The sequence below is a fragment of the Balaenoptera ricei genome, chromosome 1 (assembly GCF_028023285.1).
Source record: "Balaenoptera ricei isolate mBalRic1 chromosome 1, mBalRic1.hap2, whole genome shotgun sequence".
NCBI lineage: Eukaryota > Metazoa > Chordata > Mammalia > Artiodactyla > Balaenopteridae > Balaenoptera > Balaenoptera ricei.
Genome location: NC_082639.1, coordinates 32,279,534 through 32,403,737, shown reverse-complemented (window position 1 = coordinate 32,403,737; position 124,204 = coordinate 32,279,534). Strand labels below are relative to the sequence as shown.

Sequence of the window (124,204 nt, the reverse complement as noted above, 5' to 3'; positions counted from 1 at the left end):
CAAGACTGCACGTGGTACCCCGTGATCTGGAAAGCTGAGCTTCTCAACTTGACTTCAGTGGCTTCTCCTCCCCCAGTCTGTGGGATATCCTGGCCCCCTTGAGTTTTATTGAGACTTATCCACGTTAACTGATTTGAATCTCAAGAATAAATGTATTCTTTGGTCAAAGAAGAAATTGTCATTGAATCCACATCATCTTATTCTTTAGATTAAATGTGTAATTTTCCCAATCAGTTTATTCACCACTTCAGGAGCTAATGGGGTGGGAAGTGGCATCTTCCCACTGGAAGTGGAGGTGAATACTTATTGTGAGCCAAGGGGGACCAAGCAGTTTATATACATTAGCTTCTCATACAGCCCTGCGAAAGAGACGCTGTTTCTATACATGTTTACCAATGGGGAAACGGGCTCAGCAAAGGCACCCAGCTAGTAAGTGGCAAAGCCAGAATTGAGGCGAGGCCACAGAATTAAGTGTTCAAGCTGTTGAGCCCTGTGTTAAGGTGGCTGGTTTTAAGGAGGAACATTAGTCTCTGAAATGCTCTTCACACAAGTTGCTAAATATGTTTTAAAGCTTAAAAAAAAGTTTCAGTGGAGAAGCAGGAAAAACTAGTTTTAATAATCCTTCCTTAAAAACCTTTAATCCGTCCATCTGAAATACCTGGAGCAGTAACTTCTCGTTGAACTAACTCACTGCTATCTCTCTGGCAGTTGGAAATCAGGGATTTCTTGAAAAAGAAGAATCAAAGTGCCCAATATTTAACTAAGTTTAAGGCACTGTGGTTGTGCCTGCTACCCCTGTTCTTAGACTCAGCAGGATGGAATTCCTTTACCAGCAGCAGAGGGCCTGAGGAAGGCAGAACCCCCGCTAGGAATCTACTTGGTGCCCTGGCCTGAGGCACTGCCTTGAGGTAGATGTCCCCTCTCTGCCTGCTGCCCTCTGAATGACTTTGCTGTTGCACGCATAGGGAAGGGAGTAGCTCTGTCTAATGATTTTCCTATACGTAGAGATGAAAGGCTCCTTAGCACCTTCTTGTACCAATGGGGAAACTGAGGCCCAAAACGTGGACGTTCCACAGCCACAGAGCAAGTTGTGACAAAGCCAGCAAAAGCCTCAGGTCTCCTCTCTCACTCAACTGCCCAATCTCATACCAAATCTCATTTGAGAGCAGGAAGGGGCCAGCTTTGGGCATTTTGTTCAGCCTGGAGTGAGGATAAGGAATGCCATTTTGTACCAGATAATCCCTAGACAAGCAGAGCCTTTCAGTGCAGGTACCCAGAGTCCGTGGCAGTGCTATCTAAATGGCTTTGGCAGTTAATTCCAACACTCAGCAAGCTATTAGGTCCATCTACCTCTGTCAGTAAAAACCTTTTCCCCTCAGTTTTATTGAGAGATAATTGACAGATAAAGCAGACATCTTGACTCGACTTTAGACACTTCTTGTAGTTCGGACAATGCTGTTTTAAGTAGGTAGGAAATACTTTGACTCCGGAAAGACAGGTGGATTCTTTTTTGAATTAATTTATTAATTAATGGCTGTGTTGGGTTTTCGTTTCTGTGCAAGGGCTTTCTCCAGTTGCGGCAATCGGGGGCCACTGTTCATCGCTGTGCGGGCCTCTCACTATCGTGGCCTCTCGTTGCGGAGCACAGGCTCCAGACGCGCAGGCTCAGTAGCCGTGGCTCATGGGCCTAGTTGCTCCACGGCATGTGGGATCTTCCCAGACCAGGGCTCTAACCTGTGTCCCCTGCATTGGCAGGCAGATTCTCAACCACTGCGCCACCAGGGAAGCCCCAAGGTGGATTCTTAGTCTTTAAAATACTTTGCTTGTTTTTTAGGGCTCAGCAAAACATTTCATCTATAGGTACATGGTTTGAGCCTTTGTAATTCTCAGTAATTATTTATGTTCTTAGCCTCAGTCCCGCATTCTACAAAGAAGATTTTTCTGCTTAAAACACTCAGCACAACATTAAAACAACAACAAAAACAAACAGAAAAAAACACTAGAAAGTAAGCTTTTATGAATGCAGTAACCTGTCTCTATATCCCCAGCATCTAGAAAGTCAAATATTTGTTGAATTAGTTGCGTGAAAGCCTCACAGTTAAGTGGATTTCTACATAAATAATCTGCTTTAATTGTTAAATAGCTTTTAACTAAGATGAAGAAATCTTGGGATAGTAGCCACAGGAAGGAGTTTCATTATTTGATTATCACCTACTTGGGTGGTTAGGGCTGTTTTCTGAAAAGATGGCTAACGGGTCATTGGTAAAGCTATTTTGAATACGTACAAAGGATGCTGCCTGGTTGTGTTAGTTAGGGTGAAAGGCTAAGCTGCTGTAACAGAGAGACTCAACAATACAGTGGCTTAAAGAACAAAGAAGTTTGTTTCCTCCTCACATAACAACTCTGAGGGGAGTTAACATTTCCGAAGTGAGCGGTCCAGGTCAGTGGGGCAGCTCCACTCTAAGCGGTCATTCAGGGACACAGATTCCCTGTATCATGTTGTCTCTCCACCCTCTGGGGGGCATTGTCAACACCTGCCTGGTTAAAGTTGGCTCATCTCTGGTTCCAGCCAGTGGGAAGGAGACAAAGCGTGGAGCAGGCACGCCAGATGCCTTAAGGCCTGGACCCTGCAGTGGCACACATACTTTTGCTCACTTTCTTTTGGCAAGAACTTAGTTATGTGGCCACACCTAACCTGCAAAGGAGGCTGAGAAATGTAGTCAAGCCAAGAAAGAATGGGAGGACAGATTTTGGTGGGCAACTTGGAGTCTCCACTAAATTAGTCTCATGGAAAGAACACTGGTTTAACTAATTAGCTCTGCTAGCTCGCTAGGGGCAAATCTCTCTATTTCCCCATCTGTGAAATCAGTGAGTTGCATGAGCTGACCTGAAATATTTCAGAAAGTAAAGCTTGACAAAATCTTGGCTGCTGAGATTTTAAGATGAGAATTAAAAATCGTTACAGTGAACATGAGACTGAGTGAGCCTTGGGGCCAATGGCTAATGCTCTAAAGATGGTGGAAAGGAAAGATGGAAGGTATTTTGGTGGTATTGCAGAATACCTGAACTAAGAGCTGTAACCATCTACCTCCAGACTTCTTTTGATGTGGGAAAAAAAAAAAGAAACTGCTATTTGTACCTGTAGCTGAAGGCTTTCCTGTCTAATATGCTGTCTGTGCGGCCCTGGGAAAGTTGCTCAAGCAGCCGGAGTTTCCTCGTATATAAAATGGAGTTATTACCTCCATTCCAGGGGACATTGTAAGGATTAAATGAGGTCCTTCTGAAAGCAGCATAGTGTTTGGCACTGTAGTGCCTAGTAAGTGGTAGGTATAAATTGGATTTATTTGCTTCATTGGGGAAAAAATTGTTAATGCTACTAAAGTGTTGGTTTATAGTATGGTGTCAGTTCCCAGAAGTTATCAGGGCAAGCTCTGACTTAAAACTGACTGGTTTGGTGGTCCACTGGGCTACTGGCTAAAAATTGTGCCTCAGGCTTTATCTGTCATCCAACCAGGCTTCAGCTGTTAGTCGTTACTGTTGTTGTTTCTTAATGCATATGATTTCTTCATGAGTTAGCTCATTTGCTTGAACAGTCTCATTCACCTGAAATGCCCTTTCCCCTACTCTTCACTTAGTGAACTCCTGCATATCCTTCAAGGCCCAGATCTGATGTCCTCTCCTTAGACAAAGCTTCCTTGGCTCCTCTAGGGAGGTTTAGTTTTTCCTTCCTACGTGTTCCTATAACAGTTTATTACATAATAGTAGCATATGGTACTACGTGCCAGGCATGTTCTAAGTAGTTTACATGTAATTCATTTAGTCCTTACATCATCATTGTTGTTATTAGCTCTGTTTTTTGGTTGAAGAAACCGAGTAGAAGAGTTAAGTGATTTTCTGGAGGATCAAGCTGGGATTTGAAACCAGCTGGGTGGCTCCAAAGTTTGTGTTCTGGGCCAGCATATTCTTTTCCCTCCTCATTGCTCTGCTACAGCACATCTCACCTGTAACTATCTCATGCTCTCGTTGGCAAGTAAGTCCTGCCATGACGTGAATCCTATCTTAAGGCAAATGTGAGGCACACAGTGGGTACCCAATAGATATTAAGGCTGGTTTAGACAGGACATGACTCCATGTCTAAATGTAAACATGGCTACTCTTCACTGGGTGCTTTGCTGTGTGTCAGGCATTTTGTGTTAAGTACATGCATACCTTATAATGATTTCTTTAACAAACGGACAAGGTAATTTATTATTCCCATTTTATAAACAGGCATATATATACAGAGAGCTTAATGATGGTTGGCACAGAGTAGACATGCAAATATTTGCTGAGGACTAGAGAGAAAGTCCTGTGAGGACAGGAATTTTTGTCCACTGTTAACTGCTTTATCCCTGGCACCTACAAGGGGCCTGCTCCTTGAAAGGCACTCGGTAAACATTTCTTTCTTTCTTTTTTTCAATATTTGTTTATTTATTTATTTATGTGTTTATCTGTTTAGGCTATGCTGGGTCTCAGTTACGGCACATGGTATCTTAGTTGCGGCATGCATGCAGGATCTAGTTCCCTGACCAGGGATCGAACCCGGGCCCCCTGCATTGGGAGCACGGAGTCTTACCCACTGGACCACCAGGGAATTCCCTAAACATTTCTTGAGGCGGGATGTGAAGCCAGTTTGGGCTGCCTTAAAACCTATGCTGTAACCATTAAGCTGTACTTCTCCAAAGGCATTCCTTTAGGGGTTTTCAAATGTACAAATTATTTATATCCCATCTATGTATAAGAAGGAATCAAGACAAGAAAAAGCAAAAAAAGATTCCTGAAGAAGTAACCCTTCTACTAAGATGTTTGTGTTAGGTAAGACTTATGGTTACAAATGAAACAAGCCAGATTCAAATGACCTTAAGCAAAAAGGTGATCTTATGATAGGGTTATTGAGGTGTCTCATCAAATTCAAGCACAGGAAAGCATCAAGGCCCCAGGTACAACCAGTACCACCTACCCTGGTGCTGTGGAGTCTCCCTCTCTTGTTTCTGTCACTGCAAACAGGTTTTCTCTTTGGTGGGAGACAGGACTGCCCATAGCACCTAAGCTTTACCTCTTCCAGCTTTTACATCTGAGAGAGATTGTGCTGATGCTTTCTCTGGTTCTAAGTTCAAAAGTGCCAGGATATCTCACACCCATTAGGATGGACTCTATTTAAAAACAAAAAACAAAAAACCCAAGTGTTGATGAGGATATGGAGAGATTGGAACCCTTGTGTTGGTGGGAATGTAAAATGGTACAGCTGCTATGGATAACAGTTTGGTGGTTCCTAAAAAACTTAAAAATAGGGCTTCCCTGGTGGCGCAGTGGTTGAGAATCTGCCTGCCAATGCAGGGGACACGGGTTCGAGCCCTGGTCTGGGAAGATCCCACATGCCGCGGAGAGACTAGGCCCATGAGCCACAACCACTGAGCCTGCGCGTCTGGAGCCTGTGCTCCGCAACAAGAGAGGCCGCGACAGTGAGAGGCCCACGCACCGCGATGAAGGGTGGCCCCTGCCCGCCGCAACTAGAGAAAGCCCTCGCACAGAAACGAAGACCCAACACAGCCAAAAAATAAATATAAATAAATAAATAAATTTATAAAAAAAAAAACTTAAAAATAGAATTGCCATAGGATCCAGTAATTCCATTTCTGGATATGTACCCAAAAGAACTGAAAGCAGGGTCTTGAAGAGATTTTTGTACACCCACGTTCATAGCATTATTCACAGTAGTCCAGAAGGTTGAAATAACCCCCAAGTGTCCGTCGACAGGTGAATGGATAAACAAAATGTGGTAGATACATACAATGGGACATTATTCAGCCTTAAGAAGGAAATTGTGACACATGCTGCAAAATGGATAGACCTTGAGGATATTATGTTAGATGAAATAAACCAGTCAAAAAAAGAGCAAATACTGGGGCTTCCCTGGTGGCGCAGTGGTTAAGAATCTGCCTGCCAATGCAGGGGACACGGGTTTGAGCCCTGGTCCGGGAAGATCCCACATGCCGCGGAGCAGCTAAGCCCGCGTGCCACAACTACTGAACCTGCATTCTAGAGCCCGTGAGCCACAGCTACTGAAGCCTGCGTGCCTAGAGCCCGTGCTCCACAACAAGAGAAGCCACCGCGATGAGAAGCCCACACACCGCAACGAAGAGTTGCCCCCTCTCGCCGCAACTAGAGAAAGCCCGCGCGCAGCAACGAAGACCCAGTGCAGCCAAAGATAAATAAATGAATTGTTTTAAAAAATAAAAAAAACAACAACAAATACTGTATGTTTCCACTTATATGAAGTATCTAGTCAAATTCGTAGAGACAGAAAGTGGAATGGAGGTTGCCAGGGCCTGGAGCAAGGAAATGCGGAGTTGTTTAATGGGTATAGAGTTTCAGTTTTGCAAGATGGAAAAGCTCTGGAGATTGGTTGCACAACAATATGAAATGCTTAACACTACTGAACTGTTCACTTAAAAATGGTTAAGATCGTATATTTTATGTTATATGTATTTTACCACAATTAAAAAAAAAAAAAAAGAGTCCCAGGAAAGGGATTCATTAGCCCAGCTTGGGTCTGGCGCTTACCCTGAGGGCCATCAACCAGACTAGGATGGAGTCTTGAAAGGATAGGGCAGTTCCCATGGAAACCAAGTGGATGGAATGGAAGTGGAGTGATTTCCAGAGGTAGGGTGTGTGGGTTGCTGGGAGGGAGGGTGACTGGACAGACAAGCAGCGGGTATCCAGTGTGGAGTAACTGCCTTCTGGTCAGCAAGACACTTGTTCTTCTAGCAGCAGGGGTGATCTTATGCTACGTCCAGACCACTGGGGTAGCACTTGCATTTATCTTCACCATCTGACATCTGTCGTAGTCACTCCTTACATAGTTATAGCTCGGTATGGTTTTAACAGAGTTACATATCTCATTAGTCTTTGCCAAAAATCTTTGAAGTAATGTCTACAAATGAAGAAACAGACTCATACTATTTAAGTGACTTAATGTAGGGTTGGTGTCAGTTGTAAGGGACTAAAATCCAGTTTGAACTAATTTAGGTATAAAGAAGGATTTATTGGCTCATGGAACCTGTGGACAAGTTGAACAACCAAGCCCCTCCTGAAGGGCAGGTCAGGTGCCTCTGGGCATCAGGAACAACTGCCACCAGGGACTCGGCCACCACCAGCGCTCTCTGCCCCTCCTTTCTCTTCTCTGTATGCTGACTTCACTTTTTCCTCCACACCAACCAGCTGATCGCTGGAAGCTTCCACACCTCACATCAGAAGTGGACCCGAGTCCCAAACTTAGAAATCCCAAGGAAGGACTCTGAGTAGAGCTGAATCCTGTTGTGCACCCCCCACCCCGGGTTAATCAAGAGAACAGTCACCCGAGAACTTGGCAACTCACTCTAGAACCATAGGACTCGGATGGGGCTGGGGGAAGAAACAGTTTTCAGAAAGAAGGAGGGGATGGGATTGATGCTGAGTAGAGCAAACCATACGTGTCCACAGCGGTGACACAGAGCAAGCAAGTGGCAGATGAGGAGAGAAGCCCAAGTCTGCTGACCGCAGTCCTCAGTGGCACACACACACTGACTGCTGAGTACTTTTCATGCAAAAGGAAGGCCTTCTCTGTGCAAGGCCCCCAGGACAGTGCATCTCACCTGTGAGGCTGGGGTCAGCCTTTGAGTCACCAGATTGGGAGTGATGAGCCACCCGAAAGCGAGACTTGGACGAGAACCATTTAGGCCTGTATCTTTTCGGTCTGAGCTTCCTGGTTATTATCAAGGGGATTGAGGGATAAAGATGATTATATAGATGTTATTTGTGGATTCAAAAATGTCTCTGCATCCTACTAGATCTGCATAATGAGGTAGAGTTGCATGACCACCAGTGAGTTCTTAATGGCAGACAGAAGTGCCAGCCCACCTCTTCAGATGTTCACAGAGTCCTCACGTGCTTTTTAGACACTACCTTCTTGATAATGACACTCCTGCCTTTCATTTGTTTTAAATGTCAGCATGTAAAGAGAGCAGGGAATTCAGTGATCATATGGTTCAGTTTTCAAACTTGGTTTAGCTGTGGATCGTTTTTTTTCTTTCTCTAAGGAAAACCTCACCTGAATTCCAATATATGATATAGATAGGAGCAGAGTGGCTTGGGGTCTTGGTGGGTCACGGGCCTCTGGACCCTCTGATTCAGTGTCCTCCCCTGTGGAACACACTTTGAAAATCACTGATCTAGAGTAGCCATTTTATTTCACAGATGGAGAAATTGAAGCTCAGAGAGGCTAAGTGGTCACCCACAACAGCACAAAGAGCAGCAGAGCTGTGATTGGAACCCTGGTCTCCTGGCTTAGGAGTTGTGTTCCTTCTACTGTATGATGCTGCTTCTAGCTATTTTGAATGAGCACTCCAACAGAGTAGTTGTATTTTTCTTCAGGCTCACAGTAATTTGAACTGGACTAACACGAAGGCAAGTAGAGAACTTTGGGAGCCTAATCCAATAAACAGATAAGAGCTTTATGATTAGGAATGTCTGTTTAAATTGTTCGACAGACTTAATGCTTACTCTTCACCATTTTAGGTGCTAGAGATATATCAGTGAACAAGACAGTTTCTGTCTTCAAAGAAGTTCAAGTCTCTCAGGCTATTTCAGTGGGTGTGATAAATGCTATAATAGAGATGTCCAGGGAATACTCATGATTGTACCTGACCCAGTTCAGAGGAGTCTGGGAAGACTTTCTGAGGAAATGACATCTAAGAAAACACCAGAAAAAGTGATAGGAGTGAGTCAGGTAGGGAAGTGTTAGGAGAAAGTCTGGAGAGGTCTGTAGGAACCAGGTCATAGAGGGCCCTGTAAACCATTAACCCCAAGAGAGCAACCTCAGATGTGTTTACTGGAGAAATCACTCTAGTAGGCTGGAGACAGCCTGGAGACAATAGAGGCCGGGGGGATGGTTCTAGTATTTACCAGGTAGAATTGACAGCACTTGATGATTGTGAGGAGATAGAAGGGGTCAAGAATCGAGCAGTTGATTGATGGTGGGTCCTTTGGCCAAGATGGAGAGCACTGGAGGAAGAGAATGCCTGAGGATAGGCCTGAGGCATCAGATGAGTTCAGGTGAGGACTTGGTGAGACTGAAGTGTCTGCGGAGAATCCTAATGGGAGGTACAGTAAGGAACTGGATATTCAGGTTGAGCCCGGAGAGAATTCTGGGAGATAGGGATCTCTAAGTCATCAGCACTCATGGTATTTGAAGCTGTGCGAGATGAGGTCACTGGAGCAGGGGGTGTAGTGAGAAGAGAAAAGGTCCAGAACAGAACTTGAGGAACGTCGACAATTGCGTAAGAGGAGCTTGCATCGGAAACTGAGGAGTAGTGAGAGGGGAGAAACCAGGAGGCTGGGATCACTCAAAGAGTTTGAGAAGGGAGTGGGCAGCAGGAGAGAACGTGTAGAGAGGCCACATACGATAAGGAATGAGAAACATTTCAGTGGATTTTAGTGACAACATCAGTGATAACCTTGGCAAGGGAAGTTTCAGTGGATGATTAGAAAGTGGAAGCCATATCTCAGAAGTTTGAGGAATAAACAGGAGGAGAGAGAGTGGCCATAGTGATTGTGGTCTGATCTTTAAGTTACCAAAGGACGGAGACAGCCAGTGGGAGACTTGGGGTTGATGGTGTTTTCCTTTATTTCCGAGACACTGTCACATGTTTAAATGCTGCTTGGAAGGGCTAGTAGTTCTAAGTACTAGAAAATGGTTTCCTCCTTTTGTGAAAGATTTGGAGGAACATCGGTGCCAATGTGACAGAGCACCTCCTTGACGCCATCTACAGCTGGAGGTAGAGTGGCCAACTCGTCCTGTTTAGTCTGGGACTTTCCTGGTGTTAGCACGAAAAAGTGACATGTCCTGGGAAACCCCTCGGTCCGGGCAGACCAGGATGGTTGTTTAGCCTGGATACAGACTTCCCTCCGTAAGGCTAAGTAAGAAATATTCTACAGCTGCTAAGAGGGTGGTTTATCACTTCTCTGAAGATTCAGAGGAGCTGCCTACCTCAGAAAAAGACCTGTTGCAAGGAACAGAAGAAAATGTAGGCAGTACCTGATGGATGTTTCAATAGGCTTCAAAAAGATGTACATAAGTAATGCAGAGCTAGCAATCCAACAAATGGAATCATTTGTTGGAAGGATAAGGAAGGATTAGGGGGGAGACTAAAAATGTGGCTGTTGAATTAAAAACTGCATAGAAGCAGTGACGGCCAGGTTGAACATCGTCGGTTGATTTAGTACGGAAAACCAACTTCAGATTGTCTCCCAGAACCCAGAGGACGCCGATAAAGCTATGAAAAGAAGATAAAATTGGAGATATGGAGGGCGGAACAATGGAAGGTGAATTTTAAGAATTCAAAAATGAATGGACTAGTGATTAATAATGAATAATAAGTGAAAACATGTTGAGGCCTTACTCTGTGGCAAGCACATTGTAAACCCTTTTTTACATGTGTGAACTCATTCAGTCCTCAAACAATACCATGGGAGCGGTACTATTATCCTCCCCATTTTGCATATGGTAAGTCCAGCAGAAGTGCCGTGCCTGGTGGTCCCACACTGAAACCAAGTTACTCAGGCCTTCATTCCGTGTTATTTGGTGTCCCCTATGTACCAGACTCAGTTCTGCTGCTGGGAGAATATCTAGGTCCCTGCTCAAATAGAGCTTACATTCTAATACGGAGAGAAAGAAAATATACTAGTAAACAAACAAGGGAAGTTCAACAGGTATTAAGTCCTATGAAGAAAAAACTAAAAAACAGGTTAGAGGGTAACTAGAGTTATGTGTGTTGAGGTAGGTGTTACTAGTTTAGATGGGACAGTCGGGGAAGACCCTCTGAGGCGGTGGTGTCACCTGAGTCTGGAATGATATGGAGTCAGCTGTGCAAAAATGAGGGGGAGAGGGAACAGCAAATGCAAAGGCCCTAAGATAGGAATGAATTTGGCTTATTCGAGGACAAGCAAGGTCAGAGTGGCTGTAGCAGAGTGAAGGAGGGGGAGATTTATAAAAGATAAAGTCAGGGAGGTAATGGGGTGGAGGGGGGGGTGCTAAATTAAAATTAGAGTGATGGTAAGTAAGGATGTTATCCTAATTGCCATTGGAAGGAGTTGGAGAGGTTTTTTTTTTGGTTTGTTTCTTGTTTTGTCTGTTTGATTTTAGCAGTGGAAGAATATAGTCTGATCTGCATGTTAAAAGAAAACTCTAGCTGCTATGTGGAGAATGGACTGTAAGGATTTGGAATGTGGAAGCAGGAAAAAGATGTTCTGGCTGGAAGCAGGGCCTGGAGTTCAGAAGTTCTGGGTGGGTTAATGGTTAATGTCAGCTGTCTCTCTGCCCTGGGACATCCCCTGCCCAGTTTATCTAATCACATCCACTAATTTACATGGAGATCTTCCTGTGGAAAAAGGAATCAGAGATTTCCAACCCACTTCGAGATAAGAAATACCCCTGGGTTCTAGCTGATTAGAGCAGTGCAGGACCCGAGTCTGAGCCAATCAGACTCCTCCTCCCAAGAATTTCAAATTGCGACTCAGTCTTTGCTGGGTACACTTGAACGCAGAAATGTAATGTTTGGGCATATACGTAAAATAAATATTCGTTGTATGAATGGGTGCATGGCAAAAAGATCTACAAGAAGGAGAAACGGAGGGGATGTGCAAGGGAGACCCAGATGAGAAGGAGAAAGAGGTTCCTGCTGGCTTCCCAGTTCCTGGTTTCTGACCCTGCCCAGGCCTCGGGTGCTTCCTTGGGTTTCTGGACACCTCCGCTTCCTTATTAAAACCCCAGTTTTGCTTAAATGGATTTCTTTTATGTGCAACTTAAGGACCCCTGTTCCAGGGTATGCACGCTATTATAGCTGCTGTCCAGATGGCCACGCAGCTCTCACCTGTGGCTGGTGGTGCCCTTGTTTCCCACAGCCTCACCAACTTGGGGCTTCGTTACCTATCTTTGTTTTTTCTAGTTTTATGGGCCTATAATGTTGTCTTAAGGCAACTGGATTTGCAGTTATTTTATTCACCAGTAAGACCATCATTTTCCTGAGATCACTTTATATTCATCTTGTTTATAGTTTAAGCCCTTTCGGAGTAGAATCCAGTTTCACACTTACATGCTTAATTCAATTATTTGGAAAATAAATGTGCATTTGGTTTTTGTGTTGTTGTTTTTATTGGTACACATATTTCCCCACATACTCTTTCTTTCCTTTTTATATTCTACAGAACGTAAAATACAAATGAATCCAGTCATCGAGCATCTGTTGACTTCCCACTGGATGTCAACCCTGGGGATATAAGGTGAGGATGTCAGGGTTACCCCCCCACCGTCTTCTTTTGCCCACCCTCTAGAAGTTGGGTTCCCTGGCCCTCTTCTCCTCTTGGGCCACAAGCGATCCCTGAATGGTCTCAATGATCTCATCTGCTCTCAGGCCTCAGCTCCCACTTGTTTTGCAGGATGAGCAGGCTTTGGTTTTTGGTTTGTTTTGTTTTTTCAATGATATATGACTTTCACCCTACGCACTTTGTATTCAGAGTCTGAATGTTCAGTTTGACCCATGGGAAACTCCACTGAGATGTTTTTGTCCCTGTCAGAAACACCTTGGTGCTGTCCCCAGGTACACCTGAGGTAAACTGGCTCATGCACTACACTGCGTCTTCAAATGAACCAGTGGGATCCCGTAGAGCTCACCCAGAAGTGGCTCAACAGGGACTTCCCTGGTGGTGCAGTGGTTAAGAATCCGCCTGCCAGTGCAGGGAACACGGGTTCGAGCACTGGTCCGGGCAGATCCCACATGCCGCGGAGGAACTAAGCCCATGCACCACAACTACTGAGCCTACGCTCTAGAGCCCGTGAATCACAACTACTGAGCCTGAGTGCCACAACTACTGAAGCCTGTGCGCCTAGAGCCTGTGCTCTGCAGCAAGAGAAGCCACCCAATGAGAAGCCCAGGAACCACAACGAAGAGTAGCCCCCACTCGCCACAACTAGAGAAAAGCCTGCGCGCAGCAACAAAGACCCAAGGCAGCCAAAAATAAAAATAAATAAATAAATAACTAAATAAAAAAGTGGCTCAACAGAGCTCACCTACTTGGACCTTTGCCCTGTGGGTAAAGGTCACACCCCCTGCAAGGCCCTGGCAGGTGTGAGGCTTCCTGTGCCACCAAAGGTGATACTGGGCACCTCTTTGGAAGAGTCGAGTTTGTTTGCCATATGGACTAAGTCTGCCACCCAGTCCAAAGAGGGGTATGAGGAGGATGCTAGGACGGGGGCTTAAGTGCTCAACGGCTGCATTTAGGAGAGCCTTTTGACCCCGTATCACAGGGTATGAGCTAGAAAAGGAAACCCATGTCTCTGGCCACAGGGGTCTCCCAATGGTTTCAGACCAGAGCCTGTGCACACAGGTGGTGTTTCCAAGCTCTGTCATAGGCTCCAGACCTTCCTCCTGGATACTTCATCTGGGCACTTCAATCTTGATATGTGCAAGACTGAACATCCCACCCTCCCACCGGTCCCCAAACCGCCCCTTTCTCACTATTCTCAATCCTGATTATAATGGTCCCACTACCAGCCTCATCACCCAAGCCAAAATCCTGGCCGTCATCCTCGACCCTTTCTGTGTCCCCTCCCTTTCCTTCTTGCATAACTACGCGGTCGTTGGGTCTTAACCATGTGTATTTGTTTCCTATTGCTTATATAACAGATAACTACAAATTTAATGGCTCAAAACAACACAACTTTACTATCTGACAGTAGTGGAGGTCAGAAATGAGTATTACGGGGGTAGAATCAAGGTGTAGCGGGGCTGGTTCCCTCTGGCGGCTCCAGGGGAAAATCTGTTCTTGTCTCAGCTTCTAGAGGCTGCCTACATTCCTTGGCTTATAGCTGCATCACTTCAGTCTCTGCCTTCCTTTCCCATTGCCTTTCTCCTACTACTCTGATCTCCTGTCTTCCTCTTTTAAGGACCCTTGTGATTTACATAGGGCCCACCCACATGACCCAAGATAATCTACCCATCTGGGGGTCCTTACGTTGATCACATTTGTAAAGTCCTTTTTGTCACATAAGGTGACATCCACAGGTTCCAGTCATTAGGCTGTGGCTCTTTCACACCATTCTACCCACTTAACATTCCTGTTCTAACTGTTCTGTCTCTGTTCTTCAGGTCATGTCGTCTCTCATTTAGACTCATAAAACCATTTCCTAATTGGTCTCTGCCTCTGGTCCTGCCCCCCCCCCCCCCCCCCCGCCGATCCATTATCATTGAAATTGCATCTTGTATGCCCCTCTCTCCTTGGTTAAGTTTTTATGGACCCCTCTTTACTTTCAGGATAAAGCCTGAGCTCCTAAGATGCTGTAAAAGGTCTTCTGTGGTCTCTCCCCTCAGTCCTTCAGCCGAATCTCCCTCCCACCTTCACAAAGCCACTTTCGATGCCTCCATATACAGAATAGTGTGTGTTATAGAGCTTCTGCGGCCAAGTGTCTCAGGCTTGAATCCCAGCTCTACCACTTGCCACATATGAATTTTGGGGCCAATAACTTAACCACTTTGTGCCTTAGTTTCATCTTTTAAAAAATCTGGTTGTTGTGATGATTAAATTAATATTTTAAATGTACTTATTAAAACAGTGCTTGGCACACAGTTGTCTTTCCTTCCATCATTCCACGTTCTTTCAGACCCATTGATGCTGTCTGGAATTCTCTCCCGACACTTCTATGTCCCTGGAAATTCTTACTCATCCTTTCAATGCTCAGCTCAGTATCACCTCCTCTGCACAGGCCTCCCTGCTGTCTCCTCCCACCACGTGCCAGCGCTCTGGAAACTCTGCAGACCTGAACTAGAGACCTTATCATATTGTTTTTACAATTATTTGATGATGTGTGTAGGAGGAAAACATCTTGAAATATAAATCTTTGTGCTTTTCTTTTCCACACGTCCTTGTATGTGACCTTCCGCCTGGTCCCTCAGAGTCATTCACATTGCCTTCAAGAAGTAGTATTTTTATAGCAAGAGTACAATACAAAGAGAAAGGGGGGGAAAAAACCTATGTTTAGGTTTTCAACTTCCAAACTAGGCTTCAATGTGGACAATGTGAATAATACTGAAAGCCAAGTGGTGGGTTTATGGAAACCCAAATAGGGGGTCCTAAAGGAAGCACGGTGTGAAGTTTATACCTTTATAACCCACCCGCTCTTCAGTCCCCAGTGATGGACTGGTAAGAGCGTGGAAGGATGCCTAGCCCATCCTGCTAGTGGGAAGGCCGGTTAGGGGTCACTCAGGTGGAGAATGGGGACAGGAGTTGATCTTGGAGATCAGGGTGGTCTGAGATGGAAGCAAAGATGTGGAGAGGGGCAGAGTCAGTGTCAAGAGACTGCCCCGCAGCCGGGCCAGGTTGTGCTGTGACAGCCAAGCCAACGTCAGGAAGCATGCACGGCCCCCTGCATCAGCACCGCCACCACCTGTGCTGAGGAGCCACGATCCCTCTTCTGCCCCTTACTTGCTGGTGAAGTCCTTCTCTTGTCAGCTACCTGCTGTTGCCCTTGAATCACCCAGCAGGACTGATGCCCACCCATGCCATGCCCCAACTGAGCCATTTCCTGTGGACACCCACTTTCCACAACAGCTCAGGGACATTATAAGCCTCATAAAACAAAGGGTGGGATCCTGACGCTGAGTATCAGTGGTGTGGGAAAGTCTGCAGCACCTGCACTTGGGCAGAACTGGACACTGAAGCTGACCTGTTTCACATGATGACACCCCACGCCAGACTGAGGAAGGAGCCCCCGGGAAGGAGCAAGCCCTGAGTTGGATTCATCTCTGTATCCCTAACGTATGGGTGGTGCTTGGTAGACATTTCTTAGGTTGAAAGAATGAATGAAAATCACAGCCTAGTGAGGAAGACAGATACACAAACACATAATTATAATACAACCCAAGTGCTGAGATAAAGGACTATGGAAGAGGAAAAGGGTCCAGAGACGTCAAGATTTCCCGAGGCAACACCAGGATTAGTGCACAGGTTTTTGGAACTCCACTCCAGATCACCCCTGGGGCAGGTAGATGCTCTGGGGAACATCTGCCCAGCCCGTGCTGCTGTCTCCGGGCACTAGGACTCGGTGCCTGGCTGTGCCCTCAGCCACAGCTGATAGGCTCTTTGTGCAGAACCCAGGGAGGGTTCTCCCTCCCCTGATTTTGCTGTTGGGATTCAGAGATGCCAGTCCATTTCTGCTGCTCTCCTGCCCTGAGAACCAAGAGCGGGTCACATTTGGCCGTGTGTTTAGGAAGTGCACAGTGAGGCCCGGAGAGGGAGAGAAGCTTGCTGTCTGCTCCGTGGTTTTAATCAGGATCCTCATTCCCTTGAGGTCTGTTTGCCCCCTACCCTTGGGTTCCGTGTGACATCGCTGAAGACTTGTATTAAATTCCTCTTTTACTCAACTTGCTTGAGCGGTTTTTTGTTTTGTGCAATCAAGCGTCTTGGCTAACATTAACCTCACTGATGTCACCATCACACTCTCAGCAAACACTTCTACGACTCCTACCCTGCCCGAGACTTTGTTCTGAGAGCTTTACATGTGATAACTTGTTAAATCCTCAACATTCCTCCGAGGTAGGTACAACTATCATCCCTCATTTTCAGATGAGGAAACTGAGGTACAGAGAGGGTAAGTAACTTGCCACGGTCACACAGCTACGAGGTGGTGGAGCTGGGATTCACATCTAGACAGATCCCATGCCCAGCGTTGCAGTTTTATCATATTTTCTTGAGCCGAAGTTGGTATCTTTATACATCTTTAACCCATTCTCCTGGAAGAATGTAGTTCTCAATGCCGAACACCACGAGGAGCCCTGAGTGAGTCCTGACAGGAGGCTGGGGGGCCCGCTCTGTCCGCCCTCCCGCCCACCCCGGGTCCTGCCTCTTGCTTTGCCGGCACTGGCAGAGGAAGCGCGGGAAGGAGCTGCTGGGCCGGGCGCAGAGCTTGGCGGCAAAGCTGCTTGTGCGCGGGGGGCCAGAGCCGCGCCCTGGCACCTGGCAGGCAGCCCGGCCCCAACGTTGAGAAAATACCTGGAACAAAGGAGTCCTCCCGCCTCCACTGGCCGCCTCTCCTGTGCCTGCAGCGCCTCGGCTGAGGAATCTGACCTCCAGGCCAGACCAGGTCGGGTCCTTACACGGCCTCAGGAGGCCACGGGGAGGCCTTGATGCCCAGCCTGGAACGCCTGCCTGCCTGTCTGGGGTGGGCGTCCCAGAGGGAGGCCTTCATCTCACCCCATCTCCACCCAGGGGCTCTGCTGGGCTGCCTGGACCTCCTGTTACTGCCCCCCTCCCCCCTCCCCCAAGGTGTCTTCACAGGGCAGGTGGCTTCACGGCTCTAGGGCCTGGCGTTCCCCCCAGCCAGGAGGTCCGTCTCAACAGCCATGGCTGCTCAGAGGAGCAGACCGGACAGATGTGAGTCTGTGGTAGAGAACCAATGGCCCTGCAGAGGAATTTGGACATGCCACCAGGCATCAGGGGGAGTAAGTCTGGACTAGGGCCCCGGGAGAGTGAAAAGTGGAAAAGACTCTGGAGCCCCGAGGGCGGTGGTGGGGTTCGTGTTAGACATATCTTGAGCAAGGCACTAGAAGCTCCTCGAAGGGGAGGTCCAGCCTCCTGAGGGGGTGGCCAACCTATGACCTGTTCCTTCTCCTTCCTTCCTTCCTTCCTGTGAGCAAGACTTCGGGAGCACGAATCTGGGCAAGAGACCACCTCACTGCAGCTCTTTCATTCAAATAGGGCCCGGCCCAGAGCCCCAGGCCCAACTCCCAGCCCCGGCCGACATCAAGGCTTACGCCACCACCGTGCTCTAGTGACCCCTGCCATCAGGGCCACTGCCAGCCCGTGTGGTGCTTAATGATGATTCAGAAAAGAAAGCTCTTTACTCCAGGTGGACACAGCCTTCCTCCAGGGCCCCCAGCTGTGCTAAGCGGAGCAGGGCATGGAGCTGGCCTTCAACCCCCGCTTGCTTCTCATTTATGTGAGCGTGCGCAGATCCAAGCTGTGTTGTCTTACGCAGGGGCAACAATGCCTGGGAGGATAATCCCCGAACCATGACCCTGGGCCCCTGATTCCCAGGCCAAACCCTGTTCCCCTGACCTGGATATTCCCCGGGCTGGACAAAAGGAGGCCATTCCAGAGGTGGTCCCTCTTCACTGGCCCAAACCAACTCCAGACAGCAGGGCAAGGACTCAGGAGGGGTCTCTTAGAAAAAGCTCCCAACACCGTTGGGAGGAGACTTCTTCCCACGCAGCACTCCCTGGCCCCGGAGTAGCCCCTGGATGAGGAGCTCCCAGCTCTGTTGGTAGCCTCGAGGCTCTTCTGGGGGCAGAATGCTACCCAGGAGATGCTCTGACCTGCGAAGTGTCAGTCTGTGGAAGATCAGGCAGAGGTGGCATGGAGCCGGCACACTCAGGCCTGGCTTTCTGGCCCCTGGGCTCACTGCTCAGTGCCCAGACCAGGGAGCCCGTAGGCTCGGGGCCTGCAAGCGTGTTTCTGCTCACTTCAGTCCCCATCATTCACCACAGGGCCCAGGGCATGGCACCCTGTACCCACGACAGGGCCAGCTCGGGGTGAGTCCTGCACACATGAATGAGTGAAAGAATCATCCAGAGGAAGAGGCCCTTCCTGGGGCAGGTGTGGCTGCCCGGGCCTGGGGTGCCAGGACCCCGCCCCTCGCTGCCGTGGGACTCCCTGAGCCTCACCTCCTCTTCTACAGAACGGGCCTAAATGATGCCCGTCTCCCTTGGCTGCTGGACAACTTCCTATTAATAATAAAAACAGCAACAGCAACAATAATATAGCCACCACTTCTCGAGAACTTGCTCTGTGTTAGTGCTTTGCATGAATCCTCACAATAGTGCTGTGAGCGAGGTGCTCTCCCCATTTTACAAAGAACTTGGTAATGACGTAGTGAGGATGAGCCTTGTTCAGGAGATGCAGCTGGATCCCTTCTGTGTGTAGGGCAGCATGGGTTGTGCCTGGGGCCACGGGTGTCTGTGGTCCATGCCCACCCCGTCTCCCCCCAGGTGCTGAGTGTCACCTGAGTCTAGGGCCAAGGTCATAGCTACTGGGAGGCTGGAGTCCTGGGCTCTGGTCCCACTTCTGCTTCTGATCGGCTCTGCCACCTGGGTCGGTCATTATCCCTCCCTGGCCTTGGTTTATCCTATTGTAAAGAGAGAAACAGAGGTCAGTTCCCTGATCACCAAGATCTCTTACCACAAAGAAAGGCCAAGAGGAAGTTCAGGCAAACTTGAGGCCTGAGTCTGAATGCCTGGCTTCTCTCTGCTCCCTGGTGGACATCAGCAGCCTAGCACCCGGGGGAAGTGGCAGCCAGAAAACAGTAACTCCCAAGGACATGGGCACTAGCTATGTGTCCTCCACCAAGGATCCTATCCCTTGGAGCCCCAGTCCCCATCTGTTAAATGGGGATAATAATAGTACCAACATCATCAGGATGTTGTGAGGATTAAGTATAACAGTGAATATAAAACACTTGCTACTGAGCCACACACAGGATGTGCCCCATACCTGCCAATCATTATAATTACCCCTTCTTCTCCCCCACCTCCACGTCCTACAAGTCACCAAGTCCTGCTGATTCTGGTTCCTCTTGTATCCCCTGTACCTCTTAGACCAGGCCTCATGATCTGGATTTCTCCCAAAGCCTCAACCCTGCTCCATCTGCCAATGCCCCATCTTGGACGGCTGTCCAAGCCCCTCAGCCGGGCCCTCTGGGACCCTGCCTGCCCCTGCAGCCGCAGTCACCCTGTACCTTTCTGCTCCCTGTATTCTGACCACACCCAGCTCCCAGCATCCCTTCACTTAGGTGAGTTCATTGAAAAGTTACTTCAACTGTCTTTGCTTCCCCCTTCCCCACCTCTGCTGTAGCCCCGAACCCTCTCTAGGTCTCAGTTTCCTTATCTGCCAAACTGAACTGTTGTGAGGATGCAAAGAGGTAGTATACAGAAGTACATAGCCCACAGTAGCCACCAGACAGAAGCCAGGTGCCTACAGTTGGGAAGGAGGGTTCCAACATCAGTGCAGTGGGGAGTCACATTTGTGGGCGGGGAGGGGACAGAGGCATGCAATGTGATGAGAGCTCCAAGACCCCACCACGGCCCTCAACCCCAGCAGGGGCACCATCTGAGCAGGTGAGCACAGACTCGGCTTCTAGGTAAAGCACAGAGCTTGGTTGGCCCCTCAGTGTGATCCTGCTGGCCCCACCCCACTGGAGGACCGAATGGAGGACTGTCCCTCTGGCTCAGTGGCCCCAGGGAGCGGCACTGGGACTGGAGCGCTGACAACCCTGAGCCTGACTTAAGAGGAGGGAGGCACCTGACATGAGGCAGACCCCTTCCGACCCTCTACCAGGTCTGGGGCCAGAGCAGTAGACCAGAGTCCTAGAGCCTGTACACAAAGTAGGGGAACCAGTGATGGGAAGGCCCTCAGTGGTCCTCCAGGCCACGTGGGGAAACTGAGATTTCGATTAGGGTAAAGTAGTTCCTTAGGGTCATATGGAGCATTCATTAATTCAACACATTTTTATTCTATTTAATATTTTGGCTAAGTAATATATCACAACATCCAAGAAACCACATATAGAACGATATACTTTACAAGGCCTTCCTGCTACCTCTATCTGTGTTCTTTCACTTACCTCATCCATGCCCTATAAGTAATCCACTTTATTAGTTTCTTATGTATCCTTTTCAGGTGAATAAATACAACCAAATAGGAATATGCATTCTTATTCATTCACACCCCTGTTTTACTCAAAGGAGGGCATACCATGCTCTGTATCTTACCTTTTTCACTTGAAAAGGTGTTTTGTAGTTTAATTAGTCCATAGAGAGCTTTCTTCTATGAGCTTTCTAGTACATGATGGGATGTAGCAGAATTTATTAGCTAGCTCCTTCCTTAATTACACTTGGGTTGTTTCCAGACTTTTGCTATCACAAACAATACTGCAGTGAACAAACTTGCCTACCCAGGGTTGATAATTAAGCAAGAGTATCATGGGCAAGGCTGTACCAGTTGTTAAAGTATTGAAATACTTTTGTAGTGTTTGGTAAATAGTACAATTGTAGCTGTAACAATCAATAACTTAATATAATTCTGCTATAACTCTTTAGTTCAAGCTATGGTTGTAGGATGTCAGGACTTGCCCAATGGGCCTTCCGGACGATTAGAAATGTCAGGACTGGGATTTCCCTGGTGGCACAGTGGTTAAGAATCTGCCTGTCAATCCCTGGTCCAGGAAGATCCCACACGCCGCGGAGCAACTAAGCCTGTGGGCCACAACTGCTGAGGCTGCGTGCCACAACTACTGAAGCCGGCGCGCCTAGAGCCCATGCTCCACAACAAGAGAAGCCACCTCAATGAGAAGCCCACACACGGCAACGTAGAGTAGCCCCTGCTCACCACAACTAGAGAAAGCCGGCGTGCAGCAATGAAGACCTAACGCAACCAAAAATAAATTAATTAATTAATAAAAAAAGAAATGTCAGGACCAGCTGGGACTATAGCCCATGCTGCAGGGTGACTGTGTTGATGTATTGAGCAGTCTTTACAGAACACTCTGTATTTTAGAACCATCACCGGTTTATCATTCTCTTCTAATTATCTAGCTGCTACTGCTTGTAAATATTTTAGTTTTCACTGAGCTTCTACTGGTTCATTCTCATTCTTGTTCAGTAGGATGAATGCAGTGCTTTGATATTTATAAATTTAAGATTTATAGTAAAACTTTAAAAACAAACACCAGAATAAAGAGACAAGAAATGTTGGATGTTTCTTACATTTCTTTTAAATATTTTATTCTTAAAGTTAATTAATTAATTTATTTTTTGGTTGCATTGGGTCTTTGTTGCTGTGCCCAGGCTTTCTCTAGTTGTGTTGAGCAGGGGCTACTCTTAGCTGTGGTGCACGGGTTTCTCACTGTGGTGGCTTCTCTTGTTGTGGAGCATGGGCTCTAGATGCATGGGCTTCAGTACTTGTGGCATGCGGGCTTCAGTAGTTGCGGCACGCAGGCTCAGTAGTTGTGGCACACGGGCTTATTACTCCACGGCATGTGGGATCTTTCCGGACCAGGGCTCGAACTTGTGTCTCCTGCATTGGCAGGTGGATTCTTAACCACTGCATCACCAGGAAAGTCCGTCTTTTAAATATTTTAAATGTGAATCTTTCTTTCCGGGGAAGAAGAAGAAAGAAGAAATAACAATAATAATCCATCACAGCCTGGGATATCTTTTATGGCTGTGTCCAAATCTGAAGAGCCTAGAATATTTATTAACATGCAAGAATCAGTACAAAATAAGACAAATAATTTGCATTTCTAGAATAAAAAGCAAATTGATAGTCTTGTGCTTCAGGTTATTATGGACGGGGTAATTCTAATCAATCTTATTTTTGAGGAATAGAAAAGTTGGACAAAAGTTGGACAAAGTAGAATCATTTAAAAATCATTCTGCTTAACAAGTGAATGGGTTTAAAATGTGTCCAGTTATTGATGACATACCTCTTTTCAAGAGGTAGAGCCCAATTCCCCCTCCTTTGAGTGTGGATTGGACTTTGTGACTTGTTTCTAATGAATAAAATAGAGTGTAAGTGACCATGAACACCTGGGCCATTAAAGAGACTGCGGTCTCCTCCTGCTCTCACTCTGGGAGAAGTCAACTGCCATGTTATGAGGACACTCAAGCATCCCTAGGGAGAGGTCTACGAGGTGAAGAAACAGAGGCTTCCTGTCAACAACCAGCACCATCTCGCCAGGTGTGAGTGCACCATTTGGAAATGGGTCCTCCAGCCCCAGCCAAGCTTTCAGATGACTACAGCCCTGGCTACCAGCTTTACTGCAACCTCATGAGAAACCCTAAGCCAGAACCACTCAGCTAAGCCAATCCTGGATCCTGACTCTCAGAACCTGTGTAAGATAATAAATGTTTATTATTTTAAGCTGCTAAGTTTAGCAATTATTTGTTATTTGGCAATCAATAACTAACACAAAGGCAGTGGAGTGGTAATAAGTTAGTGAAGAGTTACCAAGACTGAGCCAAGACTCTTGGGAGTGTAGAGGCTCAGGGAGGTGAGCTTATGTTTGGGGCAGCTTTTCCCCTGAGGGGGAGGCTTAGAGGCTGAGTAGTACTTCCACAAATTTGCAGGGTAAGAGGGACAGGATTTGGAGTCAAAGACCATCAAGGAGGGCTCCTTGGTGATCCCCTCTCCCTTTGAGTTAGGACACTAAAAGGCTAACCTCTGGGAGTATGTAAGGACAAATGGGAAGTAGATAGATCTTCATAAAGAATGCATCTCTGGGACGTCCCTGGTGGTCCAGTGGGTAAGACTCCATGCTCCCAATGCAGGGGGCCCGGGTTCGATTCCTGGTCAGGGAACTAAGATCCCGCATGTCACAGGGTGCAGCCAAAAAAAAAAATTCACCTCCACTCCGTACCATCACAATCCCTGAAATTGTACTAAGGCGATCCCGGATTGCAAATTTCTCCAGGTGCTGGGCAAAAGCAAAAAAGTAAGTCCTCTCTGGACTTACTCTCTGGAGGAAGCTAACACTACCCTCAGCCTGAAATTCTTACAAGGAATTTTCCAAATACAGTGACTGTCCAGCACATGCATGTGTGCACACACAAACACACAACAAGCACATGAGGAGTTAACATGAACAAGACCAGTAGAACAAGAGATAAGAAAAACCGACTCTCAGAGGCTTCAGATATTGGAGCTATAGACAGACCTTTAAATAACTTTCTACATGCAAAGATATAAAAGGCAAGCTTGAATTTCAGCAGAGAAGCGGAAACTAGAAAGAACGATAAGCAAAGTGTTACGGGTTGCATTGTGTCCCCCCCAAAAGATGTGTTGAAGTCCTAACCCCCAATACCTCAGAATGTGACCTGATTTGGAAATAGGGTCAGTGTAGATGTAATTAGAAGTTTAGATGAGGCCATATCGGAGTAGGGCGGGTCCCTAATCCAAGATGACTGGTGTCCTTACAAAAAGATGATGTGAAAACACACAGGGAGAGAATCCATGTGATGATGGAGGCAGAGATTGGAGCGATGCAGTCACAAGCCAAGGAACACCAAGGATAGCCGGCAATGACCCGAATGGAGGTGTGGACCAGATTCTCCCTCACAGCCTCCAGAAGGAACCAACCCTCTTGACACCTTGATTTTAGACTTTCAGCCTCTAGAACTGTGAGCGAATTTCTTGCTGTTGTTTTAAGCCACCCAGTTTGTGGACCTCTGTTCCTGCAGCCCTAAGAAATGAATACAGAGAATCAAGTTGAAAGATACAATGACTCAAAGTAAAAACTCAGTGGATGACAGTTAGTGAGCTAGAAGACTGGTCAGAAAAAAGTACCCAGAATCAGGCACAGAGAGACAAAGGGATGGGAAATACAAAACAGAGAGTAAAAGACCGTCAGGGGGCTTCCCTGGTGGCGCAGTGGTTAAGAATCTGCCTGCCAATGCAGGGGACACGGGTTCGAGCCCTGGTCTGGGAAGATCCCACATGCCGCGGAGCAACTAAGCCCGTGAGCCACAACTACTGAGCCTGCGCGTCTGGAGCCTGTGCTCCGCAACGGGAGAGGCCACGATAGTGAGAGGCCCGCGCACCGCGATGAAGAGTGGCCCCCGCTCGCCACAGCTGGAGAAAGCCCTCGCACAGAAACGAAGACCCAACACAGCCAAAAATAAATAAATAAATAAATTAAAAAAAAAAAAAAAAAAAAAGACCGTCAGGGAAGAACTCTAACCTCATAGAGGACGGCAGGTAACAACGCTGCCACAACTCCACAGAGGCTGAGCAAGGCGAGCTATTACTCATAGCACAGCAATGGCAGGACTATCAGTATAATGGTGCCCATCTCCTTGCCTCCAAGTCCCACACGGGTGACGTGATGCGCCCGGATAGAGGCTGCGCACGAAATATGGGTTGTGCCACAGCTACACCAGAGGAAACCAGAGCCAAGGGCCCAGCCTTTTTTTTTTTTTTTTAAAGATTTTTTTGATGTGGACCATTTCTAAAGTCTTTATTGAATTTGTTACAATATTGCTTCTGTTTTATGTTTTGTTTTTTTGGCCGCAAGGCATGTGGGAGCCTAGCTCCCTGACCAGGGATTGAACCAGCAACCCCTGCACTGGAAGGTGAAGTCTTAACCACCGGACTGCCAGGGAAGTCCCTCGAGCCTTTTTTTTTTTTTAATTGTAGTGTAGTTGCTGTACAATATTATATAAGTTACAGGTGTACAATATAGTGATTCTCAATTTTTAAAGGTTATGCTCCATTTATAGTTATTATAAAACATTGGCTATATTCCCCATGTTGTACAATATATCCTTGTAGCTTACTTTATACCTAATAGTAATATACCTTAATCCCCAACCTCTATCTTGCCCCTCTCCTCACCCCTCTCCCCACTGGCAATCACTAGTTTGTTCTCTGTATCTGTGAGTCTGCATCTTTTTTGTTATATTCACTAGTTTGTTGTAATTTTTCGATTCCACATATAAGTGATAACATACAGTATTTGTCTTTTTTTTTTTTTTTTTTTGGGCACGCCGTGTTGATCTTAGTTCCCTGACCAGGCATCGAACCCATACCCTCTGCAATGGAAGCGCGGAGCCCTAACCACTGGACTGCCAGGGAAGTCCCCCAGTATTTGTCTTTCTCTATCTGACTTATTTCACTTAGCATAATGTCCTCCAAGTCCATCCATCTTGCTATAAATGGCAAAATTTTGTTCTTTTTAATGGCTGAGTAGTACTCCATTGTATATATGTACCACATCTTCTTTATCCATTGCTCTGTTGATGGACACTTAGGTTGTTTCCATATCTAGGCAATTGTAAATAATGCTGCTATAACATTGGGGTGCATGTATCTTTTCGAATTAGTGTTTTTGTTTTCTTTCAGATATATACCCAGGATTGAATTGCTGGGTCATATGGTAGTTCTATTTTTAGTTTTTTGAGAAGCCTCCATACTATTTTCCACAGTGGCTGCAAGGGCCCAGAACTTTTTGAAGCGAGCAGCAAACCAGTCTCATGCTCTGGAGAGTGAATGGGCACATCAGTCTCCTGTGGTCTCCTTGACCTGTCCCATCAACTTTGTGAAAAGCTGCAGAGACTGCTCAGTGTCAGGTAGTTTGGTTTAGCCCAGCAAGGATAGACAGGGGCTCTCAGGGCCCATGGTGGCTGCCTTTCTCAACAATCCAACCACTCAGCCCTACACATTTTTAAATGAGTTCAAATTTTCACATGAATAGGCCATCCTATCAGAAACTCAGATTAGACACCATCAGCAGAATCCCAATCAGCAGTATGAGGCCAGGCTGCAGTAGTGACCTCATTCATGCACCCCAGCATCCCTGACTCAGGCAAATGAGTAAGTCCCAGAGGGATCGGTAGGGGTTGTTTCAGATAACCCTTGAGCTTCCTTTCTTGTGCTGTAGGTGGATTGTTCTGCTTAAACTACGGCATTAATTCAAATTTAACAGGAGGTGTTGACAACCATACGTGCATACAATCATACCCATTGCAACCACACAAGAGAGCTTAGACTAATCTGTTGACCTGGGACTTGTGCCATCTCTGTGGCTTGGTGGCTAAAGTAAAAGGTGGGTCTTTGATTTTTTTTTTTTTTTTTGCCGCACCGTGTGGCTTGTGGGAGCCTAGCCCCCCTGCAGTGGAAGTGTGGAGTCCTAACCACTGGACCGCCAGGGAATTCCCGGTGGGTCTTTGATTATGGTCTTTGGAGCATGGTCTCTTTTGACAAGGTATAAGACTCATACTGCTTATATAGAACCAGGAGTCAGTGTATGCTCCCGGTTCCTAGAACTATCCTCTTTATCTGGGGACCCAACAAAAGGAATGTGACCCAAGGGGAGGGCAATTGTCAATAACTACAGAGGATGATAGGGAAGCCAGAAAGCAAACCCATCCTTAATGGAAAGACTTTAATGGCTCACTCTCCCCCACGTACAAACATATGCCTCCAAGACCTTTGTGGTGATATAGTGGGGCCAGTTTGGAACCTATACAGGCAGTGGGTTGCACCATAGCTGAGGAACTCAGGGCCAAGGGCCCAGCACGTTTTGTTGTAGCAAGCCAAAGTGGTTATTTGAACAAAAGTAAAATATACAATGAACTTTAAATTCTCCTAACTTCTTATTGAATCCTGAAACTTGGTCAAAGGATGCTTGCAAAGTTATGTGAGTTGAAGGTAAAAAAAGATCAACAACCTTAAGCCAACTATTTAAATATGACATTCAAATTAATGACCTTCATGACTTGATTGGTAATAGAGATATTGTATGATACATACAAATCTCACACACCTAAACTGGAGAATATCAGTAGTAAAATTTCTAAAGGGGCGCTCAATTTCATTCACTGTATATATATTTTTCTACACAATTTCAATGATTTGATATACAAATGTAAGACTTTTCATGTTACCTAGTCCAGTAAACAACCCTGAAATATTTTTTAAAAATCTCACACAGGGGCTTCCCTGGTGGCGCAGTGGTTAAGAATCTGCCTGCCAATGCAGGGGACACGGGTTCGAGCCCTGGTCTGGGAAGATCCCACATGCCGCGGAGCAACTAAGCCCGTGAGCCACAACTACTGAACCTGCGTGTCTGGAGCCTGTGCTCCGCGACAGTGAGAGGCCCGCGCACCGCGATGAAGAGTGGCCCCCACTCGCCGCAACTGGAGAAAGCCCTCGCACAGAAACGAAGACCCAACACAGCCAAAAATAAATAAATAAATTTATTAAAAAAAAAAAAAATCTCACACAGTATTATTAATTGTTAGAAGAACTTTGAATATAATTGCTGTTACTTCAGAAGAACTAACAGCAATTATAACAGAAGAAAAGTTTCAGCCCTATGAATAATATGACTGCTTTTAAGAATAAATTCTCTATTGATTGAGAGGACACGTCACCTAAAGATGATCAATTTAGCAGAGAAAGCGTTGGAAGAGTTTAATGTCAAATCATGGCTCAGACAAGGATATCACTTAGCTAGTGACAACTGCATTATACGAACAATATGCCCGCAACTTCTAAAAACCAATATATGATTTGGAAATCATTAGAATAATTTGATGAATAGGTTAGCACCTACAATTTGTATCACTTGTTAGACAGTCATATAAGATATAGTTTAGATAAATTAGAGAATAAGAGGGAATATTTTTAAATTATTGATATACATATATATAGACACATATATATATACATTTTAATGATCATATCCACTTGTTAAATATATTGAATATCACCTTTTTACATATATCATTTCTCAGTGCAGAGATATGTCTATAAAATAAATTCTCAGAAGAGGGATTGCTGGGTCTAAGTGTAAATGTGTTTGAAATTTTGATAGATACCATCAAATTGCCCTCTGTAGAGACTGTACTATTTTTGTACTCCCATCAGGAATTTACGAGTACCTATTTCCTCACAGCCTCATCATGTCTGTGTTGATAAATTTTTGATTTTTTTTGTTCTTTTGATAGGTGAGAAATTTTAGCTCAGTGTTATTTAAATTTGTACTTTTCTTATTATGAGTGAAGTTGGCATATTTCAATATATTTAAAGGTTGCTTGCATCTCTTCTCTTGTGAACTATGTATTGATGAGAGCCATGTCAAGCATTTTTTTTTTTTAATAAATTTATTTATTTATTTATATTTTATTTTTGGCTGTGTTGGGTCTTCGTTTCTGTGCAAGGGCTTTCTCTAGTTTCGGCAAGCGGGGGCCACTCTTCATTGCGGTGCGCGGGCCTCTCACTGTCGCGGCCTCTCTTGTTGTGGAGCACAGGCTCCAGACGCGCAGGCTCAGTGGTTGTGGCTCACGGGCCTAGTTGCTCCGCGGCATGTGAGATCTTCCCAGACCAGGGCTCGAACCCGTGTCCCCTACATTGGCAGGCAGATTCTCAACCACTGCGCCACCAGGGAAGCCCAAGCATTTTTTTTTAATTCCTGAGAGCAATAGGAAGGTGCTGTAGGGTTACCTGTTGGGAATGAATATACCCAGATTTGCATTTTAAAACAAGCACCTCTGCAGCTCTCTCTTAATTCTTCTCCCTTCACACTATATCACTTCCCTCCAAAGAATAGTGCAAAGTTCCCAGGAATCTGGAGGGATGGAATTCTGAGCACAAAAGGAGTCCTTGGATAGGAGGGAAGGAAGGGAGGAGAAGGCAGCTGTATGATAGCTTCTATTTTCTCTGTCAAGTAGAACATTAGGTCATCTGCTGAGCATGAGCAGGGTAGAAGGAAGATAGAAGTCTGAGAACAGTGTATCTAAACAACAAAACATAATAGAAGTGTTTAGCAGCCTTGAGGCTGGTGACTATGAATTTATAGTGTCACTTATGCCCAGTTGTTTGTGTTCTTCAGCAGTGCTGAGCAGCCTGGATGCCGGCACAAAGGAGATGGGTAGTTAGGTTCATCTAGAGTTTGGAGTTTTGATAGGTAAGTGCTGAGGGCAATTGTGTTCAGGACGTTTGCAGGAAGTGATTAAAACAATAGAACATGATTTCAAAAAAAACAATGGAACGTGAAACTTAAGTTGGTTAAAGAGCAAAATAAAGGCAGAAAAGAGTTGATAGATAGGGAGAAATTGGAAGATTCAGTGGACTGGATATCTTTTTTTTTTAAACATTTTTTGGGGTTGCTTTTTTAAAAAAGTTTATTTATTTATTTATTTTTGGCTGTGTTGGGTCTTCGTTGCTGCACACAGGCTTTCTCTGGTTGCGGCGAGCGGGAGCTACTCTTCGTTGTGGTGTGTGGGCTTCTCATCACTGTGGCTTCTCTTGTTGCGAAGCACGGGCCCTAGGCGCACTGGCTTCAGTAGTTGTGGCCCACGGCCTCAGTAGCTGTGGCTCTTGGGCTCTAGAGTGCAGGTTCAGTAGTTGTGGTGCACGGGCTTAGCTGTTCTGCGGTATATGGGATCTTCCTGGACCAGGGCTCGAACCCATATCCCCTCCATTGGCAGACGGATTCCCAACCACTGCACCACCAAGGAAGTCCCAAAGTTACCATTTGAACCATTTTTAGGTGCACGGTTCAGTGGCATTAAGTGTATTCATAATGTTTTCCAACCATCACTGCCAACCATCTCCAGAACTTTTTCAGCATCCCACAGTGAAACTCCATAACCATTAAAAAAAATAACTCCTGGGACTTCCCTGGTGGCACAGTGGTTAAGAATCCGCCTGCCAAAGCAGGGGACACGGGTTTGAGCCCTGGCCCAGGAAGATCCCACATGCCGCGGAGCAACTAAGCCCGTGTGCCACAACGACTGAGCCTGTGCTCTAGAGCCCGCGAGCCACAACTCCTGAGCCCGCGAGCCACAACTACTGAAGCCCACACACCTAGAGCCCGTGCTCAGCAACAAGAGAAGCCACCGTGATGAGAAGCCCACACACTGCAACAAAGAGTAGCCCCGGCTCGCTGCAACTAGAGAAAGCCTGTGTGCAGCAACAAAGATCCAACGCAGCCAAAAATAAATAAATTAATAAATTAATTAGTTAATTAATTTTAAAAAAACAAAAAACTCCCCTCTCCCCCACCTCCTGGAAACCACTATTTTACTTTCTGTCTCTATGAGTTTGACTACTCTAGATATCTCATATAAGTGGAATCATAATATCTGTCCTTTTGTGTCTAGCTTTAATAAAGCATAAGGTCTTCAAGGTTTGTCCATGTTGTAGCATGTGTCAGAATTTCCTTCCCTGTAAAGGCTGAATAATAGTCTATTGTATGTATACTCCACAGTTTGTTCATCTGTTGATGGGCATTTGAATTGTTTCCACATTTTGGTTATTGTGAATAATGCTGCCGTGAACATTGGTGTACAAATATTTATTCAACTCATGACTTTCAATTTTGGGGATATATATCCAGTAGTGAAACTGCTGGATCATATGGTATTTCTATGTTTAATTTTTTGAGAAACTTCCTTACTGTCTTCTGCATTGGCTGCACCATTTTACATTCTTGCTGGCAATACACAAGGGTTCCAACTTCTCCACATCCTCACCAACAGTTGTTATTTTCTGTTTTTTTGATAATAGCCATTCTAATGGATATAAGGTGGTATCTCATTGTGGTTTTGATTTGCATTTCCCTAATGATTAGTAATGTTGAACATCTTCTCATGTGCTTATTGGCCATCTATACATCTTCTTTGGAGAAATGTCTATTAAGTCCCTTGCCCATTTCTAAATTGGTTGTTTGTTTTATTGTTGCTGAGTTTTAGGAGTTCTTTATGTATTCTGGATATTAATTCCTTATCAGATGTATGATTTGCAAATATTTTCTTACATTCTGTGGGTTGCCTTTTATCCTTTTACTCTATTGATAGTGTCCTTTGATGCACAAAAGTTTTAAATTTTGTTAATGTCCAAAAGTCCAATTGATCTATTTTTTCTTCTGTTGTCTGTGGGTTTGTTGTCATCTTGATAACTTGCTGCACAGCTTGCGGGATCTTAGTTCCCCGAGCAGGGATGGAACCCAGACCACTGCAGTGAAAGCTCCGACTCCTAACCACTGGACCGCCAGGGAATTCCCATCGTCTTGATAACTTTTAACTGCATTTCTAACCATTCTAACCTCCAATATGGAGGTCCTTCTCTATATAGAGTTCAATCAATATTCCCCTTCAGTTGGGCTATTCATAAAAAGGAGATCCCCTGAATTGGTAAGGTTTGTATGCTTTTCTCAGGCAGCACAAGTTGATGGAGGTCTTGCTGTTTTCAGGCCAGTTTATGGACACTTTGCTAGCCGTGGTCAACTGGTTGTACAAGGTGGAGCCGAAGCTGGCTTGAGGACCAGCCTGTGTATGGGGATCTCAACCTCATCATGAACCTCATGGATGCCCATAAGGTGAGGGATGAGATCTGGGCTGTGTGGAGGGCAAAGCTGTTGGGTCCTCCACCTGTGTGTGCCTTTGGCTCACGGTACCCTCCTAGGGGAGAAAGGAACTCTCAAAATGTCTGTATCTCTGCTTGTCAGAGAGGCAGCTCCTTGCTCTGTGTGTTTAAACAAACTGTTGCCAGGATTCTGCATCAGCCACAAAGCATTTACCAAAGTTGGTTTGATTCAGATTTGGCGATGTGTAAACGTCACTTTGAGAGGTTTCCCCCACCTCCACCCCGATCCCCAATCCAATCATCCATTGGTGTCATTTGGGTCACAAAATGGATTTAATTTCAGGTGGAAAGACACCCATTTCCACTGACTCCCAAAATAAACGTGAGGACTTTTTAACCACTTTGGAACCATACTCATCAATATTTAGTGTAGCCTGAGCCTGTCATGTTCAGGTGCATAATACCCTCCTGTTTCAGTAGGATGGATTCTGATGAAGTGACACTTTTATCATTATCTCTGCTAACATTCTTTTTTTTTTTTTTTTTTTTTTAAATTTTATTTATTTATTTATGGCTGTGTTGGGTCTTCGTTTCTGTGCGAGGGCTTTCTCTAGTTGCGGCAAGTGGGGACCACTCTTCATCGCGGTGCGCGGGCCTCTCACTATCGCGACCTCTCTTGTTGCGGAGCACAGGCTCCAGACGCGCAGGCTCAGTAATTGTGGCTCACGGGCTTAGTTGCTCCGCGGCATGTGGGATTTTCCCAGACCAGGGCTCGAACCCGTGTCCCCTGCATTGGCAGGCAGATTCTCAACCACTGCGCCACCAGGGAAGCCCACTGCTAACATTCTTTATCTTGAAGTCTAGTGTCTACTTGATATTAATACAGTCCCTCTAGCCTTCTTACTTTTTTATTTGCATGATATATTTCTTCCATCCATTTACTTCCAAACTGTGTTTTGTATTTACAGTTCATCTTTCATAGACAGCTTATCATTTGTTCTTGCTTTTTTTTTCTCCCTTAACTCATCTGACAGTTTCTGACTTTTAATTGGAGCATTTAGTCCATTAACAGGAGGTGACCTTACCCACTGGCTGGAGATTCCCCATGAAGACAAGACTGTTTCATTATGTCTATATGTTTATTCTTGCCATGTAATCACACCTTGGGAGCATGATAAACTGGATTTTCCCAGCATCATGGATGCAGTCAGGAGGGTGAGTGAGGCACCTCTGAGGCCCCTCATTGGTCATTTAATGAGGCATTATAGTGCGCCTACACCAAGGCAGCCTGTAGGTCTGACATGATCATGACATAGGAGCTCAGGACAGGATCCTGTGATTGTATTCATATCTATGATAGGTCCTCAGATCACAAAATGCAAAGATTACATGTATTGGTGATAACATCGGATAATCTCCACTCCTGTAGTATTTCTTATGGGAAACTTGTCTCTGCTTTTTTATTACTTATTTATTTAGGCTGCCTGGCGCAGCTTGTGGGATCTCAGTTCTCTGATCAGGGATTGAACCCAGGCCATGGCAGTGAAAGCCAGGAATCCTAATCACTAGGCCACCAAGCTACTCCCTCTGCTTTTTTTTTTTTTTTTTTTTTTTTAATTTATTTATTTTTGGCTGCGCCGGGTCTTCGTTGCTGTGCGCGGGCTTTCTCTAGTTGCGGCGAGCGGGGGCTACTCTTCGTTGGGCTGTGCGGGCTTCTCATCGCAGTGGTTTCTCTTGTTGCGGAGTATGGGCTCTAGGTGCGCTGGCTTCTGTAGTTGTGACACGTGGGCTCAGTAGCTGTGGCTCGCAGGCTTTAGAGCACAGGCTCAGTAGTTGTGGCTCCCGGGCTTAGTTGCTCCGCCGCACGTGGGATCTTCCTGGGCCAGGGCTCGGACCCGTGTCCCCTGCATTGGCAGGCGGATTCTTAACCACTGTGCCACCAGGGAAGCCCCTCCCTCTGCTCTTTTAAATTGCTGTCTCTTTTTCATATTCTATATAGAGTAGGTCTTGGCGATCATGAATTTAACCTTGTGGTTTCAGAAATGAAAGTTCATGGATTTGCATTTGTGGTTGGCATGCAAGAAAGCCAGACACACAGCAAGAGAGGAAGGCTTACTGGACACCGACCCCCACATTCCAACACAGCTTTGTTCTGTTCATCGCTCCCACGCAATAGTGAGCAAGTCTTAGTGGAAGGATTCATGAAGGTTGGAGGCTACTCTTTTGTCAGAGACTAGTAAATTCACAGGTATTTATTGAAATCTTAAACATGAGCCTGGGACTTCCCTGGTGGCGCAGTGGTTAAGAATCCAGCTGCCAATGCAGGGGACACAAGTTCGAGCCCTGGTCCCGGAGGATCCCACATGCCACAGAGCAACTAATCCCGTGCGCCATAACTACTGAGCCTGCGCTCTAGAGCCCGCAAGCCACAACTACTGAGCCCACGTGCCACAACTACTGAAGCCCACACGCCCAGAGCCCGTGCTCCACAACAAGAGAAGCCACCGCAATGAGAAGCCCGTGCACCGCAACGAATGGTAGACCCTGCTCGCCACAACTAGAGAAAGCCCGCATGCAGCAACGAAGACCCAATGCAACCAAAAATAAAATAAATAAATAAGTATTTAAAAAGAAAAAAAAAGAAGTAGGTAGGACGGAGTAGTCGGGAGAAGGGGGAGAGGCAGGAGAGCGCAGGTCCTGGAAGCTGAGGGCGGAGAGTGCTTCAAGAAGAAAACAGTCAGTAACTCCCCTCCGTGCAAATGACAGCGGTAGAGAGGTGTTTGTACCTGCCAAATTGGCAGAGACTTATTTATTTACATATTTAACAATAACACCTAGTGTCGGCAAGGGTGAAAGAAAATGGGCACCCTCATACTATTTGGGCAGCAGATAATACGTAGCAAAAACCTTAAAAACTGTGTGTGCTCTTTGACCCAAATATTCCATTTCTAGACATTTATCCTAAAGAAGTCACTACGGGTGAGCACAGATTATTCGACAAGATTGTAACAGCAATGTGATAATGTTAAAAAAACATATTATTCAATCATGTATACTTGGTTAAATAAGTTATGATAGCCATATGATGAAAAAATACCATGAAGCCAAACAAAAACACATGCGAAATAATCAACGGCACGGTGAAATATTGCAATATATTGTAAGTCAATAGAGCAAGTGTGATCTTGGTTTGTTTTTTTTTTTTTTTTTGCATTAAAAATGTACAGATGTGTTTAAAAAAAATACACCAAATATTACCAGTGATTATCTCTTGAACATGGGTTTGGTGATTTTTGTTCTTTTTTTAATCTCTCTGTATTTTCAAAAGTTTCTGCAATAAGCAACCTGTTTTCGTAATCAGGAAAAAAAGTTTTTTTAGTGCTTTGAATAGTGTAATAATAATATGTTAATAATAGTAACAATAACAATAGCTAACATGTATTGAGTGCTTCCCGTGTGCCAGTCACTGTGCTAAGTGCTCTATGTACATTCTCATGTAATTCCCATCACAATCCTACAATCATGAGCCTCGCTGATAGATGAGAGACAACCTGAGAGAGGTTCAGTAACTTGCCCAAAGTCACAGAGTTGCCGGGTGACTGGGGAAGCCCTTATTTGACACTACTTTCTCCAAGAAACCTTTCTCATTTCAGTTCCCCTCCAGTTCAGGAGTTCCAGGATCACCTGTCCCCACTTCCTCTGTCTTTCCAGGCACTTTGCCGGCCCCTCTGTCAGAGCGCATTCTGCTTTTGGAAAAGATTGTAAGTTCACCTGATGGCCACCCCTGTTAGAGTGGGGGCCTCTTGAGGGCAGGGAGCTGGTCCGCTTCATCTCTGGCTTGGAGCACAGCACAGAGTGCCCCCTGTGGTTGTTGCTAAACTGAACTGTGGGGTGATGCCCTTTGGACTGGCTATAACCTGCTGTTTAGGTTTATGGGAATGTGAGCCTATTGTTTAAAGATCACAGTTATTTCCACTCATCCAAAATTGAGATAAATGATCTCGGCTATTACAAGAATACTGGTACTGGGCTGCTTGCAGTCTTGCTGGGAGGCCAGCATTGTACAATACACAACCAGAGAATTACAGGCTCGATCTGAGACCCCCAGTGATGTGGTGTGGACTCAAAGGGGAATGCAGAGGGATGCCCAGGGACATAGACAGGGACAGTGAAGGGGGCAGGACATTCAGAGACCCTGACAAAGTGTGACAAGGGGACACCCCTTTGACTCTGCCCCCTGCCTCTGCATGCAGTCACCAAGCCCTGTGGATTCAGCCTCCTAAACAGCCTTCTCCTCTGCCTTCCACCCATTGCTACTGTCTTCCTTCCTGCCCTCCCATTACTGTACCTGCCCCAGCTGTGGGCCCTGACTCCAGTCTCCCTCCTTCCAACCTGGAGTCCCTTCTGCATCCAGGCTCTGGTCTTGTCTTGGGCACTTTCAATGGCTTATCTCCATTATCCTTATGATAAAGTTCAGCATTCTTACCTTGCCTTACACGTGGTCTGTCTGTTGGGTAAGACAGACTAGGCATGTTGCTAAGGCAACAGCAGATGATTATTTAAGGATTTATTTGATATTTAAAATTTTTTTGAAGTGATCATGGAAAAATGTGAATTTTATTGGACATAATTTTAAAGTTTAATCTTGAATTTACATTAGGGCACCATTATGGTCAGGGGCCCAGAGCCCTCTTCTAGCCTTCCAAGGCCCTTTGTGGTCTGTCCCTTGTCAGTGCCTCCAGCCTCACCCTCAGCTGGCCATTTGCCCCCCAGGCTCTCCAGCCTCCACTGCACAGCTCACCTGCACGTGCCCACCTGCTGCAGCCCAGCTCCAGTGTTGTGTGACCTGAGGGAAGTCCCTTAACCTTTGTGTGCCTCGGTCTCCTCGTCTGTTAAATGAGGTGGGGGAGGGTCGGTTAGGTATCTACCCTGTGACAACGTGTGAGCGTGAAAGAAATGGTACAGAACATGGCTGGCACATGGACAGTGGTGATTGTCGCCTGCCACTGTTAACGCTCCTTGGAGTCTCGGCCTTCGCACAAGCTATTTCCTCTGCCTGGTACATTCTCCTCCCACTGACCTTTCCTTCATCCCAGCCAATTCCTTCCGGCCTTCAGAGCTCAGTCTAAGGGTCTTTTCCTCTCAGCGCAGCGCCTCAACCATAAACGAATAAATGCGGTGAGAAGGCACCTAGGGAAGAGCAGGGTGTGCAGAAGGGGGCTAGTCAATGGAGGGGTTTCCGTGAGGAGCCTTCTCTCGCAAGCCGCTGAGGGCCGTGACAATTCAGATGCGCAGAGGCTCAGGAAGGGCACCAGAGCTCCTTGACCGGCGGGAGGCGGGAAGCGGGTGCGCGTATCTCGCGCGCGGCTGGACCGGCACCGGGTCCGAAGGGCGCCCAGCCAGACCTAGTGGTGTCAGTGCGGCTGCTGGAGCTGCCGGGGCGGCCCGCCGGAGGCGCCAGCCGGGAGCGCGCGGAAGCCAGGCGGGTGGGCGCGCCAGCAGCAGTGACGGAGCCGGCGTCAGGTGTCCGGGAAAGAGCTCCCAGAGGCGCACGCAAGGGGACTGCGGGGAAGGCGCCAAGAGGCCGGCGAGGAGCTGCGGTGGCCGGGAACCCGGGCCCAGCTGCTCGCACAGGGATGCGCCCCACTCTCGGGCCTGGCTGGCACCCACCTGAGGCGTTTCGGGTCCTGCGGCGACACTCCGCGCACCAGGTGGGGCTGCAAGGTCACTCTGCGGGCCGGACGGAGAGTTGGGATCCAGCTCTGGCAGGGCGATCAAGGACACGCCCCGCTGGAGCGTAGGGTCTGATCTCCCCGGACCGCACCGCTACCCTGGGTCCCCAGGCCGAGTCCCCGCGGCTGCCCGACAGCGTGGCCAGCGGCGGGAGGGGAGCCCAGGACGACCGCGAGGCCCCCGACGGCAGGGCTGCGGACTCCTCGCCAGTCCCGCCCGCCACCCACAAGTGGGTAGTATCTCTGGGGCATCAGCAACCGCCCCCCAGAAACCCTTCTTGGGGCTTCTGTTCCGTGGACTTGGCCCCGCCCCTGTGCCCCCATTGGTTGGGTCCGGAGGGGGCGGGACCCGACGGCTGCGAGCTGGACTGAGAGAGGCCACCTCGGCCCGGGGCGCGCGGCACAGACTGAGGGTCCGCTCCTCCCGGAGCCCGGGGGGAGCTCGCCCTCCGCCTCTGAGCTGAGCTGCCTCGGCAGCAGCCGGACTGTCTGGCGCGGCGGCACAGACAGACTAGCCGACGGTCCCCGGTCCCCGGAGGAGCCCTTGCCCGAGGAGGTGCGGCCGCATCCGACTACCCGGAGCCGCGACAGGCGCCGCGGGCCGGACGCTCTAGGGACCGCGCTGCGTCGCGGGCGACTCCCGCCCCGTCCCGCCGGCCCCAAGCCCGGCCCGCCGCTCGCCGTCGGGGCGGCCCCAGCGCCGGTCCCGGCCGGGAGCGGATGCGCGCGCGGTGAGGCCGCCCGGGTCCCGCCATGGCCGTGCGCCCCGGGCCGCTCTGGCTGCTGGGCCTGGCGCTGTGCGCGCTGAGCGGCGGCGGCGCCTCTGGCCCGCGCCCCTCGCCCGGCTGCCCGCAACGGCGCCTGGGCCCGCGCGAGCGCCGCGACCTGCAGCGCGAGATCCTGGCGGTGCTCGGGCTGCCCGGGCGGCCCCGGCCCCGCGCGCCGCCCTCCGCCGCCGCCCGGCTGCCTGCGTCCGCGCCGCTCTTCATGCTGGACCTGTATCGCGCCATGGCCGGCGACGACGACGAGGACGGCGGGACCCCCGAGCGGCGCCTGGGCCGCGCCGACCTGGTCATGAGCTTCGTCAACATGGGTGAGAGCGGGCTCGGGGTGGGCGGCGGCGACCCCGCGAGAAGGCGAGTGGGGGACGGCGGGCCGAGGGGCCCCTCGGGGGCTGAGCGCGGGCTGCAGGGTCGTGTGCGCCACTTCGGGCAGGGCGAGCGCCCTGCTGGGAGCGGGGAATCACCTTGTCGTGGACGAGGAACCGCGGGAGGGAAAACCGACCAGGTCAGGGCAGCGAAGTCTCAGCGGGGTGGGGGTCGGTGAGCTGCCGATCCGGCAGGGACAGATGAGGGATGTGAGTCCCAGAGGCGTACATTCACCCGCGGCCAAACACACCCGACGGTAAGATTCATGTAGTGTCGGGTGGACGCGGGCAGTGCCAGGAAGACAGTCTGGTCCTGGGGAGGCAGATGAGTAAACAGAGGCTGTGATGCTGTCATGGTGATAAGGGCGATACTGAAGAGAGGGACAAAGTTCAGCGTGGAAAACCCTGGTCACATCATCAAAGCACCAGGTAGAGATGAGGACCCGGATGTTCTGAGTCCACAGCAGCCTCTTCCCTGGGCCACCTGGGGGCGGGGTGCTGCTGGGGGGTGGGGCGGTGGGGAAGGAGTAGACTCTGAGCTCGGCGGGGCAGGGACTGTGGTCTTGCCACCCTGGGCTCACACCCGGGACTTGGCTTGTCATGGAATGAGTGTCCAGGCCATTGAATGACCTGATGGGCAGCTTGGACCCTCTTTGTTCTCCCAGGTAAAGCCCAGCTTTTCCTCTCTGCAGAAATTATACTCCAAATCGTGGAGTCATTTACCCTTAAAGTTCTCAGAGATAACGTTTTCCATTACTAAACTCTCTTTAATCTACATTCATGAACATATGTCCCCCACCTGTTTTGCCTCCTGTCTGTGGCCAGTGAGGGGCAGGAGTCTGGGCTGAGGCAGACACTAGGCTGGACCTGGGGACCCAAGGACTACAGCTCAGCCCCAGGTGGGGAGAGCTGTGGGACCCAGAGCAGGGAGAGGACCCTTGCCGTGGCCACCGCCTCCCTTCACCTACAGCACCGCTCTTAACCCTCCCAACAGCCCTGTGAGCGACATGATATTCATCCCCATCTCCCAGGTGAGGACAGTGAGGCTCAGAGAGGCAGTGTCTTGCTCAGGACCACGTGGCCTCTATGTGGCCAAGCCAGGACAGGCCCAGGTTGTTTGGCCCTCCATCCAGTGCTCAAGGAGGTGATATTTCTGTGTCAGGAGGGCAGGCTTTCAAGGTGGAGAGAGCTTTCAGAGAGATTTCGGCAGAGGAACCCATGGGTCAGAGTGACAGTAAGTTTTGTGGGTCTTCAGCCATTTGCCTCAAGGAGGCCCGTCCCCCCCAAACCAGAGCTCATGATGGGCTCAGGTGGGGGAGCGAGCAGCAGGAGGCAGCTGTTAACCTGTGCTGAGAGCCCAGTGCCAGGCCCAGGACTTGGGCTGGCGGGTTCTAGATGCCACCTTCCTGGTTAGAGGGCAGGGGTGGGGACTTGGGACAGAAGCGACCACATGTGGAACTGAGGCTGGAGCTCTGTGCTGGGGGCAAGCTGACCCCGGGCTCAGGACCAAGAAGAGCTGTGGATGCAGCCACCCTGAGAATGCCTCCAGGGGAGCCGTCCATCTGAGTGAGTCACTGCCTAGCCCATGTCCCTCTTCCCCCAGCATCCCCTGGGGCAAGGGGTGCACAGCCCTGGTGGGAGCTGCTGCTGTGAGTCGAGCAGCACCCTGAGCTCAGGAGGAGCTGGTTGCCCTCCTGCTTCTGCTCTGTGATCTTAGGCAAGTCCCTTGCCCTCTCTGAGCCTCAGATCTCTCCTTGTAAAATGGGGCTCCTAGTGATCTATCCTCAGAGTTGTTGTGTGATAGGTTGACAGAGGGGGAGGGGCAGAAAGTCAGCCCCCTTTTTAGGGTGAACCTGGCCCTGGTCAGTGCTGATCCCAGACCCTCCCAGCTGTTGCTCAGCCTTGGTGTGGATGTGATGGAAATGTCCCCACATGTCTTATAGACATGTGAAACCCAGAAACAGATGTTTAAAGCCAACCAAAGGTGTTTCTATCTGTTTTTGAATAAAAACTAGCATTTGAAGTTCCATAGTCCTATAAATACTCATTTCATCCATGCAGCAACTCTGTTTTACCAGTCTTATTTCATGGGCTCAGAGAGGTTAAATAACTAACCCAGGGCCACACAGCACGTCCATGGCATCATCCAGGCTGTGGATTCCAAATCCCAGTTTCTTCCCATACCACCTCTGTGTGTTTCATGAAGGTCTAAGGCCTCTGACGCTGTGGATTAACAAGCAGATCTTTGTTCAGTGGAAGCCTGGCGTGTGGTCAGTCCAGCCAGCTGTCTGAGGGCCTTCTTTATTCTCATGTACTAATTGCACTAGTAAAACTCCTTCAGTTCGAGTAGTTTTAACTGGTAATTACCTAGGCTGATGTGGGGGATTAGAACCTACCAGGATTGTTTCCTCCGTTGGAGGCCCCGGCTCCAGGCCCCTGAAGGTCAGCGGCCCCTGAACCACCGTGGAGTCTAATAGCAGAGTCGCCGTGGCATCAGTGCCCACGCCGAGGCTCCCACACCTGTTGGCTCCAGCTCCACCTCTGCTATTGGCCTCATCAGCTCCTGAGAAGCCAGCCGGGCCTGGTGCTTGCCGGGCCCCTGACCGTCAGTGGCACCTGTAGGACCCAGAGGCCTGGGCCTGCCGTCCAGGGATCAGGCCTCTGCTTTTGCGCAGATGCTTTAGGAGCCGTGTCGTGACTGACAGGGCCTGTGTTGGGGGCCAGGGCCGCAGTCAGAGCTGGGCCCTGCCTGGCCTGCCTGTCGACCTCCGCCTGTGGACTCTTGGCTCCCCTTGGCCAGGACACAGTGACGGGGCCGCTGCCCTCGAGGAGCAGACGGAGCCTGTCCCTGGTGCCGCCTGAGCTCAGGGGAGGAGGCCCTGATCTGGGAGGCAGCGCCCAGGTTCTCGTCCCTCCTGGGCCTGCCGTGGACTCCTGCACGTCCCGAGCCACACCGCTTCCCTTCTCTGGGCCTCTGCTTTCCTGTCCAGTCCACAGCGATGGTGTCAGAAAGACGAGGTGCCTCCCAGCTCCGGCCCTGTGGCTCCCCGGAGGCAGCTTCTCACACCACCACCCATCCCTCCGCCCAGCTCGGTGTGACTGGCGGGACCCCCGAGTGCCTGAGCCGGCCCAGCCAGTCCTGAGGGAGGAATGAGGCAGGAGAGACCACCTCTGCATGTTCCTCCTGAGCCCTTCTCCGCCTCCTGTCCTGGGAGCACCAGGTGCCCAGGCTCCAGAGTGAGAAACTGAGGCACAAACGGCACTGCAGGCAGAAGTGTAGTCAGAACTGGATGGGCCATCTTCACTTTTGTCCTGCCCCTTCCCAGGACTGGTCTAATTCACTCCCGCAATCCTGGGGGGCTGAGGATGGGGGTGGGGATGAGCTGGGGCTGTTGGATTCGGGAGGCGCCGGGCTCAGTGCGCGCGAGGGACCTGGCCCGGGTCCTGCTCAGCCCCCTGACCTCACCTCCGTGAGCCCCAGGGTCACTTTCTTTGGTTCTTTAGTAGGCAATTCTTGCATATTTTCCTGAATTCACTCCACAAATAGTCATGTAGTACCTGCTCTGTGCCAAGCTCTGTTCTAGTTCCTGGATTATAACAGGGAATGAAACTAAGTCCCCCCTTGTGGAGCTGACCTTCCAGTGGGAGAGACAGATAACAGTACATCAGCCACAGAGTGATTGTCACGTGGTCTAGACAGTGCCGCCTCTCTCTGGAAACCGAGAGGGGAAGGACAGTGGGAGGGCAGGCAGGACTGGGCTGGGGGTTCTGACCTGGGACTCAACAGAATTTGCATCTTGACTCCACCCACTACTCTCGGTGTGATCTGGATTTTCAGTCCACCTCTCAGAACCTCAGTCTCCTCTATAAAACGGATATACTCACGGTACCCACCCTAGGGGCTGTACAGCGATTGTGTGAGATGACACCCAGTGATGACCACATGCCCAGAACCTCCATGTCTGTGCTTTCATCTCATCTCACATTTACTGTCACATCTTTGTTTAAAAAGAGGACAGAGAGGTTCAGGGTAGTTCGGTGGTTTTCCCAAGGTACACAGCAGATTGTCTCCCTGCCTGCACTTCCTTTGCTCTTGTCCTACACAGAAGCTGCCTCTCCCCCCGGCCCAGGGCCCATCATTAGGTGCAGTACGTGCTGCTGAATTGGACTGTATTCAATGTGAGCGTGTGTTGTAAACTAGGAACGTGATTTTCAAAATATCTTTGTTTTAGGATTTATAGAACTGATGCATATTCGTTGTAGAAAATTCATACCGTATAGATTCATTATAGAATTTCATGATAGAAAATTCAGACCATATATCTAGAGACATATAATATGGAAGCTCCTAGTAATCCTCTGTCTACCTCAGTTAGAACCAATGTTTAATCCTTTAGCTTAGCCCTTCCCCAGCAACCAGCCCTGATATTTTATCAATTTGTGTTATTCTTTTTTACAAAGTGGAATCTAAATGCCCACTGTTTTGCCATTTTGTCTTTCACTTAACAATAAATCCTTTATCTGTCTTGAAAGTCGACTATTAAGTGACCACATTATTTTTCCTTTTATCTATCTACCTTTTATTCATTTATTTTTATTTCAACTTTATTGAAGTATAATTGACATATAAAATTGTAAGTTATTTAAAGTGTACATCAGGGTGATTTGCTATACATATACATATAACATTCCCCCCACCTAGTTAATTAACACAGTCATCACTTCACATATGTATTCTTTTTTTTGTGTGAGAACATTTAATTTCTACTCTTTTAGCAAATTTCAAAATTATATAACTGTGTTATCAACTATAGTCACCGTGTTTTACATTAGCTTCTCAGACCTTATTCAACTTATGGCTGAAAGTTTGTACCCTTTACCAACCTCTCCCTATTTCCCCCACCCCCACCTCCTGGCAACCACTTTTCTACTCTTCTGACTTTTTAACTTTTTAAAATCCACATATAAGTGGTATCATGAAGTATTTGTCTTTCTCTGGCTTACTTCACTTAGCATAATACCTTCAAGTTTCATCCATGTTGTCGTAAATGGCAGGATTTCCTTCTTTCTCATAGTTGAATAGCATTCCCGTGTGTGTGTGTGCACGTGCGCGCGTGTGTGTGTGCACGCGCGCATGCGCCTTATCTTCTTTATCTATTCATCTGTAGATGGACCCTGAGGTTATTTCCGCATCTCGGCTGTTGTGAATAATGCTGCAATGAACATGGGAGTGCAGATATCTCTTTTTTTTTAATTGAGATGAATTGACATATAATATTATATCTGTTTCAGGTGTGCAACATAATGATTCAATACTTGTACATACTGCAAAATGACCACTACCATACTTACACTTTTTTCTCTTTGATATCCTGTTTTTATTTCCTTTGGATATATATCCAGAAGTGGGATTGCCGGATCATATGGTGGTTCTATTTTTAATTTTTTGAAGAACCTCCATATTATTTTCCATAGTGGCTGCACCAATTTACATTCCCACTAACAGTGCACAAGAGTTCCCGTTTTCCCACATTCTCACGAATACTTGTTATCGCTTGTCTTTTTGATAATAGCCATTCTAACAAGTGTGAGGTGATAGCTCATTGTGGTTTTGGTTTGCATTTCCCTGATGATTAGTGATGTTGAGCACCTTTTCATGTACCTTTTGGACATTTGTATGTCTTTTTCGGAAAAATGTCTATTCAGTTCCTCTGCTCATTTTAAAAATTGGATTGTTTGGGTTTTTTTCTATTAAGTTGTATGTGTTCTTTATATATTTTGGATATTAACCCCATATCAGAAATGTGGTTTGCAAATATTTTCTCCCATTCAGTAGGTTGCCTTTTCATTCTGTTGATGGTTTCCAGAGGTATTTCTCTTTCCAAGAGTTGAAGATGGGTCTCTTTTCTCCAAAACCCTGTTTGGCCATCAGAATGGTGTGCCCTATGGATCCCTGATGACTGACTACTCCTCCCCGCCCCCATCTTCTCAGTCTTTACTCACCTTTCTGAGGTAAATGACTACTATTGCCCCTAGGTGACAGGGGAGAAGTTTAGTCTCAAAGAGTATAAGTGACTGGCCCAAGGTCCTGGGTACCCAGATCCAAAGGAGCAGATATGAAAACTGGGTCACAGCCGTGAGGAGGGTTGGCCTTGGGGGTGGGAGAGCACAGTGGGGAAGACCAGGTTTTAGTTCAGGGTCTGCTACTTGAGATGTGTAAGATTTTGAGCAGGTTACTTAAAGTCTCAGCATCTCAGTTTCCTCATCTTTAAAATCAGGATAATAATACCTGTATCATAGTGCAATGGTTACATAGGTTAAGGCATTGAAAAACTTAGCAAGTGCCTGGCACCGCTCAATAAACAGCAGCCAGAATTATGAGGAAGAGCCTGCTGTGTTTGTCTACCCTCCCGCCCCCATCATTTACTTGGGGACCTGGAGCTGAGTGGTAAGAGCACGGTTCCAGGATCAGATCCCCATTCTACCACTTGTTTTTAGTGGATGCTATGGTGCTCCCCATATATTCTCTTTGGGACTGAGTCACTTATCGCCCCAGCTGCTTGGAGGGTGGCTGCTGACAACTGGGTCCTTCTCTCGGCACCAGCCCACCAGCTTCTTGCTCAAGGTTGGGCACCCACCTTGAGGGCACCCCACATCCAATGACTGGCTTATTGGGGTATAAATGCCCAGCCCCCTTGCCTCAAGGAGGGACAACTGTGAAGGGCCATCAGCCCAGAGCTCCCCGTGCAGATGGGATGGGCTGGCCCTTTTGTGATTGCGTCACTGTTCAACTGTGCCCACTCCTGCTCCTTCGTTCCCGGCAAGAACACTCTCCACTAAACCTACCCACCCAGCCTGTTGCCCAGGAAGTCTGACCTAAGATATATTTATATGATTTTTGTGTAAGTTATTTACTGCTGTGTGCCTCAGTTTCCTCATCTGTAAAATGGGAGCGATAATAGTTCCTGCATCCTAGGATGGCTATGAGCATTAAATGACTTACTCTATGTAAAGGGCTGAAACAGTGCCTGGTAAATGCAAAGTAAGTGTTAGCCTGGTTTGATTGTTTGTTTGTTTTTAACCTAAGTCCAGCTGGTCAGTGACAAGACCAGAAGTAAAACCCAGTTATTTCCTTTAACTGCTGGCTCTGCCCCCTGAGCAGCAGCCATTCCTTCAGAACAGTCTAGGGCTCTGAATACAGGAAGGGTTCTGGGGAAGCCAAAGGCTGCAAGACCCAGGTATGGAGAAGGTTGGATCCTTCAGTCTGAGGTCATTGTTTCACAAACACTCCTGGGAACCTACTGTGTGCTGTTGCCCTCCCTGGTTATCTTGGTGCTCACTCCAAAGCACAAGCCCCAGCCCAAGATCTGCTTATTACAGTGGGAAAGATAGGCCCACAGACAACTCAATGTAAATGATCACAAAGTGGGAGAAATGGCCATTCCCCCACTCAGATATGAGCATGAAGGTTCAGCGCTGCAGAAGACAGACCAAGTCCCTCTCTCATTTGCAAGGGATGAACTAGGCCAGAAGAGGGGGAGGAATGAATGGCCTCCTGGCTGGGGGACAGAGAAGGCTTTGAAGGAGGTGGCACTGTGCTGGACCTTGAAAGAAGGGTAGAACTTAGTCAGAAGCAGGTGAAAGGGGAAGGTGTCCAGGCAGAAGGGAGGCATGGAGGTGAAAAAGCTCTCAGCCTGTTCTTGGAACTCTAGTTCCTCAAGTGAAAATCCACTCACGGCTTCTCCTGCTTGGGATCCTTCTGCGTGTTCCTTCTTGCCAGCCTGGCACTTGGCGTTTGACATTATAGTCCAGTGGAACCCTGCGGTGTTCCCTTGACATGTCCCCAACCTGATGAGGCTGTGGATGGGGAGAAAGAATGTAGACTTTGGAGACAGACACACCTAGACTCTAATCCCACCTTGGGGGCTTCTGGGTGTGGTCTTGTGCAAATCAGTTAACTTCCCTGATCTTCGGTGTTCTCAGCTATAAAATGGGGTGAAGAATGCCTCTTTCACAGGGTTGCTGTGGTTGCCAGCCTCCAGTATTGTTCTCAATGATCCCTGCCTCCTGGTTTTCACACCCTTGTGTCCTCCCACACTGGGCCAGCGCTGGTCTATGTGACCAATAGGATGTGACAATAGGGATGCTGTGTCACTTCCAAGATTAGGTTATAAAAACACTGCAGCTTCCGTCTTGGGCTCTACCCGCCACCCCCCAAGATGACTCATTCTGAGGAAAGGTCATGTTGTGAGAGGTCCACATGGGGAACCTTCTACCCTCAGCCACAAGCGTGAGCTTAGAAGTGGATCTGTTCATCCCAGTCAAGTCTCCAGAGACCACAGCCCCACCTGACAGCTTGACTGTCACCTCATGAGAGACCCTGAGACAGAGCCACCCAGCTAAGCACCTGGATTCCTGACCCTCAGAAACCATGGGAAATAATAAGTGTTGGTTGTTTTCAGCTGCTATATTTGGGGTAATTTGTTACACAGCAATAGATAACTAACACAGTTAGGTAAACAGTAACAAATATGGCCTGCGTAATGTGCCCAGGATGGTGCCTGACATACAGTTCAGTGCTCAAAAAATGGGAGCTGACACATTATTTCCCACCTCCGTGCTTTGTCTCAAATACTTTACTCCATTTCTGCTTGTCAGAATTCTTCCACCACTCTCAACTATGTTTCCTAGAAAAGTGTTCTCTGACCACTCCTCCCTAAGGCACCTCTACGAGCGCCCTCCACCTTGATCATCTGTATTTCTCTTAGGAATGGAGTTGCTTTCTGCCTGTCTGATTTGGGGGCACGTCTAGTCCCTTTTTCTCCTACCCACCCCCCGACCCTACTAAGAAACTATGAATAACCTCAGAACGGGGACCAAATCTGACTCTGGGCCTGGATGGGTGACACATAAGCAGGGCCAGCCTCCCGTCTTTTTTTTTATTATTGCTTTTTTTTTTTAATTTGGCCACGCCGCACGGCATGTGGGATCTTAGTTCCCTGGCAGGGATGGAACCGACGCCCTCTGCATTGGAAACGCAGTCTTAACCACTGGACCGCCAGGGAGGTCCCTCCAGCCTCCTCGTCTTTTCAGATCACCCTGTCCCTCCTCTGGGACCCGAGTCCCCGCAGGGCGCTGCCTGGAGGACAGTGGCCTCAGCAGGCCACCTCTCAGGCACCTGTTGATGGAAGAATCTTGTGGAGAGGTGATTCCCCCATACCAGTATCGCCACCCAGAAAGTCCAGGGCCACTCATTTTACATGGGCTCCAAGTCTGCAAGTCCACGTGAAGGGCCCCTAACCTGACACGTGACCCCCAGCAAGTCTCTGCTCCCCTGGGCCTCAGTTTCCCATCTATGCAGGTTTGCCACGAAGGCCTTTCCAGCTCCCACAGAAGAATGTGTCCCCCACCCTCCCTGCCCACTGATGGGGCTCCTCCAGGGCTGAGGCACAAGGCGGGAGGACACCCGCCACTCCTCACGGGCACCCACTCCCCACGGGAGAGAGGGGATGTGTCACCGTGACCACGTCTTTCTGGAAAGCCCCACAGTTCAGGTCTTTCCTGGGTTTGAACTGGAGGAACCGCATCCTTCTTGCTCACATCTCCTTGGATCTATTTTTGGCCTTGGCGGGCTTGATGTGGTGCAGTGGGCAGGTTGTTCCCTTTTAATTTGGGCTCTGAAGCCAGCTGAGGCCTGGACCGGTAATTATAAGCACAGAGCCATTTATGGAAACAGCTCTTGAAAAAGTCAGTAATGAGAACTGGCTAAAAATACCCCCAGAAGTGAAGCGGGGGGCCTGCTCTGGGCAGCGCTGAGATTCCTGGGCGGGAGGAAGCCTTGAAGAGGCAGAACCAGGAGGTGATGGATTCTGCAGCTCACTCGGGACCCGCACGGGCTGCAGAGACCCGGGTGTTTCCTTAGGTCTGGGGTCCCCCTCGGCCTTGTTACCGGCAGGACCAGCCAGACGGGCCCACCCCATCCGCCTCCGGGGCTCCGAGGGAGCCGGTCCTCCACCTCAGGGCCGGGCCGTGAATGGAGGCGAGTCCCACAGTAAAGTGAGAACATGGATGGCTTGGGTTGGAAACCCTCGGTGGCGAGGAAGCCACTCCCAGACCAGCAGGACGCCCAGCCCAGGGGCTGCGCTGCTGGTTGCTGAGCCGCTGTCCTGGGGACCAGGAGCCCTTGGGATGAGGGGCCAGGCATCCCCTCTCTGGGCCCCCGGGACACGAGGGGCTGGATGAGCAGCCCCAGGGGCAGACCGCTGAGGCCTCCCGTTTCCACCCCACATTGTTCAGTCTCTGTCCTCAAATTGGTCACCGTCCAGAGGGCAGATGAACCAGCGACGGGAACCCCCGGGACAGGGAAAGGGAGAGACCGGCAGGCTGATGTGTGTGGGGTCAGAGGCGGGCAAGGGGGCTTTCACAGCTGGACCGAGAAGAAAGTAGCCTTTATACTTGGTGGGACGGGGCAACCCTGGAGAGAGCGGCTTCAAGGAGGGACTCCAGGGGGAGGGTGTTTGCACCAGAAGGCCCAGGAGGCCGTGAGGATGGGCAGGGCCAGCCTGTGTGGGTGAGGGATGGTGACTGGACAGCAGAGCCAAGCGTCAGACCCTCCCATGGACCCTGAGGGGCTGGGGAAGGGTTTGAGGGCAGGAAGGACTGTCAGGTCAGAAGATGCCATTCTCTTAATAGCCACACTGGACTGGAGGAAGGGGGTGTCTTTTGAAGTCTTACTTTTTGGTCAGGAACAAGACAGATTTAGGTTGTCCGGGTGACTCTACATTTTGCTGAGGGCACAAAAATAGCCAAAGCCAATGTAGGTGTTGGGCGGGTGGCATCTGGAGGTCTAGCCTGAGCTGTGGGTGCAGGGCCTCAGACATGGGAAAGCAGAATGAGGGCCACAGACGTGGTGGTGGAGGCCGTCTCCTCTTGTGGGCCCTCCCCTCAACCGTGGGATCCGGAGGTGGTTTATCAGGGGCTGGAGGAGAAGGCCGAGGGTCCAGTTAGCACTCACTGGTGAATCGTGACTGTTTATTGTTCTGGGGGCTGCATTAAGGCGATCCAGAAGGTAAATTAATTTGCTGCTGCTTCTCCAGACAGAAAAGCTGGTTCAGTGACTGAACATTTTGGGCAGCTCTTTATAATTTTGTGGAAAATAAACATGTCAAGGTGCCTATGGATCCAGATGTACCTTTGTCTGCTCCCTGTGCCCAATGAAGTGCATTGTGCCTGTCTTTTCATATCTTTGCCAGTGTGTCTTTGGGAATCTTGTGTCAAAGGATAAATTCATATGTAACTTTGCCAGGGTATTGCAAAAGGATGTTGCCAAATTCCTCTCCATGGTACCCCTACCAGCACCATGTGAGAAGACGCACATCTGCGCTTACCTATTTCCTTCTCACAGGCCATACTGAGCACCCAAGGACAAGCCCCCCATCCCTTCCAATCCTCTTGAAACCATCATGCTCTGTATTTTACTTACAATAGAAATGACATCCCCTATTTTATTTGTCTTGTTTGTTTCTATTCTGTCTCCCCTGTTAGACTGTAAACACTGTGAATGCACTGTCCTGTTCTGTCTGTTCACTGCTGTGTTCCCAGTGCTCAGAACAGACTCTTACATACCGTAAGAACTTGATAAATTTGTTTATAAATTGAACTTGATAAATGAATGAATAAATAAATGAATGATGAGTACACTTATTTAGAAAACAATCACTCAAAATCTCCCCTTCCCCTCCACCCATGGCCTTGGAGTTGCTGACACGGCCTTCGGAGGGTATCTCATCTTGGCTCAAAGCTGGGAGATTGCAAGTCAGGCTCACCCCAAACTCCTGCTGAACAGCCATCCCTCCCAGTCCATTGCCTGACTATTTACAAAGTACTTGCATGGGCTTGTGAGGAAAGCTGGGTGTCTCCTCATTCTCAGTTCACGCAGGAGAAGACCAGGCCAGAGGGGATTTCCATACCTGGTTAGTGCAGGGACAGGCCTGCAGTGAGGCCCTGACCACTGGCCAGAACCCTCCGGGCTGCCCTAAGCTGCCTCTCTGGCTAAAGCAGGCTCAGTCTGCACAGTTAACAAGGGGGAAATAGAGGTGCCAGAAAATGCTTTCCCAGAACACCAGCTTTTGGGAACTCTCTCTCCCAATTCAAAGCCACAGGCACTGAGAAACCTGCAAATCCACAGGTGGCCTCGCCCTACCCTCCCCATTGACTGTCAGATAAAAGAGTTACTCTCTTTACCCAGTTCCACACTCAGGACATTTCACCAATTTCTGATGAAAATCATTTTCCTAAAAATGTCCCATCTCTAGTGCTTGCTGGGGTGGGCAGTTTCCTGTGCGGGAACTATTGCGGGGGTGGGGTGGGGGTTGGGCATCAATTTCACAAACCCACAGGATCGAAGTTTGGAACTGGGGTCAGCCCAGGTGAACAGGGCTGTCTTGACCGCACGCGGACCCCCAGCTCAGCAAGGGAGAGAGGTCACAGAGTTTGGTGCCCGCAGGAGCTGGCAGGTTTGTGGTTGTTCCCTCAGTCCTGTATACGACATGAATAAGTCAGCGTCAGGCCTGCAGACAGAGGTTCCCAGTGACCCACCAAGGGTCACCCACTGTGCCTTGGGGGCAGATATACTTAAGAATGCTTTGAGAGGGGTCGGGCTCAGGGCATGGCTGAGTGACCCCTCCTTATTCTCGGGGCCACACCCTGTGACAGCCAACAGCCTGGACCTATTTCATCCTGCAGATCAGGGATGCTTACACAGCCATGTAACTGAGGTGGTCTCTGCAGTTACCGAATCCACAGAAATTGTCCCTAAAGCTGTGTGTGTGAGTGTGTCTGAAGGGAGGAGGGGACTCGTGTGGTGATAATCATGGCGAGCATCACTCGGCAAAGGTCCAGAACCCTGCCCTCCGTGCCCTGCCTGTATGGGAGGACCCAGATCCTCCTGTGTCACGCTGCCCCTGAAACAGCCTGGCTCGTGGCTGGGCATTTACTGCGGGTCCAGCACCCTGTCAGACAATGGAGGTTCTATTTCCTCTCCTCCCTGGTCAGGGGATGAAACGCCCATCTCCTGTCCAAACATGTGTCCACTGGCCCCGCCCAGCACAGCTGTTTGCCTATCCATCACCGGACCAGGCCTCCACCGCAAGGACAGGAAGTGCTCCCACATCCGCCTCTGCCACCAGCCTGGTGACTTGTGGTCTCTGAGTCCAGTAGCCAGAGAGAGAATTTTAAAAAAGACTCACAGACATGTAATTAAAATCTCAGTGTTGGTTTTGCGGGAAGGCTCTGGGAGGCTCCCGCCCCTGCTTTGCGGAAACACAGATTTTTAGTGTTTGAAAGTGACAGGAGGCTAAAGTGAGACGCTCTAAATATACTGTCCTGGGCATTTCCGGGCAGCTGGGGAAATATGGGGTTTATTCTGCTCCTGCGGTCTCTTGCCCAGACTGTTAGAGCAGCCCTGCCATGGGCCTGCCTCGGGTCCCCTCCAGCCTGGGCTTTACCCTCGCCTCCACACATAGCTTCCACTCTACCCTTAAACCACACTCCCTTGCTGCCCAGAGCCCTGACCCCCCACTGGCCAGAGCACAGCCCACGCTCCGAGGCCAGAATTTCAGCTCTCCGCAGTCAGGCCACAGCCAGACTTATGCCCTGAGCCGCACATTGCTGGATGGTGGGCGGCCCCAGCACCCCACACCTGTGCAGGACCTCTGCCTAGAATGTCTTCTCCCCCACCTTATCCACCTACCAAGACTCAGTCCCATCCTTCAAGGCCAGTTCAGGTGTCACCTCCTCCGGGAAGCCTGCTCAGATCATGCCATGGGACCCTGCAGCTTCCCCAGCACTTGACCCAGCATCTCCAGGAGCTGTCATCCTACCTCGCCTCTTCCTGGTTCTTTCCATGTCTCTCTCCGGCCCCCCTTCCTGCTTCCCCTTGTTCCAAAACGGGTCCTGCCATCCTTTCACCCTTTGCTGGGTTTTATGACTGTTGTTTTCCCTGCCGGTGCTGTCGTTCCTTGGCTTTAGGCCTTTGCTCAGGCTGGACCCTAACTCTGCAGTGTCCTCCCTTGACATCGTGGCAAATTCACTCTCACCCCTCAAGGCCCAGCTCCAAAGCCCTCTCTCCCCTCAACTCCCATCCACACACCGGCTGACTCCAGGAGCCCCATCCTGCTCAAGTGCACTCAGCTATGTCCCTGCTGCCACTATGGTCCTTTTCTGCCTTGGGTCTGATGTCCATCTCCCCAGAGGAAGGACCTGTCCTGTGCCTCATCTGTGGGTCCCAGAGCCAGCAGGGTGCTGAGCGGGGCAGGCTGGGTTTGGGGCTTGCGGACCAGACATGGACACTGCCCTTGTGGCACCGCCGTGTGCCAGGTGCCGTGCCAGGCGCCTCACGACACAGCTCCCGGAGCCCTCTCGGCACCCAGGAGGCAGAGCTGGGACAAGCCTGTTCTCGAGGAGGGAGCGGTCCCACCCAGACTGCCCAGGCCCCAAGATCCCACCCGGCCCTGCCCACCCCGGAACCCGAGCTGGAACCACAAGTGACCGCCAGTCCCACTTTGTCTTGCAGTGGAGCGGGACCGCACCCTGGGCCACCAGGAGCCCCAGTGGAAGGAGTTCCGCTTTGACCTGACCCAGATCCCGGCGGGGGAGGCCGTCACCGCCGCGGAGTTCCGGATTTACAAGCTGCCCAGTACCCACCTGCTCAACTGGACCCTCCACGTCAGCATGTTTGAGGTGGTCCTGGAGCAGTCCAACAGGTGCCTGCCCTGCGCCCCACAGGCCCGCTCAAGCCTCTGTCGGAGTGTCCGGCCCAGCCCTGGGTGCCGGGGGGGACATTTCCCAGAGGACAGAAGGGGACCTTCCTGGGCAGCCCACCCTCAGAGAAGAAAGATGGTTGGCCGGAGGCCTCGTGTCACCGTGGGGAGAGGCCCAGCATCAGTCCTGGATTCAAGTCCCCATCCTACTCTCCTAGCTGTGGGACCATGGACAGGTCACTGAGCTCCTGAGCCTCAGTTTCCGCACCTGTACACGGGCACAGTAACACCTTTGTACGGTAGACGCAGTGAGAAAAGGCATGTAAGGCACTCAGGTCAGAGCCGGGCGGGGTAGATGCCCCACTAATGGTCCCCCAGGAGGGCACTGGAAACAAAGGCAGCTGTGCCGGCCCTTGGTTAATTGTTCTTTCGTGTCCACAGGGAGTCTGACTTGTTCTTTTTGGATCTTCAGACGCTCCGATCTGGGGACGAGGGCTGGCTGGTGTTGGACGTGACAGCAGCCAGTGACCGATGGCTCTTAAACCGTAACAAGGACCTGGGACTCCGCCTCTATGTGGAAACAGATGATGGTAAGACTCTGGTCAGCAGCGAACCTTCCCCTGGGGGCTCCTCCGAGGAAGCTGCTGGCGGCAGGCGCAGCTGGAGCCCCTCACGTGGCCCTGGAGGCCTGGCCTTTCCCACCTGTGATGCTGGGGGATACCTCCACCCCTCCGCGGGGCTCAGTGGGTAGAGAGTGAGGTTCCCGCAGTGCGGGACAGCAGGCGACCCCCTACCAGCCGAGAGTCCCTCCTCTCCTTCTGCAGGACCAACAGTTGTGTTGCTCAGAGTGAGTCCATGTTTTCCCTCCCCAAGAAATGGGAGATTCTTTCTACTCTACGGAGCTGCCTTCTGCACCAGGAGTTTCCATCCTGGGCTGGGCGAGGGGAAGCGCTCACACCCTCAGGCTCTGAGGCAGAGGCCTGGGTGTGAATCTCGGCTCTGCAGCCTTCTAACTCGGTGACCTTGGCAGGTTACTTACCCTTCTAAGCCTCGGTTTCCTCATCTGTAGAATGAGGATTCACACCTTCATTCCTTTAGCAGGTGTTTGGGGGAGAGCCTCCTGGTGGGCCCAGGGTTGGTGTATCTGCGGTGCAGCAAGGGGCCACCATGGCTGGAGCACAGGGGACTAGGCAGCGACTGTGAGGAGGTTGAGAGAAGTGGGCAAAATATTAACTATGAAATAAATGTAATTTTATTTAACAGCAGTGGAGGAGGACAGGATCTGATTCAGCTTTTTATCAAACAACCCTCTGAGACACTCCCCCTCAAGGGGGTGTAGCATCTCTCCCTCCTTCAGTGTGGGCTACACTTAGAGACTTGCTTCCCAAAGTATGCCATGGGCTGGGGCAGTACCTTTGCAGGGGCAACCTGAGCGGCACCCCTCAGCCGGTGCTCAGGCTCCCATGAGCACGTCATGTGGCTCCCAGACACCCTTGATCTGATGGGATGGGAACAGCACTTCACCTCCGTGGTCTTCGTCCCCAAAACCCAGAACCCCAGTCTCACCATGAGAAAAACATCAGACAACCTGAAACTGAAGGACATTCTACAGAATACCTGACAAGTACTTCTCAAAACTGTCAAGGTCATCAAAAAACACGGGAGGTCTGAGAAACTGTAACAGCCCAGAGGTGCCTAAGGAGTTGTGATGACTATATGCCAACGTGGGACCCTGGGTGAGATCCTGGAAAAAAGACACTGGAGAAAACTAATGAAATCTGAGTAGATCGTGATGTTTAGTAAATAATAAGATACCAATATTGGTTGATTAGTTGTGACAAATGTGGATCCAGGACAGTACGTGCTGGGGACACAGGTGCGGGAACCGCTGACGTGGAGGTGGATCTGGGGGCGGGGGGACGGGAGTAGCGCGCCTGGGAGGAAGGGTGACGATGGAGAGGAAGGACATGGCGCCCAGGCTTCCCTGGAGGGACGTCGCCTCGGGGCCTCCGTGCGCCAGTCCCCGGGTCCCTCCAGTCCCGCCTGACGGTCCGGACCGGTCCTGCCTCTCGCCTTCGCGGCCCGGGAAGCTCGGCGCCTCGAGCCCTCGGAGCGCGGAGACGGAGATGGGCGGCGGGGAACCAGCCGGACTGGCGCGTCACCGCCGGGGGCCCCCTGCCCTGTGACGCGCGGGCGGGGCGCGCACGGCCGCCGCCTGTCCCAGCTGGGCCCGGAGCCGGAACCCCAGCCGGAGCGGAGCGGACGATGGCAGCCCTGCGGCTCCTGGAGCCTGCGCTCGGGCGCCGGGTCCCCGCCGGCCGCTCGGTGCCCGCACTGGCGACGGGCGGTGTGTGCGGCTTCGCCAGCAGCGCCCGCGCGCATGCCAAGTCCTACGCGGACCCCGTGGAGGCCGTGAGAGACATCTCGGACGGCGCGAGGATCATGGTCCGGGGCTTCGGCCTCTGCGCGATCCCGGAGAACCTGATAGGGGCGCTGCTCAAGATCCGCGTGAAGGACTTGACCGTGGTCAGCAGCAACGTGGGGGAGGGGAACTTCGGGCTCGGCCTTTTCCTGGGGACCAAGCAGATCACCCGCATCGTCTGCTCTTACCTGGGGGAGAACTCGCTCTGCGAGCACCAGTACCTGGCGGGCGAGCTGGAGCTGGAGATCACGCCCCAGGGCACCCTGGCCGAGCGCATCTGCGCAGGGGGCGCCGGCGTGCCCGCCTTCCACACCCCCACGGCCTACGGGACCCTGGCCCAGGAGGGAGGCACACCCAGCAAGTACTTAAAGGACGGCCACATCGCCATCCTGAGTCAGCCCAGGGAGGTGAGGGAGTTCCACGGACAGCACTACCTTCTGGAGCACGCCATCACGGCCGATTTTGCTTTGGTGAAAGGGTGGAAGGCCGACCGGGCAGGAAACGCCATCTTCAGGGCCAGCGCCAGGAATCTCAACGTGCGCATGTGCAAAGCTGCGAGAACCTCAGTGGTGGAGACTGAAGAAATTGTGGACCTGGGGTCCTTTGCCTCAGAGGACATCCATGTTCCTAACACTTACTTAGATCGAGGAATACAGGGGGAAAAATATGAGAAAAGAAATGAGCACATAATGATCTGGAAAGAGGATGATGAAATATGCAAGTCTGCAGATAGTATAAGGACACAGATCATCAAGGGGGCAGCTCTTGAATTTGAGGACGGCCTGTATGCCAATTTGGGCATAGGAATCCCTCTTCTGGCCACCAACTACATCAGCCCCAGTATAACCGTTCATCTTCACAGTGAAAATGGAATCTTGGGCTTGGGTCTGTTTCCGCTGGAAGAGGAGGTGGATGCAGATCTCAACAATGTGGGCAAGCAAACAGTCACCGTTCTTCCTGGGGGCTGTTTTTTCTCCAGCGATGAATCATTTGCCATGATTCGAGGCAGACACATTGACCTAACCTTGCTGGGAGCCATGCAGGTTTCCAAACACAGTGACCTGGCTAACTGGATGATACCCGGCAAGAAGGTGAAAGGAATGGGGGGTGCGATGGATCTGGTGTCCAGTACCAAGACCAGAGTGGTGGTCACCGTGGAGCACTGCACCAAGGCTAATGAACCCAAAATTTTGGAGATATGCACCATGCCGCTGAATGGAAAGCAGTGTGTGGACTGAATCATCACCGAGAAGGCCATGTTTGACATGCACAAGAAGAGAGGACTGGGCTTCCCTGGTGGTGCAGTGGTTGAGAATGCGCCTGCCAATGCAGGGGACACGGGTTCGAGCCCTGGTCTGGGAAGATCCCACATGCCACGGAGCAACTGGGTCCGTGAGCCACAACTGCTGAGCCTGCACTCTAGAGCCCGCGAGCCACAACTACTGAGCCCGCGTGCCACAACGAGGAATAGCCCCCACTCACCACAACTAGAGAAAAGCCCGCCCCAACGTAGCCATAAATAAATAAATAAATAAATAAATTTGAAAAAAAAAGAAAAAAAAGAGAGGACTGACCCTGATCGAGCTCTGGGGTGGCCTGATGGTGGAGGACATCAAAAAGAGCACAAGGAGCACCTTTGCCATCTCCCCGAATCTCAGACCCATGCAACAGGTCGAAACCTAGCCAGAAAGTGAACCTTGGTCCCAGACCGTGTGCTTCTCCCTTTAACCTCCTGGATTGCATCCCGAGAAAGCCGCAATCACATTTCTACATTTCACCAGCATCTGGCCGGCTTTCTCCTGCCGTCCCAGACTGGCTGCCACTGGATAGGCTTTGTTCTCTCAAGAGGGACATGCCTTTAATTAAAAACAAAAGGAAAACAGAGGCATTGACCTTATATGTCCTGTGAGTTCTGAGAAAGCTCTGCTCCAATCACCCTCCTCCCTGTCTGTGATATTTACATTAAATTCTATGCAGCTTGAGATGATCCCATGGGAAAGGTTTTACTGAAGTGCCTGCTCTTGTGAATGAATCATGAAATGTAGGGAAAAGTGATGGGGGAGGAACAACTCCACCCAGAGTCTGCGGAAGGCACCGTTTTAGTGTACTGGAACAATGAAAACATACACACATAAATGTGAATTTGTAACCAGGAGAAACGCTGTCTAAATGAAAGATTTTTTCCTTTGGCCCTATTGACCTTCCTTCTGGGGCCTTTCATTTTGTCACTAAGTTTTGTTTCCTTGTAGCCTCACCTCCTCTGCCTCTCACATTTCTCCTCCTCGTAGCTAAATAGATGTCTCTAGAAGGGAAGCAAGACCGTCTAGGCGGCCAGTAAACTGGTAATAGGGGCAACTGAAGCGGGAGAGACTGTTTGGTGCCGACGTTCCACCAGGAAGTCTTCTCTGTGAATAAACAGCTCACCTGTGTGTGGCCAAAGGCTGCGGCTTAGGATGGGAGGAGTTCTAGAAACCCGAGCGATGGACATAGATGGGTTTTCTCTTCTTAAATCATAGCGTTCCTGTGTCGTCCAGATCAGACACTTAGACCCTTCTTCTCTGTTACGGAGCCTAAACCAGCCTCTTGTTCATACTCCCTTGAAACTCATGAGGGGCAGTGAGGTACTTCATCCTGAATCCACAGTCTCACAAACTAAACAGAAAAAAATGAGTTTCCGTTTGCGTGCGTGTGTGCGTGCGTGTGTGCGTGCGTGTGTGCGTGTGTAAGGTTCGAACCCAGGCCTGCCGTGGAGCCCACGTTTTCTCAATGCGGCTCTAGGGCTGCACAAAATGGATGGGAGCTCATAGGTAAGAACAGGAAGCTCCAGCTACTCAAGGAAGGCCTTTCAGAGAGGTCTCCCTGAAGCCTCACCCTGACGGGAGGCCCGGATCCTGGAGTGGAGAGACAGTGTACCTGAGGGGACAGCCACAGAGTGTCAGGGGACCGTGACCAGGCGGGCAGTGGATGGACGTCATTGAGTGGACTGTGCAGCACCTTCTGGGGCTTCTGGGAAGGAGGACCTGATCTGCCCTGCATGGTGGGAGACGTCCTACAGCAGCAGCCTGGGACAGGCAGAGGTTCTAGAAGCAGACGAGTTACAGGGCTGTTAAACAGTAGAAAGAAGGAAAAGCACTGAGTTCCTACTTCTCATGCGGTGAGGAAATAAATACCCTGTGGGACAAAAGCACACCTGGTCACAGCTGGATCCCCTCCAAGGGTTTCAGCCAGGCGTCCTGATTGTCCTTCAACGTGGCACTAGGGTCACATCCATGACCGCAGGCTGAGGTGGGGCAGGGGCTGCAGGCAAGGGGCAGGTGGCACCAGAGCAGAAAGAGGCCTTGGGGAGAGATGGGCGCAATCTTGGCCTGGCCCAGGGGCAGGGGGCATGAATCCCCAGGGATGGGATAGGTCAGGGGAGCTGCCAAGACATCCGGGCCCTGATGGGGTGGTCTCAGAAATGGGGGGAGGCTGGAGGTGTCGGGGGCCTTCCTGGCCCAGAGGAGCAGCATCTTCACCTGGACCTGCGTGCGGGGGGAGGCCACAGTGTGGCCCCCACCTCGAGGTGTGGCCACACATCCCACGTCTCTCACAGAGGGGACAGCATGCCTGCCAGCACGCTCACAGGTCAGGTCTAGAGGCAGGGACCCTGGGCCTCAGAGGTTCCTGAAGTTCCTGCCTCTGCTTTCTGGAAAGGGTGCTGCCAGAGCCAGGCAGCCTGGGGGCCAGCACCTGGACAGCCGGGGCCTGCCCTGTGACCCAATCTCTCTGCGCCCAGGAGACCCCAACACGATCCTTGACCAGACAGTTGCAGAAAGAAAAGCCTACAGTGAACACGGCCTCGGGAGCACCGAGGGTCCCCCTGGCCTCTCCATGGACAGGGCTCTCCAGGGACTCACAGGACAGGGCGGCTGCACACACAGGCCCGGAGGGCTGCCGGGCCAAGGCCGCCCCACACGCCCACCAGGTGTGGGGCTCCGCTCCAGTGCCGTGTGGACGACAGCCGCCCCCCTGCCCCCGTCGCTCCACGGCCTCCTCCTGGTGCGCTCACGGGCCTTTCCCTCTGTGGCGGGGCTGCTGTGTGTCTTGTGGCTCTGCGTCCTCACAGGCCTGCTGCTCTTCCTCGTGACCCTAACCTGCCATGACCCAAACTCCCCGAACGGCTTCTCCCTGGGCCCCTTCCAGTGTCAGCTCCTGTCTCAGCAGGGTCATCCCTGAGTGGCACCTCTGATGGGCCCAGTGCATGTTTGTGGCAGGTGATGTCATAGGTCAAAGGTTAGTCTCTGGTCGATTAGTTGTTTAGTCAACTCTGGCGCATGGACTCAGGGCTAAAGCACAGCTGTGTAAGGGCCGGTGATGTCCTTGACCTGTAATGTGCAGTGGAGGATCATGAGACCCACTAATAGAACACATATGTTTATGTATGTGCACATGTGTACACTAGCTATATAAATGCACACGTGTGTGTACACATACATATATGTGCATGTGTGTGTGTATATGCCTGTGCATCACTGTTGCAACATTGGGGTGAAATGTATATGGAAGTGGGATGTTCCGCCCAGTGTTATAAGAAACATTAACAGTGAGCTTGTAGTCATCCCCTGTTGTTTAGTCTGAGAAAATTCCACAGGGAAAGGAAATAAAGAGGTTCTATCACATTCTCATCTTTATGATGAAAGCCAAGAAATAACTTAAATGTCTAAAGTTGAACTAATATCTAAATATGCAGATGTATCTACTCAAAGGAATTTTATACATTTGAAATGTTCATAGTTGAGACTTAACAACCGAGAAAATGTTTATGTGGAAAAATTGGGAAATATACAGACTTCTTTCTTACGCTCACAATTTAAATTAACATATGAAAATATCACAGAAAAATGAAAATGGTGTGTTGTAGCAGGGGAGGGGTTTTATGGGTGATATTTTTTCTAAGTTTCTTTACAGTTGTTGTTATATATCACTTTGACAATTAAAAAACAAGAGGTCATTGGAACTACAAAGAGGTACAGGAGGATAGTTTTATCGGTGGAGGTGACTTCCAGGGATAACCAGTGTGTTTCTCCGGCGTCCTCAGGCTTTAAGCAGCTGCGGGTAAAATCCCAGTTTTACAAGCATCACTACTCCTAGGCTGAGGCCCCCGTCATGTCTCTGCCCACAGCCTTTTCTCTCTTTCTTCCTTTTCAAACCACAAACCCGCTGGTTCAGAACTTAAATGGATAAGAAGGGCTCTGGAATTAGATGCAGGTGTTTGAACGTGGACTTGGGGTAAATGTCTCTGGCCGCGGAGTCTGGGGTCTCGTTTGGGGGCATCGGGACGGTGAGTGGCCTGCTCTTGGGCGGTACTCAGCAGAGCAAGCACTGAGTCCTGGCAGCCGCTCCCACAAACCGGGTGTTGTAAATCCTACACTGATCCCCAGAAAGGATGGGGTGGAAGGTAGAACTCGGGCCTCAGAGCCCCGAGATGGGTGGGAATCCTGGTACTGAGAGTGTCTGGTAGTGGTGCTCTGAGCCGTCACCGAGGGGCTCTGATGTTTCTCAGGGAAATGATGGGTCTGGCGTCACCATGAAGACTGGTTGAGATCATCACGTGAACTGACTGAAAGCTGTAAAGCGCTGTCACCACTGGCAGTGCCCTGGACCGTCACTAATCCCGAGTCTGTGCTCACGAGGACCCTCCCCCTCCCCTGAAAACCTGCCCGCTGGGGGCTGGGGCTGGACTTGGGACTCGGGTCTTCAGAGGAGGAAACCGAGGCCCAGTGGGTCCCCTGCAGCCTCAGGCTCCGTGCTCCTGGCCCGCCCACAGAGAGGTCCCTGCTGTGTCCCCGTGCGGTGGCCCCACCCTCGAGTGACCGCCCTCTCTGCTCTCTCCGTCTCAGGGCGCAGCGTGGATCCTGGCCTGGCCGGTCTGCTGGGGCAACAGGCACCGCGCTCCAAACAGCCTTTCGTGGTCACCTTTTTCAGGGCGAGCCCCGGCCCCGTCCGAGCCCCTCGGGCGGTGAGGTCCCTGAAGAGGAGGCTGCCGAAAAGAACCAACGAGCTGCCGCCCCCAAACAAACTGCCGGGGATCTTCGGTGAGGTTGGGGACCAGGTGGTGGGGACAGAACCCTCCCGGCCTCAGTGGGGTCAGGCTGATGGTCAGTCACCCAGCCACCTTTCCTGACACCACTTTACCCCTGCACCCTGGGGACCAGCCACTCCACGGTCTCCAGGGCTCTGAGCATCTGCCCTCGCCGCCCCTGCCGCCCTGAAGTCCCTTCCTGCCCGCCCTGGCTCACCAGGCCCCACCCCCACCCCCCCGTCAAAATCAGGTGCCCCTGGTGGCCCTCGGTGCTGCCCCGGGCGCCCTGCAGGATCCAAGCGTTCGTGTGAAGGTGTCCCCACCAGACCAAGCCCCTCGGGACCAGAGCCCCCTGGCGCCCTCCTTTCCTTCACGGGGAGCCAGGCTTTGCTTGGCCTCAGTGGGAGCCACTTGTCCTGTGGAATGGGCGTGGCTGGAGAGGCGGATGAGGTCAGGGGTGTCTCCGGAGGAAAGGAGGAGGGGCTGCTGGACGGCAGAGGGTCCCCGGGCTGTTTATTGGACCATCGGGAGTCACAGGCTGAAAGTCAGGGGAGGCTGGGCTGAGCGTGGGGTGACTGTGACCACGGGGAATCATCTGGAGCCATCGAAGGTTCTTGACCTGGGTCACGGCGCCAGCAGAGCTGCAGAGATGGGCTTTATGAGACCAAATGGGTTAGTTTCCCATCATTCATTTATTCAACAAATGAGCCCATCAGGGCGTCCCCCGCCCCGGGAGCTCCCCGTGGTAGGTGCACAGAGCAGGAACCCCAGAAAAGACCTTGTCCCTTCTGTCCCCCGCAGACGACGTCCACGGCTCCCACGGCCGACAGGTGTGCCGTAGGCATGAGCTCTATGTCAGCTTCCAGGACCTTGGCTGGCTGGTAATTCCTGACTCTCCTTCTTTCCTAAATGACAGTCCCCACCTTGAAGATGGCAAGTGTATGTCCAAGAGGAGGTAGAATCATGGGGGATTTGGATTTTCTTGGTTTATTTTCCTCTGTGTTTTTCCAAGTTCTCTAAAGGGAGAATGTGTTGCTTTTGTAGTGAAAAGTGCTTTTTTGTGAAAACCATGAAAATAGAGACTGTCTGAATCCTTAGCCATAAAATGTCAGAGCAGCAGCAGGAAAACTGAGGCCAGGGTGGGCAGTGCCTCTGGCCTCTGCTGTGACTGGCGGTGGGCTGGGGAGGACGAAGCTGAGCGCTGATGGCGCATGAAGGGGACGGAGATCGTGCCCAGCCCTGTCTGCTGAGGGTCTTCGGGTGGATGTCAGGCCTCTGGGGGAAACTGCCCTGGGAGGGGCCCGAGGGTGGGGTGATGGGCCCTGAGGCTGAGGGAGGGTAAGGGGCAGCCCTGAGTTGTGCTGTGACAGGTGCTGGACTGGGGGGCTCGGGAGGGGCACATGGGTGGGACTCACCTTCTCCCATTACCTGCCCCCAGGACTGGGTCATCGCCCCCCAAGGCTACTCAGCCTATTACTGTGAAGGGGAGTGCTCCTTCCCACTGGACTCCTGCATGAACGCCACCAACCACGCCATCCTGCAGTCCCTGGTCAGTACCGCGTCCCTCTGCCTGGACGCCCAGGGGAGGGGTTTGCGGAGGAGAGGGGCGCGTGCAGCCAGCAGGTGATGGCAGCACTGCTGTGTCAGGGAGCTTTCTCTACATGGAAACCTTTCTGTGTGCATGTGCAGTGAAATCCCACAGCTGTGCAGCAACTGGTCCCCGTGTGGGGCACCCCCAACCCGTGCACCTGAACACACGTGCACTAGACTCTTGCTGATCGGTGTGCACACGTACACACGTACACGTGGGGGACTTTCACGTCCATGCGGTGGGTACCAGACTTATAAAGGCCTGCCGGCTGGTGGTCAGGGGCACAGCCCGTGCATGATAGGCGGGCATCCCACACGGCTACTTGTGCCCTCGGAACACACACGTGCACCATGTTCACTGGCGCGTTCGGCCTCCTGTGTGTCACACACGCCCTCAGGGTCGAGGTGGGGGGTGACACACGTGTGGGTTCTGCCCCCTTTTCCTGTGCAGGAGTCACCAGGTACCCCGTGCCCTTCTGGTTTCCCCTCCCGTTCCTTTCCCGTTGGCTCTTTTTTCTGGGTCCCTCTCGGCTCTTTGTGTCTCTACAGGCTTTTGATGCCCCGATGTCTGGGGAAACTTTAAATGCTGAAAAAGTTTCTAATAGGAACACTGTTGCTGCTGCTTATTGCTAAGTGTTTTAAATGTTTTTTTGTGCTGAGGCTTCTTTCTAGAACATTGACCTGGACACTCTAGTTACAGGTTGTTCAAGGTGATGCCCTAGAGCAAATGAGTTAAGAAGGCAGCATGGACCCCAGGATAATGCCTCCTTTCCCAATGGTCACATGGGATTTGCTGGACCCCTGGGGAGCTGCCTTCCTTGAAGGTCAGGGGTGATGGAGCCTGTCCTGGCAGCAGGCTGCTCAGAGCTGGGGCTTCTGGGGTAAGGCTGGGCTCTGGGGACCGGGGGCCAGGCTGCCGGACAGGGCCCCCCATGAGACGGCTTCGCCCAGGTCCTGCTCAGCGGCCTCCGTGAGGCCTGGGAGGTCCCGGTGGATGGAAGCAGGTTCCCTTTTCCCTCCAGCCCCTGACAGGCTGGGGAGCTGCCTTCCGGGCCCTTCCACATGGGGCCCCGATGAAGAGTCCAGGGTGAACGGCAGCTCATCCTGCCGAGTCTCCAGATAAATATTTTTGTAGAGGCTGCAAGAGCTCACTCAGTCGGGCTGCCTTTAGGGGTAGAGCTGTTTGGAGGAGGGTAGCGGGATCCCCGTCCGTGCCAGGTCCCAGTCGTGCCACGGCCTCGGCCTCAGCCATGGAACTGGGCAGGTGACTCGGTCCCAGTGCCCTCAGTGGTCATCTGCCCAGAACAATCCCTGCCTAGAAATTGTTAGGAGGGGTGGAGGTGCTTTCAGAAACAACAGTGTCGGACACCCCAAGGGTGAGCCTAGAAGTCTGGCCGCTAGCAGGTGTAACACGGACCTTCACCGGCTCCCAGTCTGGAAGGGGAGACGGACCAGAAACAGCTCATGCGGACAAGACACGATCAGGGACGTTGCAGAAGCGCAGGGAGGGGAGGGGAGCAGAGGGGACGCCAGGGGCGGCGCTGCAGGGGCGCAGGCAGGACCTGGCACACGTGCCGGGGACCAGCAAGGTCAGGGTCGTCCTGTCTGAGGGGAGGGGCTGTGACAGGAGCCACAGGTGCCCAGGCTGGGCCTGAGGGCAGCGCCGGGGTGGCCAAGGGAGGCGGGGCCGGGGCAGAGTTCGCGCCAGCACCTGCCGGGCTGCGGGGCGAGATGGAGCCGGGGAGGGGCGAGCGGCTGGAGCCCGGGCGGCAGGAGCTGGGGGCTGGGACGGGGTCCCCGCGGCTCTCACGCGTCTGCCTGCCGCCCCCTCCCCGCCAGGTGCACCTGATGAAGCCTGACGCGGTCCCCAAGGCGTGCTGCGCGCCCACCAAGCTGAGCGCCACCTCCGTGCTCTACTACGACAGCAGCAACAACGTCATCCTGCGCAAGCACCGCAACATGGTGGTCCGCGCCTGCGGCTGCCACTGAGGCCCCGCCCCGCCTGCTGCGCCGCCCCTCCCGGGTCAGCTCAACCCTCCGCAGGGGGCACCCCCAACGCCCTCACAGCTCAGGCAGGGCGGCAGCCAGGGCGCCCCTCCGCTGCCCACATCCTGCCAGGGACTGGTCCTCCCCAGGCCCCTCTGCCCCGCCCCCGCCCGGCGCCTGAGGTGGTGGTGGAACTCCGGCCTGGTGGTCTGCGTCCGCAGCAGGGTCCTACCCCAGCCCCCTCCCCAGAGGCACGGGCTGACCGTTCTTTGCGGTTGGCAGAGTCCTGTCTGAGGACCTGCCCTTGTCCACTGCTGACCCAGCTGTGGGCGGATGTGGGACGAGCTCAGAGGCACCTGGAGCCCAGGATGGCCACCCCAGGCCCTTCACCGTCCACAACGGGGTCTGGGGATGTGTAGACAGGTCCTGGTCCATCTCCAGTTGCCTGCCCTTCCCAGGTGCAAAAGTGGGCATTTCTGGGCACTTCTGTTAGAGTGTGGAGTTGCCCTCGGTGTGCTATATTTGTGGATCTGAATTACCAAACCGCTGGCCACAAGGAGGCATGTGGGTCACCTCCAGAAAGAGCTAAATGAACAGCATGATTTAGGGCCAAGGCCGATGGCATTCATCTTCCCTGTCTTCCTCCCTTGACCTGCCTCTGCTGTCTGCGGAAGACGTGCAGTGCACGGACACTTTAGGGAAACAAAAAATCTTGGGGGCTTTATTGACCCCATCTGGTCACCATGTTGAACCATCAGGAGTTCAGCTCTGTGGAAAAGTTATCTTTTTGCTGAGCCAAGTACGGTGGATACGGCGGGTGGCCCAGGATGACAATGACCAGCACGGGTGACATAGTTTCCCGTAACCTTCTGCACGGCAGTCATCAATCAACCTTGATATTTTTTCTTTCACATCTGGATAGAATTTCAAAATGACCAGCACAGAACTCCAGGTGGCCACCACCAACAGATTAGAGTTGGCATGTGGAGTGAAAACTACCTGCCATCTCCTGCTAAGGAGCGATCCACTGCCCCCAGTGCTCTGGGACACTGGGCAGCTTGGGGCCAGGCGTGGAGCGAGGGCAAGGCTTGTTAGCACCTGCCCGTGTCCAGAAGCTGTCAAAAACAGACTGGTCACCCAAGTCTGTGTCACCCTGTCCTGTTTCTTGGGGCCTGTGAGCCAGAGAAAAGGCCCCTGTCCCAGGGGAATGACAGGCAGCAGTTAAACTGAGCTGGGTGGGGAGGTTCCCGGAAACCACTGCTCTCCTTGGAGCGGCCGCCGGCAGTTGGAGTGTTTATTTGATTTCTGACTTGGTAAGCCTGTAATTTACCTGGTGGAGCAGACTGCGTCCAGCTGCCCGAACCCTGAAATACTGTGTCATTAAAAGCAGAGCCTGGGCCCGCCCCAACCCACGGGCACAGCCCAGGACGTGCAGCCCTGGAATTCACTCTGCGCCCCAAGGAGGGGCTCCGGGAGCGCAGGTCTGGCAGCAGGGGTGGAGGCTGGGGCCTTGCTGCAGGACAGCAGCCCCTCCGCCTGGACCTGGGAGGGCCTCTGGGAGCCAGTGCACAGGAAGAGACCCTCCCCATGGACACAGGAGACTGGTAAGTGGTGAGCTCCCCATCAGTGTAGGGATCTAAGCTCTGGCCTACATGTTAGGGGACATGACTTGGTGGCTTCCTCCTCTGCGTCTATTTCCCATCTGTAACATGAAGCATGGACTTTTTGATCCGAAAAGGCCCTTCAGCCAGGGAATCTGTCTGCCAACCTTGTCTCACACTGAGCCCAGAGGCAGCTTGCTAACCCTGAACACGGAGCTCAGGTGGCCATCACGAATCAGAGCTTGCACATAACATGGAACCTGTTTGTTATTCTAGTACTTACCTACCAGTTCTCTTCCCAACATGGAGGATTGTCTCTTAGGTAAATATAAATCTTTAATTAGCAGATTATTTTGAGAACTAACATTTTTCACTTGAAAATTTTTACTTGTAATTTTCTGAATTTCAAATTTTTTTTTATTGCGGAAGTGGAAAAATCAAAACACGTTAGCTCACCAGCTACAAATTACCAAAAAAAATGGTAGTCTTAATGGTAGTTTCATCAATGACTACCATTAAAACGGAAGAATTGACAACTAATTTTTTATTTTATTTTTTATTTTTTTTGACAATTTTTTAATTTGGTATTTTTAGGCCCAGCCAATGATTAGTTTGGTCGGGTACACCAGGAATGTCTGTCATATTATCCAAAGGTTGGTAGATGTGGAGTACACCTCACCTACCAATCAAGCTGTGCACAGCAGGAGTGGAGTTACAATCCTTTTTCAAGCAGAACAACTGAAAAACAGTAAGTTATTGCTTACGTACCTGGCCATCAGACTTCCAGCAACTTTTGCCATCCAGTTACCAAATGAAATCAAATAGGAAAAGCCCTGAGGAGTGGAAGAGTTGTGAATGGACACGAAGCCCATGTATGTTATCCGGAGAGTTATGTTTGCTTAGCCAAGCAATGCAGCTGCAGTACTCTTGCTCAGGGCCTGGCTTGTTTACCTGGCCAGACTAGAATAAATAAGGGTGGTCAATTCAGACCCACTGACAGCAATAAGAAATCAGTGACAGTTGATAGGCAGGGAGGACACATAGGAAAAAAGGCTAAGGTGAAATGCACAACAGTTTTGGTGTTTGCAGTGCAATCCCGGCCTCAAGACCAAGTCATCATAATGTGAGGTTCACTGTCTTCAAACTAAGATAGGGTAGTAACATGTTCTGGAAAAATCCCTAAGAAATAGGAAAAAAGGCAGCACAGCAAGAGTACAGATTTTTGGAGCCAAATGGATTTGAATCCTGGTTCTTCTTCCTCTGTAGAGCAGGATACTGGCTTTCCTTCCAAGCTATTTAAAAAGATCATATATGGACACAAACATTTAGGACAACATCTGGCATATAAATGCTTAACAACTGGTACCCGTTGGTATTATTATAAATGAATTTGCTAGTTTTGAGCCCCTTCCGTGCTTGTCCACTAAACCTTTTCTCCTCCCAGAATGTATTCTGTGGTGTTCTATTTCAGAGCTGTGCTTTTCCCACCGCAATCCTTTTGAGGGCAGGACTTGTGTTCTCACCTGCTTTAAAGGCCTGGGACAAATGCCCGGTTATGCCGGCAGTGGCCAGGGCTGTGACACTGTGCTCTGTGTTCCCAGAGACACGGGGATCCCAGTGGCCTGCTGAGGGCACTCAGCACCACCAGGTACCCTTTTGGCAGTTTAAACAGGGGTTGTCCATCCCAAGTGTTATTCCTTATGGGGAGGCCTTTTGTGAGCACTTGACCCACTTTTTTAAAAAATGTGCTTTTCATTTATTACAAAAGTAATGCAGTTTTGGAGAAAAGTTTGGAAAAAAACAAAAAATAACACAATTCAAATCACTATAACCCTCCAAGTCAGATAAACATGCTAGAAATATTTTGTTGAATTTATTTCTAGGCTTTTTTCTTAGAATACATATAAAACATAGATGTTTACATATTACAGATAGGTATTTGTACAAAATTGGGATCATACTGTATTATATAAACTGCTTTAGATGTGCTTTTCCCACTTTATTATATGGTGTAATTTTCCCCGTTAATAAATATTTTTTGAAAATATGGCTGTCTAGTTTTCCATCACCTGAACTCCGTAAGACTCAGTTTTCACCACTAAAAAGTAGGTCCCACAACCTCTTTCTTGTGCTGGCAGCATCTGGAGCAGACACGCGGTGAGGAAGTCCAGCAGTCACAGGACTGGTCCCGGGGCTCCACCCCCGGGTCTGTTCCTCCATGCAGCCGTCACAGGGCCTGCACAGATGGGGCCCGGCCCTGGAGGAGCTAGTGAGGGGATGCATGAGCAAAGCCAAGCCCCGTGTTCTCAGTCCTGGTGCTGGAGCAACAGAGCAATGGAAACGAGGACGGGGAGGCCAGGCAGTCCCAGGAAGGCAGCTTTGACCTTCAGCCTGCAGCAAAGGCCCCACAGCGCCCTGGGTCCACTTCCCACAGGCCAGAGCCCTCCTGAGCAACAGAGGGTCAGTGCTGTGCTGTGACTGGTTGAGCGAGGTGGCTAGGCCACTGCTCCCCAGACTCTGGGCTCCCCATCCTGCCTGGCAGAGTAGGGCCCAGACCAACCATGGAGACCGTGACTGTCTCCCCACAGGCCTGGGGTTGTCCTGCTGTAGACTGAGGCTAGAGCTCAGGAAACACCCCAGGACTCCATTACGACCGATGGGGAGATGGCCACGCTTCCGACCCCAGCTCTGCCACGTCATCCTGGGTGACCTGAACAGTCATGTCACCTGAGCCTTGGTTGACCTCTGCACAAGGTTCTGGTGTGGAAACAGTGAGTTAACACCTGTGGACACCCAGAGGGGCACTGGGAAGGCCACTGTAGCTCCAAACCCACTGAGCTTCCCAAGCTGCTGGCTGGTCTCAACCTCCCTAGGCTATCAGGAGTCGGTCCTCTCTTGGAGGGCTGGCTGTACTAAGCTCATACATATCCTTTCTTGGCTCTTATAAAAGCCCTGAACTCACTGCCATCACCCTGCTTCACTAAAGCCTGCCCTAACGCTGTGGGCAGTCAGGCAGACTGACCTGTGACGGCCACAGTCTGCACTCAGAGGGGGCGCCTGGGCCTTGAGGTGGGGGGTCTCTTTCGGCAGCTCCATAAGGATCAGGGGTCACTGTGGTACATCTGAGGCCCGAGCAGACAGAAACCTGGTCAACTGCAGCAAAGGGGGCTCAGCTGAGGGCCAGGAGTCCACTCGGCACATGGGAGCCAGAGGTAGAGCCAGAGTGCCATCGTCTCTCAGCAGGAGCTCTCCTGGGGCCACCAGGGCCAGGGGACAACAGGCCACACTCCTGCCTCGTCCAGATTTCTACTCAACATGTAAAAGCCCAGCCGGGTAGACTCTGAATGGTCTGAGTAACCCACCCCACAGGGAGGTATCTAGTGGCTACAGGGCTCAGTCTCTGCTCAGTGCCTTCAGTAGGTCAGGATTTCTTTAAAGGCACTTGGCTGACCAGTCCATGGAGGGGGAGCAGAGAGAAGCCAGCCTGACTTGAGCTCCAGGAAGTGGCTGCACACAGGGACCAGACTGTGAGCTCGGCATGGGTGAGGCCACTTGTCTCATCAGTGGTCAGCAAACTTTCTGCAAAGGTTCAGATAGTAAATATTTTAGGCTTTGGGACGGTGTTGGTTAATTTTGTGTCTATAGCTAGGCCATGGTATCAACTTTTTAGCCAAACACCAGTCTGGATTTTGCTGTGAAGGTATTTTTCAGATGTGATTGACATTTACATCAGTAGACTTGGAGTAAAGCAGATGACCGCCTCATAACGTGGGTGGTCCTCATCCAATGAATTGAAGGCCTTAAGACAGAAAGGCTGGGATCACCTGAGGAAAGAGGAATTCTGCCTCCAGACGGCCTTTGGACTCAAGCTTCAACATCAACTATTTCCTGGGGCTCCAGCCTGCTGGCCTGCCCTGCAGCTATCAGATTTCTCAGCCAGCATGACTGCAGAGCCAATTCCGTGAAATAAATCTCTTTCTCTATGAACATACACGCACACCCTATTGGTTCTGTTTCTCTGGGAACTCTAATACAGGGACCATACAGTATCTGTCACCAATTACTCAACTCTGTCACTGCAGTGAGCAAGCAGCCACAGACAATATGTAAACAAATGGGTGTGGCTATGACCCAATAAAACTTTATTCACAAAAACAGGTAGTGGGCTGGATTAGACCCAACGGGTTTGCTGACCTCTTGTCTCCTGACAAATAGGTACAGCACTTGGCATGGAGAAGGCATTTTGAGTAATAAAATATCATTTAAAAAACCTGTAGAATGAAAGTGAGCAAATAAGCAAATGAATCACGGAGACTGAGCAGTACACCCACTGGCTATGAGACTGGCAGAATGATTTGGGAGTGGAGGCACTGTAGATAGGAACTTTTCCACTGTCTTTGATTCCCCGGGGGCCCGGGCGGCCGCCCACCTCAATCTGCCACAAGACATCCAGGCCTTCCGTGATCTCCCCAAATACCACGGTCTTGACAATGGTCTGACAAGGGTATCTGGCTTGAAGATATATCACCCGACATCTCAGGGAATTGTCAGAGGGAAGAAAGAAAAGCTGTGGGGAAGACACTATTTCCTATTCCTTCACCAACCTGTCTCGGGGGACAGTTTAGCTTTAGATGTAACCTCTGACAACTCCCAGGAACTAGCTGGAGGCAGCAGTACAAAAACTAGAATTTATTTTACCAGAAGAAAACGTCTAGGATCCACACAAGTGGACCCAGGAGAGGCCCTGGCCTGGAAAGGGCACGCACAGCCGTCCACGGTAGGGAGGGCAGCACCCTGGCCCATGGCCCCACTTGGGGAAGAGCCAGAGGCGGCCCAGGCCGTGCCTGCAGAGGAGCTGCCCCACGCTGACCCCAAGGGCGGGCCAGGACACAAAGCCCTGCTTGCTGCAAACGGGACACCTTGGCTGCCGGTTCCCCGGGCTGACAGCTCCCCTCTCACACGTACTCCCCACAGTCGGAGATGATGACCTTCTGCTTCGGTTTCCCGTCCTTGCTGCCCTGGGCCTTTGCAGGCAAAACAGAAGAGGAGGAATCAGGGGAGGGAGGGAGGGTGGAGAGGAAAGGGCAGCTCAGGATACCCGCCCCCCAGCAGCAGCCGTGGCCTCTCTCTCCAGGCCCCGGAGCCCCCGCTCCTGCCCTCCCACACGGCTGTGCCCCGGGGGCCCGGGCGGCCGCCCACCTCAATCTGCCGCACGACGTCCAGGCCTTCCGTGACCTCCCCAAATACCACGTGCTTGCCGTCAAGCCAATCCGTCTTGTCACATGTCAGGAAGAACTGGGAGCCGTTGGTGTTTGGGCCAGAGTTGGCCATGGAGAGCAGGCCTGGGGGAGAGAACGACCACGTCGGCCCCCTCCACCCTGCTCCCGGCCCTCAGGATGTCTGGGAGTAGAGGGAGGAGCGTAAATGCTGCTGGGAGGGGGAGTGGAATGAGGACCCGGAGCTGACTATTGGCACGATGGAGGCTGCCAGCATCTTTGAGAAGAGTGGCTTCAGTGGACAGGGGGCACTAGATGTGTGTCTAGAAGGGGACAGAGAGAATGGAAGGCAGGGAGTCTACATAACTTTTTCAAGAAGTTTTGCTTACAAAGGGGACCAGAGGCATGGGTGACAGCTGAGGGGGTACACGAGTCAAAGATTTTTGGAAAGACTGACGCCGCGCACTTTTGTGCTGATGGACTGATCTAGCAGAGCAGGGGAAATGCATTACACAAGGCTGCAGGGGCACATCCACAGAAGCCAGGTTCCGAAGTAGGGGAGAGGAGTAGGGGTCCAGGCCACGAGCAGAGGAAAGACAGCTCAGCCCCTGTACATGGAGGGAAGTCAGAGCAGGCATGTGTGGACAGATGCAGGAGGCCAAGCATCAGCTGAGGCAGAGGGTGACGTGAAGGCTTTGGGAATGAAGGAAGGGATGGAATTGTTATCTCTGACCAGGACTGAGTGTTAACTAGGGAGCTCTATCTAGTACGGCTGCCGAGGGCCTCCTGCAGAGCTTCGGTCATACATTTCAGTACAGTTCTGTGTTTTTTCTAGTTGCTGGGGGACCAACCACTGAAATTTTTTACTGGAAGAGTCTGACAGAGCGAGGCGGGTAGTGGGGCTGAGGGAAGACAAGGGCTTACACTGGCCGACCACAGAATGTAAGCTAGGTCGACAGGGAGTGAGGACATGGTGGGGGGACGGGCAGTACATGAATGGAAACAAGCTCACTCTGCTTAGCCAGGCCGAACGCCTCTCCTCTGTTCACTGGGTGGGTCTCCTCCAGACCCCCAACCTGTCAGCCAGAACCTCAGCCCATCACTCTCCCGACACAGTCATCCTGCCCAGCCCAGCCCACCGATCACCAGCCACTGATCGGGTCCCACCTGGTGCCGTGTGTTTGAGAATAAAGTTTTCATCGTCAAACTTCTTCCCGTAGATGGACTTGCCCCCAGTGCCATTGTGGTTGGTGAAATCGCCGCCCTGGCACATGAACTGGGGGATGATGCGGTGGAAGCTGCTGCCCTTGAAGCCAAAGCCCTTCTCGTGGGTGCACAGGCAGCGGAAATTCTCTGGCGCCGAGAAAGGAAAAGGTACCCGGGTTAAAAAACAAACCGATGAAACCTCTAACTAGGCTCTGAAAAACTTGTATTTGTTTAATGTTCACATTTTCACTTCAAAATATGACATGCTCATTATAAACCTTTGAGATATTGACATCTTGAAGGATTAGAGGGAATTCTAGTTAAAGAAGGAGTGAACACATGCATTCTAGCTCTGTTCCACACTAAACTGGCAGTAAAGCAATTTTTTAAAAGAAAAACCAAACAGGATCTTAGAAAAAAAACACAGGAGCAACTCTTTGTGACTCTGGATTTGGCAATGGTTTCTTTTTTTTTTTTTTTTTTTATAAATTTATTTATTTGTTTTTGGCTGCGTTGGGTCTTCATTGCTGCGCGCGGGACTCTCATTGCGGTGGCCTCTGCCGCTGCAGAGCACGGGCTCTAGGCATGCAGGCTTCAGCAGTTGTGGCACACGAGCTCAGTAGTTGTGGCTCACGGGCCCCAGAGCACAGGCTCAGCAGTTTTGGTGCACTGGCCTAGTTGCTCCGCAACATGTGGGATCCTCCCGGACCAGGGCTCGAATCCGTGTTCCCTGCACTGCCAGGCGGATTCCCAACCACTGCGCCACCAGGGAAGTCCCAGCAATGGTTTCTTAATTGTGATACCGAAAGTGCAGGTAACAAAAGAAAAAATAAGCAAATTAGACTTCATCAAAATGAAAACTTTTGTGCATCAAAGGACACTCTCAACAAAGTAAAAAGGCAACTCAGGGAATGGGAGAAAATATTTGCAAATCATTATCTCTTAAGCATTTAACATCCAGAATATATAATGAACTCCTACAACTCAACAACAAAAAGACAAACAACCCAGTAAATGAATAGGCGAAAGACTTGAATAGACATTCCTCCAAAGAAGATACACAAACGGCTCCTTCCCCTAAGCACATGAAAAGATGCTCCACATCATTAGTCCTTAAGGAAATGCAAATCTAAACCACAATGAGATCCATTTCACATCTACTAGGATGGCTATAATAAACAGAAAACAAGTTTTGGTGAGGACGTGGAGAAATTAGAACCCTAATACATTGCTGGTGGGAATGTAAAATGGTGTAGCCACTGTAGAAAACAGTTTGGCAGTTCCTCAAAAAGTCAAACTAGAATTACCATATGACACAGCATTTCCACTCTTAGGTAGGCACCCAAAACAATTGAAAACAGGGATTTAAACACATATTTGGGGACTTCCCTGGTGGCGCAGTGGTTAAGAATCTGCCTGCCAATGCAGGGGACACGGGTTCAAGCCTTGGTCCGGGAAGATCGCACATGCCACGGAACAACTAAACCCGTGCACCACAACTACTGAGCCTGTGCTCTAGAGCCCACGAGCCACAACTACTGAGCCCATGTGCCACAACTACTGAGCCCACATGCCACAACTATTGAAGCCTGCAACCTAGAGCCCATGCTCTGCAACAAGAGAAGCTACTGCAATGAGAAGCCCACGCACTGCAATGAAGAGCAGCCCCCGCTCGCTGCAACTAGAAAAAGCCCGTGCACAGCAACGAAGACCCAACGCAGCCAAAATAAATAAATAAATAAATTTATATTTAAAAAAAAACACACACATATTTGTACACAAACGTTCACAGCAGCATTATTCACAATATCTGGAAAGTGGAAACAACGCTCAAGTGTCCATCAACACATGAACGGATAAACAAAATGTGGACTATCCAGACAATGGAATATTATCCAGTCATAAAAATGAACAAAACATTGATACATAGATGCTAAGTGAAATAAGCCAGACACAAAAGGACAACTACTGTATGATTCCATTTATATGAAATGTCTAGAATAGCAAATTCTGAGAGATAGAAAATAGATTAAATGTTCCAGGGGCTAAGGGGAGAGGAGAATGGGGAGTTGTTGTTTAATGGGTACTGAGTTTCTGTTTGGAGTGGTGAAAAAGTTTTGAAAATAGTGGTGATAGTTGTACAACATTATGAATGCAATTAATGCCAGTAAATTGTACACTTAAAAAAATGGATAAAATGACCAAAAAAAAAAAAAAAAAAAAAAATAGGAGCAAGAGAAAAGACAAAAGCAACAAAAATCTTTGAAACCGGGCTTCCCTGGTGGCGCAGTGGTTGAGAATCTGCCTGCCAATGCAGGGGACACGGGTTCAAGCCCTGGTCTGGGAAGATTCCACATGCCGCGGAGCAACTAGGCCCATGAGCCACAACTACTGAGCCTGCGCGTCTGGAGTCTGTGCTCCGCAACAAGAGAGGCCGCGATAGTGAGAGGCCCACGCACCGCGATGAAGAGCGGCCCCCACTTGCCGCAACTAGAGAAAGCCCTCGCACAGAAACGAAGACCCAACACAGCCATAAACAAACAAACAAACAAACAAATAAATAAATAAATAAGAAAAAAAAAAACAATACTGATGTCCAGGCCACAGCCCAGACCAACTAAATCAGAATCCCTGGGAGTAAGGCCTGGGCATCAGCATTAAAAAAAAAAAAAATCTTTGAAACCTAGAAGACAAATAGATGAGCCATAACTGATATAGCAGACCTAACAAACCTGAAGCTTAAGCTGGTAAAGCCGAGAGCAATTCGATTTATGCTGCAGAAATGCCAAAAGCTCAGAGACAAGAATGAAGATGGCTCTAAAAACAGTAAGTGTGGTTGAAAGCCTGTTTAAAAAAGTAGCTAGCCTCCAGATCCTCTCTCTTCCCTGGCCCTGGCTGCCGGCTGGAGGTCTACCTTCTGGTATGTTAAAGCAGAGGGCCTATGCTCTGGGATGCACTACACATAGCCGAGGATTGAGGTACCATAATGACAAATGGAGATCAAGTGAAGTTTATATACTGTTCCCACCCCCCCAACCATGATGGCAAAGAGTTGGAAACAGGACCACTAGCAAGAGATTAGAGTCTTCTCTGTGGACTCTGCTTTGTCCAAGAGACTACAACTCAGGAATACTTACCATCCAGGGTCCAAGAGAGAGAGAGAATCACCTTGCAGTGGAAGCCTCAGTCAGCAAGCCTTACCGATATCTAGGGAGTTTCCAAGCAGATTTTTAGGGCCCTAGTCTTAAAGGCATCTAATGTGAAAAGCAAAGACCAAAACAAGCAAACAGACCAATAACAAACAAAGCAAAAACAAAATTTTAAAACTCCAAAAAAAGTAACCTGAAACATAAGCTGTATAGGAAAAAGAAGCTTTAGTAATCTCCCAAGATGAAATGGCAGTACGTGCATGAAATAAGCACAGGATGCTATGAAAAAGGACATTTAGGAAGGTTCCAGAATGAGAGAAGAGAGAAATCAGAAGGGACAAATGCAAAGAAATAATCCAAGGAAATTTTCCCAAACCAAAAGATAGGACTGCCCTGATTGATGGGTGTGGTGTGCGGAATAATGGCTCCCCAAAGATATCTATGTCCCAATCCCTGGAACCTGAGACTATGTTATGCTGTACACAGCAAAAGGTACTTTGCAGATGTGATTAAGATTATGGACGTTGAGATGGGGAGAGTAGCCTATATTATGCAGGTGGGCCTAATACAATCACAACCTTTCCCATCTGTAGTCAGAAAGAGAGTTAGAAGTGGATAGAAGAGGAGGCAGGAGAGAATCGAAACATGAGAGGGACTGGATCTACCACTGTTGGCTGCGATGATAGAGGAAGGGGACCACAAGCCTCTAGAAGCTGGGAACAGCCCTCAGCTGGCAGCCCACATGGAAATGGGTACCTCAGTCTACAGATGCAGGAAACTGAATTCTGCCAACAACCTCACTGTCTCTGGAAACAGATCCACCCCTAGAGCTTCCAGCAAGGAACGCAGCAACCCAGCCATCATCTTCATTTTAGCCTGCTGAGACCTGTGTTGGACTTCTGGCCTTCATAACAGTTAATAAATTTATGTTCTTGTAAGCTGCTAAGTCTGTGATAATTTGTTACAGCAGCAAGAGAAAACTAACACAGTAGGGCCCACTGAATATCCAGCATGACGAATGGAAGGAGATCTACTCCAAAGGCACACTGTTTCAGAACACAGGACAAAGAGACCCTCCAAGCCTCTGGACCAGTGTTATCTAACAGCCATTAAGCATTTGGATAGTGTAACTGAGGAAGTGAATTTTAATTTTATTTAACTTGAATTAATTTAAACTTAAATAGTCACACGTGGCTAGTGGCTACCATACTGAACAGTTCAGCTCTAGGCAGAAAATTTTAAAAAGGTTTTGTATAAAGGACCGAGAATCAGAATATTAGACTCCTCTACAATTTTACAACCAAACCATCAAGTGGGAAAGTAGATATTTTCACACATCAGTCTCAAAAAACTTACCCTCCAAGCTCTTTTCTCCAGAAGCTACAGAAGTATGTCTTCTACCGAAACAAGAGACTAGACCAAAAAAGACAACAGAGGTTCCAACATAAGCGAAAATAGGAGATCCCATGACAATAGCTATGCAGTGGCGCCTGGAAAGCAACTGGTCCAGGCCAGAGGAGGTCAGAAGGCTCCAAGGAGGAACAGTGAAATTGACAGAATATCTGATGTATTTGAACATGATGAGAGATTTATATAAGCAGGAGAATTTCGGAGAGACTCAGGAATATATGCACAGAAGACTAAGCAAATGTGAAAACAAGACAATTATGAATTCCAGGGAAAACAAAGTGCTCTGTATGAAAGGAAGTTATCACAGTATGATGCTTACACAGTTAGAATAACCTATGACCTCAACAAAATTATGGTAACAATGTAAGGAGGATGAAGGAGCAGGGAAGGTGATTTAAAAAGCTAATTCCTTATCTTCTGAAGTGGGAAGCCAATAGATGTCTAAAATGAAAAAAACTCAGAAAGTAGCAACATAAATCTGTTATCTACCAACATGGAGGTAAAAACCTAAAGAATCAGCTAAGAGTTGAAATTGGCTGCCTCTGAGAAGCAGCAAAGGGGGGGATGGGGCAGGATGGGAGGACAGCATGGGGGCACTGCTGTTTTTCAAAACAAGCTTTGTGGAATTAACATTCTAAACTATATGTCTATATAATAAAATTTAGATTAAAAGAAGAATAAATAGAAGTCAGTATTTAGCAAATGAAAAATACTCAAGAAACTGTTAGTTAACAGTAGTTACTTCTGAAGAGTAGGACTAGATGTGGAGAAGAAAGAAAGACTTAGGTTTTCAATTCATTGCCTTCAATATTGTTGGAATATATTTATGTGAGTATACTTTTTTTTTTAAACCATGAATACACATTTACTTGTATTAAAGAAAAAACTATTATTAAAAAGTAGTAAACCAGGGACTGCCCTGGTGGCACAGTGGTTAAGAATCCATCTGCCGGGCTTCCCTGGTGGCGCAGTGGTTGAGAATCTGCCTGCTAATGCAGGGGACACGGGTTCGAGCCCTGGTCTGGGAAGATCCCACATGCCGCAGAGCAACTAGGCCCGTGAGCCACAACTACTGAGCCTGCGTGTCTGGAGCCTGTGCTCCGCAACAAGAGAGGCCACGATAGTGAGAGGCCCGCGCACCGCGATGAAGAGTGGCCCCCGCTTGCTGCAACTAGAGAAAGCCCTCGCACAGAAACGAAGACCCAACACAGCCAAAAATAAATAAATAAATACATACATACATACATACATTTATAAAAAAAAAAAGAATCCACCTGCCAATGCAGGGGACATGGTTTCGAGCCCTGGTCTGGGAAGATCCCACATGTTGTGGAGCAACTAAGCCCGTGCACCACAACTACTGAGCCCACATGCTACAACTACTGAAGCCTGTGTGCCTAGAGCCCGTGCTCCGCAACCAGAGAAGCCACCGCAATGAGATGCCCAGGCACCGCAATGAAGAGTGGCCCCTGCTCGCCCTGCTTGCTGCAACTAGAGAAAGCCCGCGTGCAGCAATGAAGACCCAACGCAGCCAAAAACAAATAAATAAAATAAATAAATTTATATTAAAAAAAGGTAGTAAACCAGCACCTCTAAAGCTTCAAAAATGCATGCTCTGACTCATCTGTTAATAGATCCCAGGATCTGAGATGCCGCAAATCAACTCAGGTCAGAAACAACGTCAAGGACACAAGAACTAAGGCACTGAGAACCTTGGAAAGGCTCACTGCTCAGCTCCCAGCTTCCCGGCCATCCTGACCGGAGTCCTGCTCACCTGCTGTCATGGGAACGACGTCTGAACGCAGGAGCATCTGGATGCGGCCTGCTGGCTTGTTCCCAATCTTGATGTCCATGTACACCTGAGGGTTCGACCGGGCCTTTTTTACAGCGGGCTCTCCCTAGACGCAGGAGAAATGGCCAGGTTAGAGAGAACAGCTGACTCCCCGACTAGGAGAGCGAGTGTTCTTCTGAAGACACCCCAGAACCCACTGCAGCGAGCGGGCTGAGCAAGGCACCGACAGGGAAGGCCTTGGGCCCTGATGGGGCTGCAGAAGGCGGAGGCCACGGCCACGGCCCCCAGCTGGACACCCAGTGACAGGAGACCTCAGCACCCTCTACCCGGAGCCCCACCCCTCAGGCATTTTATCTCATCTCACTGCCTCAGACACGTCAGCTCGCTTCGCCTTCACCCTCCCCTGCAGTCACAGAACAACGCTTTTCTGGCCCGAAACACACAACTCTCAACAACTTCAACCCCAGTTCAAGCCCACCCACCCTAGTCAGTTAAACAGACCCATTTCTGCAACACCACCCCCTTCCTCTATGCTTGGCCCTGCGTATCCGCAGGCTGGCTCCAGTGGAAGCAAGGAGGGCCTAAGTGCTCAGAATGGAGGTGGTTGGGACCTTGCTTTATACTCCAAGTAGACGAGGCTGGGCAGAGGAGATATTTATTACAGCTGTCACATTTGCTCCAAAGAGAAAACTCAAGTGTTCTTGTTTGTGCTTCAGTTTAACAAACTCGCTGAGGTATCACGCTGGGCACTGAGGATACTGTGACTATTATTTGCTGTTAACAACAGTAGTAGCATAGTTGTAACAGCAAATACTCACATAGCACTTGCCATGTACAGGGTACTATTCTGAACGTTTTAGGTAATCAGCTCATTTAATCTTTACAACCACCTGTGAGATCAGTGCTACCATCATTCCCATTTCATAGATGGGGAAACTGAGGTGCAATGAAGTTCAGTAACTTGCCCAAGGTCACAGAGGTGCTAAGTGGTAAGGCTGGAATTCACACCTAAGCCCCTCCACCCCCCAACCAAGTCCACGTTCTTAATCACATTACCCCACCTCACATTCCACATTTTTATTAACAAGGTCTTTATTAATATGAGGCCCCTATCCTCACAGAATTTACTGACTAGAAAGGGAAAGGCAATAAGCACTTGCATAGCCTTTACAAAAGCAAAGACATACAGAGAAATACAAAGAATGGTTTTACCAAGAGCGTAAAGTGGGGACTGCAAGGTGAGAGGTGGGCAGGGTCAAGGTCAGGAGAGTCCCCCCGCGACTTTATCTCCCGGGACAGGTGATGGGCAGCCACTGAAAAGTTCTCAGCAGGAGAGTCAGATGATCCATGATATGCTTTAAAAAGATCATTCTAGCTGCCTTTATGAAAGACGGGAGGAGAGCAAGACTGCAGCCAGAAGGCTAGTTAGGAAGCTATTGCAATTATCCAAATGAGACGAGAAGTTACATTGGGACGATCGAGTAATCAGGGGAGGATGGATTCAAGGAAGATTTAAGAGAAAAACTTGGCAGAATATGATGTTCTGGTTCTATTTTAAATAGGGGTCTAGAGTGACCTAGGGTTACTCCACTGACTAAGGGCCATTTATGTGCTCTGCTTTGCATCTGGGTATCTGGCTTAGGTCAATGTGGATGGATGGTGGCAAGTTGGTGAGTTTGAGAACACAGGAAGAACGGGATTAGAGAAGGGAGGGCGAGACTTGCAGCAGAAACGTCTGAAGCTCAGGACTAGAAACAGAGGCCAGGAAAGTCAACAGCACAGGAGAGGCTGTGAAAAATCAGAGTGACTGCCACTGTTCTGGCAAAGAGGGGAGAGGGCTGCTGTGAGTCAAGAAATTCAGAAGAACAACGTTTACAAGAAGGGGAGAGGCAGCCTGAGAGGCAATGGTTAGAGAGGTACGCCGAGAATCAGGAGGAAGTGCCAAGGCGGGTTCTCTGGAAGGAAGAACCTCAAACCTGTGCCCAGGCTGCCGGGAAGGTACCCCCACCCAGCCCTGCCTCCCCTGCTTCAGGACAGGAAGCTCCAGTGAAGGGGGACTGATGAGGAGGGCTGCAGTGGTGCGCTCACCACCCCTCCTCACCTCAGGCTTCCTCCTCGTCGGCGGCAATCACAGAACAGAACCCGAGCAGAGCTGAGAAGCTCCTCATGCAGAGCACAAGGACAAGAGGCCTAAAGCTTCCCTTTAGTTCACTCATTAGCACCTCCACCAAAACACTACAAGTTCATTTTTCATTCTCTCTGCTTTTGTATATATGTTTGCAAATTCCCATAGAAACCTAAAAAACGAAGTCTCCTGTGGGAAGTGCCAGCCTTCAATCTCACCTCCTGGGTTTCCACTTTGGGAGGCTCTGATCCTTCTTCCTCTTTATTTTCCTCAAGAGTCTTCCCAGAAAACTTCTTCAACCAGTCGTCATCGGACCAAACTGAAAGGAAAGAGGCAGGCAAATGAGAACAAATTCAAGCTATCAGCCAGCTGCTAAGTAGCTGCTTTGGTCAGCAAAGCAGAACATACTCTGTGGCCCTCTCGGCCAGAGGACTCCACTTTGGGAACTCCCACAGGTAAGGAAAGTTCCCACCTTTCAGGGACTGCCAGCCCTGAAGCCCGGCTCTTAGCAGGACTAAGTGAAAAAGCTATGCCCCAGGGAAAGGTGCAGCCTTTGCCAGTCCCAGCCCTTGACGGAACCTGCCAGGAGTGTTCAGAAAACGGGGAAAACGGAGAAGCTCAAACTCTTTTTATTTCCCCACAAAGGTGGCGCATGTCCTTCGCCAGTGTAAACCACGCTCTATTCCTGTCCACCAGAGTAGCATTCAGCTCCCACTTCCAAGCAAATCGGGACAGAAAGGCAACCAAGGCCAAACTGGACGATGTGATGGGGAATCTGTATTGCTCCCACTCGCCTGGTCTGGAAGAGCCTTCCTTAATCCTCATGGGTTTTGCCAAATTGACACGAATTGTCCGTCCAAAGAGCTCAGATTCATTCTGAAAAGATTGAAAATCCAGCTGCTTAAACTCTGTTAGGTTAAAACAAAGTCAGACAGCTTTCCACATCCTTCTGAAAAATCCGAGACAAGCTCATGACTTGTTCTCCCTTAACCCCTGAGCCCCTAGCACCCAAGTTATGCACCTGCTGCAAAGTAGCCTGTAGGTTGCAGGGAATTTCCTCCCTGGAGCCATCAGATACCTCCTTTCTTTCTTTTCTTTCTTTCTTTTTTTTTTTAAAGTTGAAGCATAGTTGATTTACGATGTTTCAGGTGCACAGCAAAGTGATTCAGTTATACTTTACATATATATATGTGTGTGTGTATATATATACACATATATATACACATACACACATATATATATATATACACATGTATATATATATATTCTTTTTCAGACTCTTTTCCATTGTAGGTTATTATAAGATATTGAATATGGTTCCTTGTGTTATATAGTAGGTCCTTGTTGTACATCTATTTTATATATAGTAGCGTGTATCTGACCTTTCTTTCAATACCACCAATGACCTGTGCTTCCAAAGGTGACTCTGGGTTCAGAGCACTCTGAAATTACAAGGATAAATGCAGTTTCCAAGTACCCGAGTTCACCTTCAAAAGTCAAGATCAGCTTTAAGTGGTGAGAAATGATCTCTCTCTCTCTCTCTGAGAGCTGGGGCATATGTTTGGTGAATGGGAAACAGAGAACAGGAATAAAGGAAAACCTTATTATCCTAAGATAATTGGTACCAGGAAAGGTCACTTAATGTGAATTCACTTAAGGCAATGAAGAAAATTTCATGGTAAAAAGTGAAGGGAAAAAAGATTGATTGGGAATTTACTGTGATGAAACTAAAAATAATGAAAATAAATTTCTTATAGTTAAAATTCAGGTTTAATTTATGTGCTATTTATAGGACAAAGATGTAATGGATGCTGATTAATCTGTAGTATTTTTCCAACAAAATACTATCAACATTATGATATTTTTGCATTTCTTATCTGATGTGAAAATCATAAGCATCTTGAAGAGGGAATACATACTTAAGAGCTACATCATTTTCCCCAAGGAGTTCTCCAGGCTATTCCAATCATTTGCATCAGTAGCATAACCTATCTTTATCCTTGTCGAATTTCTCTTCTCAATTGTTAACTGGTCTAACACTTCATGAACTCCTGCCTCTTTTGTAAAGTATGCAACTTCACTGTGCAATCAATTTGCATTGTGTTTGCAATTTCCTATCCTAGACACGGGCAGCCAGTGAGAGACTGGTCAACAAGGATGGTTAGCATTTACATTATTATCAAATTGATCAAAAGCGATCAATTCACAGTGAATATTTTCACATGATGATAATCTGTACTTCCCCATAAAACCTTGTAACTTTGGCGGTTCAGCAAACTCATGTATGAATAAGTGCCCTCTGTACCAGCAAAAAGCAACTTCTGTAAGAAGGAGGATTCCTAGCCATACCATGTTGTCGATAGCTGCTGCAGCATCCTGCCAAGGAAAGACAAGGTACAAGTTTAGGCTTGCAATATATGTGGAACCTAGAAAATGGTACAGATGAACCGGTTTGCAGGGCAGAAACTGAGACACAGAAGTAGAGAAAAAATGTATGGACACCAAGGGGGGAAAGCGGCAGGGAGTGGTGGTGGTGGTGGGATGAATTGGGAGATTGGGATGGACATGTATACACTGATGTGTATAAAATGGATGACTAATAAGAACCTGCTGTATAGAAAATAATAATAATAATAATTTATTAAAAAAAAAAGTTTAGGCTTGCACTCAAATGCTTCTTGTGGTGTCTAAACATACTCAGTAGCCAAAAAAAAAAAAACAACCTAACAGGAAAAGGTCTATTTATACTCCTTGCCCAGGTTGTATGTGTCTAACAAAGTGCACTTCCTGGGTGACTTCAGCTATTGGCTATTTAGTGGAAGACAAAGAAATAATCACCAGTGCCGCAAGAGCTCTGCAAAGCAAGAGGCGCAGGATCTGGCAGGTCTGCGATGTTAACCACAGCCTACAGTTTGATTAAGTGAGGGAAACTTTCCTTCAAATAGCACTTCTTATCTCTCTGGAAGCATCAGCACGAGGCCCCAAAACCCAACCAAATGGAGAACAGCTCCCTTTGTAATCAGTAACAATAATAACACAAGTCAAAGACTTAACATAGGTAACAGAATTTTCTCACCTCTGCCAACTCAAATTCAACAAAAGCAAATCCTCGATGCTTTTCTGAAAAAAGGCAAACAAAGCCAAGCAATTATCATGTGGGGCAATGGGAAGAAGCAGGTGGTCACAAGGAAAGTGAAGTCAGTTGCATGCCTTATCCATTCATTCGAAATTCTACACAATAACTATTTAGGAAGAAGGAATCTTACTCTTTGATTCTTTCTAGTTTAAATAACATTTCAAGCAATATTAAACTGTTTTGTAGTGAACATAGCTGAATAATCAACTATAGTTTTAATCTCTAAAAGCAGCATTCAATTCTTTTACCAAAGCCAAATTAAAACCTTAACCTTTGCGTGCAGGAGCTAGAAAAATGAAGTCATTTAACCTATCAATTATTCATTCCAAGCATACATTTTGAACATCAACCGTGCATAAACCATGAATCCTAAAACCTGGGTAAGGACGCTGTCTTTATCCTCAGCAAAACGCTAATCTAAGCAGAAAGGTCAAGTGCACAACAACACTAGTTTAATTAACCAATTAACCTTAGAGAGTCAATATAACCTTATCATTTTTATAACATATAAAGATCCCAGGGAGGTTAAAATTATATGCAAGGTTGATGATAGAGCTGAAACGCACAACTCGACTCGGGACTCAGTAGAGTATAGGTTGCTAAAACCTCAAAACACGTCTTAGGACTTAATGAAGCTCAGGTTCTTTTGTCTTGGCCCAGAAAGAATTCAGTGAGAAGCAAAGTGACAGGCAAGAAGTGATTTATTAGTATAGGACGCTTGTGAGAGATACAAGGGGGCAGGAAAGAGAGTGCCCCACAGAGAACTCAGTGGGCTACATACAGTTTTATAATTAAAGGAAAAGTGGGGAGGGGGAGAAGACCACCTTCTTCCTCATTCTTCGAGTCTTCCATAAGTAACTCCTCCTACAGGTTGGGCAAGGGAGTTTTTGACCCTATCTGGTCCAACCTGGACTGTCATGGCGCTATGGAAATGAGCAAAAAGGCGGTAATATACACTAAAATATGGTAAATCACCTCAGGTTTCAGCATAATGTCACCTTTCCCCTATGTTTTTGTTTTTAGTGTGTGCAGAGAAGCATGTCCTAGGGATCATTAACTTACTGATCTCAACCAGCAGGATGCAGGCATCACTGACTTGATGTATAGTTTTGTTGTTAAGCAAGCCTGCTTGGTTTCACGAGTTAAGCAAGCCTGCTTGGTTTTGTTGCTAAGCAAGCCTGCTTTCTTGAGTGATCATTAACTTACAGGGGTCTCCCAAAGTGCCCTCTCTATCTGTGATCCCCTAGTGGGATTTCTAAACTAGCTGCGTACTCTATCCCTATCAGAGCTGGGCCTAAAACTCCAATCTTAAAAATGACAACAAAGGTTAAAATAGAAAACTGAACTACAACTGTGATACTAATTGATGGAAAGCTTACCCCCAGGTACACAGAGGCTAAGGCCCCACTGTTGAAGCTGGGCTTTCCTGGTACCCTGTTTAATAGCACAGCCGCCAAGAAGGGAGCAGGTGCGGTAGAGTGCCTGGCAGGTAGTTCGAAACAACAGATCTCCATGTAGCTCAAAACCTATCTTCCTACTGGCTAACTGAAAAGTTTGTCTTTGCTCAAATGCAACAGATGGGACTCTCTGCAAAGCATGTTACAGCTCACAACCACAAGCCTCAGAACAGTCCTTCTGCATCAAGATCACTGTCATGCTGCCCAATGCATATTTAGAATGCACTGTGATATGACTTAAAAAAAATTTTTTTAAGTTCTTTTCCTTGCAGGAGGATTCTGAGCAGGCGAGACACTAAAAAGACTTACCCGTTTCATAATCCAGAGGAATCTGGATATCTGTGATGTCTCCAAAAGGGATAAAAGCAGCATGAAGAACTTTGTCATCCACCTCCTCTGCCAGCCCACCTGCAAAGAAGCCAAGGGCCTTCTGAGACACTGTCCTCTATTCTCTCAAGACCCCGCCCATCTTGAGAAGTCCCTGCTGTAAAGTTAGCACGCTACCACCAAAGGGAGGGGTCTTTCCATCCAGTCCTTTGGGTTCATAAACATCCCCCTCATATGCTCCCTCACACCTACTTATGATGCAAACCCCTCTCTTCACCCTTCTTTCAGACCCTCATCTAGCCCCAGGATTACTGCAAGAGCTTCATAACTGACCTTCCTCTCCTCCACAAAGCCAACCAGAAAGATCCCGGGAACGTGCAGATTTTAACCCATCACTTCCCTGGTTAAGCTACTTCAAACGTTTCCCACTGTCCTAAGGATAAAGTATAAACTTAGCAGTATACGCAAGGCTGTTCATAAGCCCCTGCCCACCTCTTCAGCCTCTTTCCCTTTGCTTCCCCGCAAAATGATATACTTGCCTCCAAGTGTCAGGCTATTTTACACCTTTGGGATTTTGCTCCCTTTCAGTAAACACACTAATTTCTACTTCGGCTACCCGGCTAACTCCGGCTCATCTGCGGCGTCACCGCATCCTCAAAGCTTGCTCTCACCTCTCCAGATGGAGGGGTCACTTCTCCCCGCACCCAGGCCCGTATCACCAGTGTCCGTCCCCACCAAAGCGCTCATCAAACTATGCTATTGAGGTTATTCCCATTTTTAGCCGGCTAGTCTGGGAACTCTTTTGCGTAGGGCAACAGCGGGGGCTGAGCCCTCACTGCTGTGAACATAAAGTGAATGGGCGCGAGGATTCAGAGGTCCCTAATATTCCTCCACCACTGCCCCAGGCCCAGGAGGTGAAGAGATTCCTGTTAGAGCTTGGCGGACTTGGAAAGAGCTGCAATGACCGTTACGTCTCAGGCTCACACCCTGAGGCCAAGCAATACTGCCAAAGATACGGCCTAGACAGCTGCTCGCCGCCCTCCGCGCCCGGAGACCTGTCCAGCTCCACGCCACGACCCACTAGCGGCCCGGTTCGCCCAGACTCCACCCAGAGCCCGCGCCTGCTCACCCACGTACAGCACTCGCTTGGTAGTAGCCATCTTGCTCCCGCACTCTTCCGCCGGAAGCCTACTCTCAGCCCGCCCCCTTCTCCAAGGCCCCGCCCCCGGGTACCGCTCTCGCAGACCCCGCCCACTCCCGCTTAGGCCGAGCCCGCCTCCGGCTCCCTTTGAGCCGCGGGCGCCGAGCAGGTGTATCTCGGTGGGTGAACAGACGTGGTCCCGGCGCTGCCCATGTTCCGTCGTGCTGAAAACAATCTTCTGAGGAGTCAGCCGGGGTCCGCAAGTAATAAACTACGAACAAACTACGGTCCGCGGGCCATCCCGCCCGTCTGTTTTTGGACAACCCGGGAGCTACGAATGGTTTTTACATTTTTAAAGAGCTGGGAAAAAAAAAAAAAAAAGGTAAGAAAAAGAAACGAAACACGAATAATATTTCGTGACACGTGAAAATTATATGTAATTCAATTTTCATTTTAAAAATTCCAAAAAAACTTTATTGGAATCCAGTCTTGCTCATTCCTTTTAGTATTGATCTGTGGGTGCTTTCAGGATGCAAGGGCAAACCCAGGGCCTGCACAGCTTGAAATATTTACCATCTGACTCTTTGGGAAAAGCGTTTGCTGACTCTTGGAATAAATCAACTAATACATAAATCATTGATTGACTTAAGTGGTACAAAATAATGGGGCCACTTATTTTAGATACAGTAGTTGGTTAAGACCTCCCTGAGGCCACATTTAAGCTGAAACCTGGAGGAAGAGGAGCCAGAGAGAGGATGGAGCAGGGAAAAGGGTTTCAGGGAGAGGAGACAACTTCTGCCGGTTAAAGGAACTGAAAGGCCAGGTGTGGGAGTTGGGGAGGGGAAGGGCATGAAACATCAGGCAGGAAAGGTGGGCAGGGGCTGCTTGATGCAGGGCCCTGTAAACCATGTGGAGGATTTGGGGGCTTTGAGAAGCTACTGAAGGTTGTGATGGGGAGTTACATGGTCACATTTATGTTTTAAAACAGTGCTCTGGGGGACTTCCCTTGTGGTCCAGTGGTTAAGAATTCACCTTCCAATGCAGGGGACACGGCTTCGAACAAAGAGCCTGCGCCGCAACACAGAGCCCGTGTGCCACAACGAAAGATCCCGCATACCACAACTAAGACCCGACGCAGCCAAATAAATAAATAATTAAAAAAAAAAAAAACTGTACTCTGACCACTATGCCCAGAATGATTTGGATGGAAACCTGGAGACCAGGAGGTTAATGCAGTCGAGACTAAGGAAGAGTTGATGGTGGCTCTCTCCCTCCGGTCCGCCCTCTGACTTGTTCCCAGGATGATCTTTCTTCAGAACAAACCTCAACTCTCTAGAGTTCCCTTCTTAAATCAGTGCTGCTGATGACAAGGCTCCTAGAGCCCTTCTCAAGGGGCCCTGGCCACGTCAAGTCAAGCCCTACCAACACAGAAGCCCTGGCCCTTACCATGTGCTTGATTCTCTTGCCTCTGCCTCTGCTCATTTGGTTCTCTCCTTTCTCTGTCTGGAGGCATCCACCTGTCCTTGTTGGAGGTCCTACTTACCCCTCAGAGAGGTGCCATGGCCTCAAAGTCCAACAGTTGACTGAAACACAGTCTGTGACTGTAGTCATGTGTGTGTCTGTCTCCCTCTTTGACAACAAGGCCTGTGCCTGCTGTGTTCCCAGAGCTAAGCAGTGGATGCACACACAGCCAACCTCAGCATCCTCAGGCCAAACCAGAGGGGTACCACTCATAGAAATGAGGCTGTGAGATCTGATTACAAGATCCCCTTGTGAACCTGTCACTACTCCAGACCAACAAGGTCACTCTTGAGAGGAACCTGACCAGGTGTCCTTTATGTGAGTGTGGTATAATATATATATATTTGGTCTTTGTCCCCAGTACCTAGCACAGAGCCCCTAAAACCCCTGAAATTTCCTGAATGATAGGAGGGCCTTTTTGTTGTTGTTGTTAATAAATTTATTTATTTATTTATTTTTGGCTGTGTTGGGTCTTCACTGCTGCTCACGGGCTTTCTCTAGTTGTGGTGAGCGGGGGCTACTCTTTGTTGCGGTGCGCAGGCTTCTCATTGCGGTGGCTTCTCTTGTTGTGGAGCATGGGCTCTAGGCATGCGGGCTTCAGTAGTTGTGGCACGCAGGTTCAGTAGTTGTGGCTCGCAGGCTCTGGAGCACAGGCTCAGTAGCTGTGGCGCACGGGCTTAGTTGCTCCACAGCATGTGGGATCTTCCCGGACCAGGGCTCGAACCCATGTCCCCTGCCTTGGCAGACAGATTCTCAACCACTGACTGCACCACCAGGGAAGCCGTAGGAGGGCCTTCTTAAATTCATAATGAACCCTTTTGACCATACCTGAATTTACCCTAAGGAGGTGACGCATAGTGGGGTCCTGTATTAGTTAGGGATTTTCAGAGAAATAGAACCAATAGGAGAAATATGTATACATCATATAGATACATATGGAGAGATTTATTATGAGAACCAGGGGAGCCAATTGTATAAATCCCAGTTCAAGGGCAGGAAAAGATGAATTGAGATGTCCCAGCTCAGTCATATAGGCAGATGAAAGGGCTAATTCTCCTCTCCTCCACCTTTTGTTCTATTCAGGCCCTCCGTGGACTGGATGAGGCCCACCCACCTTACAGAGGGCAATAGCATTACTGGGTCCACTTATTCAACTGCTAATCTCATCTGGAAACACCCTCCCAGACACACTCAGAAACAATGTTTAGCCAAATATCTGGGCACCTTATGACATAGTCTAGTAGATACATAAAATTATCCATCACAGACCCCTAGATAGCTTCCAGATGGGGGCTGGTCAGCAGAGGAACCAACCACATGATTAGAGGGTTGGAACTTTCAGCTCCAACCCCTGACCTTCAGGGAGGGGAAAAGGGATGGAAATTGTGTTCAATCACCAATGGCCAGTGATTTAATCAATCATGCCTAGATAGTGAAACCACATGTAAAAATTCTAAATGCGGTTTGTTTGGGGAGCTTCTGGGTTGGTGAACACATGGCTGTGCTGGGAGGGTGGTGTGCCTGGAGAGGGCAAAGAAGCTCCGCATCTCCTTCCTCTGACACCTTGCCCTATTTTTCTCTTCCATTTGGCTCTTCCTGAGTTGTGTCCTTTATAATAATCTATAATCATAAGTATACCTCTTTCCTGAGTTCTGTGAGTTATTCTTGCAAATTTTCAAACCTGAGGGGGGGGTGGTTCATGGGAACCCAAATTTGTAGTTGGCTGAGCATAAGTGTGGGTAGCATAGGGACCCCATTTTTTTTTTTTTTTTAATTAATTAATTAATTATTTTTATTTTTGGCTGTGTTGAGTCTTCGTTTCTGTGCGAGGGCTTTAGTTGCGGCAAGCGGGGGCCACTCTTCATCGCTGTGTGCGGGCCTCTCACTATCGTGGCCTCTCTTGTTGCGGAGCACAGGCTCCAGACACGCAGGCTCAGTAATTGTGGCTCACGGGCCCAGTTGCTCCGCGGCATGTGGGATCTTCCCAGACCAGGGCTCGAACCCGTGTCCCCTGCATTAGCAGGCAGATTCTCAACCACTGCGCCACCAGGGAAGCCCCATAGGGACCCCATTTGTGGCTGGTGTCTGAAGTAGGGGCAGTCTTGTGGGACTGATCCCTTAACCTGTGGGGTCCGTGGTATCAGAATTGAATTGAAATGGTGGGTCCCCGCTGTTGTCAGAGAACTGTAGAATTGGTTGGTGTCAGAAGAAAACCACAGTGGAAACTGTTGTTTGCCCTTTATAATTCACAGCTTATCCCCTCCTTTCTCTAACTTCAGATGACAGATAAGGCACAAAGGTAACAGGATAAGTGGGCAGGATAAGCAGGAACAGAAGCAGGGCTCTCTCCGTGCCCTCCTCCTTCTGCCTTTTTAGGATGATGATCGTAAATCAGAACCATCGCAGGAAATGAAATAGCCAAACATACGGTTTGTCCTTGCCTAAGAGGTAGCAGCAGCAACAGCGCCCACCTTCTGGGCAGCTTCTTTCTTGGCATGATGAGCCTGTAGGACCGCCACAGCTTCATCCACCTGTGAGAAACTCCAGGTGGTCAGTGACATCTGAGGAGAGCCCCTCCGCCCCTCCCTGGCGCCCGGGCCCAGCGGTGGCCTCTCCTGGTGCTGACCGCCTTCCCAGATACCCACGCGCCAGCAGCCCTCAGGTCACAGGCGAGGCACGAGGAGGTCACGGGGCAGCAGACCCTTCTCTCTGCCTCCCCTGGGTGTCCAAGGCCACCCCTTGTCCCCCTGAGCCGAGTGAGCGGAAGCCACGGGGGTCTGGGAACCTGCTCACCTTGGAGCGGAGAGACTCTGGGGACTCCAGCATGTGCAGCAGCTCCGAGTTGTCAATCTCCAGCAGCATCCCCGTAATCTTCCCAGCCAGGTTTGAGTGCATCGTCTGGATGAGCGGGAACAAACGTTCACCTGTGGGAAGGTATTCCGTGAAAAACCCAGTGGCATCCCAGTAAAGAACGGACGCTGGTGTCCAGGTCAGTAGCAGCTCTGGCCCCCTCTTCTGCAAGCACATGGGTCACTCACCCAGCATCTGTTTCTGTTCCTGGGGCGGTGCTGCGGCCAGCATGGAGGCGGTCAGCGGCTCCTGCCCCTGCACGTGGACCGCAGGCTGGGGTGCCTGGGAACCAGGAGAGACGGCGGGCTAGCACCAGGGAAAGGACACTAGACAGTGGTCGAGGTTAGGACAGTCCAACCATTCAACACCTGAATGCTACTATTCAGCATGCCAGGAGAGGAGGATGAGAGGTCCCTGGGCAAATTCAGTCCACTGAGAGGGGAGTGGTGGGAATATAAAAACTATATAGATTCCTGTGTACATATTCAGGTATGTAATACAATGCAATACAGTCAGAAAGAGGAGGTGAAAAGAACCCATAGAGAACACACCTGCTCTGTGTCAGGCCTAGTGCTAGGCAGCTATTTCCTCAGTCCTCATAAGTCCTCATAAACTTTTTCAGGTAGAGATTATCACCCAATTTTACCCATGATGCCCAATGAGGTCAAGTCATTTGCTCACATTAGCAAAATAAAAACTGAGTATTGAATTTGTTTATTGAACATACAAAGTTACAGTAACTATCTTTAGCAGTACAGCTTTTTTCTAAAGACCCCATTATTTCCTTTGGAGGGACTCCCAGAAAGGACTGGGCCCAAGGGCATGCATTTCAGACCAGTTATAATTATTATATACCATACGCCCTCTCTCATAAAATGCTCTATAGAAACATGAGATGTTTCTAGACATCAATGTCTAGATGCTTCTGTGGGGTCAGTGATGATCTGGGGCATAGAAGCAGGGCCTTGCAGGCTATAGAAAGGATTCATGCATTGCAATGTTTGAACCCAATTAAAAGAATTCTAATAGTAATCGCTTCACTTGTGAAGAAGAATAAATCCAAAGGAAAGGTGTAAAAAAAAGAAAGGATTCGTATCTTTTCAATAGGGCATTACATTTTGGAACTCCCATATTTAGAGAGCGTTAGGTAGGTGAAGTGATTGAGACAGTGGGCCACATCCGTTTCTCTCCTGCATTTCTGAAGGGAGCAGTTAGACACTGTGCTCACATTTAGCACAAGTTGTATTTAATTTTTTGTGTGTGTGTCTACTTTTTAAAATCCCCTTTCTCCTACTACAGAAAGAGCATTTTGAGAGCAGAGTCCATGTCAGTTTGTTTACCACTGTGACACCATCCCACTCACAATTCCTTGGCATTTAGTGGAGTTTTAATATCTGATGAATGAAGCATGGGATGTGGGCTGCTGACACTGGGGTGCATTTCCATGGAGCAAAAGCCCAAGGAGGAGCACGGGCATGAGTGGTGGCTCAGGTGCAGTGGGAACCCCTAAGGAAAAGAACAAGCCAACTTAGATCCCACCACTCTTGGCAACCACGCTCTCCAGGAGTCTTCCTTTGAGTCAGTGTTTACACCATGGAGACTGTTTGAAGGACTAAAAGTTAAAACATTCTCTCTGCTAGCCATGGACTCTTTTCTTCACTGGCAGCAGGAGGGACAGATGTCCAGGTATGCCAGAACCTAGAACTTGTGGCCACTTTTCCTTCCTTTCAATATCATCTCATAACACTGGATTCAATGCTCATAGCAGCACTATTTACAATAGCCAAGACATGGAAATAACCTAAATGTCCATCGACAGATGTATGGATAAAGAAGATGCAGTATATAGATATATACAAGTATATATACAATGGAATACTACTCAGCTATAAAAAAGAATGAAATAATGCCATCTGCAGCAACATTGATGGACCTAGAGATTATCATACTAAGTGAGGTAAGTCAAACAGAGAAAGACAAATACCATATGATATCACTTGTATGTGGAACCTAAAATATGGTACAAATGATCTTATTTATGAAACAAACAGATTCACAGATATAGAAAACAAACTTATGGTTACCAAAGGGGAAAGTGGGGGGGATAAATTAGGAGTTTGGGATTAGCAGATACAAACTACTACATATAAAATAAACAGCAAAGTCTCCTACTGTATTGCACAGGGAATATTATACTGTATATTCAGTATCTGGTAATAACCTATAATGGAAAAGAACAAAATATATATATATACGAATCACTTTGCTATATACTGGAAACTAATACAACATTGTAAATCAACTATACTTCAATAAAAAATAAACAATTGATAATGTCCAAAAAAAATTGTCCCTTGGATTTGGCAATAGTTTCTTAGATAAGACACCAAAAGTATAAGAAACAGAAGAAAAATAGGTAAATTAGACTTCATCAAAATTAAAAATTATTGTGCATCAAAGGACAACATCAGGAGAGTGAAATGATAACCCACAGAATGGGAGAAAATGCTTGCAAATGACATAGGTGATGAGTCTCCTGTCCAGAATGTGAAAAGCACTCTTAAAACCCAACAACAAAAAGGCAAACAACCCTATTAACAAATGGGCAAAGGACTTCTCTCCAAAGAAGAGATACAAATGATCAAAAGTTCATGACAAGATCAATGTCATTATATCACTTACATGTAGAATCTAAAAAAGCTGAACTCATAGAAACAGAATGTAGATTGGTGGTTTTCAGGGGTTGAGGGGTTGGAGGAAATGGGGAGATATTGTTCAAAAGGTACAAACTTCCAGTTATAAGATGAATAAGTTCTGAGGATTCATTGTTAATAATACTGTATTATATACTTGAAGATTACTGAGAGTAGATTTTTAAAAAGATTTATTTATTATTTATTTATTTATTTAATTTCTTTTTGGCTGTGTCGGGTCTTAGTCGCAGCATCTTCATTGAGGCACGTGGGATCTCTCATTGCGGTGCCAGGCTCTTTGTTGTGGCGCGCGGGCTTCTCTCTAGTTGTGGCGTGCGGGTTTTCTCTCTCTAGTTGAGGCGCACGAGCTCAGTAGTTGTGCCACGCGGGCTTAGTTGCCCCGCGGCATGTGGGATCTTAGTTCCCTGACCAGGGATCGAATCCGCGTCTGCTGCGTTGTAAGGCAGATTCTTTACCACTGGACCACCAGGGAAGTCCCAAGAGTAGATCTTAAATGTTTTCACAACAGAAAAGAAATGGTAATTATGTGACATGATGGAGGTGTTAGTTAACTATGGTGGTAATAATTTTGCAATATGTAAGTGTACTAAATCAAGACGTTGTAGACCTAGGACTTACACAATGTTATAGGTCAGTTATATCTCAATAAAGCTAAAAAAAAATCAATGTCATTATGTCATCAGTCATTAGGGAAATACAAACCAAACCACAGTGAGGTACCACTTCATACCCACTAGGATGGCTATGATTGAAAATAAAAGTGAAAACAAGTGTCAGCAAATATGTGGAGAAACTGGAAACCTCATACATTCTTGGTGGAATGTAAAATGGTACAGCCACTCTAGAAACAGTTTTGTGCTTCTTCAAAAAGTTAAACATAAAATTACTATATGACCCAGCAATTCAGAAAGAAAAAAAGAGAGAGAGAGGGAAAGAAAAAATATTTGAAGAAATAATGGCCAAAAATTTCCTAATTTTAAGGAAAAACATTCATTTACAGATCCAAAGAACTCCAAGTAGGATAAACATAAAGAAATCCACATTTGGACACATTATCATCAAACTGTTGAAAGCCTAAAACACAGGAAATTTTGAAAGCAGCAAGAGAAAAACAGCACATCAGAACTCACAAGTCGAGTTCTAGGCCAAAAAAAAAAAAAAAAAAGTAAAAAAAGGGAATTCCCTGGCGGTCCAGTGGTTAGGACTTGGTGCTTTCACTGCTGAGGAGGTAGGTTCGATCCCTGGTCAGGGAAATAAGACCCTGCAAGCAGTGCGGCCAAAAAATAAAAAAAGAACTCTTAAGTACAGTTCTGACAAGCCTTATTTCTCGACAGAAACAATAGAGGCAGAAGGCATTTGAATAACATAATCAAGATGCTGAAAGACCCAATGCAGCCAAAAATAAATAAATCAATTAATTAAAAAAAAACTGTACAAATACATATTCTCTTTTCTCCTGTTAATTTCTTTAAAAAATATAAGATTTTATGAACCACTAATTATAACACTGTATGTTGGGTTTATAACATATATAGATGTAATATATGTAACAATAATAACACAAAGGAGGGGGTATGAAATTAAGCTATATTGGAGCAAAGTTGCTATATTTAACCATTTTTAAGCTAATATTAACCTAAAGAAGATTATAGTAAGTCAGGATGAATACTGCAGTCCCCAGAGCAACCACTCTACATACGAATATAGTTTGAGTGAGTAAAATGGCTGAAGTTCTTGAGTGAATTTGGATGACTCAATAAAATACCGTTTTTAAAAAATCAACAAATAAATTTAAATGGTACTCTAAAAAATATTTTAGCACAAAAGTAGGCAGTCAAAGAGGGAAGAGAAACAAAAGAAAACAGGATAAATATAGAAAATAAATAGCAAAATGACAGGCATAAAGCCAGCCATATGAATAATTACACTAAAAGTGAATAGACTAAACAATTCAATCAAAAAGTAGAGATTGTCAGATTGGATTTTTTTTAAAAAAGCAAGATTCAATTATATGCTATCTATTAGAGACACAAATCAGATTCAAAGACACAGGCAGGTAGAAAGTAAAGGGATGGAAAGAGACCATGCAAACTGTAACTCTAAAAGAGCTGAAGTGGCTGTGTTAATATGACAAAATAGGCTTTAAGATAAGAAATGTTACTGGCAATGAGAGGAATATTTATAATGATAAAAGAGTCAAGACATCAGGGAGATGTAACAACTATACATCTATACATACCTAACAACAAAGTCCCAAAATACATGAAGCAAAAACTGATAGAATTGAAAAGAGAAAGAAACAATTATAGTTTTGGCATTTCAATACCTCACTCTCAATGATTGATAAAGGATATATATCCAGAATATAAAATGTACTCCTACAACTCAATAATAAGAAAATATATTATCCAATTTAAAAATAGGCAAAAATTTGAGTAGACATTTCACCAAAGAAGATATGAAGGTACAAAGAGCTAACAAGCACATGAAAAGATGGCCAAGATCATTAATCATTTGAGATACACAAATTGAAACAAAAATAAGATACCACCACACAGTCACTAGAATGGCTATAGAAAAAGATAATAACAAATGTTGGTGAGGGTGTGAAGAAATTGGAGTCCTCATACATTTCTGATGGGAATGTAAAAATGGTACAACCACTTTGAAGAGTTTGGCAACTACTAAAATTTAAACTTTATTTATGACCCAGCAATTCCCCTCCTAGGTATCTATCCAAGAGAAGTAAAAACATATGTCTACACAAAGATTTGTACATGAAGTGTTCGTAGCACCATTGTTCATAAATAGCTAAACAGTGGAATCTATTGAATATCAACTGGTGAATGGATAAACAAACTATAGTATAGCCATACAATGGAATGCTATTCAGCTATATAAAAGGATAAAACTTACATGCTACAACATAGGTGAACTTCAAAAACACAATGCAGACACAATCACAAAAGGCTACATATTGTATGAATTCATTTTTATAAAATGTCCATAAAAAGCAAATTTATAGACACAAAGTAGATCAGCTGTTTGCCTGGGCCGTGGGGTGGAAGAAGGGACTGACTGAAAATGGGCACAAGTGAACTTTTGGGGATGATGGAAATGTGCTAAAACTGGATTGTGACTTACAGAGTTGTCAAACTGTAAATTTACTAAAAATCCTCAAACTATATACTTACAATGGGCATATTTCATGATATGTAAATTACACCTCAATAAAGTTGTTTTAACATTAATCGCATTCAACAGGTACAGAAAAATCAGCTTTGGTTTTCTTATCCATAATGGAGGAGTAATAATAATCATTTCTACCTCATAAGGTCTTTGCAGCATTAAATAATTCATACAAAATGCTTAGCAAATGGCAACAAGTGAATCTCAATTATTGTTAGCTGTTATTGGTCAAGAAAAGGCTATGTTCTAAACTGGGAGGTAACAGGGTTAGATTTGTCTTTTAGAAAATCACTCAGGTTGCAGAGTGGTGAATGAACTGGTGAGATGGAGGTGAGGGAATGATGTGTATACAGTTCTGCTCTCTGCCTCTTGCCTGTTTGCAGGCAAGAGACAATGCAACCTGAAGTAAGCCAGAGGCTGCAGAGGTGGAGACGAATGAGCCAGGAGGTGGGACAGAAGGGGCTGGGAGGTCACTAGGACGACTCCCCAGCTTTTGCCTTGATGACTAGGTGGCTGGCAGTGCTATTTCCTGTGGTAAAGGAACAGGTGTGCAGGAGTAGGGATGGATGCTGGTTGGAGATGGAGACCGAAATTCGGGAGTCTGTGGAGCTGACGTCATGGAAGTGGACAGGTGAGCGTGAGCAGAGGGAGAGGAGAGGGTGCAGGATGGAGCCCTGGAATGCCAGCATTTAATGGGCGAGCAGAGGAGGAGGAGAAAAGATAGGAGCCTGCAGAGGGCCAGCAGGGGAGGAGGAGGGCTTGGGCAGAGGTGGCAAACCAGATGCTTGGGCAGGATTTTCTGACAGACATCTGTAGTTAGTTTGGTCAATTCTGTTTTTTGTTTTTGTTTCGTTTTGCTTGAAAGGTGCTTAACATGTTCTTTACTGAGACATAATTCATGTACCATAAAATTCACCACTTTAAAGTGTTCAATCAGTGTTTTCTGGTACATTCACAAAGGTGTGCAATCATCATCACTATCTAATTCTAGAACATTTTCATCCCTCCCCCTAAGATGCCCCATACCAGTCACTTCCTGTTACCCCTGCCTCCCAGCCCCTGGCAACCACTAATTGACCTTCTGACTCTGTGGATTTGCCTATGCTGCATATTTCATATAAGTGGAATCGCATAATATGTAGTCTTTTGCGATTGGCTTCTTTCACGTGCATAATTCTTTCAAGGGTTCTCCATGTTGTAGCATGTGTCTGTACTTCATTTCCTTTTACTGCTGCATAATAATCTGCTATATGAATATACCACATTTTATTTATCCACTCATCAGCTGATGGACTGTGGGCTGTTATGAATAATACTTTTATGAACATTCTTGTACACGTTTTGTGTGGACATATGTTTTCAATTCTTTGGGGCATATACCTAGGAATAGAATTGCTGGGTCTTATGGTAACTCTGCATTCAGCTTTTTGAGGAACTGTCTCTAAGTCTGGTTGTATCACAACCAGACTGTGTGACCAAGGGCAGATTGTTTCACTGTTCTGTGGCTCAGATTCCTCATCTGTAAAAGTGAGACAATAAAGGACATTTTTGCTGTTTCCAAAGCAATTGCACCATTTTACATTCCCACCATTAATGTATGAGGGGTCCAGTTTCTCACGTCCTCGCCAACACTTGTTATTGTATGTCTTTTTTATTATAGCCAACTTAGTTGGTGTGAAGTGGTATCTCTGTGTGGCTTTGATTTGTATTTATCTGAATATTAATAATGTTGAGGATGGCCATGGTGTTTTCCTATTGAGATTTGCTAGAACATATCATTAGGTTTTTTTTCCCCCCTGTTAGGTTGTTTTCTTCCTGTTGATCTATAGAGATTTTCCAGATGGAAAGCTGATTTTTCCCATGCTATAGTTCTTATGTTATTTATTAACATGGTCCAATGCCCCCACTCTATCATCCTGTAGGATGGATTGTGCCCTTTCTGTCATGTATCATCTCCAGTGTTTTTGGTCTGTATCTGGGCTCCCTACCGCTTTAGAATGATCCTGAATTAATTCTATCCTATTTAATATATATAGTTTAATGATAAATTTTTATATCTTGTATCTTGTTCTTTTTTCAGAATTACCTTGTATATTCTTGGGTGTTTACTCTTTCATATGAATTTTATTTTTTAAATTATTTAATTAATTTATTTTTATGTTTATTTTTGGCTACGTTGGGTCTTCATTGCGCACACGGGCTTTCTCTAGTTGCGGCGAGGGGGGCTACTCTTCATTGCGGTGCGTGGGCTTCTCATTGCGGTGGCTTCTCTTGTTGCGGACAACACACCTAGAGCACACGGGCTCTAGGTGCATGGGCTTCAGTAGTTGTGGCACACGGGCTCAGTAGTTGTGGGTTGCGGACTCTAGAGCACAGGCTCAGTAGTTGCGGCGCAGGGGCTTAGTTGCTTTGCAGCATGCGGAATCTTCCTGGACCAGGGCTCAAACCCGTGTCCCCTGCATTGGCAGGCAGATTCTTAACCACTGCACCACCAGGGAAGCCCTCATATGAATTTTAGAATCCACCTATCAAGTTACATGAAAAATCCTCATACATTTTTACTGGAATGAATTGAATTTGTAGATTTATTTTAAGGGAGAAGTGACATCTTTATGGTAGTATTCCCATGCATAAACATGTTATATCTCTCCATTTTTAAAATATTCGTTTTATAACTCGGAAATACTTTGTATTTTCCTCTGTAAATGTCTAGCATGTTTTTTTTTTAAAGATATATCCCTAGATACATGATCGTTTTTACTGACATTGTGAATGGTATCTTTTTGCCTATCACATCTTCTAGTTTCTTATTCCTATTAAAATCAGTATGGTAATCTGTTGATTTTTGTATGTTGATCTTATATCTAGTAGCCCTGCCAAACTCTTTTATTAGTTCAAATAGTTTTTCTGTAGATTTCCTAAATTGACAGTAATATAACCTGAAAATAGAAACAGTGTTGTCTCCTCCTAATTCTTATCCCTCGTATTTATTTCACTTATTACATTGGCTAGGAAGTCGGGATAGTGGTGATTAGTAAGGTGACAGTGAGCAATCTTCCTTTGTTCCTGACTCAATGGAAATGCTTCCAAACTTTCATCTTAAGTATAAAGTTTAGGTTTGGGGTAGATACCTTTTAAAAGTTCCCTTCTATTCTCAAGTTCCCTTCTATTCTCAATTTGCTAAGCATTTTTATAAGGAATCTCTGTTTCATTTTGTTGAGCGGTATTTTTGAATTTTTGAAAGAATCATCTGATTTTCTCCTTTATCAGTTAATTAGCAAATCACAGTGATAGATTTCCTAATGTTAAATTATCTTTCTGTGAGTAAAATGAAAATTAATATCAGACCTGGGCTGATGCAAACGTGCCTGACACTGAACTTGGTCTTCCACAATAATGTTTCCTTAGAAACAGTAGAGTTAAGATAAAAGAGGGTTATAGTGTACGCCTCCTTTGTTGTGTGCTTAAGTTTTGGGGGGTTGTCAATGGGCTTACACATCCAAAATGGTGTAAATTATTGGTGGGAAATAGAGGCTGCAGCTTCTATAAGTCAAGGTGACCCTCACACACCTTGGTTCTCCTGTACATGACCTGTGGGTAAGTGACAAAAGAATCTGTGTACTTGGGTAGCTGCTGGGCCTCCCAGGAAGATGAAAATGGCGTCTGCCATATCTCCTGCTTTGTGTTCTAGATTAAAATCTATTTGTGGGACTTCCCTGGTGGTCCAGTGGTTAAGACTCCATGCTCCCAATGCAGGGGGCCCGGGTTCCATCCCTGGTCAGGGAATTAGATCCCGCATGCCGCAACTAAAAATTCTGCATGCTGCAGTGAAGATCCCGCACGCGGCAACAAGGGTCCCATGTGCCACAACTAAGACCCAGTGCGGCCAAATAAATAAATAAATATTTTTAAAAAATCTATTTGTGTCTCATGGGTCTGATCACCAACTTGAACCCATAATCACAGTGGTGACACTGCACCTTCCATTCCAGTGGTCGTGATATATGATTTTTTATAAGTTGCCAGATCTATTTGCTAGCATTTTATTTTAAGATTTTTGCAAATATATTCATGAGTTTGGGCTAAATTTTTTTTTCTCATACTAGCATCCCAGATTGGTTTGGCATCAGTTATATAAGTCTACAATTCTTATCTGCAATTCCAAAATTCAAAAAGTTCTGAAAACTAGCAACAGGTTTTCTTTGGGGGGAGGGGGTACATTTTCAGCAAACTCACCTGGCCACTAAACTTCATCTGTGAGACTATTTAGTTTTTACTTGTCCCACTTAGTATGTTTTATGGCAGAAATATTAACATATTTAATCGTAGGGGACTGGTCCCATCTGTGCTGAGGGTGTTTATACACAAGTTACACACTGCATCATCTTTCTAAACTTCCAAACCCCAAAAAGTTTAAGATGAGGATAGTGAACCATTTTACCGTAATAAACTGGTCAGATTTCCTGGTTTTTTTGTGGGTTTTCTTTTGGCGGGGGTTTGGGAAGCAGTGTATTTGAAATAGTTCGCATAGGATAGGGATAATTTGTTTCTTTAAAGTGCGGAAAACTTGTTTGTGAAGCCAGCTGGGTTTCATGCCGTGTGTGTGTGTGTGTGTGTGTGTGTGTGTGTGTGTGTGTGTTATTGGTGGTGGCGGGTAACTTATTTTTCATGGCAATTAATTCTTTGGTGCCATTCTGCCCTGCATTACCCAACTGGGCCAAGCCTTCCTGTTTCTCTTCAAGAAAGTCTGATATTGCAGTTCAAAAATATTGGAGTCGCTAAAGACCAGTTGTTATTGGGCAATTTGATTTGCAGAAACTACTGCTTTTTGGCTGGACAATTTGGGAAGAAAAAGGCTTTCAGGGATTGTATTTAGCATGGTTATGGAGACAAAGTTTTAATTTTACCTCTAGAGGGCAGTCATAGATCATAAATTGGTAGGGCTGTTATTAAAAACCATTACCTAAAAATAGATTAAACTGAGTGCCCCTTTTGGTATGTATTATTTCCCTCACTTTACAGATGAGGAAACTGAGCCTTAGAAAAACTAGGTAATTTGCTTATTTCACAGCAGTTGTAAGCAGCATAAAGCAGATCTGGGATTTTAACCTCAGTCTATTTACCACTAAAATCCATACTCTTAACCACACTGTATTCTCATTCTCTCTTTCATTCTCTCTCTCTCTTTCTCTCTCCTTTCCTCCTTCCCACCCCCCCTCACCTCTCTCTCTTCCCAATAGAAACAGTATACCACACTGGTTAAACGTACCAACTCTTAACAATTCTAAAGTCAGTCTGCTTGACTAGGAAGGCTGGGCCTCAGTGAGTACCTGCAGGGCAGAATGGCATCAGGAAATTGAGTCCCATGAAGAGTAAAAGTCACCTGGCAAACCTACCAACCTCTGGCTCTATTGCTTGCCAGCTGTGTGACCAAGGGAAAGTTACTTACTTGCTCTGTGGCTCAGGCTCCTTATCAGTAAAAATGAGGTGATAAAGGAAATTTTTGCTGAGTCTTGAGCATATGCGGTATACTGCGTGACTCTGAGCCTGTATTGCTAATAAAATGCAAGAAAACAATCAATCAGGGTCCCAAAAGAAGGAACCAAAGTGCACCCCTCTTGGAGAACTGATCAGAATCAGCAGAAAACAAAACAACAACAACAACAAAAGCCAGCCTGATGATGAACTTGTTATGTTTGTGATCTGTGTCTCAGATGTACTACTTGGACTCAACCTACTGGACCTACTGGGTCAATAAAGTTCTTAAAAGCCACAAATGGAATTGGGGCTCTGCTTCATTACAAGCCAAGCAGTCCTGTGCCGACAAGCTAAAGATTTATTTAACCAGCCAGTCACCTCTCCTTATATTGTACAGTGCCTTTTGCTCTTAGAAGCCCATCCTTGTCTTTGGACTGGGAGTCAGTCTTCATGGGCCCTGTTCTTCCTTGTAGATTACCTACCTGAGAGTAAACCCTCTATGCTTTAGCTAATCATCCTGAGTTGTTTGCTAATGTTTCATCTGAAGACCCAATCTTACATGGTCTAACTTCTGTACTAGATCCAGTTTCCCTGCCTTACCCAGCAGTACAGTCAGTTTAACAGTCAGTTTACAGTCAGTTTAACACATATCAGTATTTATTTTTTTATTAGGAATTAGAGTTCCTATCTCATGAGATTATTTTGATGATGAAATGATACATGTAGGGCACTTCGAACAAAGCCTGAGGTGGTAAGAACTCATTAAGTGCTATTGCTGTTAGTTCAACAAATATTTTTTTGAGTGCCTACGGTGTCAGGCGCTATTTTCCATTCGAAAGACACTTTGTAAAAAGTGAAAAATTTGTGCATTTTGAAGAGAAACCAGAGTATCGAAAGACACTTTGAAACGTGTGTGTGTATCATGAAGAGTCTGATCAAGAGATAGAAATTACACTGGTTATTTGAGCAGAGATTTTAATATAAAGAATTGTTACCTAGGTATAAAGTTATTAACTGGTTAACTGACAATTCAAGAAAAGAACAGTAAGGTATCTTGGAGGCAGCAATTAAGGAAGCATCTACTGCCCTTTAGGCTGGGAGAACAAATGGAAGGTATTTAAATTATTAAAACTCAAGCTTACCGGAGTGGCCCTGCTGAGCTGAAACTCAGATTTCTGAGGAGGGGGGACTGTTCAGCTGTTGCTGGATTTTCTGGGTGAAGCACAATAAGGTTGGTATGCAAGTGCTGGAAATACTGCAAACTAGATTCAGCATCCTCCCCAGGAAGGAAGTGTTGCGGCCAGGGTGAAGAAGCATTGCTGGAGGATGATCACAAGTTCAGGAAGCCCAAGGGAAGAAACCAGTTCCTTCTTCCTCCTCCAATCTTGTAGCCCCCTCACGTACCACCTATTCATAATGCCTAAGAGGAAATTGCTTTTGGCAAAGCAGAAATATGGTTACTCTGGTCCCTGCCCCAGCATCACAATGTAGAGTATAGAAGGGTGGGTTGGAGCTAATAGAAAACAGATTATTTAATGGCACAATCCGTCCCTTTGGCTATTCAGCATCCCTACGTACCTTCTTCACATATTTGAACTTCCATAAGAAAATTAAAAACACTCTATTTTTCTTTCTAACAAGTTACAACTGTCCTTCATTCAAACGAAGACATCTAATTCTCTACCCGGAATGAGGAGATGCAAAGTTGCAATAATCATTGTATAATCATCAAATCATCTTTGAGTGAGTCATACCATCCATTTCTAAAACATGTTAATTACTCCTCAACTTCAGCCTTAATCCCAACTGATTATTCATTTGAGCTTGTCATTTCCTCTCTATATGCACTCTAGGGCATTCAGAAGGATTCATCCCACACCATAGTCCTTGTAATTACTGCCCTAAGACCAAGTGAAACAGCCACTCTGTCAAACGGCCCTTTCAATCTGCACTTCATCACAACCAACCACAGGTGAAAATTTGATCCATCATGAAGTCACTGCATACCGTGGATTGCTAGTATTCCCCATCATCAAGGAGGTCAGCACTGAGTTCAACTCCAAGAACACAACCAAAGCATTGTCAAAAAATTCCTCTTCTGGTACCAGTTTCTCAATCAGCTAGGGTCCAATGGGGAGACAGAACCCCACCAGTTATTTGAACAGAGAGAACTGATTATAAATCATTGCAAACTAGGTATAGAGTGGTTAATGAGGTAAGTAAAAGAGCAATAAAAAAGACACCAATCTATCATAGACATAGCAATTGGAGGAAGCAGCTACCACCCCCAGGGTTGAAGGAACTAAGAGAAGAAGTGTGAATAATCAAAACACTTGAGCGTAGAAGAGGGGCACTGCAGAGCTGAAACTCAGACCCCTAAGGATGAGTCACTGCTTAGATGATGTTGGTGTCTCTGAACCTGGAAGAGGGTCCCACGGGGCTGAGACCCAGACCTCTCGGGGACAGGGCACTGGCCAGCTCATGCTGGTATCTCGGAGAAGAGCACCATGGAGCTGTCTCTGCAAGTGATGGAGATTGTGACTGGATGCAGCTGCTGCTACAGGAAGGAACTGCTGTTACCAGGGATTAGAAGCATCCCTGGGGTGATACTCAGAAAGTGTAAGCCATCAGAGAGCCCATAGGAAACCAGAAGCAAGTTTCTTCTGCTACCACCGTCCTTGCATGTTCTCTCTCCCTGTGTATTAATCATGCCTTTTAATTTCCTGTTATTTGATGCTTGGGCATCCTGGGGCCTTACTGACCTTGGAAGGATTGCTTCTTCCAAGGCTAGCTAACATCCCCTTTAGAGATGGCAAACAACTTGCCGTAGAGCGTTGTTTTCATATGCAGACCAACTGATCCAGAGCCCATGATCCCAACCATCTCCTCTGTTGAGCTCTCACACTCTGGGCCACTATCCATCCACCCTAATCACCCCAAGGCCGGGTACCAGACAACTAAGGACAGTCCCTATACCCCAGAGACCACTGAAATTATTCAAACTAGCCAACCCTAAGCCTGCTTACCCTGCCTTGCCTGTTCCTTCCAGTGAAAACCACAATACAAACTCTTGCCCATGTTTTTTCCTCACCCCTTTTGCCCCCTGACCCACCCTGGTGCTTCGCCGTGTGACCCTGAGTGGTGTGCCACGCCTCCTGTTTCTAGGGAACTGAGCAAACTTCTTCCTTCATGATGGTCAATTCCATATCTGTGTGTCACACAGATTAATCAAATCCCAGGTACCCTTAAAACACCCTGTAGCATTCCCTCATGACAGAGCCTAACAGGAAGCCAGTTCACAAAGCAGAAATGTGGGTGTCAGAGTCCCAGCTCCAGCCTCACAAGGGAGAGTACAGAAAGGAGAGTTTGAAGCAGAGAGATAACAGCGGACGCTCTGGCCAGTGTACATGTAAAATAAGGTCTGTTTACGAAGGAGCTTCTAGTCTATGACAAAATTGTTTATGACTGGACTGTAACAGTAGAAAATTGCACCTTTGAGACGTGCCTCACCTGAGACCACCACATAGGGAAGGCCAGCAGAGAAGGCCTGCGAGAGCTAGGGCCGGAGGAGGGCTTGTAACTTCAGATGGGGCTGTCAAAGAAGGCTTCCAGAAGTGACACTGAGCAAAATCCAAAGGAAGGGAGGGAATGAGCTATGGGGTTGTCTAGGAGCCATGTGGATATCTGGGAGCAGATCATTTGGGTAGTGAAAATAGTAAGGGCAAAGGCCCTGAGAAAGGATGACCCTGTCTTCAAGAAATGACAAAGAGGCCGTGTGATGTTCTTTTTTTTTTTTTTAGTATTTATTTATTTATTTGGTTGCACCGGGTCTTAGTTGCGGCAGACAGGCTCCTTAGTTGTGGACTCTTAGTTGCGGCGTGCATGTGGGATCTAGTTCCCTGACCAGGGATCGAACCCAGGCCTCCTGCATTGGGAGCATGGAGTCTTAACCACTGTGCCACCAGGGAAGTCCCGTGATGTTCATTTTATGTGTCAACTGGCTAGGTCATGGTGCTCAGTTCTTTGGTCAAACACCAGTCTAGTTGTTGCTATGAAGGCATTTTTGGGGATGTGATGAACACTTAAATCAGTCAACTTTGAGTAGAGCAGATGACCCTCTATAATGTGGGGGGACCTCATTCAACCAGCTGAAGCCCTTAAGAGCAAAAATTGAGTTGCCCCTGAAGAAGAGGGGATTCTGCCCCCAGACTACACAGAAATTCTGCTTGAGTTTTCAGCCCTCAGACTCAAGACTACAACATCAGCTCTTGCCTGAATTTCCAGCCTGCTGGCCTGCCCTGTAGATTACAGACTTGGCCTGAACCTACAACAGTGTGAGCCAATTCCTTAAAATCAATCTCTCTCACCATAGTTATAATATGCATCCTATTGGTTCTGTTTCTCTGAAGTACTCTGACGAATACAGGCCAGGGTAGCAGAAGAGAGTGAACAGCGGGGTGAGTCCTATGAAATGGGGCCAGAGGTTAGGAGTGGGAGGGAAGAGCCCATGGTGTAGGGCCTTGTAGCCAACAGGAGGGCTTTGGCCTTTACGTGGGCTGGGAAGTCACTGGAGGGTTCTGAGCAAAAGGGTGACATCATCTGACTGTGTGTTCAAAGCTTCTCCTGGCTGTTGTGAGGAGAATGGACTGTGGGGCAAGGCCGGAGGCAGAGAGGTCACTGCAGGGATGGACACTTGGTGAGGACGTGGAGGGGTCAGGGGGAAAGGGGGGTGGCAGTGCAGGTGGTGAGAAGTAGAGAGATACCTCTGAGACATTTGGCTCTTGGGTTTCCGGATCTGGACTTCAGCGGTCTGGGCTGGAGATGTAACTCTGGCAGCTTTGAGCCGGCCTCACCCATGACCACACAGGGAGGCCGCGGAGCTCTGCCCAGGACCAGGGCCTGAGTTCTCCACTCAGCACCTCAAGTGTGGCCTGTGTCCTAGGGAGGCTGCCGCAGCGGCCCCAGCTCCCCACACGGGGGCTCCCAACAGAAGCACCAACCTCCATGGCCGAGGCGGGGTGGGTAACACCAGGCCTCCTCCCCGCTGTTCACAGGTCATTGCACTGCAGGCCACGTTCTTCACAGAAAATAGGAACAAGCCTGGAAAACCCCAAACCCAGTGTTCTATTAACCCAGTCCTGAGTGAGGACCAAGCAGACAGGCCTGGTTTTCTCAGCAGAGCTGGTTTCTGTTAGTCCAGGGAAGGCAAACAGGTTTCATCTCATGTGCCAATCTTGATTCATTAAGCTTGGCTCTGGATAGAGCTGTCTTAACCTGAGGGAAGGAGTGTGGTCATCCATCTGGAATCTCTCAGACAGCATCGGTGGGTGGGGCAGGGGAAAGGAAGAGCTGCTCTTCAAATACCTGTGACATGAGTGTGACATTTAGCTGTGTCTTTCCCTCAAAGCAGCCCAGGTGGGGTATCTGAGGGTTGGCCTGGGGGTGGTAGAGACAGCTGAAGCAGTGGTGCAAGTAAGGAGAAGCTTGTGTGCAGCCCATTCATTTATTCAGCAAATAATTTTTACCTGCCTACACGTAGCAGTTACTATGCTAAGTGTAGGGGATGAAAAAGTGGAAACAAGCCTACTCTGTAAGCCTGCTGTTTTAGTCAGCTCGGGCTGCCATGACAAAATAGCACAGACTGGATGGCGTAAGCAGCAGAAATTTATTTATCACAGTTCCGGAGGGTGGAAGTCCAGTTCAGTTCCTGGGGAAAGCTCCCTTCCTGGCTTTTGGACAGCCACCTTCTCTGTGCTCTCTTCTGTGTTCTTGTGTGGACTTTCTTCTGTGGGTACATTTTGTGGCAGAGGGGGAAGACAGAGAGAGATCCCTCTCTTCCTTTTCTTTTCTTTTCTTTTTTTTTTTTTTTTGGCCATGCAACTTGCAGGATCTTAGTTCCCCGACCAGGGATTGAACCTGGGCCCTCAGCAGTGAAAGTGTGGAATCCTAATCTCTGGGTCGCCAGGGAATTCCCTCTCTCTTCCTTTTCTAAGGTCACCAGACCTATCAAAGGATTAGAGTCCCACCCTTATGACTTTATTTAATCTTAATTACTTTCTAAAGACCCTGTCTCCAAATACAGTCATATTGGGCGTTAGGATTTCAACTTATCAAGTTTGTGGGGATAAAATTCAGTCCACGGCACCTGCCCTCATGGAGATTATGGTCTCATGAAGATTGACAACTTAACAATATAAACAAGTAAACAAAAATATAATTACAAGTCCTATTAAAAAGTAAACAGGGTGTTGTGATAGAGAATAGTAGAGCAGGAGAACCTAATTTCTACAGGGAGATAAGTGCTCTCTGAGGATGTGACATTTAGATCTGGACCTGAAGGATTAGAAATAGTCAGCTGTTCAACAAGCAGGTGAAGGATGTTCCAGGAAAAGACACCCACAAGTGCAAAGGCCTGAGGCAGGAAAGAACTTGGTATGTTAGGGGAAGTGAAAGCACAATTTTGGCTTTTAAAAGATCACTCTCATTTCTGTGTGGAGAATAGACAATATAGGAACAAGAGTATAGGAAAGCAAACCAATTCCAAGGCTATTGCCATCATCCATGTAAAAGATGATGCTTATTGGAACTAGAGTAGTAAAAGCAGAGATGGAGAGAAATCGATTGATTCTAATATATATCAGTTGAAGGTAGACTTGATAGGATTTGTTGACTGATTAGAGTTTGGAGGTATTAGAGGGAAGTGAAGAGAATGATTCCTAGGTGGCTGGCCTGAGCCACCAGATAAATAGTGGTGCCATGTATTTATATGGGGATGTCTGTGGGAGGCATGGAAGTGGCAGGATTAATCAAGAGTTCTAAAATGGATGTGTGTGATTTGAGATTCCTATGAGATACTTAACTGAAGAGCCCGCAAACGGGGCCAAGGTGAGGCCAGTGAGTTACAGGAAAGGTGTGTTACAGAAGGCGATGAGGAAAGTTTTTCAGGGTGGAGTTTGTTTGACCACATTGAAAGTTGTTGAAGGGATTAAGAGGGACAAGAATATAAAATTGTTATTGGATTTGGTAGAGTGGAGGGCTTTTGTACCCTGGACTGCCTTTAGATAGGAGATGAACACTTTCCATTTTCATGGGGGCAGAAGAGATGGATCCAGACATGAGTGGTTTGTAAACTTGGTGATAGAAAGACAATGGAATTCCTCTTTTTTCCTAACAAAATGCCAATATAATGACCTCATGAGCTGTGACCATTAGTCAAAAAAGGCATATGTGATCATTAAAATGCCATCAAACATATTTTAAGTAATACAAGCTACAAGACCAACCTGTGACTATAAACAGGGCTTATGTAACAGTTGTGATGGTGAGAAAAACCACCATGGATGTTGCCAACACCAGATCTCACCAGCTGAACATCTCCAGTCATTCAGAACTTCAATAAATGATCGGAGATGGTTATTAGTTAGGGTGAGTAACGTTAGCTGCAGGAACAAACATCTCCAAATGTAAATGGCTGAACTTAATAGAAAGATATTTCTCATTCACGTCACCATCCGATGTAGGATGGTGAGGGCTTTGCTCTATACAGTCACTCAGAGGCCCAGACTTCTCCCACCTTAGGGTTCTGCCTTCTTCTAGGTCTTTGAAATCCTCTCCATTCATCTGATAGATGGAGAAGAGAAAGGATCATGCCTGGGAGGTCTGTATGAGGAAGCGAGGCATATCACTTCCAGTTCTCAGTCACATGTCCACCTCCAACAGCCCCGGCTGAGATCCCCATCAACACCGGCATCAAGTATCCAACATGTGTGTGAAGATGTCTCCAAATGACTTTAGCCCTTGGCTGTCAGAATTTCCCAACCTAGGCCCCAGACACTGAGGAACAGAGATACACTTTCCCCCACTCTGCCCTGAACGAATCCCAACAATTGCATAAATTCTAATTCCTTAATAAATTCCTTTTCCTATATTAGTCATCGTGTTTCCATTTGTATGATCCAACCATGATCAATATCAACTCTGGATTTGAACTGAACATAATTGCCATTTTGAATGGTACAAGTGACACACTAGTTGGTTCTGGATCTTTTAAGAAAACAAAACCCTGATGACTTACTACTTATACCAGTGTTAGAACACACCCACAATAAAATCAAAGTAAAGGGTAAACTATTTAGAATCACTAACAAGTGAGTAATTTGAGGATAAAGATAAACTGATGATTCCTCTAAAGCACAGAGCAGAGTTCTTCCTAAAGAATGAGCGATGCGGCGTGTGCTGTGGGCAGGGATGTGAGCGAAGCAGCAGAATGCCATCAGTGTTTCTCAGAAGTGGCTATTTAAGAGGCCCGTTTATCAGTGGTCATGATGGTATCCAATGAACGGATGAGCTTATGTTATAACATATTTATAAATAATTAATTGTACTATTTATTGCAGTTGCTGCTTACCATTTGCCAACTGGTATCTTAGTATTTCAATATTTCATCCACTGTCCCAGGCTTCACAGTACATACCTGTTCCGCAGCCCCGTTAGTGTTTGCCATCGTGGGGGGCGGATGGCAGGGCGAACTGGTGATTTAGTTGGAGGTCTTCTCACCTGCAAATTCTCCTTTCAGAATTCAAATTGTAGAAGCATTTCATCTCTTCTTTTTAAATGGGAAAAACACTTCCTGGATGCAGGCAAACCCTGTGTCCTCACCCCATGCACAACTGGTTTATTCTGGTGCCCTTTCTTTCCCATCCAATGCTCCTCACCCAAGGGCACCAGCTACCCTGCTTTTATTTCTCCTCCTTTGGCCTCCAGTTTCCCTGAACTGAAAATAAATAAGATGGACAAGTCAGCAATTCTCAAATTTTATGGCACACAAATGCAGATTCCCAGGAGTCACCCCTGAGTTTCCAATTTTGAGACAGTAAGACTTTCTCCAGGTCACTTCGAGCCCTGCCCTTCTCTGGCCCTAGGCTACCTCTCTGCCTTGCAGATCTGGCGATTCTTTACCCCCATTTGGGAGGGTTGGATGGCCCAAAGTATCCAGGCTCTGTTTGCAAATAAGAGAGGGTGACTGAGGCTGCAAACCCAACCCAGATCACACAGCCCCAGGCTGATCATCCCCTAGTCTCAACCAGAAACTAGAACTTTCTTTAGGCACTGGGAAGCAACCTCCATCTGTGGAGCTCCTGCTACGTGCCTGATACCATGCTGTATTCTTTCATGTATCACCTCACTTAATCCTGACAACAAATCTTTTTTTTTCTTTTTTTCTTTATTAATTAATTAATTAATTATATTTATATATTTGGCTGTGTTGGGTCTTCATTGCTGTGCACGGGCTTTCTCTAGTTGCGGTGAGCGGGGGCTACTCTTCGTTGTGGCACGCGGGCTTCTCATTACAGTGGCTTCTTTTGTTGCGGAGCACGGGCTCTAGGCGCAGAGGCTTCAGTGGTTGTGGCACGCGGCCTCAGTAGTTGTGGCTCGCGGGCTCTAGAGCACAGGCTCAGTAGCTGTGGCGCACGCGCTTAGTTGCTCCATGGCATGTGGGATCTTCCCGGATCAGGGCTCGAACCCGTGTCCCCGGCATTGGCAGGTGGACTCCCAACCACTGTGCCACCAGGGAAGTCCCCCTGACAACAAATCTTATGAGCCTGGAATTTTTTTAAATTTTATTTTATTGAAGTATAGTTGATTTACAATGCTGTGTTAATTTCTACTGTGCAGCAAAGTGATTCAGTTTTATATATATATATGTGTATATATATATATATATATATACACATATATATATATATATACATACATACATTCTTTTTCATATTCTTTTCCATTATGGTTTATCAGAGGATATTGAATATAGTTCCCTGTGCTATACAGTAGGATCTTGTTGTTTATCCATCCAATATTTAATAGTTTGCACCTGCTAATCCCAAACTCCCAATCCATCCCTCCTCTCCCCTTGGCAACCACAAGTCTGTTCTCTATGTTTGTGAGTCTGGTTCTGCTTCATACATAAGTTCACTTGTGTCATATTTTAGATTCCACATATAGGTGATATCATATGGTATTTGTCTTTCTCTTTCTGACTTACTTCACTTAGTATGACAATCTCTACGTCCATCCATGTTGCTGCAAATGGCATTATTTCATTATTTTTTATGGCTGAGTAGTATTCCATTGTGTGTGTGTGTGTGTGTGTGTGTGTGTGTGTGTGTGTGTATGTACCACATCTTCTTTATCCACTCATCTGTTGATGGACATTTAGGTTGTTTCCATGTCTTGACTATTGTAAACAGTGCTTCTATGAATGTAGGGGTGCATAGATCTTTTCAAATTATAGTTTTGTCTGGGTATATGCCCAGGAGTGGGATTGCAGGACCATATGGCAACTTTATTTTTAGTTTTTTGAGGAACCTCCATAGCGTTTTCCATAGTGGCTACACCAATTTAGATTTCCACCAGCAGTGTAGGAGGGTCCTGGGACCATGATTAATCCTGCTTCTGAGAGGAGGACCCCAGGCATCAGTGAAGCCCCAGTAGGGAGTGTAGGGCAGAGTCGGGACTCCATTCAGACCTGTCCTGAGGCCTCCTGAAGCCGGCTCTTCCCCTTCCAACATGCTCACCCAAGAGCAGGGGCTGGAACTCAGATCCAGAAGTGACCTTGAAGCTCAGTCTAGCTACCTGTTGTCTACCAGGGAGAGGGGAATGAGCTTAGCACTTCACTCTCCATGGGTTGGCTCCCCTCAGGCTTCACCACTCACCGCCAGAACCCTAATGCACAGGCGCCTTCCCTGCACCCAGCACCCAGATGCCCCCAATATCTGGAATGATGGGCCAGGCTCCCGATCACCTCCCATGTTCTAGGTGTGGGAGGTCGTGGGAGCGGTTCTGCAGACTCTTCTCCCGACAGCTCTTATCTGCTCACCCGTCTCCATCGGGTGCCAGCGCTTCCGGTCCAGACCTCCATCCCCTCAACCACTCCAGCTCTCAGGCCCCCAACCCACTCGACACCTAGAAGCCCAAGTAATCCTTAAAAGTGTGACTCAGGCTGTTCGTGTTACTCACCCCCAGCCACAAAACAGTCTGATGGCACTTGGGATAAAATCCAAACTCCTGGCCATGGTCCTCTCTCAGCAAAGTCACTTCTCTCCAGCCATAAAGGTCTCCTCTGAGCTCATGTGAGAAGCCACTCTTCCTCACCTCAAGGTCTCTGCCCATGCAGTCCCTCTGCCTGGCACATGCTTCCTCTTCTCTCATGCAGCGGGCCACTTCCAGTCCTTTAGATGCCATCTTCGTGGAGGCGCTTCCCCACACCTCCAGGCTGGCACCGAATTCTGCACCCCCTTAACTCGGGTCAAGCATCCTGTCATTTCCCTCATGGCATATTGTGACAACAATGTGTAATTACATAATTATTAGTTACTTTATGTCGGTTTGGCTGTAAACTCTGTGAGAGGGATTGCCATGTTGGTCTTCATGATGGTAAATTTCATGTGTCAACTTGACAGGTCCATAGGGTGTGTCTGCAAGGGTGTTTCTGGATGAGGTTAGCATTTGACTTAATGGACTCAGTAAAGCAGATTGCCCTCCCCATTGTGGTGGGCCTCATCCAATCCACTAAGGTTTGAATAGAACAAAAAGCTGAGGGAGAATTTGCTCTCTCTCCTGACTATCTCTGAGCTGGGACATTGGTCTGCTTCTGCCTTCAGGCTCAGACTAGGACTGGGACTTACACTATAGGCTCTTGTGGGTCCCCAGCTTGCTGGCTGCAGATCTTGGGATTTCTCAGCCTGCATAAAGGTGGGAGCCATTCCTTCTCCCTTCTCTCTCTCTCTCTCTCTCGGTAGGTAGATAGATAGACAGATAGATAAATGCTTTTAGTTCTGTCTCACTCAAGAACCCTGGCTAATACAGTCTGGTTCACATTTGTATACCCAGAGCTCAGTACTTAGTATTAGTACATTTAATCCAAAAATATGTATTAAATGAATGAGTAAATGATGCAAGTTAAGAGAAGAATGACATAGGACTCACATGAAAAAGGAGGCCCAGGGTTGTGAATGTGGAGGAGCTGAACCTTCCTCATCCAGCCCCTCATTGAGCAGATGGGCTGCTTCACAAAGACTGGAGGCCTGTGTGAGGGGAGGAAATCTCTTGACTTACATGCCTACCTATAATTTTTCCAGTGTTTGTCCTAATTGCCCTTCCCATCACCTCAAAGGAGAAGGTGTCCCCTTTTTCTTTTCCAGATTGTTCCACCAAACTTTGACCTCAGAATCTTCCACCTCTTCCCATCCTCCTCCTCTGCACCAAGCACCCACCCCCCCCATAACATCTCTGTTCTCTAGAAGCATCTGAAGTCAGTGACCACTGTCCAGTCACCCTCTTTTGTTGTCACTTGTTATTTTCTGGCTCTATCTCTGGCCTTTTCCTAAGCACTTAAGATGCATTGTTGCACACTCACAGACATAGAAAACAAACTTATGTTTACCAAAAGAGAAAGGGGGTGGGGGGAGGGATAAATTAGGAGTATGGGCTTAACAGATATACACCACTATATATAAAATAAACAATAAGGATTTACTGTATAGCACAGGGAACTATATACAATATCTTGTAATAACCTATAATGGAAAAGAATCTGAAATATATATATATAATGTATAACTGAATCAATTTGCCGTATAACTAAAACTAATACAATATTGTAAATCAATTATACTTAAATTTTTTTTAAAAAAGATGCATTGTTGCGTTTAATCCTCACAACAACCTTGTAAGGTAGGTTCTAGTTTTATCTCAGTTTTACAAATGAGGAAACCAGAGGTTAGGTGACTTGCACAAGGTCACACAGTGAGTAAAGTGAATGATGTAGATATGATTGAAACAGAGGCCCCAACTTCCATTTCACCATCTCCTCATGCACCCTCCCTGTCCTTGCTAGAATAAATACATAAAGGAAGAGCCACCCATCTTCCCTTCAAAGGCCTCCAGAACCTTTGAGACCACTCAAAGGCCCCTTCAAAGTGAGCCCAGAGTGTCCTCTGCTGGCACTCCTTCTCATTGCACCTCCTGTCTCTCACCTTACATGGCCTTCATTAGTTGAGAGTGGTTTGGCTGCAAGCCATAGGAACTAGCTCTGGCTAACTTAAAGGGAAAAAGGCAGAAGGTAGGAGGGGCGAGCAGGGGATGAACATTAGAAGGGTCAGGGATAGATCATGGATTCCAAGACAGGGTTGAACAGCCAAGAAATTGCCACAAGGGCAGACTTAGAGACACTCCCTCCCCCGCCCCAGCAAGAGATCACAGGGCTTTCTTCCTAGAGCACCACCATCAATGGGCTTCTGGTCCATTGACACTGAGATTTCTGTGCCTCTCCACTCAAAATTCCAAATTCCCAGAGATGGCATCTGATCAGCACAACTTGAGACAGGTATATCCACAAGTAGAGACTGAGGCCATGGGGCCACATGGCAGCTCACCTCCTTTAATGGCCAGGCTGGCCCCTACATGCCTTGATCTGTTCCGGTATTCCCAAAGGCTCTTAGACGTCTTAGGAGGCAGCCAGGCATGCTAGGGTGTGTGTGTGTGTGTGTGTGTGTGTGTGTGTGTGTGCGCGTGTGTGTGGCCAAAGGACAGGGCCTGCCCTGGGCTCAGTAGCTGAGCATTCCAGGGCCAGGGAGAAGGAGATGTGCCAGAGATGGGCAATGGCAGACAGGAGAAGGTCAGCACCTGGATCAAGGGAGTAGATTCCTTTCACCTTCCCACCCATCCCTACCCCACTATTTCCATCACTTTTTTTTCTAAATAAATGTATTTATGTATTTATCTATTTATTTTTGGCTGTGTTGAGTCTTCGTTGCTGTGCACGGGCTTTCTCTAGTTGCGGCGACCGGGGGCTACTCTTCATTGCGGTGCGCGGGCTTCTCGTTGCGGTGGCTTCTTTTGTTGTGAAGCACGGACTCTAGGCGCAGGCTTCGGTAGCTGCGGCACGTGGGCTCAGTAGTTGTGGCGCACGGGCTTAGTTGCTCCGCGGCATGTGGGATCTTCCTGGACCAGGGCTTGAACCAGTATCCCCTGCATTGGCAGGCGGATTCTTAACCACTGCGCCACCAAGGAAGCCCTCCATCACTTTTAATGACTGAATTAACCTCAATTAGTTAAAGTTTCAGTTTCACATTTGGCTCAAAGCTCTTTCCTAGCCCCACTCCATGACTCCATGAAGGGCAGGCTTAAAGCTCCAGCTGCTAGGGGCAGGGAGGGAGCTCTGACACACTCACCCCCTTCCTGTGATTGCTTCTCTGGTGTGAGTTTCAGGGAGGAGGGAGAAAGGAAAAAACAGATTTCACGTGTGACTGCCCATGGTGAGTTGGGGCAGGCCTCTTCCTGTGGATCATAACCGTTCTTCCCCTGCACAAGCAATGACATAGCAGTTGCTGTGCTTTCAGTGTCCAGCACCAGGGGTGATGCTTCAAACATTTAACAACCACAGTAGCACAGGCACCAACCCATCAGAACAGTTGCAGGCCAGTTGCCGGTCCTGAAAGCTCCCTGATGTGTCAGGCCAGAGGCAGAGGAGCAGGGGTGGTTCCACTTGGAGGTTCAGGAACCCAGGGAGTCCTGGTGGTGGGAGCAGGGTGGCAGGGGGTGGCAGGTGGCACTCGGGGAAGTGGCTATTTACCAACTGATGTGGAAATGTTTCAATATTTTAATGATTGGTATGTTGTTCTGGCGTTGAGAAATGGGATATTTCCTGCCATATCAGTAAACAAAGGATGTCACAGTCATCAGCGATTGCAGCCCTCCAACATGAGCTGGTGAGCCCTGAGGAAACTCAGGAAGGAAAGAATACCTGCCATCTAGCAGCCATCAGACTGCAGCCACTCCCTACGGTGAGCCCTGAGGAAACTCTGGATGAGAAAGCACAGGATACTGGCCCCAGGTAGCTGAGGTACATATCAGAGGAATGATTTCAGTGAGCTCAGACTCTTGCATCTTCCCATACATACAAAAGTGCTAAATTCCTTAACTTGGGATATCTGGTTTTCTTTAATTAACAATAATTTTTTTTTTTTTTTTTGCTTTTTTACTTAATATATCCTGGTTATCTTTTTTTAATGTTTTTTTTTATTGTGGTAAAAGTCACATAATATAAAACATACTGTTTTAACCATATTTAACTGTACAGTTCAGTGGCATTAAGTACATTCACACTGTTGTGCAACTCTCACCATCATCCATCTCCCGAATTTTTCACCTTCCTAAACTGAAACTCTGTCCCCATTAAACACTAATTCCCCTTTCCCACTCCCCACCCCCCCACCCCCCCGGCCCCTGGCATCTCCCAATGTACTTTCTGACTCTATGAATTTGACTATTCTAGGTACCTCGTATAAGTGGAATCAAACAGTATTTGTCTGCTCCCAATGTATATTGAAATGCATTTTTAAGGTTAACTCAATATATGTCCTGAAAAGAGATTGTACCTTCTTTTTTTTTTTCCTCTGTGCTATACAGTAGGCCCTCACCAGCCATCTACTTCATACATAGTAGTGTACATATGTCAATGTCAATCTCCCAATCCATCCCACCTACCCCCTCCCCCTTGGTATCCATACATTTGTTGTCTACGTCTGTGTCTCTATTTCTGTTTTGCAAATAGGTTCATCTGTACCATTTTTCTAAACTCCACATATGTGTTAATATATGATATTTGTTTTTCTATTTATGACTTACTTCATTCTGTATGACAGTCACTAGGTCCATCCACGTCTCTGCAAATGGCATAGTTTTGTTGCTTTTTATGGCAGAGTAATATTCCATTCTATATATGTACCACATCTTCTTTATCCATTCATCTGTTGATGGACATTTAGGTTGCTTCCATGTCCTGGCTATTGTAAATAGTGCTGCAATGAACATTAGGGTGAATGTATCTTTTGGAATTATGGTTTTCTCTTATGGAGTGGGATTGCTGGGTCATACGGTAGTTCTATTTTTAGTTTGTTTTTTTTTTTAATAAATTTATTTATTTTATTTATTTACTTTTGGCTGCCTTGGGTCTTTCTTGCTGCACACAGCCCTTCTCTAGTTGTGGTGAGCAGGGGCTACTCTTTGTTGTGGTGCACGGGCTTCTCATTGAGGTGGCCTCTCCTGTTGCAGAGCGGGCTCTAGGCACACGGGCCTCAGTAGTTGCAGCTCGTGGGCTCAGTAGTTGTGGCGGCTCACGGGCTCCAGAGCACAGGCTCGGCAGTTGTGGCACACGGGCTTAGTTTCTCCATGGCATGTGGGATCTTCCCGGACCAGGGCTCAAACCCATGTCCTCTGCATTGGCAGGCGTATTCCCAACCACTGCGCCACCAGGGAAGCCCCATTTTTAGTTTTTTAAGGAACCTCCATACTGTTCTCCATAGTGGTTATATCAATTTACATTCCCACCAATAGTGTAAGAGGGTTCCCTTTTCTCTACACCCTCTCCAGCATTTATTGTTTGTAGATTTTTTGATGATGGCCATTCTGACCTGTGTGAGGTGGTACCTCATTTTAGTTTTGGTTTGCATTTCTCTAATAATTAGTGATGTTGAGCATCTTTTCATGTGCCTCTTGGCCATCTGTATGTCTTCTTTAGAGAAAAGTCTGTTTAGGTCTTCCACCCATTTTTTGATTGGGTTGTTTGTTTTTTGATATTGAGCTGCATGAGCTGTTTGTATATTTTGGAGATTAATCCCTTGTCAGTTGCTTCGTTTGCAAATATTTTCTCCCATTCTGAGGGTTGTCTTTTCGTCTTGTTTATGGTTTCCTTTCCTGTGCAAAAGCTTTTAAGTTTCATTAGGTCCCATTTGTTTATTTTTGTTCTTATTTCCATTTCTCTAGGAGGTGCGTCAAAAAGGATCTTGCTGTGATTTATGTCATAGAGTGTTCTGCCTATGTTTTCCTCTAAGAGTTTCATAGTGTCCAGCCTTTCATTTAAGTCTTTAATCCATTTTGAGTTTATTTTTGTGTATGGTGTTAGGGAGTGTTCTAATTTCATTCTTTAACATGTAGCTGTCCAGTTTTCCCAGCACCACTTATTGAAGAGACTGTCTTTTCTCTGTTGTATATTCTTGCCTCCTTTGTCATAGATGAGGTGACCATAGGTGCGTGGGTTTATCTCTGGGCTTTCTATCCTGTTCCATTGATCTATATTTCTGCTTTTGTGCCAGTACCATACTGTCTTGATTATTGTAGCTTTGTAGGATAGTCTGAAGCCAGGGAGCCTGATTCCTCCAGCTCCATTTTTCTTTCTCAAGATTGCTTTGGCTATTCAGGGTCTTTCGTGTTTCCATACAAATTGTAAAATTTTTTGTTCTAATTCTGTGAAAAATGCCATTGGTAATGTGATAGGGGTTGCACTGAATCTGTTGATTGCTTTGGGAAGTATATTCATTTTCAAATACTGATTCTTCAAATCCAAGAACAGGGCATATCGCTCCATCTGTTTGTGTTGTCTTTGATTTCTTTCATCAGTATCTTATAGTTTTCTGAGTACAGGTCTTTTGCCTCCTTAGGTAGGTTTATTCCTAGGTATTTTATTCTTCTTATGACAATGGTAAATGAGATTGTTTCCTTAATTTCTCTTTCTGATCTTTCGTTGCTAGTGTATAGGAATGCAAGAGATTTCTGTGCATTAGTTTTGTATCCTGCAACTTTACCAAATTAATTGATTAGCACCAGTAGTTTTCTGATGGCATCTTTAGGATTTTCTATGTATAGTATCATGTCATCTGCCAACAGTGACAGTTCTACTTCTTCTTTTCCAATTTGGATTCCTTTTATTTCTTTTTCTTCTCTGATTGCTATGGCTAGGACTTCCAAAACTATGTTGACTAATTGTGGTGAGAGTGGACATCCTTGTCTTGTTCCTGATCTTAGAGGAAATGCTTTCAGTTTTTCACCATTGAGAATGATGTTTGCTCTGGATTTGTCATATATGGCCTTTATTATGTTGAGGTAGGCTCCCTCTATTCCCACTTTCTGGAGAGTTTTTATCATAAATAGGTGTTGAATTTTGTCAAAAGCTTTTTCTGCATCTATTGAGATGATCATACAATTTTTATTCTTCAATTTGTTAATATGGTGTATCACATTGATTGATTTGCATATATTGAAGAATCTTGCATCCCTGGGATAAATCCCACTTGACCATGGTGTATGATCCTTTTAATGTGTTGTTGGATTCTATTTGCTAGTATTTTGTTGAAGATTTTTGCGTCTATGTTCATCAGTGATATTGGTCTGTAATTTTCTGTTTTTTGGTGATATCTTTGTCTGGTTTTGGTATCAGGGTGATGATGGCCTCGTAGAATGAGCTTGGGAGTGTTCCTTCATCTGCAATGTTTTGCAAGAATTTGAGAAGGATGGGTGTTAGCTCTTCTCTAAATGTTTGATAGAATTCACCTTTGAAGCCATCTGGTCCTGGACTTTTGTTTGTTGGAAGATTTTTAATCACAGTTTCAATTTCATTACTTGTGATTGGTCTGTTCATATTTTCTATTTCTTCCTGGTTCAGTCTTGGAAGGTTGTACCTTTCTAAGAATTTGTCCATTTCTTCCAGGTTATCCATTTCATTGGCATGTAGTTGCTTGTAGTAGTCTCTTATAATCCTTTGTATTTCTGTGGTGTCAGTTGTAATTTCTCTTTTTCACTTCTTATTTTATTTGTTTGAGTTCTGTCCCTCTTTTTCTTGATGAGTCTGGCTAAAGGTTTATCAATTTCTTTTATCTTCTCAAAGCACCAGCTTTTAGTTTCATTGATCTTTGCTGTTGTTTTCTTTGTTTCTATTTCATTTATTTCTGCTCTGATTTTTATGATTTCTTTCCTTCTACTATGGGTTTTGTTTGTTCTTCTTTCTCTAGTTGCTTTAGGTGTAAGGTTAGGTTGTTTATTTGAGATTTTTCTTGTTTCTTGAGGTAGGATGGTATTGCTATATACTTCCCTCTTAGAGCCGCTTTTGCTGCATCCCATAGGTTTTGGGTTGTCGTGTTTTCATTGCCATTTGTTTCTAGGTATTTTTTGATTTCCTCTTTGATTTCTTCAGTGACTTCTTGGTTATTTAGTAGTATACTGTTTAACCTCCATGTGTTTGTGTTTTTTACGGTTTGTTTCACTGTAATTGATTTCTAATCTCATAGCTTTGTGGTGGGAAAAGATGCTTGATATGATTACAATTTTCTTAAATTTACCGAGGCTTGATTTGTGACCGAAGATGTGATCTGTCCTGGAGAATGTTCCATGTGCACTTTAGAAGAAAGTGTTTTCTGCTGTTTTTGGATGGAATGTCCTATAAATATCAATTAAGCCTATCTGGTCTAATGTGTCATTTAAAGCTTGTGTTTCCTTATTAATTTTATGTCTGGATGATCTGTCCATTGGTGTAAGTGGGGTGTTAAAGTCCCCCACTCTTATTGTGTTACTGTCGATTTCCCCTTTTATGGCTGTTAGCATTTGCCTTGTGTATTGAGGTGCTCCTATGTTGGGTGCATAAATATTTATAATTGTTATATCTTCTTCTTGGATTGATCCCTTGATGATCATGTAGTGTCCTTCCTTATCTGTTGTAAGAGTCTTTATTTTAAAGTCTATTTTGTCTGATATGAGTATAGCTACTCCAGCTTTCTTTTGATTTCCATTTGATGGAATATCTTTTTCCACCCCATCACTTTCAGTCTGTATGTGTCCCTAGGTCTGAAGTGGATCTCTTGTAGACAGCATATATACAGGTCTTGTTTTTGTATCCATTCGGCCCGTCTGTGTCTTTTGGTTGGAGCATTTAATCCATTTACATTTAAGGTAATTATTGATATGTATTTTCGTATTACCGTTTTCTTAATGGTTTTGGGTTTGTTTTTGTAGGTCTTTTTGTTCTCTTGTGTTTCCTTCCTAGAGAAGTTCCTTTAGCATTTGTTGTAAAGGTGGTTTGGTGGTGCTGAATTCTCTTAGCTTTTGCTTGTCTGTAAAGCTTTAGATTTCTCCATCGAATCTGAATGATATCCTTACTGGGTAGAGTAATCTTGGTTGTAGGTTTTTCCCTTTCATCACTTTAAATATATCCTGCTGCTCTCTTCTGACCTGCTGAGTTTCTGCTGAAAAATCAGCTGATAACCTTATGGGGATTCCCGTGTATGTTATTTATTGCTTTCCCTTGCTGCTTTTAATATTTTTTCTTTGAATTTAATTTTTGTTAGTTTGATTAATATGTGTCTTGGCATGTTTCTCC

The 124,204-nt window shown here is 47.6% G+C and overlaps 4 protein-coding genes across 5 annotated transcripts; 2 read left to right on the top strand and 2 right to left on the bottom strand.

Moving 5' to 3' along the window:
- Positions 1-38,474: 38,474 nt before the first annotated feature.
- LOC132363949 (bone morphogenetic protein 8B-like) lies at positions 38,475-66,021 on the top strand. The gene is made up of 7 exons (XM_059919682.1): positions 38,475-38,814; positions 53,441-53,630; positions 54,069-54,217; positions 61,929-62,123; positions 62,912-62,991; positions 63,549-63,659; positions 65,540-66,021. Exons 1-7 carry the CDS (start codon positions 38,475-38,477, stop codon positions 65,687-65,689), a joined length of 1,215 nt encoding a protein of 404 aa, XP_059775665.1. The 3' UTR covers positions 65,690-66,021.
- OXCT2 (3-oxoacid CoA-transferase 2) lies at positions 55,893-57,732 on the top strand. Its single transcript, XM_059919670.1, is given in 2 exon segments — positions 55,893-57,345; positions 57,617-57,732. Coding segments are annotated over 2 exon segments (1,569 nt in total).
- Positions 66,022-71,961: 5,940 nt separating the features above from the next.
- On the bottom strand, positions 71,962-88,281 carry PPIE (peptidylprolyl isomerase E). Of its 2 annotated transcripts, XM_059919690.1 has the most exons (10): positions 88,235-88,281; positions 87,088-87,186; positions 85,262-85,305; positions 84,535-84,561; positions 82,980-83,061; positions 82,404-82,504; positions 80,043-80,166; positions 73,671-73,856; positions 72,487-72,629; positions 71,962-72,311 (listed from the first exon to the last, which is right to left on the bottom strand). In XM_059919690.1, the coding sequence occupies exons 1-10, from the start codon at positions 88,263-88,265 to the stop codon at positions 72,243-72,245; spliced, it is 906 nt and encodes a 301-aa protein (XP_059775673.1). In that variant the 5' UTR covers positions 88,266-88,281; the 3' UTR covers positions 71,962-72,242. The 2 variants fall into 2 exon arrangements, with proteins under 2 accessions (XP_059775673.1, XP_059775681.1); XM_059919698.1 differs by lacking the exons at positions 85,262-85,305; positions 87,088-87,186; positions 88,235-88,281 and having other exon boundaries at positions 84,491-84,558.
- A 3,920-nt stretch (positions 88,282-92,201) lies between these two features.
- Positions 92,202-112,501, bottom strand: LOC132347042 (polyadenylate-binding protein 4). The gene is made up of 4 exons (XM_059893690.1): positions 112,472-112,501; positions 92,806-92,899; positions 92,561-92,691; positions 92,202-92,298 (listed from the first exon to the last, which is right to left on the bottom strand). The coding sequence occupies exons 1-4, from the start codon at positions 112,499-112,501 to the stop codon at positions 92,209-92,211; spliced, it is 345 nt and encodes a 114-aa protein (XP_059749673.1). The 3' UTR covers positions 92,202-92,208.
- Positions 112,502-124,204: the final 11,703 nt, after the last annotated feature.

Bases quoted from the DNA above. Each gene is read 5' to 3' on its own strand.
- LOC132363949 (XM_059919682.1), top strand. From the start codon at position 38,475: ATGGCCGTGCGCCCCGGGCCGCTCTGGCTGCTGGGCCTGGCGCTGTGC. The intron at 62,124-62,911 runs GTGAGGTTGGGG...TGTCCCCCGCAG, and splicing joins CAAACTGCCGGGGATCTTCG to ACGACGTCCACGGCTCCCAC. The intron at 63,660-65,539 runs GTCAGTACCGCG...CCTCCCCGCCAG, and splicing joins ACGCCATCCTGCAGTCCCTG to GTGCACCTGATGAAGCCTGA.
- PPIE (XM_059919690.1), bottom strand. From the start codon at position 88,265: ATGGCTACTACCAAGCGAGTGCTGTACGTGG. The intron at 83,062-84,534 runs GTATGGCTAGGA...CAATCTTTTCAG, and splicing joins CAGCAGCTATCGACAACATG to AATGAATCTGAGCTCTTTGG. The intron at 80,167-82,403 runs GTGAGATTGAAG...TCCTGCGTCTAG, and splicing joins CCAAAGTGGAAACCCAGGAG to GGAGAGCCCGCTGTAAAAAA.
- LOC132347042 (XM_059893690.1), bottom strand. From the start codon at position 112,501: ATGGCAAACACTAACGGGGCTGCGGAACAG. The intron at 92,900-112,471 runs GTATGTACTGTG...CCTGGTTCCCAG, and splicing joins CTAACGGGGCTGCGGAACAG to GCACCCCAGCCTGCGGTCCA. The intron at 92,299-92,560 runs GTGAGCAGGTTC...AGTTTCTCACAG, and splicing joins CAGAGTCTCTCCGCTCCAAG to GTGGATGAAGCTGTGGCGGT.